Source organism: Oryzias latipes, chromosome 1 (assembly GCF_053564925.1).
Source record: "Oryzias latipes strain Hd-rR chromosome 1, Olatipes_Hd-rR_3.1".
Taxonomy (NCBI): domain Eukaryota; kingdom Metazoa; phylum Chordata; class Actinopteri; order Beloniformes; family Adrianichthyidae; genus Oryzias; species Oryzias latipes.
Genome location: NC_136237.1, coordinates 34185217 through 34291641, shown reverse-complemented (window position 1 = coordinate 34291641; position 106425 = coordinate 34185217). Strand labels below are relative to the sequence as shown.

At 39.2% G+C, this 106425-nt stretch overlaps 6 protein-coding genes across 12 annotated transcripts; 5 read left to right on the top strand and 1 right to left on the bottom strand.

Annotated features, from left to right (window-relative positions):
- Positions 1-9871: 9871 nt before the first annotated feature.
- On the bottom strand, positions 9872-12557 carry mchr1a (melanin-concentrating hormone receptor 1a). Its single transcript, XM_078953970.1, has 2 exons — positions 11769-12557; positions 9872-11120 (listed from the first exon to the last, which is right to left on the bottom strand). Exons 1-2 carry the CDS (start codon positions 11821-11823, stop codon positions 10099-10101), a joined length of 1077 nt encoding a protein of 358 aa, XP_078810096.1. The 5' UTR covers positions 11824-12557; the 3' UTR covers positions 9872-10098.
- Positions 12558-17140: 4583 nt separating this feature from the next.
- On the top strand, positions 17141-38429 carry gga3a (golgi associated, gamma adaptin ear containing, ARF binding protein 3a). 2 transcript variants are annotated; one of them, XM_004065787.5, is made up of 17 exons: positions 17141-17308; positions 19476-19560; positions 21309-21384; positions 21465-21563; positions 21639-21762; positions 21906-22009; positions 27846-27926; positions 28181-28318; positions 30521-30602; positions 30733-30858; positions 33239-33439; positions 33514-33587; positions 33678-34072; positions 34521-34729; positions 36543-36712; positions 36873-36983; positions 37110-38429. In XM_004065787.5, exons 1-17 carry the CDS (start codon positions 17248-17250, stop codon positions 37218-37220), a joined length of 2247 nt encoding a protein of 748 aa, XP_004065835.2. In that variant the 5' UTR covers positions 17141-17247; the 3' UTR covers positions 37221-38429. The 2 variants fall into 2 exon arrangements, with proteins under 2 accessions (XP_004065835.2, XP_011472148.1); XM_011473846.4 differs by having other exon boundaries at positions 17284-17433.
- A 359-nt stretch (positions 38430-38788) lies between these two features.
- On the top strand, positions 38789-42199 carry sumo2a (small ubiquitin like modifier 2a). The gene is given in 4 exon segments (NM_001172046.1): positions 38789-38831; positions 39604-39735; positions 41211-41282; positions 42112-42199. Coding segments are annotated over 4 exon segments (291 nt in total). The 5' UTR covers positions 38789-38810; the 3' UTR covers positions 42178-42199.
- A 4508-nt stretch (positions 42200-46707) lies between these two features.
- jpt1a (Jupiter microtubule associated homolog 1a) lies at positions 46708-61211 on the top strand. The gene is made up of 5 exons (XM_004065680.5): positions 46708-46960; positions 50088-50230; positions 57381-57478; positions 58882-58909; positions 59441-61211. Exons 1-5 carry the CDS (start codon positions 46905-46907, stop codon positions 59584-59586), a joined length of 471 nt encoding a protein of 156 aa, XP_004065728.1. The 5' UTR covers positions 46708-46904; the 3' UTR covers positions 59587-61211.
- A 1622-nt stretch (positions 61212-62833) lies between these two features.
- On the top strand, positions 62834-73823 carry LOC101156630 (uncharacterized). Of its 4 annotated transcripts, none has more exons than XM_078953944.1 (9): positions 62834-62907; positions 66991-67067; positions 67139-67468; positions 68033-68347; positions 68910-69035; positions 70778-70810; positions 72097-72141; positions 72243-72284; positions 72368-73823. In XM_078953944.1, exons 2-8 carry the CDS (start codon positions 67001-67003, stop codon positions 72281-72283), a joined length of 957 nt encoding a protein of 318 aa, XP_078810070.1. In that variant the 5' UTR covers positions 62834-62907; positions 66991-67000; the 3' UTR covers position 72284; positions 72368-73823. The 4 variants fall into 4 exon arrangements, 3 of the variants coding, with proteins under 3 accessions (XP_078810070.1, XP_011472152.1, XP_011472156.1); XR_013658508.1 differs by lacking the exon at positions 62834-62907 and adding an exon at positions 62979-63262 and having other exon boundaries at positions 70778-70929; positions 72368-72491; XM_011473850.4 differs by lacking the exon at positions 62834-62907 and adding an exon at positions 62979-63262.
- A 9963-nt stretch (positions 73824-83786) lies between these two features.
- LOC111946255 (uncharacterized) lies at positions 83787-106084 on the top strand. Of its 3 annotated transcripts, none has more exons than XM_011473869.3 (4): positions 83787-83926; positions 84208-84528; positions 87581-87717; positions 90168-91858. In XM_011473869.3, the coding sequence occupies exons 1-4, from the start codon at positions 83875-83877 to the stop codon at positions 90309-90311; spliced, it is 654 nt and encodes a 217-aa protein (XP_011472171.1). In that variant the 5' UTR covers positions 83787-83874; the 3' UTR covers positions 90312-91858. The 3 variants fall into 3 exon arrangements, with proteins under 3 accessions (XP_011472171.1, XP_078810089.1, XP_011472178.1); XM_078953963.1 differs by lacking the exons at positions 84208-84528; positions 87581-87717; positions 90168-91858 and adding exons at positions 102101-102421; positions 104876-105009; positions 105797-106084 and having other exon boundaries at positions 83790-83926; XM_011473876.4 differs by lacking the exons at positions 83787-83926; positions 84208-84528; positions 87581-87717; positions 90168-91858 and adding exons at positions 101729-101887; positions 102101-102421; positions 104876-105009; positions 105797-106084.
- Positions 106085-106425: the final 341 nt, after the last annotated feature.

The following is a 106425-nucleotide window of genomic DNA, read 5'->3' as shown; positions in this document are numbered from 1 at the left end:
AACAGCTACGCACTGCCAGTTATCAGATACCCTGCAGGAATAATAAGATGGCCAAAAGAAGAGGTACAGACCACGGATGTTAAGACACGAAAGCTCCTCACCATGCATGGAGGGTTCCATCCCAAATCCAGCACCCTGAGACTGTATGCTAGCCGCAAGGAAGGAGGCCGAGGACTAGTGAGCGTAGAAGCCACTATCCAGGATGAAATATCCAAGATGCATAAGTACATCAAGCTCAAGGCCCCAAATGACAGTGTGCTCAGTGAATGTCTCAGGCAATGGAGAGCAGAGGATACAGTGCTGGAGGACAGATCCTCATGGGAGGACAAACCCCTGCATGGGATGTACCACCGGACCATAACGGAAGTGGCTGATATCAAGAAATCCTACCAATGGCTAGAAAGGGCTGGCCTACAGGACAGCACTGAGGCACTCATCCTTGCAGCTCAGGAACAAGCCCTGAGCACCAGAGCGATAGAGGCTCAGATCTACCACACCAGACAAGACCCAAGGTGTAGGCTGTGCAAAGAGGCGCCTGAAACAATCCAGCACATAACTGCAGGGTGTAAGATGCTGGCAGGTAAAGCATACATGGAGCGCCACAATCAAGTGGCTGGAATAATATACAGGAACATGTGTGCAGAGTATGGACTGGAAACCCCAAGGTCAAAATGGGAAACACCCCCGAAGGTGGTAGAGAATGAAAGGGCCAAAATCCTGTGGGACTTCCAGATTCAGACTGATAGGATGGTAATGGCGAACCAACCAGACATTGTAGTGGTGGATAAAGAACAGAGGAAAGCCGTTGTGGTGGATGTGGCAGTGCCAAGCGATGGGAACATCAGGAAGAAAGAACATGAGAAACTGGAGAAATACCAGGGACTCAGAGAAGAACTGGAGAAAGCCTGGAAAGTGAAGGTGACAGTGGTGCCTGTGGTAATTGGAGCACTCGGGGCAGTAACCCCCAAGCTGGAGGAGTGGCTGCAACAGATACCTGGAAAGATCTCAGACATCTCAATCCAGAAAAGCGCAGTGCTAGGAACAGCTAAGATACTGCGCAGAACCCTCAAGCTCCCAGGCCTCTGGTAGAGGACCCGAGCTTGAGTGAGAAACCACCCACGAAAGGGTGATAGGGGCAAGTTTTATTTATATATATATATATATATATATATATATATATATATATATATATATATGTATATTAATATATGTATTTTTTGACATCCACTCACTGGTCACTTTATCAGTTTACAACACAAATTTCTAATTACGTGGCAGCAACTCTATGCATTTAAGTATGTATACACGGTCAAGATGACCTGCTGCAATTCCAACCGAACATCAGAATAAAGAAAAAAGTGATTGAAGTGATTTTGAACATGGTATGGTTGTTGGTGCCAGACCGATTGGTCCGAGGATTTCAGAAACTGCTGATCTACTTGGATTTTCACCCATAAACATCTCTAGGGTTGGTCAGAAAAAAAGTACCAGTGAGCGGCAATTCTGTGGGCGGAAATGCCTTGTTGATGCCAGAGGTCAGAGTAGAATAGAAAGGTAAGAAAAGTAAGATAGAAAGGTAACAGAAACAGGAAATAACTACTGGTTACAACCAAGGTCTGTAGAAGGGCATGGTAAATAGTAAATGGCGTATACTTATATAGCGCCTTTTTCCTACAAGGACAAAGCGCTTTACAGTCACAGACCCATTCACCCAGTCACACACACATTCATACACTGGTCTCTGAACACATCTAACCTTTACGTAGATGGGCTACAGCAGCAGAAGATCAAGATGTCAGCTAAGAACAGGAAACGGAGGCTACAATTCACCAAAAGTGGACAATACAAGATTGGAAAAACGTTGCCTGGTCTGATGAGTCTCTACTTCTGCTGCAGCATTTTGATGGCAGAGGGAGAATTTAGCGTCAAAAACATGAAAGCATGGATCCATTCTCCTTTCTTGTACATGACAATGAGTTTACTGAACTCAAATGACTTCCACAGACAACAGATATTAACCTAATAGAGACCTTTGGCATGTGGTGGAACGGGAGATTGGCATCATGGATGTGCAGCCAACACACAAGACACTTCACCCTCCTTGCCTCCAGTGTGGCTCCACTGGTGTGTGAATGTGCATGAATGCTCCCGGTGATGGTCAGAGGGGCCGTAGGCGCGAAATGGCAGCCACGCCTCTGTCAGTCTGCCCCAGGGCAGCTGTGGCTACAACCGTAGCTTACCATCCCCATGTATGAATGAGGAGTGAATGAATAATGGACACACTGTAAGCGCTTTGAGCGTCTGGAAAAGCGCAGAAAAATCGAATCCATTATTATTATAACAAATCTGCTGCTGTCATGTTAATGTGGACCAAACTCTGAGGAGTGTTACCAGTACCTTAGTGAATCTGTGCCACCAATCAACTTACATTAAACATGTTCCCTTTCTTGCTCTGTCTTGGGTCCTCAACAAACCTCCATCCATAACATGGTTGTTCCTTTTTTAGAAAGTCTAAATTTTGTCAAAGAAATTACAAAAAACATCATTTTAATTACATACATTAGTGTTTATGTGATCTTCTTCTTTTGCTTTCTTTACATTATGTAAACAAGTACAAAGCTTTCTGAGTGAACTCTTAATTCTTTTTTGTTCTTCAAGGAGACAGAAAGGCCCAACTTTAAGCTGCATTGATCATTGTGCTGAATACTAAGTAAATAGTTACCTTATGTAAAGCAATTTCCACCATTACCAACACTATTCTGAATGGATCAGGTGTAGTTTAAAGACATTAGTGCATGCTGGCTCCTTTTTTCCTGCTGCTGCTAATTAATGCATGTACATGAATACGACTTGTTCTATAAAAAAGGAAAAAGTAGAGAAGTTCTGCAGTGGAAAGAAAAAAAGGGGGAAAATTTATGAGCATGGGTTTTTGGGGGATTCATCTTATTTTTTGCTTCTTGTCCAGTCTTCCATTCTCCTCATCTAAAACTTGTTGTCACCTAAAACCATTTTTTATTCACCCATTTCAAGACTTTTAGTTTCTGCTTTACACCCACAGTGTTTCTGGACATGATGGTTGAACTCTACAGTCAGCTCTCAGTCTTGTTTCCTATTATTATTGTTCTTGTTTGTAGATAATGAACATGGTTAAATCACAGAGTAGCAATTTGGGAGACACTGGTGTTCAGAACTGAAGCATTTGCTTGTTCATTGAGGTGAAATCTGAGGTGCTGGTTCTCACGGAGCCTTTCGACACAAAACAGCCCGCAGCATAAAAGCACATCAAACTCCCTATCATTTCAATTTTATTGAGATCACAGTGAAAGATAGTTAAGCAGCTAGAGAGTGGATTTATCCAGAAGACCATTGATAACAAGAAATGACAAACTGCAGTCTACTGCTCTGACCAGTTTTTGGATTTGACTGACTAATATTTTTTCCCTCATAACAGATGTTCCTGGGATTTGGAGCTCATCTGTCCTCTTCCTGTTCTCTCATTATTATAGGTACACACATGTGTATTTTGTCTGATAGCAGATTTTCTGTGTTTCTATGCCTGTTTGATCCCTGGTCTCCCCCGGTTTTAGTTTCTAACTTGTCAGATAACAGTTTTTCCAGTGTTGCATTCCCATTTGCTTACCCTCGTTTATAGGCTTCTTCGCCCAAGCTGGCATCAGGCTCAAAACTGTACAGCTGGATAACTCCAATATTGCTCGTCATTTTTGGGGGGCCACTAATGCGGAAGAGCGTTTAAACAGATGGGTGACGGGAAGTGAGGGTAGGCTTACTCTGCGCCAACAGTCTCACACTCAACTCAGAGGTCATTTCTGATAAAATACTACTGCCGCTCTGCAGAAACTGTCCAAGAAAACGACGTTTTTTTTATTTAAGCTAAAAACAGCGTAAGTACGGGTTAATGGCCCGCGTCGGATGGTTCAGGCTTCCGCGGCGTGCATTAAAAAGTAATAACCGCACACTTCGAAGGCCATTAACCTGGTTATACCATGGTCAGTTACAAAAGCAATACATATTAACCAGGTTTAATCCTTAATTCTTGTTTTTTTTTTTCCGATTTGGATCGCTTTTCTCACAAAAAGCGGACTATATGTTAAGTGATGCGCCACATCTCGTAACATATAGTCCGCGTCGCGCAGCACCACCGCTGAAGTCAAGATTCGGCTATACATATCTGCTGATTGTCCCGATGGGTTGAATAAAGCATCAGTTCAGAGAAAAATGTTCATCTCTTACCGCTTGTTTTGTCCAGATGATGAAGCAAAAGGTTGTTTTAAAGAAGCCGGCGCAGTGATACAAAACATTTAAGCTAGCTGACCGGAACTTCTTTTTTCACCGTGCGGTTATCAGGTTTTAATGCATACCCAGCAGCCAATCAGAATCGGGTATTCAACCGGACCATGGTATAATCATAATTAAAAGACTACTGTGAACACTTTTACAACAGATCAAAAGATGATCGGACTTTGTAAGATGTAAAATCCTATTGTCCCATGTCATTCATAGTCTTTGTAATCTTTGGTCTATTTTGGTTTTTGTTCACATCCCATCTGGGGCTGAAAGCCTTCAATAATGCTGCTTGTTTAGAAAGCTGTTCCATTTAAAAAGTAGCTTTAAGGTTAAACAGACCGAAACAATGAAATTCCAATGAATTTCCAGCTTATAAAAAGTTTATTCCTGAACAGAAAATGGTTTCTTTTAAAACAGCAGGAAAATACACAGATAAGTGCAGACGTTTATTGTTTTGATCGCTTGAAGCAATTATCTTTTAATATTATAGCTGTCACTGCTTAAGTACTAAAGGGTTTCTCGAGCATCAATATTCTATCAATTAACTGCTAACAGTCACTTCAGAGTTTCCTCTGCATGTGACCGTCTGTCATTTTATATCAGTTAAGGCCAGTTTGAATGAAAAACAACAATTACCCTTTCAAGCTCTTAAAGAAAAAAGGCAAAAAAAAAAATGCTTCAGATTACATCTTTTGGTTCGTCGGCTTAAAAAATCCAAGCTGTCTAAAAACCTAAAAGTGTCTGATGCTTCACTTTCATTGATTTTATACACAGAGAACAAACCAGATAACTTGTAATTCATAAATATAAACACTTCAATATAGACAATTGCACAAACAACAAAAACATAAAATCCAACAATCCATGAAAATATCATTGTATAAATCGTGGCTGTGACTTTCACAGCCAAAACTGCTGTGTTTTCCTTGGAACTAGCTCACAAATTCCTTTCTGAAAAGGAGATACAATCCTTTTACAATTGATCGTCAGGTTAAAGTGTTGTTCCTGCAAGAGCAGCAACAGGTTTTATTTAGTGGAGCTTCATTTTTAAGGGACATGACACTATTGTGTCCATCAAACCCTATGTTTCACCTCCTTTCTAAAAAAATTTTTACACTTTCTTGGATATACAGTGTTAACTGACAGACATTCAAACAGAAAATAGAGAACAGTTCAAATCAAGGTTTGAAAACAGAACATGTATGTAACTGGGTTGTGCTACAAAACATCTATTTTTTGTTTGTTTGTTTTATTGTAAAACACTGCACACCACACAGATATTACACCGTTCCCATAAAAAAAGATAACAGCGATATTTATCCTTAATACACAAATAAAGAAAATAGCAGCTGACTAACACAACAGAGGGACGGGGCAAATAAATGTACTTTCATTGAAAATATTGCAATTTTTTACAGTCTTTACTTCATCAGGCAAGACATTATTTAAGCCCAACTGATGCAGTCAGTCACTCCTTTTTTCTCTTTCTAACTTTTCTGTTAAAAAAAACATCTGAGCACATTCAAGGTATTAATGTTTCTTTGATTGAAATTTTTTTTTCAAGTTTTGGTTGGTGTGAGGAAAAAAATCCAAGTCTCCACATAATAAAAACCTTTTTTTTAAAGTTTATGTTTTTCAGTCGCAAACTGAGATGTACGGAGCCCTTAACGTGAGATTAAAAAAAATTGTTTTTCACTTGAATTAACATGTTTATTATTTTCTTTCGCCCATATTAGTAGCAAATTGTTATTTTGCGGCCACAAATTAGCATTTTATTAGCATTTTGTGCACACAAAATAAAAATAACGTGTTCAAAAGTTAGTATTTTTTACTCAAAAATGTTTAATTTGGGGAAAGGTTAGTATTTTCTGCTCAAAAACATAAATTTTTGCACACAAAATCCTACTTTATTCACTCAAATGCTAACTGGTGCACACAAAATGCTGATAAAACACTGATTTGTGGCAACAAAATAGCAATTTCTGCACAAAAAGTATTCATTTGTAACCACAAAATGCTAACTTGTCCACACAAAATGCTAATTTGTTGCCACTAAACAGCAATTTGTGCACAGAATAATACATTTTGCAAGCAAAATGCATATTTTTTTAATCATTTTTAATGTCATGTCCAAGGCTACCATTATGTCTTAGTTGAAGGGGAAAAAAAGAAAATTAGAACATAGGGACATTTAATTTTCCACACATCTATACAAAAGCCGTAAAAAGAAAAAAACCCACTTGACTCTGAATTTGGAAAGAGAGAATGCTTTAGCTGTCAGAGAAAAACTGACTTCTGAAGAAACTGGGGAGAAAATGCGGTTTGATGAGTCCTGCTCTGGAGAGATGGGTGCATTACGGGGAAGAGAGTGACAGATGAAGTGATGCAGCCATCATGCTTGTTATCGACAGAACAGACCAGTGGAGGCCGTGCTGTTTGTGTTTGGGAGCCATCCAGGAGCATGACAATCCCACAAGATAAACATTTAAATGAAACACAACTTGGGAAGATTGCAAATGTTCACAGACCTTATCCAAATCGTCACATGGGAATGCATGAGACCGACTTTAGCATTTGGGAGTTTGATTATTTAGAGCCAGGCAGAATGTTCACATTTCTGTGCACTGATCTTAATTTCTCCATTCAGTCAGTGTATGTTACTTCATCTTTTTAACTGAAGAACTGACATCACATCATGGTTTTGATGTAATTTGACTATTTTCTGTTTGTTGAAACCTACAAAGAACATTTGAATTGATGGTAAATAAATCTAAAATTGGATGTTTTATGCATTAATTACAAAGCAAAAATTAACTCTTTTTTTCTTTTTTTTAATCAGGGAAACTTCTATAAAAGAGAAGTTTTGATCAACTGTACCTTCAGGAGATATTCCGAAACATTTTTCTGCAGGCTGTGTCTCCTTCATAACAATTGTAACCCTTAGATCTCACTGACCGCAGATGCAGATTTAAAGGCTGTGTCTCACTTTTTGCTCCACGCTCAGCTCGACCTCAGACTCTACTGGGACGTTTCTGGAAGTGGAGCACCTCCAACCTCTGCCCAATCATCTGTGCTCTTGAGAGTGAGTTCAGCAAGATGAGATTACATAGTGATTTGCACTTCTAAATATAAGAACAAGCTTGTCCTGACCTTTTTTTTAACTTTGGATGTGTAATCTCTCATTGGGCATCATTTAAAATTTATTTGAGATTTTCTGACCGATTAATGCGACCTGTTATGGGTAATAGAATCAAGAGGTCACAGTTTAGGAGACTATCCTCTGAGATCCAAATAAATGCGGTAACATTTGTGGGTAATAGAAAGAAAACCTTGGTTCTAGGTCAAAGACTTTGATATAAACAGCTCACAGAAAAAAAGTTTCCACATAAAATGTCCAAAAAGAAAGGATTTTTAAAAAATTCTTTTGAATATCAAAATATATTTTGGTGTTTGATAAACACTGAAAAAATGTAAAAGTTGGGCTTGTGACACATCAGAATTTAGAGTGAATGTGTTAGTTAAACTGAGTTTGCATTCAATCAATCTTCACAGTGTTGAATTCACAGTGAACATAATAACAGGGCTCAGTATTCCAGATGTGCTCCACGCACGTCCTGTGACCAGAAACAACAAAGAGTAACCAGAAACAGCAAACATATACAAAATACAAAGAAGACAGCATGAATCCTGCTTTAAGTCCCACTCCAATCATGTTTTGATCCATCATTAGAGCATTCACAGTGATTTTTGATTATGATTATGCCGTTTTTAGGCAAAATAAAAAAAACAAGTGTCGTTTTTTAGGACAAAGTTTCTACAGAATGGCAGGAGTTATTGTGGGACTGTTGACATGGACTGAGCCCGTCCCCATTTCCCGTCATCCATCTGTTCACACGCTTTCCCACCAGCTTAGCCCAACAAAAAAAGGCAACAAATATTGGAGCTATCCAGCCGTGCAGTTTTTGGCCAGATTCCAGCTCAGACAAGAAAAAACCAAGACTTGAATCTATTTATCTACAAGTGGATGCATCAGAAATGAAGCGGAGCGAGGAGCTTGTAGCCCACTACAAACCTTTTCCAATGGCATTTTTTCATCTGCTCCTGATTCACAACAATTTCAGTAAATACATACTTAGAAATGCAATTTTCATCTTAATTTTCTTTATATAAGGTCTTCTATCATGGGAAATATGGTACAAGAACATGGTAGAAAAAACTCAATTTTCATTGGAGTGGGTCTATAAAGAAATATATATTTATATATATATATACGTTTAAATTAAACATTTGTAAATATATTCTACCTCACTTGCTTTAAAAAGCAATATAACAAGTGATAAAACTATTAAGCAGATGAAACATGTTGAAGGCTCACAAGCTTTTTGTGACTAATCCTACAGGTGACAAATTAGCTTCTAAAGAATGGTCAAGGACAGCTGAATTCACTGTAACTGCGTTCTGTGATGCTGAGGCATGCCAACATAATAACAACAACAGATTTCACGAATTCTGAGAATGAACGTTAATGGAGGAAAAAAACAAAAAGAAAAAAAAACCTTGATTTAATTTTATTTTTTATCGTATTTCCGAGAAGTCTCTATGTAAACAATAATCTCAAGGGTCCCTGGCCCCTCTTGCCATTTGAGTTTTTCTCCCTGCAGTGACAGTGAGTGGCTCTGGATGAATCATTAGAGAGACACTTTCAGATTAGCTCCACCTGGCTGTACACCTGCTGATCATGAAGTCATTATTGCCTCCTTCTTCCACACAGACTTCACTTCTGCTGAAGGGTGAGCGTGGAAAAGCCGTTTTCCGCTTCCGCTGGCTTTTCTAGCAAATTTGTTAACTACTTTCCTTGTGAGCTTGTGTCTTCTTGCCAGCCAGTCCTGTCACTAAACAACATTTTGTGGTGTTGGCTGACGGTTTTGCTGTTTATTGGATTACTACGAAAAGTGTGACTATTTGGATCAGCTCAGGCTTACAGCAGAACAGGATGTAATAACCAGTCCTTGTTTTTACAGCTCATTCACTTGCAGTAATGTAATTTTAATTCCCCTGTTTATGAGTCCAGACAACCATAGCATAATCATAAAGGGGGGGAAAGCATATGAAATTAGTAAAGAGGTGCAAATTTGTGAGCGCATGAAGTCGACAGCTCACATCCTGAATCCCCCATCAGAGCATTTTATGAAGAAGGAGCCTCAAAACCAATAAGCTCAGTAGGCACAGACTCTGATTTACTACAGGGATTATATGAATCAGAGGGGTCACTGGGGTCACGAGGTTCGCTTTCGTTGCGTTCCTTCCCCAGCTTTGATATCTGAATGTAAATGCAGCAAAAAGCTCCAACATGCTGGTTTGTGTTAAGTAGACAAAGTCGGCCATGGTGGTTGGTTAGAGCCCCAGCTGTTTTAAAAACCATTGTGACATTTCCTTGGGTAAAATTATAAATCCTTGTTTATGTTTTCAGAAACAATTTACTAAGGACATAAACATGGACAGTGTGGATTTGTGCAGAAATGAGTTGGGAGGAAATAATTCTTAAAAGAAAAGGAGAAAAAAAGGGTCTGGATCAAACAACAGAACTGCTTTTTATGACAAAAGTTAACATTTTTTAAAACCTTTTCAAAAGATATGGATTTACAAATATTCCACTCAGACGAATGGGACTGATGAATGTTTTGGTCCTATTTACAATGTCCTGAGATGCTGTGATTTCTTTACCAGCACTAGAATTGTGTCTTTTCCATCCCTTTCTTGCACTTGTGCTTATTTTTTGCTGTTCGTTTCTCATCAATGTGAGGCCACATTGGAGGGCAGCACCTCCCTGGACCCCGGCTCTTGTTGAGCCCCTTCTGGCACCATTCTTACGCTCACGCTGCCCCCGTCGGTGGTGCTGGGGTGCACTCGAAACTTTCGGTTAATTGGCCGTACCGCTCTGGCGAACTGTCTCTTGAAGGTCTCACTGAGGATTATGTAGAGAAATGGATTGATGCAGCTGTTGGCATAGCCCATGCTTATAGCGATGTTGTAGGCGTACGAGAAAGCCAGGCTTGGGTATTGCACCCCAAGGTGGACGAGCTGGAGGATGTAGTAAGGAGCCCAGCAGATGAAGAAAGCCAGACAGATGGCCACGGCCATGCGGGTCACCTTCTTGGTGCGGACCCTCAAACTCCTGGGAGGCAGCGGGGCCACACTGGTGGACATGTGCTGGAGAATCTTAAAGAAAACCAGGCAGATGATGGCCAGGGGGATGGCGAAGGCTAAGAAGAATTGGTAGAGTGTAAACCAATATGTGTCAGTGACTGGATCAGGTAGAAGGAGGGCACAGGCGACCAGCCCATCCGGGAGGGGCATCAGGCCGGCATACATCCACACAGGGATGATGGTGAGCAGCGACAAACCCCAGACAAGAGCGATGACCAGAGTAGCCACCCGCGGCGTGCGGACGTAGTTGAAGCGGATGGGGTGGACTGTTGCCAGGTAACGATCAAGAGTCATTGCAGTCAGGATATAGGTACTAACAATTTGGCTGTTTGAGTCAAGCGCAGTGATGACCGTGCACATGGCGGCCCCAAAGTGCCAGGTCCCATTGCCCAGCAGCTGGTGGATTAGGAAGGGCATCCCAAGAAGAAACAGGAGGTCAACAATCGACAAATTTAAGATAAAAATGTCCGGTACAGTTTGCTTGGCTCGGCACTTTGTTTTCTTCATGATGGTGTACATGACCATGCAGTTCCCTACGATACCCAAGAAACAGATGACACCAAAGATGACAGGGAGGCTGGCCCCACAGTGTAGGGCCACATCTTTATCTGCAACAGAGAGAAGGACGGTGCGGCAGTTCAGAATCGGATAAATTACAATCACTTTGTGAAATAGATGGGGACATTTATGCTGCACACAAAACAACCCTGGGTGAAAAAGAGAGAAAAATTCAATTTACTTTAATCACATTTCCCAATTACCAAATCCCAGTTCAAGATTGGAATGATAAATGATGATCACTTTTTGTGTCTGGTTTAAACAGATGATTTCAAAAAAGGGGATTAACATTATCCCTCTTGTTAGACTCCAGATCTGACAATGAACTGATTAGTCCCTCAGCAGAGAAGGCTGATTTTATGATTGCAGAAGAAATTCTTGTTGCAGTTCATGCTGTGAGGGTTTTCCTTAAAATGTGCTGCCAACCAGTATTTTTAAAATATCCCCTTAATCCATAGTGACACTTTTTACATGCTTATCTCTTCCTTAACGGATTACCACAGTGTTTTTAAACATAAAAATGAAAGAAAATGTTCCTGTGATGGTGTAAAAAACTTATTTGGACAAAAAAGAAAAGTTGGGAGGATGAAAATGACCTTGCACGGTGTGCTATTTCATGATTTTGATTTTTTTTATGTTGCTATGTTTTGCTCTTTAAGAAATAGCTGAACGATCGGCCAACTGGTGACTCAACTCACCTGTTGTTAAATTTGCGCTTCCAGCTGAGACATTGGAGCGATTTAAGAAATCCATGGGTTCAGATCCAGTCTAGATCCCAAATTCTGTCCGCTCCAAATCTCATAGAAATCCTGTCTTTTATTCCCCCCCTTTCCGGATAGTATTATTTGTCTCAGCGTCCTCTGAGCAGACCGCTGCGCTCGGTGCCATCTGCTGTAATAACGCACCTAGTCCGCGCGCGGCTGAAGATGTGACAGCATCTTCGGCGCGAGCCCCCACAATACGAGAAGTCATTTATGATCAGTCATGTCAATCAGACCAGATGGGAATCCAATCCAGAGAATATTGAAAAGTCTGTGTTGGATCCAGACGCGCGTCCTGTCAGATTTGATCTGCTGTTTGTCTTGACGTAAACCTTTGCAGCATGTTTGGAATGTTAATGTGAAGCGCTGCATCCAAGATCGGAAACAAAGGAGAAGAAGAAAGATCACCAGGCTGAAATGAAAAGAGTGTGTCAGAATAAAATAACTAATTTTCTTTAAAGTTACGCATCCATTTGAGCGTTTTTGCGTTTGCATTCGCTCTGCACCCTTATGGACCTGTTAGTCCTCCTCGGGGAGATCATCAGCGGCACGTCAGTCTGTCTGAGAAGGTCAGAGTCCGCCACAAACGCTTGACTCTTGAAAGCCGGTCCTCCTGGATCTGTATGTCAGTGGGAGTGGGGTAGATCGTGGGTTTTCGCTCCTTAAAAAAGTGGCACGACCCATTTGTGGGTTGCATGCGTGTGACAGGGCGCGTCATTGTGTGTCACCTTCCCCGATGAAATGTGGGGGACTTTGCATCTGCGAACAAAAAGCTCGTTAAATGTAACACCTTTAGCAGAGAGAAACGGCATATGAATATTCTGTTCATTATCACCGCGTCAGCGGGATCTGACAGCACACCGGTGCGCGGCAGATGCGCATTTTCCATTCGTTAAGGAGGGCAATCATATGGTGTGTGGGACTGAGGCAGTTTTAATACATCTGCACTACTGACTCTAAATTTACGTCAGACACACCTTTAGGTCTTTTTTTATGCTGCTTAATATAAGACTGTTTTTATCGTTTCTGTGCTCAATAAATGAAACGATTTAATTTTGGTCTGAATTCAACTTGTTAGCAGTATCAAAGTTAAAAAATGGCAGCAAGGTGTAATACTTTTAGGTCCCACTCCGATTACAGGTTATTATTATTTAATCTATGTTAAAAGCCTTTTAATAACTATGCCGTTTTTTTCCAAATCCAAAAACCTGTGTTGCTTTCTGTGTTATTTTTCTCCAGAACAGCAGTAGTTCATTGGAAAGTTGTGGGCAGGACATTGGCACGAAGCAAGCCCACCTCCACTTCCTGCAATCCATAACTGAGAGCTCTCTGTTAACACACTCTCACAGCCACTCTGAACCCCAAACCTAACATCACTGTTGCAACAAAAATGGCAAACAAATATTAGAGCTTTCCAGCCGTACAGTTTTGAGCCAGAAGTCAGCTCAGATGAGAAAAACAAAGACGTAGATCCACATCCATCCATCTTCCTCCGCTTCTGGGACCGGGTCACGGGGACAGCAGTCTAAGCAGAGATGCCCAGGCTTCCCTCGCCCCAGCCACTTCCTCCAGCTCCTCTGGGGGACCCCGAGGCGTTCCCAGGCCAGCGGAGAGACGTAGTCTACCCCGGGGCCTCCGCCCAGTGGGACATGCCCGTAACACCTCCCCAGGGAGACGTCCAGGAGGCTTCCTGACTAGATGCTCGAGCCACCTCAACTGGCTCCTTTCGTAGTGGAGGAGAAGCGGTTCTACTCCGAGCTCTCCAACAGTGACCGAGCTTCTCCCCCTATGTTAAGGCAGATGCATGTAAAGTCAAATTAAAGGAAAGTGTTGAATGAAAAGAAGAAAAAAGGGTTCACAGTGACTGGACAGCTGCTGATAGTCAAAGCTGCAAGAGCTACAACCACACATCTAGGACTACAACTTCCCTTGAGTGAAGGCAGGTTTGAACCAGAGGCAACATCAAAGAAGTTCTACCTGATGGGGAGAAAAAAGACAGAAATCAAAGTCAGTTTAAAACAATCAGGCCATTAAAAGCAAAGGTGTGGATTTTTGGTCGGTGTGCTTCTTAGAAGTACATTATAGTCATAAAATGTAGGGAAAAAAATGGCCCTTAAAACATAAAATGGTTATAATCATAAATGAAAGAAAATTAGGATGCTAAATTAATAATCAACTTATAAAAAAATCTTGTATTTGATATATTCCATGATTTTCTCTTAACGTACTTTTACATTTAAAAAATTAAACTTTTGTTTAAATGTATTCAAGTAACAATAAACACCCTAAACACCCACTCTAATGAAAATTGTGTTTTGGTATTTTTAACATGTTTTTGTTGCATTTTTCTGAGGATGGAAGAAGAAAATTGAGATTAAAATTGCATTTCTAAGTGTTTCTGAAATAAAATTTTAGTGAATCATCAGATGAAAACAATGCTGTTTGAAAAATGCAGGAAGTACGCTGGGCAGGCCACAAGCTCCCTGCTTTGCTCCATTCTGATGCATCTACTTGCAGACATGTACGTCTTGTTTTTCCTCATCTGGCTTAAAACTGTAGTGAATCTTCAATGAGTTTTTATAGATGCAGCACTGTGATTCTTTTGTTTTTTGAAGTGCAAACATAGCGGACAGGTTGTTTCTATTCTCAGGTACCAAAGTAAAGGATCCTGTGGATCCTGACATTTCTGAGTCAGGTCCCCAAATAGAACAAAACAAATTCAAACTTTAAGCAAGGTCAGATCTTGAAACCGTTATTCCTTAAGCTTCCTAATGAAATCAGGGTTACTGAAAAAGTTACACAAGCTTTTCTTTGATTTTAAGTGCTCCTGAGTATCAGCACCACTGATTCCCAACAACAACACCAACCACTATGTGTTGTGATAGAATCCCAACAGCACTGTGAGGATTGAATGTCGTTTGGCCTTGTCATTACTCTGGTGAAATAGGGGCTGCCCTGACTTAATCATGCCTCAGAGGAAGTGTTGGAATGCATGATGACATAAATTCCATGATTCCAATTTGGCCAACCTTTTAATAACTGAAAAGATTTAATTTGGTCCGAATTGGTGTTGCTTTGCTGTTCATGTAGCATTGCATTCTCAAAGGTTGTTAAAGTTTTTCCTTTTTTTTTGCATCAGCTAACTTCTCTCCTTATTTCTTCATTTTAACTCTTTATATAAAACACTTGATTTTTTTTTTACATTTTCTGTCTTGTATTAATTAGGGCTTTCTAGGCCTTTTTTATTTTTAAATGAACTCTGCTTGGATTTGTTCAATATTCCTGTCTTTGCTGCCAATCATCACCAACCTTTTCCAGACAGCCCTCATACACTAGTAGTTTTTATAAATTTTAATTTGAGGTTTCTTTTTTTACATTAATTTTCCAAATAAATGTTTACCCAGCTTTTCTGTTAATGGGCAAACTTTAACATTTTAGCCAATGCTTAAGGTCTTAGGGGAAAATTTACATCTGCAAGTTTAGATCTGCAGATGGCAGAAATAAATCTAACAAGGTTGCATTGTTTAAACAGGATAAATCTAGTTCCAATGAATATTTAAATATTGGTTTATTTTCTGATTTCCCCACAGGGAATGTTTTTTTTTTAGTTTAGTTAAATTAAACATTATCTTATTACTATATGTATTTAATAGCATTTTTTTCACCTCCACTGTAGGGGGGAGGGAACAAACTGAGTTAATTTCAGTGGTGCAAAGGCAGAGCTCCTGCATACAAAAGACAGTTGACAGCAGGGAATTACTAGGAGGCGTGAATACAAACAGACAGCTGACTTCAGCTTCACTTAATCCATTGTAAACCCATATTGTTTTTTTAATGGGCAACAGACAAGAGGAATGCAAAGTGCAGCCAAGAGTGGAACTGAATCAGAACCACAAGAAAACACAATTTCATGTCTGATTTCAAAATGTTATTGAGCTTTTCTGGACACTCCAATGAACAGTTTTTTTGTGTGTCAAAAACTGAAATCTTTGTGGGAAAAATCAAAATGGGGAAAATAAATATAGCTTTTGGACTTATTTCCATTTTTTTTTTAGCTCAGCAGAAAACATAAATCACAGTGGATGTTGTGCAGAGTTAGGTAATTATAGAGCAACTTTACTAACTTTAACAAAACAAGGGTTCGTTTTGGGTGTTGTATTCAGAAGATGCAAAAACCTGGGAGAACATATGGTTTAGATATTTCAACAAAAACTCTATTTTTTTTGTTTTTGCTTGGCACATTCAGAAAAGCAAGAACAGATAAGAAGGAAAAATTATACTGATGTGATTAGTAGAAATACAGAGCATAACATCAAAGAAATGACCTGTGTTTACCTCAGCCTTGTTTTTTTTTTTCTCATTGTTATTTATGATGTCAATATGCAGTGTAAAAGAAAGACTGTTCATCCATTTAACCGAGAACACCATCTCGTTTTGAACTGTTTGGAGTGGATTACTGTGATCAGAAAGGGGCTTTTAATGGAATTTTGTCCCCAGGCTCATTATCAGCACTGGCCTTTTTGCCATTTATATCAATTTTAACACAGAAGAAGCAGATTCAAGTTGATAATTGGACCACAGCCCGAAAATAAAAATGACAGACTCAGTGGGGGGGAAATAAGAAGCTTTTATCAAGGAATTGTAGAGCCAGTTTTCAGCAAATCTAAAAGTTGGGCTTTAATGGATACCAGAAGAGAAGAAAAAATGTTTTCTCATTGCCCAAAAAGAGTAACTGATAAAATGGGGGGGGGGGGGAATCAAAGCTCAGCTTGGAAGTGTACAGTCTTTGAACAAAGTAGGCCATTTAAAAGAAAAATGTCATTTTGAAAGACTGCAGAAGAGCAGAAGGGACATATTTGGTTGTGTGTGAGTATGAACATATGTGCAGAGGGGGTTCTCTTTCTAGGAATCATCAATCAATAATAGACTGCAGTCTTCTTCTCTGGCTTCTATGAGGACCTCAGAGGAATTTCCAGGAAAGCAGAGCATTGGCTTTATAGTGAGTCACTGATCTGCCCCAAGGCCTTTTTCTTGCTGTATGGTCATAACTGAAAGACGTTTCCTAGCCAAAATCCCCATGGGACCTCAGTTGATTTTTTTTTTAATTATTATTTTTTGTTGTTGTTCTGTAGCACCAAGGTTCATAATAAAAAGTCTGTCTTCAGATCCTTCTATACATTTCTCTACCATATACACCTCTTTTGATACGTATTTTCCAAATACTTTATTTTTAATAATCTTATCTAAAATAACTAGTAAATGGTGTTGACTATTCAAAAACCGATGGCATGTTTTCGTGCTTTCACTGACTGGTCTGACGGTGGTAAAACACGACTAATGACTGGTGGGTCATTGGTCACTACCTCACAGAGAACCGTTTTTTCCGGAGGTCCCTGAAAGCAGCAGCAGTCACGCGATGTTTTCATTAGCGAGAACAAACATGGCGGATGATGGAGAGTCTTTAGAGTCCTGGCTCAGTAAGTTCTGACTTAAAACTTGTCTCGGGTCATCTTTTCATGTTATAGTGGTGTGTAGCGGCGCGGTGGCGACTCAACTGTCCGAAGTATCGGTTGGTTTGGCGTGTCATCGCCGCATTTGAATGGTACGGTTCTGGGTTTGTTGGAGGCTAGCCTAGCTTAGCTATGATGAACACAACGAGCACCTGGCTGGAACCAAGCTTGTCTGTGTTTTAGTACGTTTAATCGACGTGTTTGTAAAACTACCGCCTTAATAACAGGAACATAGTGTCTGTACTCCGTTTAAATACATAAGCTCATCTTAAATTAAATAGTATCGATAAACTAAAGTTGATTTACCAAGTGTTTGTCCGCTTTTTTAAAATTTAACGGAGGTATATCATATCAGTTTTTCTTAGTATAAGTGGGAACATTTGCGGTTGGTGGGCTAAATTTGAGCAAATATGTTGTTGTTCCTTTTACATGATGCTGTATGTTTATGGAACATGAGTATGTCGTGGAATGAGGTCAGACTGAGGTGCAGAGCAAAGTGAATCTCTGTGGTTTGCGGCCATGAAATATTAGCGTTTTCGTTACTGCAATAATCAGTTTAGTCAACTTTTAATGCATTTTTTGAAGGGGAAAAAAAGGGAATTGGGTGGAATAAAAAAATATTTATTTTGAAAACAGAAGCATCTTTATCATGTGGAGGAACCGTTGATTGTATGAAAACTGGACTGAGTGACTCCTCCCCCTTCGTGTTTCAATCAGGAAGTATCTGCTGATTCATGAAGCCAAAATCCCATAGACTTCTATTGAGAAATAAACAGCTATTACTAAGTCATTCTATTAGTCAGAATAACAATTCTTGCTCTGCTACCTTTTTAACACTTTTGCACTAAACTTAAATATTTTAATATTTATTCTTTAGTTGCAAGTTATTCAAGGTATAAACTGACCAATCAGATGCCTTAATAAAAATGTGTGTTCCTTCATTGAACATTCAAAATGTTTGATTCAAACTTTATTAATTTGTATAGCCCCTTTCATTCAGAATGAAAACACAAAGTGCTCCACGTAAAAGCCAATAAAATAGTCATAAAAAGTGAAAATGATTTAAAATGTAAAACACAGGACAACCACACACAGATTCCTCCCTCCAACCACCCAGTTCTCCCAATATATTAACCCTTATATCAAAACTGGACAAAAACATAAGAACTGCATCTCTAAAGAAACAGAGATGCAGAGATTGACAGATTCTCCTGAGCCCTCTTTTAAGTGTTAGGGGTGTGGCCTTCCAACAAACCCACTCCTTGGTAAGAGTTGTTTCCATAGAAACAATGACTCTCATTGACTTGGACCAATCACTACTTAATGATGTGACTTGGCTCCAACACTGCGACGTCACTATTGCAAAAAGTGGCGACTGGATTGGCTTAATTTGGTTGGAGCTGGAAGTAAGTTATTTTCTATGTGGGAAGTCACACTCACTTGGTCCAGTTCTCCCTTTTACAGTCAGTGGGAGGAACCATCCACACTTGGGTCACTCATCTACACCTGATTCCACCCGTGTTCAGTGGGGTGGAAGTCAGGACTGCTAGCAGGCTTTTCCCAGGTTCTGAAAGTGGTTTCTGATGAACCCCTCATTTTCATGAACGCTTGACAAATGGGGTTGCCGCTGGTAGCAGAATCTCATCTCCATATTTCTCTCTGTTAAGATTACCATAGTTTTTGCAATAAAGTCTTTGTTGGTGCAGCTTTCAGCATTTTTTTCCCTCCACCCTTATTATCCAAAACAGTGCAAAGGGCCTGACCGTCAAAGGCAGGTTCCTGATTAAACTAGAGGCAGTTTGAGTGGATCCCATTTAACTAATGCAGCTGCCTAAAACAAGTCAACAACAACAACAAGAGAAAAGTACAATAAAAGAAAATGCTATAAGCACAATCCAGTGCAGCTCATCCTATAAGTGCATGTTTGTAACAAATGTGACCTATGCCCTTTTTTGTACAGTTAACATGAATATTCATAATGTGCACGAGTGCACTCTGACTAACATATTTTAGTGAACGTGGTTTCAGTTCAATCATGAACCTTATTTTTCCTTTTTTTTTTGGAAAATGAACTGTCAAACGTCTCATTTCCATTTTCTCTTCTCCCTCTTCACTTTTTGTTTTTGTGTTTCAGATAAAGCCACCAGCCCTTCCAACAGGCATGAAGACTGGGAGTATATTATGGGATTCTGTGATCAAATCAATAAGGAGCTAGAAGGGTATGCCACTTATTTTTCATTAAACACAGCATTATCCTCAGGGCTCTCCCAGTAGCAATCACCAGGGTAATCCACAAATATTTATGTAGAAAGAATCCGATGAAAATATGTAAGTGGTTTAATTTAAGTGTTTACATTTTCCATGCTTGCTTTTGATTCTATGTTTACAGTGGAAAGTGTTTAGTCATGTATGGAGCCCAACTGGTACTTCTGTGTCCACAGATTATAAAGTTGTTCAATCAGTTTTGTAATGTGTGAACACAAATGTTTAAACTCCTAGTTTAGCAAACTATAAAAACAGAATAATGAACAGTTTTCTTGTAATACAATCTATTATTAAAAAATTATCCAGCTCATACAGCTGAATGTCAGTTAAGTTTGGTACGGATCTAATGTAGAATATTCATGCAGTCACTCTGTATGTTGGTAAGTCTGCAATAGAATTATAGCAGAGCTACTGGGCTCATGTGGGCAGTTAAGGTCCAAAATCTTAACTGTACACACCCACATTACAAAACAAAGAACATGGTTAAGTAATCTGTGCACATGGATTGCTAAAATGAGAAAAAAAAAGGTTTAAATATATGTGCATGAAATTCCTCTGAATTTTTTTAATTTTAAACTCCTGGTACCTGCCAGCCTCCGAAGTGTAAACGTAAAAGAGGTTTAAACCGTTTGTTCAGCTTTAGCATTAACTATAAGCTTCTAAAAGGAATATACAAAGAGCAAGATTGATCTACCATACATCGCTGAGCATTTCATAGTAAACTTTCTAATATTAGCATGTTTGATCTTTCTTTCTGTCAGGAATATAATAAAAAGGATCATTGACTTTATTTGCAAAGCATTACCAACGATTTAGGGATATCTATTTATTTCAAGTGCAGATCAATAACCTTGTTAATTTTGGTGATGTTGAACTTACTTTCTAAGTCTTTATTGACAAGTAATAAACATCTCATTAGTTATTGACGCGTCTATGCTGCAAGATGATATTTTCAAGAAACCTGACCTAAAGTCTTATGTTATTACAAACGAAAAAAGAAAAATTGACCTGTTTTTGTTTTGTTTTTTACATCTAAAAAAACGGCTTAAGTTTAGGTTAAAACAGTTGCCCTCTGGTTTGTTTGTTGTTAGTTTGCAGTAGGTGTCAATAATCATGTCGCTTCATGAGAGCTTTGGATTACAATCGTTTATTTTAACAAATTCTCTTTTCTTTCACGTTTTAAAATTCCCCTCAAAGCATGAATACCGGCAGCTAATTTGCTTGTTAAGGAGTCATTAATGAATTGAGGCTGTCATTAAGGATAACTTTTGGCGTCTTTTAAATTCCTCTCAAATGAAAATCTTCATTTAATTGACTTATTCTGATAGAAATGCAGCCATCTTCAGGTACTCGTGCAAAATTACTGCTTCAGTAATTTTCTTGCATAGAAGGATATAAATAAATATATCAGCTGATCAGATTTCTGGTCAGGTGGCGGTGTTTGGGGTCGTTATCATCTGTTTCACTGTTGCCTCTTGTAAATGGTGCAGTGACATACCGGTATTTGCTTTCTCTTTGTATTTGCGTATTAATCACGTTTCTCCATCCAGCTCCGACACAATCTGGAACATCGTCCTTCTCATTGTTTTTCTTCATCTGTGCTCTTCAGCTATGGAGTCAACAGAAAAAAGAAAGCTAACAAAAAGCTGCTGACGCATGTAATAAGAGCATTTTCAGGATCTTTTTTTCGTATGTTTTTCAGTCCACAAATCTCTGTCAGGCTTCTGGCACACAAGATTCAGTCCCCTCAAGAGTGGGAGGCGATGCAAGCTTTAACGGTCCAGTATTTTGTCTTTTCACATGTATTATTCTCATGTCTTTCAGCAGAAGAACGATCCAGTTTGTTTTATTCTTGTAGGTTCTTGAGGCTTGTTTAAAGAACTGCGGGCAAAGGTTTCACAATGAAGTTGGGAAGTTTAAATTTTTGAATGAGCTGATAAAATTAGTTTCACCTAAGGTAAGCCGCATGAACATCAGGAAGTCTTTACATGGTGTTCCTGATTATTCCAGCTGTTTTTATGATACTGTTCAGTACCTTGGAGATAGAACGTCAGAAAAAGTGAAGACCAGAGTGATAGAGATGCTGTTTTCCTGGACGATATCTCTGCCTGAAGAGACGAAGATCCGGGAGGCATATCAGATGCTGAAGTTACAGGGTGAGTCATCATCTGCAGTGAGACACACACTCACAAAACCCCAACCTGCACCTCACAGACTGCAGTATCTTACTGCTTTTATTTCTGCAAATTTTCTGAAATTCAAACAGTCTTGTTGGCTCCATATGTTTTTTTTGCTGTAGGTATTGTTTTAATCGATCCAGAAATCTCAGCTGATCCCACACTGAAACCACCATCTTCTCCCCGGTGCAAGAATCCCGTGTTTGATGACGAGAAAAAAAGCCTGGTGAGAGGAACTATTTTGGGATCTTCTTTGTCTCTTGGCAGCTCCGTTTTCACAATTTTTTTTCTTTGGTTATAAATGTTTAGATAGAGATATTTGTTGACAAACAACATTCAAGGGCGTAAACGCCTCATAAATATGCTATAATAGGGTGTAAAACGTCATGCGTATATATTTAGTACAACTTTATGAAGTCAACATTGATTTAAAGGAGTATTCACACTCTCTCAGTAAAGGTCACTGATGAGAAGAACATTGGAGGATGTAAAACATCTTATTAAAAGTAAATCTTGTTTTGTAAATGAACATGTCTGACGTTAAAGCCAAAACGCAATGACTTTGTGATTCACGAGCAAACACATAAAACAACATTAAAAAACTATCAGCGCTTCCTCTGTTCTTGTATTGGTGTAATGTTAAAATTATCACTTTGATGCCTAAAAACCTGACATTTGCAGTCATTTGATTGTTTTTGTTCTTTGGCAACATGCTTTTTTTTATTACTACTTGACATTTCTAACATCTAATCAAACTTTATTTGAATAGCACTCTTCCTATAAAAACACAACACAAAGTGCCAGACCTACACCCCCCCCATCGCTTTCCGACCTCCCACCCCCTAACTGATGGGGATAGACAATGGGAAATAGGCTGAGCACGGACACAAATTCTTGGTTTTTGAAAACGCTAACATATGCTCTCTGTGAATACCTACATGACCAGCCAAATACAGCAATCTTGTCTGAATTTAATTCCAACTATATGAAAACATATTCCTTAGTGTTTTTTTCTGTCCACAGTGAGGCTTAAGTCCAAAATTAAAGTCCTACTCCAATAACACAAACGTTTTTGTGTTTTCAGCATGTTCCTGTGGCATTTTACTGAAAAAAATTAAGCTTAAAATTGTTTTTCTACGTATATCTGTAGAATGTTTTGTCAGTCTGGAGCAGACGAAAACATGCTGCTGGAAAAAGCTTGTAGCAGTGATGTAGGTGCTACAGTCGGCGTACCACAAGCTCCCTGCTCCACTCCATTCTGATGCATCAATATAGATTTATGTATGTTTTCTTCGTCTGAGCTGGCTTCTGGATCCAAATTGTTTGGCTGGATAGCTCAGATATTACTCGCCATTTTTGTTGCACTGGTAATGTTGGGCTGAGGATGTGTGCCAGCAGGAGAACTTATATAGAGATCAAATTAAACTTTATTGATTATTTTTTTTAACATTAAAAACAAAAAACACACAATATTATAGTAAAAACCCAACCCAGCCTTTACCGTTCCCACTCCCCTCCGTTAAAACGGAGATGGATGATGGGAAGTGGGAGTGGGCTCACTCCATGTCAATATTCCCGCCCACAACTCTGAGTTGTGGGCGGGACTTTGTCCTGGAAAACAACACAGGTTTTTTGATTTTGGTTAAAAACAGCACAATCATGATTAAAAGAGCTCTGGGAACGCTTTTAGAAAAGATAATAGATGATCGGAGTGGAACTTTATTTAGTATGTTGCAAATTAGTGACAAATACCGTATTTTCCGGACTATAAGTCGCCCTTTTTTTCATAGTTTGGCAAGTGGGGCGACTTATACTCCGCAGCAACTTATATTAGAACTAAATTGAAATAAATACATTGTTAACCCTCCTGTTATGTTCATTTGTGAGGAACAGAGATGATGTTCCTGGCTAAATTTGATGTATGTTAAGTGTTAAGAGTATGTTGACTCAGAGAATCAGCAAACTTTTTTTTACAGTAAGATCTTGAAGGCTAACAACATAATATTCTATTTTCCAATGATTTCATAGATTCAGAAATGCAATAAAAATGACAACTGTTTCTACAAATACAGGATGAAAACAGAGTATTAGTTGGACAATGATGCTTCATGAAAGGAATAAATAAATAAATATGAGAAAGAATTACTGTGAAATTATGAGATAAACAGTCTGCTATGATTGTGTCATATGAGGTTGTGCAAGTTATTAGTTCTTGGTCTCAGATTTTGTCAAATAAATTTCCCGTCAAAATGCGACTTATAGTCCAGTGCGACTTATAGTCCGGAAAATACGGTAACATTGTAGGGATAAATCTATTTTCTCCTCAAAGTTAGTGAACTTTTCAGCTAAAAACACACTTTTTCACTGCTGACTTTAAAATTAAACATGTGCATTATAAGAAAAGGTACTTTGTGATAATTTAATAAGACAGAGATGAAAAGAAATGCTGTAAATTCCAGTTATTTTGAGCTCAGGTGGTGAACAACTAAAAGTTCTCAGACTTGTCTGAATCAAATCCAGACCTGAAAATGGCTCATCATATATTTTTTGGACTTGCAGAGTATTTTTTCCACATACCTTTGTTTCCTATGTTTGGGCATTTTTTTGCAGAAGCATCTTTGTCACCATTAGCTTGAAAGTAAAATATTTTAAGACTTTGAATTACTACAGTATTGCTGGCTGAGTTTCTAAAGTCATGCTTGGCTATTTAAACCATTGAAAGTTCTTATTTTTGTTGTTATAATCTATTACCCCTGATTGCTTTTGATATATAATTCAGTCTGTGCCCTTTGGTTCATTAATCCCCAACCTAATAGTTTTGATTTCCTCCTAATGATCAATGTGTTCTTGTTTTTCCACACAGTCAGCAGTGCAGTTTTTCACATCTCTTACAACTTCTCTTAAAAACTTCATTTCTAACATGAAGCCGGTATCCTCAGTCTTTTTTATGGCTCATTGAACTACAAAGCCAGTTTGTGCCTGTGATCATTGTAATGGTTATAGCAAATTGGGACTTGATGTGACATATTATTGTGGCTCAATAATGTTCATATCACAGAAGCAACAGTCAGACTTCAAAATAAGAGTTTTTAAAATTCTAGGACAGTGTTTTTCAACCTTTTTTGAGCCACGGCACACTTTAACCTTGACAAAATTCCCGCGACACATGAGCATCCAAAAATTTTTAAAAAAGGAGAAACTCATAGTCTGTATTTATCTACAGTCCCTCGACAATCTCACATGGGTTTTTTAGTCATAATTGTGGCAGAAAAAGCTGGAATTGCAGCTGTTTTTTTCTAAGAGTTGTAATAAAAGTTAAGTTGGAAGATTTAAAAATGGTTAGTGTGTTCGTTGTGGTTTCAAGGCGTTTAACAGGGAAGACTCATTGCCCGCTGAGACGCTGTCACTTTTACCCAATGTATCATGGGAGATGTAGTGCAAACAGCTGCCGAACGCAGAAAGACTGAGCTACATTGTTTTGTTCACTTTTTCTACGGTTTGATACCGGACTCCACAGAAAGTTACACCGCTAAAGACGAGCTTTAGCTGGTATTTTTGTTAGAACTGAGCGACTTTATGAGCAGAATCAGAATAAGGAAGTAAAGACTTTAACAACTTCTGATTGGTCAGACTTATGACGTGTGATTAAGCCTCCAAGAATGATTGGAGACAGTTAAAGGGGCGGGACTTTTCAGAAAACAGTTATAGTTGCAGCTGAATCGCGGTACCGTCATTCTTATCAGGGTGTCTTTAATAGAATAAAATAAACACAAAGAAAAGGCATTTTATGATCTTTCACATTCCTAACTACTCAGCGTTTTATCAGGGCCTGTTTGGATGAACAGCTGATATCCTGGAGATGGAAAATGTTTTTAGATCAGTGAATGGGTCATCTCCCACGGCACACCAGTTGAAAACCACTGCTTTAGGAGCATATCGACTGTAGGCAACTCTCCAAAATGATGTTCAGTTCAAAAAGCCTTCCATGAAACCCAAAAGTTCTAGTTTATTGAATATGTGAGACATGGTTTTAAGCATATTTTTAGATATTTGTTGAAGGCAGAATGAATTCCTGTTCGTTGCAACAGGTTTGAAGATGTCAGATTGATGACATGATTGTTTCTTTTGTACATTGTGGAAAGAACATGCAACCTTTTCCTATCACAGTGTGCAACCTTGTGCAGAATTCCTCTTTGGAGTTACACAGTTGCTCCAAGCACAAAAGCATCATGTTGAGCTTTTGTGTGTGTCAGAATCTCTGACACTGTTGCCTCAGCAAATGACAGCATGTGGAACTACATTCTCCACCACTGACTTGCAGTACAGTACAGTTTTCCCTGAAACTTTGTTAAACATTCTCATTTCCAGTCCAGTAAGTTTCACAGCTGAAGAGTTGCACAGGATTTCAGAGTTGTGCTCAGTGGAACAAAAGAAAGCAAACTCTGTCCTAATAAGCTCCTGAGCTGCTGACTTCTCGACTATTAGTCTCCAAACTTTGCTCTGCCTGTGAGGCAGTCAGACATCCAGACAGCAAGTGCTTTTCTTTTTTTGGGAGACTCTTGTGCTGCAATGCCAGCCAGGTTGTGTCGAATAAACTGAAGATTTATGCTTCACAAAATGTAAAAATGTTGACATTTTTAAAAATTCAATATGAATGAAGATTTATTTTTTTCATAGTGAGTTTTTGTCTTACAGATAACATAAATATTGGAGTTTTTATCTTCTAAAACAGGGTTATTAGTATATCTTTAGAGAAAAATAGTTCCTAAAGACCCACTCCAATAAAATTCTTTTTTTTTTTAACTTGTTCTGTCCAACAGCTGAGCAAACAGATTAGAGCTGAATGCCTTTTACTTTCACAAAAAGAGGTTCTAGAACTTCGAGAAACCAGAGTGTAGATTTGTATAACCCCCTTTTTGTTGTATTATTTTTTATTTTTTATTTACATTTAGTGTGTGTGGGGAGGGGGGGTGGAAGAGAGTAAAGGGAAAAGAGGTGAGAAAGTGGGGGATACAAGTACTGATTTGAATAAATTAATATTTTAAGCTGTAATAATTATACCAGATCTGTTGGAAAGACAAATATTACATCAGAGGTGAAATTCTGACACGAAGAGGGAAAAAAAAAATCTGTTTTTAGTGTTTTTAACATGCTCTTGTGTCATTTTCTGATGGAGGACATTTAAAGAAAATTAAGATCAAAATAGAATTTTTGATCATTTCTTTATTGAAATAATTGTAAATCAGGACTGGATGAGAAAAATGCAGTTTGACAAAGATCGTATTTGTTACATAGAAAATACAGGGCGCAGAAGGGGGGCGTGGTCGCTCTGCACCAATGGTCCCACCCACGACTCAGAGGTAGAAACTAAGTCCTACAATATGACATTATTTTTCAATTGTGGCTAAAAGGGGCATTAGATCTTTTTTTTTTCCAGCTATAAAACATTTCACAAATTTTTTTCCTTTCCAGTAAATGCTTAATTTAGGTAATTTTGGAGCCAAAGTGGCTTGATGCATATTTGCATTAATCAAAGTCAAAGTCAGCTTTATTTGTCAAATACGCTGCATACACAAGACATACAGCACAGTTCAAATTACTTTCCTCTCGCCCCACAGTGCAAGCAGCTTATAAAATAATAAAATAAAATAGATAAAAACAGTTATAATAAGAAGAATAACAGCAATCTAAACAGTGCAAAAGAGCAATGAGATGGTTAAAGTGGCAGTTTAAAGTGACAACAGTGCTAAGATCAGTAAGTAGATGAGTCGGTGATGGGAGTCTTTGGTGAAGATGATGTTCTGAAGAGGTGTGAAAGTTTTTCAGTGTGAGTTTGTAGCAGGAAGTGGGGGGGGCAGTAAGGGAGTTGAGTTTCCTTATCGCCTTATCAATAGGTGTTAAGGAGTTAAAGGATCCTTCGAAATGCTTTTGAAATGGCTCAAAAGATGATTCTTAAATGTGTTTTTTTTTCTGTGGATCTGATACCTGAGCTTCCTGCTGGCTTTTTTTTATTTGTGTGTATCATTCTAGACTTCAAGCTTATGCCTCTCTTCTGTTCACAGCAATTAGCAGAACTCCTAAAGAGCAAGAAGCCAGAAGATCTCCAGGAGGCGAACCGTCTCATTAAGAACATGGTCATGGAGGTGCGTAGGATTCTGACATGAGAAGGAAATTACTGTACAAATGTCCTGGCTATTTAGCTGAATGCGTTCTAAACCTCTGCTGACATGTTGAACCACCCCTTCATGTCATGCGTTCAGATGTATGAATAACAACTTGAAAGAAGGCTCAGTCAAAAGAGAGTCTGACTCACTAAATGCATCATTTTCGACCACTGAAAAACAGTTGTACTGTTTGACTGTGAGGTTGATGTAAAGCAGCAAACCTTGTCTCATAGGATGAAGTGAGAACACGGAAAGCAGCGCAGCTGAGGAACACATTGGAAGCTGCGAACAACAGCGTCAAACTCCTTAATGAGATGCTGGCTCACTTCAACCTGGAAGAGTCCACTGATGAAGATAAGGAGCTCATTAAGGTTTGTTTTCTTCAGAAGGTGTCGAATCAGCCCAAAGTCAGGCTGTTCCTTCATTGCTGTTTAATTTACTGCTGTGTGAAGCAACAACAACAAGAACTCCCCCCTGACAAATTAACTCTTCATCTGAAGATCCATAATGCTCCTGAACACCCGCAGAGTGATGCAGCAGGGTTTTTTGTTTTTTTATCTGAGCCTGCTCTTTAGTGTTGCCATTAAGCGGGAAGGTACATGATAGAATAGGAGAATGAGGCCATTATTCAAGTGTGAACCCCCCTCCCCTTGTGAGACTGTTGAAGCCCTTTCCGAGGGCTGCAGCTGCTTTCAGGGATCCTTAGAACAGACCTGCTGTGAAGCAATCAGAGGTGAACATCTTGTCATGCAACACCAGCGTATTCTTGCTCCCAAACCTGACTCTTGTACGCACTTCTTCACCAAGACGCCTCATCTTTTCCAACGACCCCAGTGGCTGCCCTGATCCGACTTTGATTGTTTTGTTGTTGAGCAATAAATCAATCTGTCCATTTGAGTCTATTTTTCTCTGTTGCTTTATACATCCTCCTGGAAGTCTGCCAAGCCTCTCACCAAGGCTTCAAAGTAAGAAGGAAGAGTTTCTGTGATTTAAAGTCCCACTCCAACCATCTTTTGATCTATTGTAAAATTGTTCCCTGTAGTGGCTGGAAAGCTCAGTTGGTTAAGTGCAAAACATGGCGCACGGCAAATCAAAGGTCAATTCCCAGGCGCACTATGAGCTTCATCCAGTGTGGCTCCTCCGCGCGACTAACTATGTAGCCCCAAAGTCTGGGTCTCCCTGTGCCGGTCCCCGTTAAACATCCCAGTTTTAACTATGATTATGCCATTTTTAGCCCCAAAAAAATCAACTGTTCTCGAGAACATCATTTCTGTAGAGCGGCAGTAGTTCAATCACTTCAGAGTTGGGGGCAGGGCCAATGGCGCGGAGAAGCCCAGCCCCCCTTTCTCCTCCCCACATCTGAGAGCTGGGAGCTTGTGGCCCACCCAGTGTATTTTCTATGTCACCAATACATTTTTTTAAACTGCCCCCCCCCCCATCTGCTCCTGAGTCACAACGATTTGAATAAAGAAATACTCAGCAAATTCTTTTTTTAGCTTATTTTTTCAATTTATTCTCCCTCGTCCTCAGAAAAATGCCACAAGAAGATGCTAAAAACACCAAAAACACCTTTGGACAATGTGAGAGCTTGGATCCTAACCATTACGCAACAGCCGTCAACACTGGGATTGGACTGAAACCATCAAGCAATTAATTGGTCTACTAAAACCCCAAAGTAATTAAGTGTTTTCCAACTACTGACCTGCTATTTCAACTTCAAATAACAGAAGATGATTTATGAATGATTTCAAACTGCATTTGTCACTGGTTTCATTGATTTGATTAAAGACTTTGACACCTTTCATCGGGGATCTGGTTAGGTACAGTGTAGTCTCAAATCAGGCTAATGTGCATTTTTTTCTAAAAAAATAAAATAAAAGGACTTTTTCAAGTAAAGTGTGCAAAAATCCGCCATAAAAAGTCTACAAAAAGAAATATGTATCAAACCGACAAACACCCCCCGCCTCCCCCAACCAAATAAGACTGAAGAGCACTTGATGAACAATTGAATAAAATACCGTAACGTTTTTTAATGTCAATAATTAAAATCGTTTTACACTCACACTTGTCACAAAGTTCTTTTTTTCTTCTTTTTTTTAATAGTTCTCTGAATTACTTTTAGTTGTGTTTTTTATTATTTTATTTTTTTTAGTAGTAAGCCCTTAACACACCCTGGGAGCGTTCACTTTGAACTTTTGCCTTCAGGCACGCGCTGCAGATCAGACCTAAAACCTCTTTTAATGTGAGAATTTTGGGTGAATGAAAGCTGAACGTATGTAATACAGTAATACAGTGAAGAGGTTGCAGTAACATACAGCTCACTGCTCTGCAGGCCAACTGTGCAGCCGAGCATCACCTCTTGATTTCCTTCCTGGAACCTTATATCCTCCTTTATGGCTGCACAACTCCTTTTGTGGAACAGTTCCTGTGCAAATATCCGGCGTCTATTCATATTGCCATTCTTTATTCATCTTGATAAAATTAACAAACCTAATGAGAATTGCTGCTTTTAACCTTGTTTTTCTGGTCTTGGTGACATCAAAGATTCATTCAGTCAAATGTTTTGCTTCTAGGAGTTGTACAACGATTGTGACAAACTTCAGAAGAAGGTGTTCCAGCTCGCTACCGAGAGTGAAGATAATGACAGCCACTTAGGTAAGAAAACATGCCTCTTGCTGTTCGACGCACTGGCTGTTGTTGCAGTTAGACTCACCCTTTAATTCACCAGGTTCAGTGTGTCTGATGACAGAAGCTCTAACGATTTTCCCCCCCCCGCCCTTATCAGGAGAAATTCTGCAGGCCAGTGATGACCTCTCCCATGTCATGAATTCATATAAGACGATCGTGGAAGGACACAAGATTAATGGGGAGTCCGAAGGGGTACAGGGCAAGCAAACATCTGTCAAACAAGGTAAGGCTCAGGGTAACAATTAGTTTGCTTCCAGATGAGAGGGATTAATGTGTGCTGCTCTTCAGGATTCCTTCCTGATTTCACCCAAATGCATTTGCAGAGCTGCTTTGCTTTGCTTTGGATGCACCAACTGAAGATAATTGCATATTAACAACAAAGGAAATGATGAGTGGATGCATGTTTCTTGGGAAAGAGTGGATTTGATCATTCACACTTTTATATTTGAAGATAAGACCGACTCTACTGTGATATTATATTGTGCAGGATCTGTGAACGTTCTGTATCCTATTGGCAGAGGTTGCTGCCAATCGGCAATGCTCAAAATTCAGATTTTGCTTGGAAGTCGAATTGTTTTTCCATCTGATCACCCAGATGAATCTTATCTGGTCCAAAGCTGAGAAAAGCTCACATCAAAGCTGGGCTTAGAGCTTGAAAAGATGAAGAAGGCAAACTTTTAGTTTGTGACAACTTTGTTCTGGAGCTCAGAGCAAGTGTTGCAGCGAGCCTTCTTTGTTTAGGAGAAATCAATTACTTGGAGGAAAAAAAGAAAAATAAAAAACGGAAAGTGTGACGTTGCAGCAGCAGTGGGACAAAATGGGCCCATTGTTTGTTCTTTGATCATTGCTTTGATATGAACAACAACTGTGAAAAAATTTCACAGACATCTTTCAATACATTTCTGCACACAGGTAACAGGCCTCCAGAATTCATTAAACAAAGTGAATTCATATTTCTGATTCTTATGCTGTCATGAAACCAACTATTTTCTAAGAAAAATTTAATTGTAGCTGCTAAGAAAGCCCTGCATGGCAGAACGGAGTGAAAGCTGCAAGCACAGCATGCAAACTACCGTAGTAGTCCTCTCTGTCCTGTAGTATTTGTTCAGAATTCATTTTAGAGCTGTTGCTGTTGCAGCCCCAAGGTCAGAGAATGTAAAAATGTGTGTCCATCTGGGTGATATTTATAGCCCAGTGCTTGTGCAGTTAGTACATGTAAATACTGCACAGATAAATAGAAATGTTTATGCTTATCTGAGAAACCCACTCCGGACGGTCTAGAGCTTTTTACAACAGCATGGACACAGTAACTAACATGCATAGAGTTTTAGAAGTGTAATTTAAGGTGATGACAGGAAGGTAAGTTACATTTAAAAGTCCCACTCCTGTCATCTTTAGATCAATTTCGAAGCATTATCAGTGGTCTTTTTAAATATAATTATGATGTTTTTACCCCAAATCTTAAAGACTTTGTCGTTTTCTAGAATATAGTTTCTGCAGATGGGAAGTTTATTAGAAATTTGGCTCTGAGTTGTGGGCGGGAGTGTTGCCGTGGAGCAATCTTGCCCCCCCTCCCTATTGCCGAGAACTCCCTGTTTTCCCACTAACTTACAACCCTTTACACCCCCAATCTAACATTACTGGTTTAACAACAATCGTGAGCAATGTTGGAGGCGGAGCTAAACAGCCGTACAGTTTGGATCCAGATGCCAGCTCAGAAAATGAAGATGTAAATGGATCTAGTCGTTTACAAGTGGATGCATCAGAATGGAGCAGAGCAGGGAGCTTGTGGCTGTATTACAAATACACCTTTTTCCAACTGCATTTTTTTCGTCTGCTCCTGAGTCACAATGATTTGATTAAAGAAATACCAAAAATACAATTTTAAGCTTAAATTTCTTAAAGGGCATGTATCATGTAAAATCGATTTTTTTGAGCTTTAAAGTGTATTATAATGGTGATTTCTCACGAAAAGAAACCCCAAAGCAGTATTTCGATCCATCCATGCATTTCTGAGTATTCCTCTAAAAACCAGCGGTCTGAGCACCAGCCCCTCCCAACCCACGAAAACAAGCGGGTTCTCGCATTGTGACGTAGACCAGTGAGAACAGCCCCTTCTGGGAAGAATCTGCGCTTCCAGCACCACCCCCATGCTAACAGACACACCCACTTTCTGCCGGGAGCTAGCAAAAACACTTACCTCTTATATGCACATCCATCTTTGCAAAAGTTCAGATGTTGTTTGCTTTTGTGGGCGAGTCGCAGACACACTGATGAGGCCGACTTTAGGATGACGTCATGAAATAGATGGCAGCCACACGGAGTGAGAGGCGGAGTCCTCTCACTTCCGGGTTTGAAAAGGGCTCAGGAAAATAACTCATGTGGGAAAAAAATTGCTCTTTGCCTGCAAAAGATAATATAGTATCATATACGTACATGGATATTGTTTACTATAAAAGGCTTAAGAATAGCACGGTATAGGCTCTTTAAAATGTCATCCATCATCAGAAAAATGCCACACGAACATGTTAAAAAAAAGAATTTCCATCAGAGTTGGTCTTTAAATAATTCTGTCTGGTTTTCTCCATCTGATCATCTTTCAGAGAGTGCAAGCACCAATCAGTCCGAGGTTCTGATCGATCTGGAGGACTTTGACACGGAGAGAGCCTCTCCTTCTAAGCAGGAACCTTCATCTTCCACTTCTCTGACCGACATCCTCAGTGGATCAATAACGGCTCATTCCTGTAGCCTCAGTGCACCTTCTGCTGCTCCATCCTGGCTGGATGAAGAGCTGCTTTCTTTAGGTATCATGGTTGTTGTGTGCTGGAATCTTTATTTATTTACTTTTTTGTGATGACACGTTCATGTTTGTTTGCAGAAGTCAGTGAACCGAGCCCTGTACTGAGAGACTCAGCCCACAGAAACCAGGGCAGACATTTGCCGTCTTCACAGGTGGTGACATCAAAACTGCTCCCGGATGCACAGCTTGAGTTCTGTCAAACAGAAATATAACAAAGTCTTTCTTTTGACTGTGTGTTACAGGGTTTTGGTCCAGATTTGGGTCTTTTTGACACCAGTTTGGCTTCAGCTGCAACACTATCTGACTTTCCAGCTGAGCTCTCTTCATCTACTTCTGCTTGTCGTGTGACCAAAACCACAGCTGCCTCCTCTGCAAGCATTCCTGGCCTCCTCTTTCCCACCCTTCCGGCTTTCTCATCATCTGAATTAAGAGCATCCACACTCCAAGAACCTCCGTGTTCGGCTCCGACCGCCTCAGAAGCAGCAGCTGCCCCTCTGTCTCTCAACGTGACCTTCCCTGCTCCTCCGGCTGCCCCATCGCAGCTCTCTGCTTTATCTGGAGGTGTCCACCTGCCATCTCCTCCCCTCAGTCCCACCTTACAAGACCTCCCCATGTTGGATCTGTCTGCCTCTGAAAAGTGAGCAAAGCATCTGCAAAGAGATGAAACTCTCTGCCTTGCATTCAGTGTTCTGTCTGGATTCTGTTGTGAAATCTGGTTAAGATTGGATGTTTTACATTTTTACATTTTTACATTTACAGTTGTTGCTCCTTGAGATGATGATTAAATTTAGGCAGCGTCTAGAGGCAGATTTCCTTTGTTCTATTAACTTCTTATTTACTGAACCTGAACTTTGCGCCTAATCATTTTAAAAGACATGATCTTCCTTTTTACCACTACTTCAAATCGTATTTTTCGGCGCTCAACAGCTGCTCTTAGATATTCTCATTATGTCCGTTGGTTCATACTGTGTTTGAATGAATGCATATGATGAAGGGGTAGAGAAGAAAGCTTCAGTTCCCATGTCAGTTGGAGGAATTAGGCTTGGAAGGTGTTTGTGTGGTTGATGATCTCATTTCTCCCCCAGTCGAGGTGGCACCATTGTTTCATCAGCCTCGTCCATCACAGCAGCGATACAAAGATGCTCGGCTCCTTTGAGCACAAAGACGGCGGCAGATGACAGCCCTCCGTTACGCTCCCTGTCGCCGGTTCTCCCCATGACTGCGATTCCTGCAGCTACGGGAGAAGAGGCGTCCCTGACCAGTTTGTTTATTCCTCTGGAGGCCATCAAGCCAAGTGAGTCTCATAATTAACCTCTCATGCTTTCTGTTTGCTTTGAAGGGCAATTAGTTCCTCCTTTCTGTTTAGAAAGCCCCTAAAAGGAAACATTTAGAACAACCGGATATTTGCATGAAAGCATAAATACACATCGTTAAAATGTAAAAGAAAAAAAGCCAGGAAAGCTTGCAATATTTTTAGAGGCTGGCAATTTTCCTTTATGGCTCCTGTATTTTTAGAGACAAGTGCTAAAAAATGCATTGACTCATAAATCTAAAATTTTTAATCTCCCAAAATCCTTAAATGATTTTTTTTTGCACAAATTATCTACAAATCAGACTAAATGATTTCCATTAGTGATTACTTCCTTTCTCTAAACATGTTTCCAAAAACATCACTGATACTGATGCAACAAAACCAACACAGTTCCAGATAGGCTAATCTAGCACAACACTTGATTAGCGGGCTCCGTGTTAATTGATTTTGGCTGAGTGCAGTTTGATGAGGCTCAATGGACACATTGTAAAATAATCAAAGAAAAGATGTTGATTAATCCTTCCCATTCCAGAAAGAGTTAACCGTTTTTGTACCGGGTGTGATCAAAAATGTGATAAAAGATCCTACAATTGAAAAGAAATCCCAGTAATGGTTTCTATACAGGAAAGGTCAGTAATCAGCAACAGTTTCTCCCCCTTTACTTTTCTCGAATGTCAAGCATGACACTTTACTGCCACTTAGTGGTAACTGTGCTGTTTTTTCATGTTTATATTTAGTCAGAAAAGAAAAGAAAAGATAAGATATGAAAGGGGAAGAGAATAATTTTACAACAGCAGCGTCAGAAGAGATAGAACAAAAGGAAGAAAAAGACCTGCAGCTCACAAGAAATCAGTTAATATAGACTCAAGAAAAAAGATTATATGCAAGTCTAAATTCTAAAAAAATGTATCAAATAAAATACAATGAAACTGTACGTATACCAAATGTGTAGGTAAAAGGGAAAGGATTTTTTATTGTGTGTGTATGTCGTCATTGTACAGTCTGACACACACCTCAGATGGTGGATTCAGACACTGGGGCTGCTCTGCAGTAATGTCAGGGAGCTGCAGGGGGTGAGACTCCGTTTCAAATGGATGTCAGCTTCACCTGCAATCCTCCCGCCTCCCACCTTCCCCACCGAGCCCAGCCGACAGGACTGAGCTGGAGCTGACATGGAATTCAGAGAAAGCTTTTATTACGAGCAGCTCACAAAGTGGGTTCAATTTCCACACTGTGGGGGTGGGGGTCAGAGAGGACACGCTGACTAGCGTGAGTCATGACCACAGATAAGTCAGCGAACTGATGGAAGGACGGTGGGTAATTCTTCACGGCTGGCTTTGAAAAAATCGATTTGTTGAAACGCAATGTATTCTTATGTAAAAATGGAATACAGATTTAACAAATCTGGGTGTTGATGTTTCTTTAAAGCTTTTTCTTGCATTTTTTTATTACTGTGAGCTCCACCTTTTAAAAAGTTTTTAATAAAAACTATTTTTTTACAAAACAAAATTTGGTTTTGGATGTAAATCTGAGGAGAATCCATGTTTAATTGTGTCATGACTGAATCATGAATCATGACTTTGTGACTGTAAATAAATAGATTATACCCTTAACTGACTGTAAAGAAAGCTTTATATAATGTTTACTGTACAAGTGTTTGTGGAAGATGCATGACCAGCAAACCTCTCGTTAAAGTTCTCTTCTTTGCAGCACTTCCTGCCTCAAACGTTTGAATCTTTTTAATGTTTTGTATCAACTCTATCCAAGTTTATTTGGACTTTTTGTTGTGTTGTAGGTCAAGTGTCCCCCGTGACCGTGTTTGACAAAAATGGCCTCCGCGTTCTGCTGCATTTTGCCACCAACTATCCCCCCGGCCGGCCGGATGTGCTGGTCATGGTCGCCTCCATGCTGAACACGTCTCCACAGCCCGTCAGAAACATTCTTCTACAAGCAGCAGTGCCCAAGGTGAAAACAAAAAATTAATAATAATAATAAATAGAGGATTTTTTAAAGTCCTTAGAAAGTATGGCAAATATTTTATTCTTGCAGTCGAGGCTTTTTTTAGAAATGACATTTGAAGCTCTGTTTTTATCTTCATGTTTGTTTGCTGTCCACATCTTTTTAGATGATGAAAGTAAAGCTGCAGTCGCCTTCTGGAACGGAGCTGGCTCCTTTCAGTCCAATTCTCCCTCCCCCTTCCATCACTCAGGTCATTCTGCTCGCCAATCCTCTGAAGGTAGAGCTCAACCCTGAGCTTTTTTTTTCTTTTTCCATTTTTCGTTCGCTTTTTTTCTGTTGCCATGAAGCACATTTTCTGAATGAAAGCTGCCACAGTGGATGAGTTTGAACTTTTCTGTCTCAGGAAAAGACCCGGATGAGGTACAAACTCACTTTCACGCTGGAAGAACAGCCGCTCACTGAAGTGGGGGAGGTGAAGGAGTTTCCCCCCGCTGACAGATGGGGTGCTCTATAGTCCAGCCCGCCGCTTCTTTCAGACTCTTTTTGCAGTGTCGTTTGTCGCTGTTCAGGAAAGGTCAGAACTTATAGAACTTTGGTGAACTTTAGAGTTTGACATGAAGGAATAAAATGTACATTCAGGATGGATGAAGGTAATTTATAAGATCTAGCACTGCTGAACTAATAACAGTTTTCCCCCATTATGTTTTTAACTCCTCTTCCTCAGTTCTTCCTGTCAGTTCTGGCACTACTATCATAAATAAAGCAGAAATTCAAATGTAGGAGCTTTTGTATCAATACCTAATTCCTAACGGATGGTAGCATAATTTTTTGTCACTAAAGAGAAGCAAACTAATGCAGACAAAAGTTGCCTGAGGAAGATGCTCATGCATTCACTCAGAAGTCTGTTTCGCTTAGCTGACTATCTAGGTTTATAATACAATATACATCAGTATCTGTTACGAGATAGTAATGTTTTTATTGTCTCCATGATGGCGTGAATGTATCATTTTTTACTTTTTTTTTTTAGTCTTACATGCTGTTTTAACTTATATACTTGTCTTACAGCAGATTCTTCCTTGTATTGTCTAACAGAGAATATAAAATTAAAATTAAAGTAATTAAATTTTCCGTTTTAAAGATAAAATTAGAAATAGTTTTTAGGATAAAAATTACTTTTTCAAACCGAAAGGCTATCATCAGCAATGTATTTTGGGCCAGGAGAAAATGGAGAAGCTGCCAAAAAAATGTTAATACCAAACCATTTTGACTTTTATTTCAGTTAAGGTTTAGTTTTATTTTTGACAGGTTGCGAAAAGTTATTGTTTACTGCTTTTTAAAAAACATTTTTTTACCAACCACCAAAGCAGGAGAAAGGGGCTGAAAACACTGAGAGTCTACAGTTGATCTAAATGCTACGTAATCATTTCCGTTTTCATATCCTTCATCTTTTAAGTGATTCGTCTACATGTCCAGTGTTTTATTATTGATTATGTGGGATTTCATGAAGACGTTCCTGACATGAATCAAAGTTACATGTGTTACTAAACAACACGTTGCTGGCAAAACTTGACCGTTTTTTGAGTTATTAGAATTCTATCTGTATTTGGGGAGTGTTTTAATATTTTATGTAAAATTATTTATTTGTATGAAATGATTGGTTTGTGAGAATATTTTTGAAAAGCATTTTTCTGCATTTAAAAATAAAGATGAATTTATTTCTAAATCAGATGTCATGTTATTTTAGTTTTTTTATTAAATAAAACATTCTTTGGGTTATTAAATTATGTACTTGATTGGTTATGTAAAGGTGAATGCATCAAGAAAACTAGTTTGATAAATGTTTTATAGTTATATTGAATATGTACATTTCCCAATGGGATTGTTCAATCCTTAATAGATAGATAGAAATCTCTATCTGAGAAATATTTACCTGAGTTGATGTAAGGGGAATCCATGATGCGAGGGAAGTGCAATACGTCCTAAATGAGAGCGCTAGATGCGGCGGCCTGGTTTTATAAACGGCAGCCGTCGCAAAGAGGTTGTCCTCATTGCGCAAGCGCACTTGATCAGGCGCAAACAGTCCACACTAGCCACAGCAGCAGCGATGGCAGACGAGACGCCCATGGTGAGGAACCCGGTTTTTTAGCCATTCTTTTGTTTTTTTGTTTGATTTAAAACATGTATGCGGCCAAATTGTTAAAATAAGCTTTTCAAAACTTGCGATGTTATTGACAAGTTTTCTTTAACTGAGCAAGCTAGCAAACCAGCTAGCGTAATTAGCATAATAAGCTAACCCGGCTAACGTGTCCGAGTCTGCGGCGACACCAACAAACAATGTTTTTTTATTGTTTCAGAAGCTTGTAATCTACACTTTTAACCATTGCGGTTATTGTTAACTTCTCGAGAGAGATACGAACTAGTTCATATTTGTATTACCTGGCCTTGTATGTTCGCAATATCCAAAGATGTGAGTCAGCTGTTAGGACTGGTGCGTGCTAACGAAGAAACGGGCCGGCAGTTTGTTATAACAAATGTCTAAAAATAAAACTATTTACAAGTGCACTGTGTGTATTTTGTACTTAATAGCTAGCGTTGTTATAATTGGATGGTGTAAGTAGTGTGACGTATAATGTCTAAACTAATAAAATCTTTGAATCCCGTTTTTTATTTTATTATTTGTGGTAGGCCCAAATCCTAAAGCTAACGTGTAGGTTCATTTCCCTCCATTCTGTTAGCGGGAATAAAAGCAGCCTCGCGCTACAAGAATCTACCAAAACGAATATATTTTGTCCTATATGTGACCGTTTGTGACCTGTTGTGTAATCCTTTCTTATTCTTGCCTAGTTAATTAACAACTGGTTTATTTGGTTTTGTTTTTATTTTTTTTATATTTTTAGGACGTAGTGAAGACTGAGAAAAACGAGCACATCAACCTGAAGGTGGCGGGGCAGGATGGCTCAGTGGTGCAGTTCAAGATTAAAAGGCACACTCCTCTCAGCAAACTGATGAAAGCCTATTGTGAGCGTCAGGTGAGGTTTACAGGAGTAAACAGTCCAAATAGGCTGATATTATGAGGTTTATGTTTCATAGTTCTGTCACAAATTAACTTTGAAGCTGGAAAGAATGCTCTGAATTGAGGTTTATAATCAAAGATTTGGAAAATTGTCACTATTCTATAGAAGAGTATGGTTTTATTGTATTAAGTTGCATTAGTAGGGGTAACTTTGGTGACGGAAAAGTGAACAAGGCACTAGGGTTGTGCCGATGGACGATATCATCGTCCATCGTGATGGGTGACTGACATCCCGATGGAGAGACCACCATCGTGATGCCCACACCCCCCCCCCCCCCCCCCCCCCCCACGTTGCGCGTCGACACCATAAGCCGCGGTTACATGTGCAAAATATCTTGATGGGATCAATGGTCGGATTAGAATCCAACCGTGTACATGGTTCCAGAAAAATGTTTTCAGAATATAAAAACGTCTTTCCGTCGGAATAAATCATTCGCACATGCGCAGTAGGGTTTGAAAACCGGAAGGATATAGATTCCGCCGAGCGGCTTTTTTTCAAACTTTATTGAATGTAACAATTCAATACAAAACAATGTTAAACAGCGCCGAGCGGCTATATACATTGACATGTCAGCTCGGTAAAATACGAGATGATCTTCTAAACGTGCTTTTAATAATGTTACGGTTATTATGAAACAACTGTTCGCTCATCATTTGAATTTTAATCCGTGTGGTCAGTGCTTTTTCTGAACGAAGCCAGGATTAGCAGTATGCTAACACGGGCTAACAACATTAGCTTTGGGTGGTGCTGCATCCTGGCTGCACATAAACGTAGGAATAACATCAGCCTTTATTAGTCGGGACACGACTGGAAACACAAATCCGCGTGATTGTTTGAATGTTTTCTAAGGACTGAGCGACATTTCTGCTTTGAAGCTCAAACCGTTGTGTGTGCTGACGATCCGAGCTGTGCACAGACACACTTTTAGACCCGGTTCTGAGTTCGGTTGCTTGTACCCCTAGAGCTGCGGGACGGATCGCAGTCTTAAATCTCCCACACATAGCGCTCATGTAACAAAGCACCCCTCCCTTCCCCTCAAACACAAAGCTGTAAGTCCGCGCTCCGCCGGTCCACTTCACTAGTGAAGTGCGGGAGCGGACTACTTCTTTTCTATTTAGTTTGAAAAGCAAAAAAAAAACGAATAGCAGTTATATAAGAACGAAAAATGTAAAAATACCCCCCCCCCCCCCCCCCCCCCCCCCGACGATGTCATCGTCCATCCCGGTGGTTGACAGCAAACATCGTCAACGGCCAATTTAAGGGACATCGCCCAACCCTACAAGGCACCTAATATTATGGTACTGGGTTTGAGCAGTATGCACTGTTCATTGTTTTAATGTCTTGAACTATAGATACCTTCATTGGTGTGTTGTCAAGGTGTGCTCTTGCTAAAGTATTTGTGCATTCAATGCGGCTGCTTTGTCTTTCAGGGACTGTCGATGAGACAAATAAGATTTCGATTTGATGGACAGCCCATCAATGAAACAGACACACCTTCGCAGGTAAAGCTGCACACACTTAATTTGAGTACATAAGGGGGGTAATTGATTAAACCAATTTTCGGAAGACATCTTAAAATATCTACCAGTCAACTTTTGTTTAGTGTTAGTATCCCTAAAAATCTCATTTAGATATTGACCAACAAAGATAAAAATTATTGTGATTTAAACATAAAGGTATAACATAGATTTCTTTTTTTTTTCTTTTCTTTTTTTAAGCATCTACAATACAATTTTGCTGTTTATATATCACCAGTTGGTGCAAAAAAAAGTTAAATTTGAACTTGTTGGAGCGTGAATTTGTGCTTGGAGTAAACAGCATTCACCTCCTGTTTAGAGAGAGAAGACTTTTTGGAGAAAAAAAATTAAATCAAGAGTTCAGTTGTTTTTGTGGAGTAGAATTTCAGACGGGCCTGAAGGGCATTCTTCATAAGAATTAGTCCCAGAAGTGAAGAAGACACCAAAATGTGAACAAACAGGATCCAATCGTTAAATCCAGATTGTATTCATGCTCCCAGGGAGATGATTTGCTATCCTTTAAATGTGAAGTTCTCAATTGTTTTCATTAATAAAAAAAATTCCTTTCTTTCTTTGAAAGTTCCATCTCTAAAAATAAAAGGCTGTGGTTTTTATTTAGAACTCAAAACTAAAATTTAATTATCATTCGGGTTTAGAATGATATCAGATGAATTCTAGAAAAATTCATTCAAATGAGACAAAAACAAATTTAACACTGAGCTTTTTGTATTACATAGTTTAAGCTCAGGGTTTTATGCCTAAATAAAACGTCATGTTCATCCATCAACCTTTTGTTTCTCCTTTTTTCTTACAGCTAGAAATGGAGGATGAAGATACAATTGATGTGTTCCAACAGCAGACTGGAGGTTCTCCTCTTTAGACTGTTTTCTTTCCACATCCCTACCTCCCCCTTTTTGTCCCTGACCATCTTAGTTATACTAAGTCTTCAGATGCTCATCACCAGTGTTGATACCATCCAGTGGAGTGTTTGTACAAAATGCTGACAGGCAGCAAGAAAAATCCATGACTAGACTTTTATCACAATGACTGACGTCTGAATTGTGCATTGTATACAACTGGTAGGCTGCACTAAGTCTAATGTGCAGATGATATTAAAAGCTTGACAGAATTTTTTTTTTTTTTAACCAACTCTCAGGAGCTGGGAAGAATTCCACGGTTTTTGTTTTTATACTTATGTCCCTGGAGATTTGACTCATTTTGTCATTAAGTACACCCTTGTTTTAAATTCACTGTCTTGTTATGAGAATGTATTGTTGGAAATAAATAAGTTTTGTTTTCTTTTTTTTTTTAAACATGCTTTTGAGTTTTCTAATATTTACTCACATTAAATTAGTTGTTTTAGATTTAGATTCATTATTGTAATAAAGCTGTTCAAACTTTAGCAGCAGCTCTCAGTCCAGTAATGAGTAATCTGACAAAAATTTTAATTATTTTCCTTTTATAATGCTTCACTTATTTTTAAAAGGGGCTTTCTGATGGCAGTGACTGTCTTTATTTATTCTAGTCTGAAGTCAAATGTTTATTAAATCTATTTCATGCCATCTGCTTTTCCACTGTTTATTCACAGATTAAAAATCAATTATGAAGTGAAATTGTGGGAAAACATGATTGCCTACATGGGAAATGCAAACAGTAGGGTTTGTAATGTATTGATTTTAATAAGAGAATAAATAGTTTTAATTTTAACAGACGAGTAAAGAGGTGGATGAGACAAAAGGTGCATAAATCTCCCCCCCCCCCCCCTTGTGTTTTCATGATACTCCATTGGAAACAAAGGGGGGGGATTTACAGAGATTTGTAAGACAATGGAACGGATTTGCAGCAGGTCAGTGATCATAGGAGATCTTTGAAGAACTGATGAATTGAGGAGGTAGTCGTAGAGCAGGAAATAGTACTGATGAGTCCTTTTGTTTGTCCTTAAAAAAACCTGTGGACGTGTGACAGAGTTTGAGACTTGACTGTTCCATCTTTATGGAAGCGATTCTGTAGCATCATTAAAAATAAGTCAATACCAGAAATGCTTTTTCATTTTCAAAATGAAGCTGCATTTTTTTGACTCAAAATAAAAATGAAAAAGCAATCCACCAAACTGCTTTTTCATTTCCTTCCTCAACACAGCTTCTTCTGTCACTTAATTAAAATAATGAAAATGGAATTTGACATTTCATTTTCAAAAAGTTCTCTGGTAAATGTGTAGCATAATTCATTTAGAAATGTCTAATTTGACAATTAAAATGGATTAGCAGAAATGCTTTTTAATTTTCAAAAAGTAGCTGCATCAAATGACTCAGAATTCAAATGAAAAAGCAATATTTCAAAATGCTTTTTCATTTTATGCTTAAAACCGCTTATTGTGTCATAATTAAAACGAAAATGCAAAGAGGGGATTGCATTTTCACATCCACCCTGAGAACATTGTCTCAATATTCATTTCGAAAAAGCATTTCCAGCGAGGAAAAAATGTACTGATGGTAATTTTCAAGAACAAGGAAAATGTTCAGTTCTGGAACCTGAGGAGGAATAAAGGTGGTGAGTCACAATGAAGTTATGAGAGAGAAGTAAAGGAAACCAGGCTGCATTTGTGAGCAACAGCACAGTTTTGTGCCAAGGAAGAGAACCACTGATGCAATATTTGTTTTGAGGATGCTTCTGGGGAAGAAGAGACGGCCAAAAGGAGCTTCATTGTTTCCTTCTAAATCTAGAAAAAGTAAGAATACAAAGGATAAAGATACATATTGAAAAAATGATCTAGTAGTAACTGTAGTATCGACTGAAAACCACAAATACAATCAAGATCAAGTTGGTTAAAAAATGTACAAAATCAATCCAGAAGTAAATAATCAGTTTCTGCCAAACTTTCAGTTTCTCTTCCTGTTGTGTATCTACTGTCTGCCTTTTTATGCACATGTGATGCAAACAAAAATACTTTTTTTTAATGATTTAAACTTTATTCATTTCTAAATACAAAATTACAATAGTCCACACAAAGACAGAATACAGAATAGAGATGCAGTTTACTGTGGAAAAAAACAACAACCCCATAACTTTCAAAAAACCAAACAAAAACAAAAGAAAATTTGAAAAGACATACCTAAACCAGCAAAAAAACAAATAGATGCCAAATCTGACAGTGAGCCCTTACACATGCGTAAATAGATATAACATTACATAACTTAGAGTCGAGATCATTTCTGGTTTTTAGAGCTGGAGATGTCGTTAACCTGTGTGTTCAAAATAGTGAGACCGTTTACTGTTGAAGTCATTCATTCTGTTCAGTAATCTATATGATAACCTCTCTAGCACTGCAAGTTGACCCAGAGAGGTCTGCCAGTGGGTAAGTGATGGAGTCGATAGGCCCTTCCATTCTTTCACTAACCCAGCATTACCGTTGTTTGGATCAACTGTGAGAGAGGAGATGGTAGACGACTGAGAACTGAGGGGTCCCCTAGAACATAAAGTCTGCTATTTAAGGGGACGTCTTGACCAACCACCTTCTCCACCTCATTGTGTATGGATGACCAGTAGCTCTGGACTATGGGGCATTCCCAAAGCATGCGTGGAAGAGTGCCTGTAGTATTCTGACACTTCCAACAGGTAGATGTTTTTGATAATCCCACCTTGTGCAGCCTGCTGGGTGTCCAGTAAATTATATGTAGGACCTTAAATTGAACCAGTCTTGTTTGTAATTCCCTTGAAATTGTTTTAATATTTTTGGTTATCCCTTTCCATTCTGCCTCTGTAAAATGAATATTTGAATCAGTTTCCCAGGTTGTCTTGAGGAATAATGTGTTGGTGTCAGAAGTTGTCAAAAGCATCCTATAATCAGCTGCAGCTTTATGTCCACGTCTAAATGCTGCTTTGATGTCCTCTAAAATGCTGCAACTTGATGGGACTGTAGTGATGGAACCGAAAGTTGTTACTAGCATGTGTCGCAACAGCAGATATCTCCAGAAATCTTGCAGAGGTAAGTTGAAATCCTGCCTTAGCTTTTCAAATGATTTGAGTGTATTATTATCATTTAAGTCGCTTAATGTAAGTACTCCTTCCTGGAACCAAGAGTTCCAGAAAAAGGTTGTTTTGCCTAAGCAGAGTTTGTGATTATGCCAGATACCTGCAGCCAGGTGAAGGTGTGGGTCGAATCTAAAGATTTTGGCAACTTTTTCCCATATACCCTTAAGATGTGACAGGACAGGATGTGACTTGGAATGGGGAGCTAGATTAGTTGACAGTGTCAGTGGGGAATTAGCCATATTTTCTAGAGGAAACCAAGGGGGAGCTCTCTCAGGTGGTAGGAACACAATGTGCTAGATGCCTAAGAGAAAAGGCATAGTGATAGTACAGTAAGTTAGGCATTCCAAGTCCGCCCCTTTCAGCACTATTCTGCAGTTTCCTCAGGTGTAGCCTTGGTTTCTTATTGTTCCATATAAATAAATTGCAAAGCTTGTCAAACGGTTTAAAATATGTAACAGGGATATGAACTGGTAACGCTTGCAATAAATAGTTAAACTTGGGAGTGCAGGCCATTTTGATTATATTTACTTTACCCCACATAGAAAGATAAAGCTGAGACCAACGTTCTGTCAATCTTCATTCTGAAATCCTGCCTCATCTGCTGCTGATCACCTGGATCAGGTGTCATAGCCAACAAGGAGCTTCAAAAGCAGAAAAGTTGGAAAACATGAAGGACACTGGGTCACGGAGCCTGGAGTTCAAGACCTGTGACTTAAAAGTCAACAATCCAGAGCAAACAGTGTGAAAGAGGTGTAAAGAATGAATCTGGGGGTTTTAGATGTGATGTGTGACGTAAGAGTGTTAAAGACTGTGATGAGAGCAGCCATGTTAGAAACAATGATTCAGAGAAAGAAACAGGAGTGCTGAGGATGAGTAGGATCAGAGAGGAATACATTAGAGGAAGAGCTCAGCTTTTGGAGATAAATACAGGAAAGCTGGCTGAGTTTGGATCACACCTCCAGGAAGGACACCTAGAGTGACACCAAAGAGCAGGTCCATGGATGCAGGGATGGAGGATATGAGATTTTTTATAATAAGAAGAATAATAAGAAAAAAAATAATTATTATCACACATTCTTCTTATTGTTGTTGTTGTTGTTGTTGACATGAGAGTGGTTTGAGTAAGAAAGATGCAGAAGATAAGGTTAGAAGGAGGCGGATGACTCGCTTTGGCGACCCCTAAAGGGAGCAGCCGACAGGATTTAGCATGAGAGACGTGGAAGAACCGGAAGTTAAAAACAAATATAATGCATTTTACTTGGTTTTATAATTCACTTAAAATGATACCAGTTCTATTTATATTTAAGTAGCTTTTATTTAGTTGTATGCGTTAATTTTCCTGTTAAAAAAAAATCATTTTGACACGTCGGTGCATCTTATTGTGAAAATAAACCGGAAGTCGCCATCTAAACTGTTTCTCCTTGTCCCTTTTTGAGGCAGGTGGATGCAAAGAACTGAAAATTGTTAGCTAGCACATACAACAATGGCATCTTAAATTTCCCCCACCACAAGTGTAGGTTACGTCTGTTGTTATAGTATATAAATAATCCTTAGTATTTAAAAACAAAAAGAGAAATGACGACCACTACGACATATCAAGGGATGGAGCCCGGCGCTAAAAGCAGTTCCAGGTAAAAGATGTCCTTTAGACCGAACCCGTTAGCTGTCATGTAACCAACAAGTTTAGCATCTTATTTAAGCCTTCATTTGTTAATCGAACATATACTTGTAGAGTTATCTTTTTTAAATTGCTAGCTTTATCCCTAAAAGCTTGGAGTGAAGGGCTGTGGTTGAGGATAAACCATACCAAAATATTTCTATTGATGCAGCAATGCATGATGATGATGTTAGCAATCTGCACCATGCGGCTCCCTCCCTGTGTCTCCTTTGTTAATCGGCGGTTTCCCGTTTAATGGGCAGAATGAGGCTGTAAATGGTGTTGTAGGCCTCGCAGAAATGTCTTCTTTTGTCTGTTACCGCCTCAGTTTTCCTTCGATTCCACGTGTAGAACATAAGGTCGGTCTGTTGAACTGGGTGGGGTCTGCGCAGAATCACAAGATGATTGAGTCTCATCCATGCGAGGGCTCTTCTTCAGCTGGCAACACCTCCAAATGTCAGCAGGTTGCATACATACATACATACATATAGATGTAGATCTATAGATAGAGAGATATACATATACTTTCTTTTGATATGGTTGTTATAGTCGATGATTGGTTCATTTTGAACGATCCTTTTCGATTCGATTGACTGATCTATGACCGATCCAGGACGTCTTTGGCCAAAATTAAACCAATGTCACTCAGAGGTATTTATTTTAGTTTCCTAAAATTCAGTCCATTGTTGTTTTCCACATCAAAATTAGGAAAAACAGAACATTATTAGAACATTAAACTACACTGTACGGTCACGCTTCTTTGCAAAATTCAAAGTGTTTCCACAGATTGGACTGAAATGATGGCTTGATCATTTTTTACTGCCGTCTAGCGTGTGTTGTCCGCTGTGATGCTCGTTTTTACGTTATAGTAAAAATCCAAATGGTATTTTCCAATATCGGGAGCCGGTTTAGCTCGTGCTGGTTTGCGGCGCCTTCCGTCCGTGAAACCAGGGTTCGAATCCGGGCTGCTACCTGTTCCCTTCTCTACTTCTGTGCCGGTCCCAAGCCCAGTTGCTTTGAGAAGGTTGCGTCAGGAAGGGCATCCGGCGTAAAACATTGCCAAGTTTACCATGCGACTTTTTCGCTGTGGCGACCCCTGATGGGAAAAAGCCGAAAGAGAAAGAAGATTTTCCAATATCGATATAATTTACTTATTTCATGTTGAAACTATTTTATAGTATATAGTATAGTTCGTTTTGATTCGATTAAAAACTTGCTTCACCAATTCGATCTTGCTGGATCTTAGGATGAATCAACTCATTGATTAATAGATTTATTGTTAGCCAACTTTTGTTTAACTACACTATGTATTGAAAAATCAATCTAGATATGACAGTAGTGGTTCAAAACCACAGATATGAACGAGATTATGTTGGTAAAAATGTATGAAATTGGTCGGGAAGTAAGCAAACAAACTTTGTCAGTTTGTTTTCTTGTCATGGTGTCTACTGTCTTTGACTTTCCATGTACATGTGATGCAAACAAAAAGTCGTCCAATCTGAATAAATTAATGACAATTTTTTTAACCACAACGAACAAGAAAATCTAAAAATGACAGGTTGTTATTTCTGAAACTGTTGGTTCAAAGACATTTTGTTCTTGTTCCTGGGAAGTTTCGCTGTGGCAAAAGTTAAACTTTTCTTGAAGATGGGTCTTCTCCTTTTTTTTTTATACATCTGGTATAAAGTAAAACAGTATTTCAGATATGGAGTATCAAACAAACAGTCAGATAAGGTGGTGGTAGTGTGATGGTCTGGGACTGTTTGCTGTTTCAGGTCTTAGACGATGTCCTGCAGTAAAAGGAACTCAAAATTCTGCTGAAGAAAAATCTGAAGCACTAAAATAAAACGTTCCCTCTTCAAGCTCAAGCCAAAACAAACGTTGTTGAGTTTTGCAACAGAACCAAAACACATCAGCCAGTTCATCCGGCTTGGGCCTGTGACCCTAAAAGGGAGTTCATGCTTGAAAACAGTCTAATGTGGCTGAATTCCAACAGCTCTGCAAAGCTGAGGGGCTCAAGATTCCTCCACAATGCTGAAAGACTAATCACTTATTGGAAACACACCAGCATAAGCACATTGCAGTCCAAACCACTGTAACACTGTTTTACTTTACTGTTTTTTACTTTTGTACTACTAGATCTTGCGTCAGAATGCAAGATTGCCAATTTTTTTTTCTCTGCATGTAGTCCAGCAACTTTAAACGGCTGCATTTTCTTGAGTGCCAACAGAATAGAATGCATTTAAAGATTTTTAACTTTCAAGTTTAAACTTGACTTTCCTGTAATGGATTTTATTTACAGGGACATTGCCTTCATAAATCTGTCACTAAGTAGTTTCATTGGTGACGTAAAAGTCATACCTGCAAAGCCCTTTGCAAAAGTCTCTCACAGCCTAACCCAGACTTGATCAGACGTCTGTCTAGTAAATAAAGGTATATCCATCATTTGCTATTTAATCCCATGGCTTTGTTAGTAAAGTTTCTGTAGAAACTCCTTAGTTTTTCATTTATCGCATGAATGGCCATGTGACCTATTTAGAGCACGACGAGAAAGAAAAGCAGGGAAGAGAAGTTAGTGAGTATCAAAGTTCGATGAGGAAAAACTGCCCATTTCTTGTGTTTACCTGCTGTTTTGTCTGGACCTCGTGAAAGCGCTGGCAGCCAAACTAAGCAGGAAGTATTTAAAAAAATATGTAGTTATCAATATTTGCAAGCCAATCCAACAAAAAAAGGGGAAAAACCAGTCTCGTAAAGAATTAATATAATTTAAAATGTCCTATTTCAAAGCAGGACTGACAATTCTGAAGAACGTATTGCATTTTGTGAAGCGGTTTATGTTGCAACATGTTTATTGTGACTGTAGAGCATTATTTGTCTTTCCAACTATTTGAAACCACCTCTCTTAGGTGTGTTTGATTCTATTCACTGTACCAGAGTGATTCACCTTATTTCCTAATATGCTTGAATGTACTGCTTAAATAAATTGGTTTGGGCGTTTTACCTGCAGCACTGATATATTTTATTTTATTTTGTTTCTGATTATTGGTGGAAAAACACAAAGCTAATACCCAGATTTTATTTTCCCTTTTGTCTTTTTTCAGGGTTCTGCGCCCGCCCGGTGGGGGCTCCAACATTTCATTCGGCGCAGATGAAGAGAAGCCCCCCGTCCGGAAAAACAAGATGGCATCCAGTGTTTTTGCTGAGCCAGAAGACCCTTATGCCAATCGAAGGAACAACCCACCAGGTACAGATCTACCCTTCCTCCTCATGACGTGAAAGCTGCATTCTAGCGGTTTATAGGTCTCCAAACAATATTAACCTAGAGCTTTTTACGCTAGAATTAAAACATATTTTTAGTGCCAATTTCCTCTGTAAGCTGGAAAATGGAATTTAAGTCAAAGTTGTGTTGCAATAAAATACATTTTTCATTACAGATTCTTCCTGTCAGTTAATCTACAACAGTGTCTCTAATTTTTGATGCTGGAAATTGAGCAATTGAATTGGAGTCAAATGAATCTAGATCATAACTTGCTGAAGCTTAAATGGCCTAAAGGTGTCCATCATTGCTGAATAATGCACATACATTGCTATAAATGTCTATGGAAGTGGGTGTTGAAACTTAGCGTGAAAAAAAGTGTTGGGGTGGTGGAAATAGAAACCTTTTTTAAAATAGAATTTGCATTTATATTAGAGAAATGTTTCATAAAGTTGACAAAATTCTAAAGAACCAATCTTTGTAACACATATTTATTAATTATATTGCATCCCATTTTTATGGGATGGTGGTGAAATTTGTGTGGCGATGTTGCAAAATGTTGCTTCAGGGATGGATGTGGGACCTAATTAGTGGATAAATTCATGCAGAATGAAGCTCTAATGAATGAAGCACAATTGAATCCAGAAAAAAACAACAAAAGCTACTTTTACTGGAAATGAAAAGAACAGGAACTATATTTGGACTGGAAAAACAGGCCATGACTGAAGGATAAAGATAAAGGAGTAAAGTAAACAAAGGTTACTGAATGCTGAGAAAGCAGAAACACAGCTGACATTCTGAGTAAAAACTTAAAAAGGACAGAACTCAACAAAATTAAAGAAGTTCAAAAAAACCTGAACTGACAAAAGTCAAGCGCCTTAAAAAAAAAAGTCCAAAAAACAAGAAAAAAATTGAAACACCCAGAAATATGAGGAACAAATATTTTTAAGCCGTGACGAAACTGTTATACAACTGATACTATGTTTGCCTTGGGGTTTTTTGGGGGGAATTTAGAAAACTTCACTGCTATCTCCAAACTTGCTGACATCTGTAGGCTGTGACTTTTATCTTGCAGACTTTAAAAAGTATTTTTTTAAAATCAAGTCTTGAGCATTCATCAAAAATACACATTTATAAAGGAATACTTTACCATTTCTACAACTATTAATATTAATACTACTAGTTATCCCTCTACTGCCGCAACTAGAATAGAATAAAACTTTATTGATTCTACAAAGAGGACATTACCTTGTTAGCATAGTTCTATTAAAAACAGCATATGGATAATAAAAACACAAAAAATGCACTTAATAACAACAATGATTGTTCAGTCAGTGTCTGTGAGGCATTGTAGAGGCTAATAGCTGACAGGAAGAAGGATGTGCGAAAGCGCCCCTTCCTGCGGCGAGATGGTAGGGTCGCTGCATGGTCTCTGCATAGTCTCATGCAGTGGATAATTTTGAGTTATTATTCAATGAATGCCCTCTAAGTTGTATAGTTACACAACCATTTGCATTTAATGACATGTGCATAGTCACCTCTGACTTTACATGAAGGATTTTGTAGCTCAGAACTTGACATCCTTTGTTTGACTTATTGCACATTTGGAAATTTGTCTTTGCGTCACCGCTTGACCAAGATGTGCTTCTTCTCATTTCCTTTTTCTTTACTTCTCTTATTTTATTTTAAGGGGACTAACTCGGCAAACGCAGAAAATCTTTTCATTAATACGAACTTCATGAAAACTTCTCAAAAATTCTTTACATGAGAATTTCTCCAGAAATAATTACTTGGTGTTTTTCTTATTTTATGTTACCTGAATGCCTCTGCCACCACTAAAAGCTTACAGAGATGATCAACAGCTTGTTTTAGTGAAACCACTCCAGAAAAAGTTTTTCTTCAAACACACAAGTAATCTGTTTATATATTTTGTCATTGAAAATCACAAATTTTTTTTTTTTTTAATTTGTACCAGTAAATTTAGGCTGCGTGGAAACCATTAATGAGCTTTCCTGAAAACTAACAAATGTCAACATAAAATAATTAAAGATCAGGACTGCTTCAGTAAGTTGATTTGTAAGCATGACATGGATGTGTGTGGACATTCCTGTTAACCAGTAAGTAGCTTAACTTGGGTTTGTTTTATTCTTACTTCTTCATTGGTCATGATAGTTTGTTGGCAGGCATGACACAGTCATGTTCTTTAGCAAGGTGACATGACATTTCCATTTTGGAATCTAGACCTAGTCTAACTTTGACATTTTTGGTATATCGCCAGATATATCGCCAGAATATCAGCTCTGTGTTCATCCAAACAGGGTAACACTGAGTAGTTAGGAATATGAAAGATCATAAAATACTTTTTTCTTTGTGTTTATTTGATTCTAATAAAGACACTTTGATGATAATGACAGTACCGCTATATCTGCAGTTTTAGCAGATACCGGTAGATCTGTTTTTTTGAAAAGTCCCGCACCTTTCAATTGTCTCCACCAATCATTCTTGGAGCCTTAATCATACGTCATCAGTCTGACCAGTCAGAAGAGGTTAAATTCATCACTTCCTTGTTCTGATTTGGCTCAAGAAATTCTCTCAGTCCCAACAAAAATACCAGCTAAAGCTCGTCCTTAGCAGTGTAGCTCCCCGCAGAATCCAGTGTCAGACCGTGGAAAAATTGAACAAAATAATAAAGCTCAGAGAAGCGAGTCTGTCTGGCATTGGGGTCAGTTCTTGCACTACATCTCCCATGATGCATTGGGTTAAAGTAACAGCAGTAAAGTAACAGTCTCTGCAATGACGCTACTCTATTAACTGTCGTAAAGCACAACAAATACACACATTAGTCTGTTTTAACAGTTTTCTCATCTTGTTGATGAAATCAGCGATAAACAGTTTGGTTTTCCTTCATGATTTGTGTTTATCATTAACAGCCAGACATCCTATTGTTTGGTCCAAGTCATGTTTCTAACTAGTTTTCTAACAATATGTGTAATCAAGTAGAAATTCAACCTCACTTTTGAAAAATTTGAAGAGTTAAGCTTAAATATAAGCAATAACAAAAGAAAAGAATCAGGATTAAGGCTAAGTGGCCAACAGACATATTTAAACTAAATTGAAACCATTTATTCGACCAAAAAGAAATAAAACATTTTTGGTAAAGTTACATTTGTGATTAAGACAAAAGAAAAACTTATTAAACCTCATCGTTTTCACTTTTTATGTGGTTACAATTGAACCCAAACATGCATAAAATGTTGGTCTTTTTTGTGTAAAATTTTTACGCATGTTGTGATCATATAAACTAAAAAATAAATAGACCACTGTTTAGAAAAAAGTGAGGTTAGATAAAATTGCTTGTTAATAAACTGAAAGGAAAAACAACTACCTGGACAAGTTTTCAGTTAATTTAGTTGAAAATTATAATTGAAAACTATCACAACTTTTATTACAACATATAGGAAGAACAGGTGCAACATCCTGTTTTTTTCTGCCTCAATTATTATAAAAAATGCACGTGAGATCTTGGAGGGAATGTACAGACTATGGAGTCTCCATTTTTACATTTTTGGATGCTGGTGTGCTGCAGGATGTTTGTCAAGGAAAAAGTGTACCTTGGCTTAAAAAAGGTTGAAAAACACTGGTTTAGCGCAACGATACAATTTACTGTATTAATGCTCAGCTTTTTGTATCATCACTAATTACTTGTGTGCAAAGAATATCAGTAATAATCACCCAGCGCATGAAACTTGACACACGTTTGTACACATGCAAATAAGAAAAATATAATCAAGTTCAGGAGGAAAACAAGCAGCTACTATTTGTTTTGGACATCACTTCTTCTCCTGCATTGCTGCCGGTAGCAAATACTGATGCACACACCTACAGTGTCGTCTACCGGTTGTAATAGGGAACAACCACCAAATGGCAACCGTTAAGTAGTAGGAAAATAACGACTGTGCCTATTTATGTTTAAAAAAAAATCACAAACAAGTCATTGCTGAGTATAGGCTGCACCCCTGTCCAAACTATGAAAAAAAAACACGACTTTTATGAAAAACATGGTAATATAAACAGTCAAAGGTTTCATTAATTTCCTTTCACATAATTACACATGTTAATCAACACAGCCTTGGTTTATTATATTTATTTTTGTATGGAACGAAATGTCCGATGGAGTGCGCATGTTATTTTATAGGCTTATAGTTAGTAGGAATTTTCGTTGTTAGGTGCCTGCATGTGCTTTTCTTCAGGACAGAAAGGATGTGGCCAGTTAACCCTTTAACACCCGGAGAGACAGAAACAAAAACAATGATGGGGTGTCTAAAAAATACATAAACATCATAAACAACTGCCATACATACAAAATAAAACCACAGTAGTATAAGTTTGTTAAATCAACCTTTAAACATGAATGTTTTGTTAGTTTCACTTGTTAACATTGGATTAAAAGGGGACATGTGATTTCTTGATGAACTGACTCAGTGTTAGGTAATCGCCATTTGAGTTACAGTTTCACAAACTCTAAAATGATTACTGATGCTGAGACTCACATCCCATTTGAAGCCAGTCCTCAGGGTCAAAGTACAACATGTTTGGTTTTGATGTAAACAACAAATCCAAATCCATTAATTCTGCATCTGGCTCAAGTCACAAGAAAGTCACTGGATCCTTGCTTGGAATTTTTGATCTCATACCACCTTAAAGACACACCACAGAGTGCCAGTACACCACGTCTTTAACAGTCTACTGAAAAACCTAATGAAGCAGTACTGGCCATTTTTCTATTTACATGAAACGTGCCGGCTCTGACGTCCCCCGGCAAAACTAGGCTTGTGATGGCACATGGGCTATTGGAACAAGAAATGGACTAGACGTGAGAACAAGGTTCTGTTGGAATGCAACTAGACAAGTAATTCTACTCAGAGAGGTTACATGCAGAGAATGCAACTGATAATAGATGGTTCAAAATCACAATCAATGCTAACTGCCAAGCAACTAGTAGCTCAATGTTCCAACATTCACTAATGGCAACTCCTATCACAACTTGAGATGCAGCGGTACAACACAATTACAACATTAGAAAGCCAAAACACCAGATCAGAGAGGAGGCTGTACCACACTCCCACCCTGTGCAAACTACAGATACGCTGATCGAGGCAGCAACTGACATGAAAGACAAGATCATGTCTAGAATGAACACCAGGAAACCCAGACTGGGTTACCTGGGTTGCCAAATACATGAGCATTGGTAGAGATTCCAGAGGAGCCAAATACCAACTCCTGGTTGACAGAACAGTCGCTCAAGACTGCAGGTCACCCCACACCAACCTGTGCACTGCCTGGATTGATTACAATAAAGCCTATGACTCAAGGCAACACACGTGGATCACTGAATCCTTGGAGCTGTACAACATCAATAGAACTCTACGAGCCTTCATAGGAAACTCAATGAAGCTCCGGAAAACCATCCTTAAGGCCAATGGCAAGCCACTTGCACAAGTGTCCAACAAATGAGGCATATACCAAGGCAACGCTCTGTCCCCACTGCTGTTCTGCATAGGTCTGAATCCTCTCAGCCAAATAACTAACGAGATTGACTATGGATACTGACTCAGATATGTGGCCACCATCAGTCAACTCCTCTACATGGATGAGATTAAGCTATATGGTAAGTGCGAGCGTGACATTGACTTCCTGATCCACACCACCGGATCTACAGTACTGACATTGGGATGTTTTCTGGCTTGAGAAATGCAGTTGAATGGTGACGAAGAGATGCAAGGTAGTCCACACAGGAAAGGTCGCACTCCCAGAAGGAACAATAGCAGATATTGAGGACAGTTACAAGTACCTTGGAATCCCATAAGCAAATGGCAACCTGGAACAGGCAACAAGGAAAGCTGCAACAGCCAAATACCTCCAACGAGTAAGGCAAGTCCCGAGAAGCCAGCTGAATGGCAAGAACAAGACACGGGCAATAACAACTACACACTGCCAGTTATCAGATACCTTTTCAGGAATAATAAGATAGCCAAAAGATCAATACATGAGCAACACACAGAAGGGCATTGGTATATATTTAAGTATTAAATGTATTTTTTATTAGATAAAAGTTTTGAAGCTTTTCAAAAGATAAATTGTAGGCCTTTATGCTTTTATCTAGTAACTTTTTTCCCCCTTTTTACTGAACCGAAGAATATACATATATATATATAAAATATATATACACACACACACACAACATATTGCTAGACACCGCTGGAAAATTATAAAGTTAAAATGTTGTTTCAGTGCTATACAAGATAATAAAGAATCAGAAAAAAACATGACAAATTCAGACAACTAAACTATTTTCAAACTGAGAATTCATAAAATCACAGATATCATCTGTGTATCTCAAAAAGTCTTCGGCTAGAACAGCTTTTGTTTTTGCCTGATGCCCATTTAGATTGGGGGGGTATTACAAAGCTCTGGTCTGTCCTGCTCAGTAAAGAAACCTACTGTAGTGTGACATTTTCTAATCTCAAAACAACCAAATTTTGTTCATTTAAAGAACTGCAAAATGTGACAAAGAGACTTTGTACCAGTAAGGCGTCAGGGGCAACATGTTCTCAGAGTTGTTCTCTTTTGGACCCTTTTTCTCCACATGATGGCTTTTTTTCCAGTGGTAGGAATGAAACACAGGACGCTCAGTCATGGCTAAAGAGACCTTTGGCAGTACTTGAACTATTTGATTTATTACCTTGTTACAATGCTGGGAGTCTGGATACAGTAGTAAATAAAAAATCCACTCTATGTGGGTTACACAGAGTTATAAAGTGAAAGCCAAACAGAAATGCTGTTTCCGATATTAGCAACATCAGTAAAACAGTCTGTGAAGACAAACGGTCAGAGAATCAAACAAAGTCCCACAGATTTCCTGGCGTTAGAACTAACTTCAAGCTTTTTTCCACCCTACTTTATTCAAGGTTCTGAAACCTTTCTTGTCAACAATGTCAGCTATTCTGTTAGTGGAAATTGGTACTATTTAATGGTACACATTTCTCCCTTAGACACATCTCTTACATTTAACTTTCTTTCTTTTTACTGGATGTGAACGTCTCCTTGCTCCGTAACATCTGTTTCTTTTCTTTTACAGGAGGGAAGCCCACAGGCGTGCTATGCGGTGAACCATCAGCTCCCCTGAGAAGAGGTGGCAACCATGGCATCAATCATACTGGAGAGGCTTTTGGCAATGTGAGATCATACCTCCCGTCAGGTTTTATGGGAATTCCTGAAATGAAACCTGAAGTGAGATGGATATTGGAGGAAGCTGAAGTTGTTTTGGAATGAGGATGTTATTTTTTTTTACATTGTCATGTGGGATTGTTGCTTTTTCATAACAACTTTGCAAAAAAGTTGAATGCCAATAAAGTAAAACGTTATTAATTGATCGTTTAGATGTGAGTACTAATAAAGATGGAATATCTATGTTTTATGGTACTTATTTGGTTAAAGGATGTTAGTATTTATTCCAGTTTAGGAACTTGTAGACACATCAGTAGCATGTTAGTTTAAAGCAAAATAAACATTACATCTAAATTTTTTTTCTTGGACAGATATCAGTTTTTTTAAAAGTGTTATTTAGGGACAAAAACTGAGCAAACTGTTTTGTAGCACAAAGTAAAACATAACACAGATGTCATTAGGGTGAAGACCTTAAAGAATTTGTCAAAACCACAGATCTACAATCCTTTAATAATAATATTTATTATAATGGATTGGATTTATCTGCGCTTTTCCAGACGCTCAAAGCGCTAACATGTGTCCATTCACTCCTCATTCCTACTTGCTGTTGGTAAGCGATGGTGAGGCGTGCCCTCTGACCATCACCGGGACATTTATACACACCAATGGAGCCGCACGGCCGTGGTGCAGCGGTAGGGCGGTCGACCCATGATCGTAAGATTGCAGGTTCGATTCCCGCAATGAGGTGATGCGTCCTTGGGCAAGACATTGCCTCTGGTGGTAGGCGGGCGCCTGTGTTTGGCAGCGGAGCCGCCACCAGTGTGTGAATGTGGTGGCGGCTCCGCTGCCAAACACAGGTGCCCGCCTACCACCAGAATAAAGAAATGTGACTGGGTGAATGGGTCTGTGACTGTAAAGCGCTTTGGGCCTTGTAGCTAGAAAAGCTCTATATAAGTTTACGCTATTTACCATTTTACTGTAGGCAGGGAGGGTGAATAGACAACAACTGGGGGTAGCGGGGATTGAACTGCCAACCCTTAGATCACCGGACGACCTGCTCAACCGCCTAAGCCACTGCCTCCTACTCAACTCCAAGGAAAATTGTGTTTTGGTGTTTTTAACATGTTCTTGTAGCATTTTTCTCATGATGGAAAGACAAAAAGTCAGGAAAGGTATGAATTAATTAATTTGAATTAAGTTTAAAACTGCGTTTCTGAGTACCGGTATTTCTTTATTCAAATCGCGTTGATCAGGAGCAGATTAAAAGCGGATGTTTCAAAAACTTTGGAACTATGACTCAGCTACTGCAGTGGGCTTTAAAAGCATTTCCTCGTATCTTTTTTTGTCAGTTTGTAAATTTGTGAAAGAGGTTAACTGCTGATTACTTGATTTTGTTTGTTTATTTTTTTCAGGATGAAGATAACGCTGCTCGTGATGCTGGTAAGCAGTTTTTGTCTTCTAGTATTTGTAAAAGCTTGAACAAACTATCCTTTATTTGTGTGCATTTTAAAAACTCTATGGTTTTTGATGGACTTAGCAGTGAGAATGCAGAAAAGTGTGGCTGCCGGGGACGAATCAAGCTGCACAGAAATGTGTTTTTTTTCTTTTGGAACTGTTGAAAACGTGGCAGAAGAACCTGAAAGCAGAAGGAGTCCCTGACGGTGTTGTGTACTTTGTGGTTTCGATTCCCTTAGGAAGAGCTGTGTGTGAGGATTTTAATTATAAGTTCCTTAGCCCTGGAGAATCTGGGAAGAATTTTCTTCTGGGCTTTTAAAGTTAATTTGAAATTTTTTGTTTATTTATGTTGGATTGTAGCAATTATCAGCAGCCAAAGAAATGCAATTAGAAAAAAAAAGGATTTAAAAAAGAAAACTGCCAAATTTGTCTCTATGGATTCTCCCGGGTTAAAAAAATCTGAATTATAGCAAATATTCCTTTATGTTTGTTCATAAATGTGAAATGTCCATCCAGATCTGTGTTCAGAAAGCAGGAGTGCTGACAGAGACGCTGGACCAGAGCAGCTGGAGGAGCCTCCATCAACTGAAGAACCGGCTGCAGGTGCAGCATCCGGCCGCAGAAATCCCCCCGGAGGCAAGTCGAGCCTCATCCTGGGCTGAAACTCCCCCAAACTCCCTTCCCTTAACCCCTCCCATCTCTGAAATTTTCTTTTTTTTCCCCAAACAAGCATTCCTCTCTGTCTTACCGCAGTAACCCTCTGATGTCTGGCAGAAACCAGTTTCCTCCATAACCCCAAGTGCATTGTTTTGATACCTCTCTTTTGGAAACCGTTTTGTACTGTTTTTAATTCTTTTATTTGACCAAAGCACTTTATGTATTCCTAATAAAATGGTTCAAAGTTTGCCTTTTCTCCTGACGTAAAGCCCAGGCCTCGCCAAACTCAGAAGCAGATGAGAAGCAGGGCTGTTTGAAAATGGATTGAAGTTTGAGCGGTTCTCTGCTTTGATTCTGTTGGAGAACTGCAGCTAATGTACCCCGTTTGAAAACACAAAGGCTAGCTTCATTTTTGCCCCTAAAAACTTATCTTAAACCTTAAAACTCTGATTATTTCTCCTAAATCTATCGTTTTAGTTTAGCTAAGCAGTTCAGATGAACTCGCTCATGGTAGAATTTTCAAAAGCTTGGGTCGTAGAGGACTTTTCTGTTCTGCTTTTTAACCCAAACATGTTCTGATCAGGCTGACTCAAAAGCAGGCGGGGATTTGCTTCACGCATGTTCTGCGTCGTACACGCTCCGCACACGCGTTTGGTGGCAGCCCGACTGTAAACCTGCCAGGAAGGTTGGAAAGGCTCGGATTTCTGTAACAGATTTTCAGAAAAGCCCCCGAAGAGTTCAAACAAGCAAAAGTTCAAGGGTTTTCTCTGAGCAAGTTTTTGTTTCTTTTTGTCTTGACATCGCATGCATGTCTGCTCGGTATGAATGTGCAAAAAAAACTAAAGAAAAAAACCAAATCGGAACTGTGACTTTGCTTTCTTTTGTGGAATAGTTGTACTGTTGCATGAAGCAGAAACCTTTTTTTTCTGATTCTGTATACTTAATCTGAATGAAGGCTCCATTTGTTTCCTTAAATCGTCTCAGAAAGACGTGAACAGTGTTCAGAGCAGTACTGCAAGTGGACGGTTGAGTGTTGGAGGTTTCGGTCACAAATTTGACATTGTAGTGCCATCGCCATCGTTTTTCAATGGCTCCTGTGTTTTCTAGGTAGAGTTCTCTAAAGCACACCTGCTCGGAAAAAGACGAGGAACATTTCAGCGGAATGTTGTTGGTCCCTTGTGTTTCTGGTAAACTCTTATTGGATTTAACAAGTGACCTTAATGGCAGCCCAGCCCACTTTCCTCTTGTCCCCAATCACATTTGATAAACCTGTATCGGAAAATCTCAAAAACATCTTTTTTTGTAATTTCTTTTTTTATATGTGTGTGACTCTTTAAACCAAAACTCTTGCCTCTGCCTCTGTACTGTTAACTCCTACTTCATACAGAAGACGTCACTACAAGATAATCCAGAAAAGATTTCAGGTGCATCATGTTTTTTCCTGTGGTGTTTTATCACATTTTTTTTTTTTTTTTTTTTTTTTTTGCTTATTCGTGTGAGATGTGTCTATCTGCCTCTTATTACAAGTCCTGTTGCTGGATGTACGTCACACACAAACAAACAAACAAAAAAAAACATCTTAAATGAAAAGATGGCACAATTGTGGAAATAAAATCTGTTTTCATCAAGACTTTTTTTGTCTTTTTGTGCAGTTCTGAATGTTTTTGTGAAATCTGTTAGAAGTGCCAAAAAAATCTTAGTGGAGCAGTAAAATGTCTTCTGATTAAAACTTTAAATTTTAGAAGTTGACACTTTTCCTTTAAAATGAAAAGGGTTTCGTGACACTAAAACTGAGATTAAATCCAGGTTTTAGTGAAGCTCATTTTATATTGATAGACTGATCCAATTAAAGTTTTTTAAAAGAACAAGAAAAAAAGACTGAAAATACATAATTTTTTAAATCTATTTAAGATATTAATTCATAAATTGATTAGAAAATACATAAAAGAAAATCTTCCTATTTTCCGAACATTACAACTGCAGCCAATTATAGCATAAGTGCACTTATCCTAACAGTACACACATATCACTTATAATACAATAGATACTGTCAAAAGTGTGATTAATTGCTTTAAAGGCAGTGGGAAGAAGCAAACATATGTAATCCCTTCCCTATATTGTCATGGTTCTCATGTGTGGACAATGCGCTTTTCTTGTAAAAATCCAGACAATCTTGAACTGGGAACTGAACGTGTTGCAGGGTTTTATGCAAACTGACTGAAAAATTCAGCTTTGACAGACAAACATCTGCTGAAAGCAGTGTTAGATTTGCAGGTTGACCTTCTTTACCTCTTGTTTGAGATGTATTTTTTTTTCATAGTCACAGGCAGAATTTACTACTGTGGTAATATAACCCAGAATGTGATGTCCATGTATGTGGAACACATGTCCTTAGAGGTTAAAGACTCACACCAATCATCATTAACCCTTGTGCTATCTTAGATGACCCCACCCTTACATTGATGTGTTCTCCCTACCATGACAAAGGTGGATAAAGGTGGAGAGATTTAATGTAATCCATGCACACCAGTGAAGATCACAAATCATTGAAGAGAAAAGGTTCAGAGTACTATCTAGTGGGTCTAGATGACCCAACTCCCAATGATAAAGTGCCTAGGATAGCACAAGGGTTAAAAGCATTCCCAGTGGTCTTTTCATTCTGGCTATGCCGAAATCTAATATCCTGTATTGTTTTTTTTTATGACAGTTTCTGCAGAGCAGCAGGAGTTCATGAGAAATTCACCTCTGATTGAGCCTTTAACACTCAGTCTACTGGAATTCCACAGCTCCTAGTATAACAATCCCAGTCAAATAGACTGCTCGAACAGTATTTGTATGTGATTTGGATCATATTTAAAAGATTTAAAGAGTATTTGGGAGAACAGGTAAAAACACAGCAGGGCTCAAAATTAAAACATCATAGTCTGATTAGTTTAATTTCGTGGAATATTCATCCTTTCAAGCTTTTTCCAATTTATGGCACCTCTTGAACTAATTACAATTTTGTCTCTCTGATGTTTAGAATGAAGCTGCAATTGGGTTTTGCTACAAGGGCATGCTCTGCTCCTTTTAAATGCGTGCTCTAGTAGACCACTAGGTCCATGAATGTTTTTGTCCTCCTCATCTGAGCTGGCCTCTGGCTCCAACCTGTTTGGCTGGACAGCTCCAATATTGCTTGTCATTTTTGTTGTACCAGTAATGTTATGTTGGCTGGAGAGAGTGTAAAGAGATGGATGTTGGGAAGTGGGGCCGGGCTTACTCTGAACTAGCAGTCCCGCCCATAACTAAGAGGCGAATACTGCCGCTCTGCAGAAAATAGGACACAGGTGAGTTGATTTTGGATAAAAATCGCATAATCATAATATTAAAAAAAGACCACTGGGAACACTTTCAAATTAGATGAAAAGATGGTTGGAGCGGGACTTTAAGAGTAATACGATTTATTTTTAACCATTAATTTTTTTTAAACAGTAATATTTCACATGAGTGCTGAGGGCATTCTGACAAGAGCTCCACGTTTTTTCCGCCATCTTTTTTAAAAACGGTGTGGGAGTGAAGGAACAGGCGGTGCCATGTTAAAATGAAAGTGAAAGTTAAATTAACACAAAGGGTCACTTTGGAGACAGTCAGTCGTCTCTCCAGTTTATAGCGCGGGAGCTGTGCTGTTGAGGAGCTTGTGCGGTGAGTTGAACCTCTCGGTTTCGTTTGCGGGGAGCAGTCGCGTTCGGCTCAACCTCTGATGAGTCACCCTCGGTGTCTGGCGCGAGCGCTGGCAGCAGTTTGTGGCGGTCTTTCGCTCAATCGCTGAGCTGCGCTGCGCGCGCGCGCTCGCTGAGTCGCTCGCTCCAGTTCACCTTCAGGAAAAACAAACCAGCTTTATGTGTGACTAAAACCTCTGTGTTCTTCTGACCTTCACTTTCACTTGGAGCTTAACCATTTGGATCCCACTGGGTGAAAGGTTCTAGCCTGTTTGCGAACAAAATGCGACGACCGTCTCCTTTCAACCGCAGAAAAGGAGACATCTGTTGTGACTTTAATTGAACATGCCAATGACGGAACCAACAGCAACCCACACCGGGTGGTTTCAGTCTTAATTAAACTATCATTGTTTATGGCGGTCATGCAAAACAGATTATCTATTTTAAAAAATACCTTTTATTTTGCATTTTTTTTGTACATTGAGAACACATATTTTTTTTCTTAAATCTTTATGACAGTCTTGCATATATAAGATAAAATCTTCTTGTAAAATATTGAAATGGTAAATTATAAATATTTAATTTTGCTGTTAAAACTTGCATGAGAACATGCAGATTTGCAGAACGGTGTAAAAACGAGTGGAGAGCAAACTTCTACTTTGTGTTATTGTATCCTGTTATTGCTGGACCTCTGCTCTCCAGAGAGCAGGAAATATCTGCTCCACACTGAACACACATTTTGGCATTTAGTCAAAGTATACAGCTAAAGTAACTGGATGTATTTTTTTTCTGGTATTTTTTTTTTTTTTTGTCTTTTTACAGGTTTCCTACTGAGATTAATCATTGCATCTAAATTTGCGACCACCCACATGTATATCTTTATCCTGATGGTGAGAAACAGAAACAGTAGCAAAGCTGAGCTTGATCTAAACTGCTGCAGAAATGCATGCTTTCACTTCTTCAGTGTGGGCTCAGACTCAGACCTCAATCACCTCTTCAGGAGCTGCATTTTAGAAAAATGATCTATAATTTTTTTTTTAATTGCCGCAGAGCAACATGTCTGCCCCCCCCCCCCCCCCCCCCCCCGCCTAAAGAAGAAATGTATAGTAAGAAAAAGTAAAATAAGAGTTTTACACATAATTATTTTAATATGTATTGAAAAATATTTATTTCATGAAGTTCTACTTCTGAAGTCTTGTAATGCATGTTAAAAAACACAATTTTATTTGATAAATGTTAAGAGGTTAGACAAATCCATTGTTTTGTTATTTTAATCAAATGGGTTCAATTTTTTTTTTAGGAGACAATTGTAAGCAATTTCATCAATTTAATAAAAAAGCTGGCAATCATCATAAAGAAGCAAATTTTAGAAAAGGGGAAAACATAGGTTTTTAACTAAAAAGATGAAATAGTAATAAAAAAAAACAAAATTGTTTAACAACATTGAAAGAGGATTGCATCTCAGTAATAACTTATGGAACAATTGAAAAATTAAAGGAGCAACATTTTTTGGGACAAAGTATTTAAAGTATTTTGTTAACATATTCACAAAAAAGAACTAAAAGAAAAATGTTTCAATCTATGCATAATCAAATATTTCTATGAGGCCTTTAAGTAGCAGTAAGTAAAATATTGACCCTGGTGCAGTGTGGTGTGGCGTAGACCAGGCCTTAGACCAGTCTCACACACACCCACACACACCCACACACACACACACACACACACACACACCCACACACACACACACACACACACACACACACACACACACCCACACACGCACACACACACACACACACACTTAAGGAGGAGGGTTTGGGGAAGAGAAGGAGGGAGTTAAAATTGTGTGCCCTGTCTAGGCTACCCCACCTTGGTGGGACATAGCCTTGGTATATAGATAGATAGATAGATAGATAGATAGATAGATAGATAGATAGATAGATAGATAGAAGTAAAATATTATAAAGAATTTTGTGTGGAAAAGGTCCAAATAAGGTCTCTTCTTTGTGCATTTTGCTTTAAATCAATGTATCTTTTTTTATTTTTCCACATTTTTATCTTCAACAAAATGCCCTCATGATTAAAAAAAAACCCCTTCCATTTAAAGCAAAAGAAAACAAGGATTGTTCATGCATGCGGAGAGTGCCCGAACCCCCCCAGATTTTGCACACAGTTAAGTTCGACACTTGTGCATTGCTGTTTTGATAAGTACAACTAACCAGGAAACTGAAGTTTACTGCTAAACAGACAAAACTGTTTTGGATTCAGGTTTGCTTCCTCTTCAGGTCCTGTAAGTGAATAGCATGTGGTTGTTTTAGTTGGCTTCTCAAATCCTTCTTTAAACAAGTCTAAGTGGACTTTCTTCTTCATGCATAAGCTTACAAATGTGCAGCGAAATGTTTTTTTAAAAATTGTTTATTTTCTGGTCATGTGATGCTGTCATTCACATCATGTGAGACAAATGAGGGATATTCCTGAAGAATGCCCGCTGTTTGTGTTCTGTAGTATAATGAGAGCAGAAATGAACACTGGGAAACTTCTCTTTTCACATCCTACATAATGTCAGTTTGGGTGGGAAATGAAAGTCACTATAGGCCAAAAAATCATTTAAACCTGTCAGACAGATGGAAGGTTGCATGGATTTGAGGCTGTGTTATTCTTATAAAGTATGTTTGTGTTTAAAAGTTGCAACCATGAATTAAGAGAAAACTGACGGGGTGTGAGTTTTTGGAAAACTTACTGTTTCGTCTATTGTTTTTCTCCATCAGATCAAACCTTGACCTAAAATATTTGGCCCCAGCAAAACATACAAAGAAAAAAGAGCAAACATAAGATTTAAGGAAGCAAGTTTACAAAATGTCTGAACGACTTGTGTGCGAACACACTAAAGGTTTATTGCACCATAAAGAAGTCAAGCAAGATGTTTTTGTCTTTTTAAATGTTCTGTCTCGTCAGCTTAACTTTTATTCTTCTCTCTGACTCTTTCCATTCATGCTCAGATGTTCTTCTGCCAAAAAAGATTTTAAGAAAGCTAAGAATATTTTTTTTTCAATTAATGAAATGATGGATGAATGATGGGGGGCAAATAAGACAATTCTGACAACATGAACACGGCTACTTATCCTCACAGCTGCACGCTATAACATGTTGGAACATGAGTCGCATGTCTTTCTGTTTGGTGGTTAAGAAGGAAGAAAAGCTTCTTACTGGAAGAGAAATATTTAGGTTGTTTTTCCATTCTAACTCTAGTAAAGTATTTATTTTTAGATTGTTGGTAAAGAAATGCTAAGAAATGTGTTTGTTTTTATTTTTTAATGTTTAGATTTTTAAATTGAAGAGACAGGATGTCATTTCTGATCCAGGATTAGTGTCTGTTGTTTTTATTCGTGTTACCATTGAAGAGAAAATGTTTTTTACCTAAGCTAGTAAAAGGAAAATTAAAGATGTTAGATCAGCTTTGTGTTTGATGTCTTTAAGAAAATCAACAAAAGGGGAATTTGTTTCATTTAAGCCAAAAAATTATATAAAATGTACATTATTTTTAAAAATTCTAGTGCTTGGTATCTGCCACCATGAAACACCAGTATTTAAGGAGAAAACTGGAATTACACAGAACCCATAAGTGTTGCCCCACGCAGAGCACACGGATGCTCTTTGGACTTTGTCTGTTATTGTGTTTGGCTGTAATCTTTCATCACAATGTTGTTTCAGGTCAAGAAACATGGCCTCCAGTGGTACTATCGTCTGCATAATCTATGCTTTTGGGATTACTGTAGGAGTTGCCAACTGTAAGTTCAGTTAGACTCTTAGATTAGGGTAAATTGATCACTGCTAACCTCATTTGAACTGTGTTCCACAGCGTCATTGAAGCTGGAATGTGACGAAACAAATACGGGGCAGTTTGGCCAACAGTCACTGTTGAAGTGTGTCATAAAGCAACCTGCTGTAAAAGTCCGCGTGGTCATTTGGCGCAAGGTGGGCGAGAATGAAGAAGCCCTCCTGGTTTTCGAAGACACGGTGAAGAAGCAGGTGCAGGGCTTCAGGTTTGTTGAACCTTTCTGGATCACGAACAACCCGGACCTGTCCATGCTGATCAACAACACAAAGATGGAGGATGAGGGAGAATACCTCTGCACGGTGGTCACGGATGCGGGTGAAGGCGAGAAGATCACTCAACTCAAAGTGAAAGGTGAAGCTAAAAGATAATGACAAAAACTTCAGGTTAGGGCTGCTGGAGGAACCCGAGGCTCAGATGAGTTTACATTTGCTTTGCTCTGTAAGTGACTGGGGAACATCGCTTAAAGCAAGACAGTACTGGCTCTAGACATTCATCCCCTGTGAGAAAACACATCTGTGTTAGTCTGGCTTCCTCCCTCAATCCGGTACCACTCAAATGAGGTCATCTGGAAATTCCGAACTGAACACTAGCAGGAATGCATGCTTGTGTGTGTTAGATAGCCTGGGTTTTTATCTTGGTGGGACTCTAAACAGGATGGAATGAGTATATTAGAAAAAAAATCTTAATGATTGAAAGGGGCTTTCCTAAACCTCTTAGATAATGTCTGTGGGCTTCTTTTTAAAGGCTTCTTTTTATTTTTCCTTTCAGTTTGATAAAATTACATTAAAGGGCTACAGTTTTATTCCTTGAAGTTGCTGAGTTCTCATCAGATGCTGTGAGACACGTAATGAAAATCAGATGGAATGATTTCATTTAGGTGTTAACTAATTCTGTTTTCCACCTCATTTCTTGCAGCCAGATACAATCAGCCGACCATTAAACAAACCAAAAAAACAAAGACTTCAAATGTAGCAAGCTACCTGATCTGTGAGTCTTTTGGAGGATACCCAGAAGGCGAACTGCGCTGGTTTGACGAACACGACAAGGACTGGACAAAGAGCTCAAACATGACAGTAAAAAAGACGGATAACGGTTTGTTTAAACTCTCAAGCTGGCTGCCATTGATGTCAGGATCCACATATGAAAGCTACACCTGCAAAGTGTATGATGGCAAAGGAGTTGAGGAGGGAAAGGTCTTCTTTGAACCCAACAAACAAACAGACCCTGAAGGTATGTCAAACTGAGTGGCTTTTTTTTTTTTACTTCTGGGCCATCTGTTCACAAACGGGTGCAGAAAATAAGTTTTACCTAATAGGTAGCATGAACCCAGCAGAAGTTTGGGATCGCTGAACTCAAAACCTAAAGGGATCATACCTTTCATTGTCTGTGTGTGGGGGAGCAGCGAACCTCTTCATAGTAAAAAAAATAAAAAAACATGTTTTGACCTTACCAGGCCTGTTTTTAAGAATACAAAACAATTTCCTTAAAAAAAGAGAAAGATGTGTTACAACGTGCAACATGTCACAGATAAAAACACGACAACAATTGCAAATACTTTCAAACGAAAAGCATGCAGGATGGGGTCAAGAATGTTTTGGTTCTGATGTTAGATTTGATCTAAATCTGGAAAACACAATATCTGGAGTAAAATCATCCAATTCAACAAGTCTTTGCTGACCGACTTGAGCTCTTTGAAATCTTTCTGGGTCATTTCAGGTTAACACAAACTGGTTTACAGGACATTCCTATGCTCTGGCTGTTGTTCTAACCTTTTTTTAACTTATTTTTTTAGCGTCAGTAAACAATGAGGAGCTGAAGAAAGAGACCTCCCCCGCAGCATTTGTTGCTCCTGTGGTGGTCATTGGATCTGTGATTGTGGGATTACTTTTACTGCTGCTTTACAGAAGGCAAAGTCAAAGTAAGTAGACATGCAGAATTTGAAACAAAATTGTTACATTTACCCTCTTTGACTGATTTTGGTATTTATGAAGACAATAAGGCGTCTGAGGAAAGTCAGAAGAAGCTAAATTGTGTTCGTTTTTGTTTCTTTTTTAAGAACTGGAGGAATTTGTTTCTCAACATATTGCGTGCTTGAGAGTCATTTTTGGATTGCAGAAATGTTGAAGGTGCAAAGATGGCAATGAATGATCTTTGCTCATAATAGGCAGATATATGAAGTGTGCCAGGATTTTTTTTTTGTGGGCTGTGCCATTTGCAACAATGTAGTGAGAGTAGCGAGCGGGTAGAAGAAACAAGATCAAAGAAAGTCTGACAGACGTTGGTTGGCTCAATCGTTGGGTATCGTTCTGGGCGGATTGGGTGGTGAAAAAGGAACCAAAAAGGTAGGAGACCAGCGAAGCTGAATGATTCAGAAGTATTAAGCTCTGAAGAAAAGACGTGTACAGCTGAGGATCCTGAGGTTTACTGTGAGAGCAGAAAGTTGTTTTTTTTTTGTCACAGTGCCAATTTATACTACTATATCAGTGGGTGAAAAAGCAGGACAGACAAGTTTGACAGGTGCTGGAACAGGGTTGATGTAGAACTGAGGACATGTTGTTTATCTGTAATTCAAATGATTGCGCACTTGTTTGTGCACAATTCAAACCTTAAACAAAACACGTTCTCCAGTGTGCAGTTGAGAAGACGTAGACAACATTTTTCATTTTGTTTAAACAAACTTTGAGCGCGTCTCTTTTTGTGGTAAGGTAAGACTATTGAGCATAGGTGAAAAAAAGACAGATTTATTTATGCTGTGACCTTTAGAGGTTTTGGGTGACCTGTGTCTGGTTCTGTTTTCAAAGACGTTGGCCTGGAGGCTAAATCAATGCTGCTTCAGCTGAACACAAAGCCAGAACAAAAACTGAAACTGTACTGTCAGTTTGGTTTTTAGTGCAAGTAAAGACTGGATCATACATGAAAACACAGGCAACTCTCAATCCTCACATGTAAATAAAAGCTGAAAGGTTCTTTTTCACAATGAAACCTCTCGTGCATCGTCATTATACATAATGTGTCATTTCCAACCAGGAAGAAACGTGCTGGTAGAAAATTGGGTCGATTTAAATTTTCTAGAAGTAGGAACAGTTTAGTGGTTGACTGAACACACAAACTGATACAGCAATACAAAAACGAACTTTTTGTAAGCGGAAGCACATTTAAAAAAAAGGCTTAGATGTTGACCAGTATGTTTTACAAAACACCCAGGAAGCATTAAAACACATTAGAAACAGAGAAATGGCTGGTAACAATGTGTAGGGCACTAATCAAGGATCAAGGAATGATTCGTTTCAGGGTCTTTAAATTAAAATCCTGTTTCAGTTTTATGCTTTTGCAGAACTGAAAAACCATAATGCTTAAGTATTTTTGTCAATCATCTGCAGCAGGTCGACAGATTTCATCATTTTCTCATAGTGAGCAGGAAGTAATGAGGAAAGAACTTTACAGGAAGAAAAGAAAAAACCTGTTGCACACCTGGTTATTTAAGACCGAAAAGTACCTGGCTGGGCACATTGACAGGTGGATGCCTTCAGCGAAAATGCTGTGGAACTATTTGTTGTTATGCAATGCTTTGGAAAATGTCCCACAGCAGTGTCTCAATAAAAGGGAATGTGATAAACAAATGGTGAGTTTGCAGCCACCATAACTCTGCATCTTTTACAGAAATGCGGAGACCCTCCACTGCACCCCTTATGGGTATGTTCATCTCTGGGCCGACGGGTGCTGCCACTGGTTTCTGATCTTTGGGAGCAGATAACTTTCCCTCCAGCCAGCTAACAATCTTATCACAAAACCAAACATATTCTTCCAATCGGGTGAGAATGTTAAGCTGAGCTTTTAGTTAAGTCATAAACACTCATCGCTTCTATCTTTGGGCTAACTGGGAATAAAACGGCTGAGTTGACTCAGAATCCAAATCTTTCCGCCGTACTTGTATGGAGGAGTTGCTCTGGGTGTGTTTTTCTACTTTCTACTTACGAATTGACCACATAACTTTACTCACTAACAGAAATCTGTCTGCTTGCATGTCATGAACTTTCATAATCTCGTGATGGTTCAAACTGATACCAGAACAGAAAATTGTTAAGGCAGAAAAATGTCAAAGTGGTGCAAATCTCGCTCAAAGATTTAGAAAAAAACAACAACTTTATTCCGATTTATGAAAGACTTGGTGTCGTTTAATTCCACAAACCGCAATTATTAGTTTCCCCTTTATGATTAATTTTCAAATGGTTAGCACTTCTGTGAATTAAAAAGAATGGCACCCATACGTCACTATCAAATCCAAGTCCCTGATCGGCCAAAGTTTGAACTGGTTTAACTTTCTAGCGTTTAATGGCCGCGTGTTCTGTACGCAGAGCTCAAAAACAGACTTACAACCTTGCATAGCGAAGTGTGAACGCAAGAGTTTAAACTTGGAAGACTGAAGCAGATTTATGTCCGTTTACATAGACTTTTCATTGAAAGTGGTCACTTGAACTTGTGTTGCTGAGGTCTGTGTGAACGTAGCATAATGGTCCACTTCTGAGTTCTCCACGGCTTTCAATGTACATTTTCCACAAGGAAATCTGAAAGGAAAAGTACCTGATCCTTGTCTTGGGGATCCATTCTGCTTGTTTTTCAGCTCTCCCTCCTTTCTGCCGTTAACTGAGATTAAGTATGTTCAGTCAGGCAGAATCTGAAATCCAGGTAATCAGTAACGAGAAGAACAGGGAGAGCTTTAAAATGAGCCAAGAAAGAACCAGCAGCTCTGGTGTAAAACAAAAGAAAAACTTGAAACCAAACTGCTCTAAATTTCTTGATTTGTGCTGTCCAACTCACTTGTAATTAATGGGTTATGTCTAGGCTTTTGACTTTGGTGGATCTTTCTGAAACCTCTGCCTGTACTTGCAGAGAAGCTTCCCACCTGTCTGTCCAAGTTCAGACAGGCGTTTGCTCTTTTCCAGAATTGACATTTTATACGTTGCTCTCATTTATTGCAGGTCCTCACGAAAGCGTTGAGATACAGGATCCAGACGTTGAAACTGGTAAGTAAGTCAACATTGCAGTGATTTAAGGGATTTGGGATTAACTGTCTTTATTCTCCTTAATGGCTTCAGAAATTAACTCACATTACCTGTTTCTCCAGGTGATCCCGAATATGAGGTCGAATATAAAAATCAGCCCTGAGGTATTTTAAAATGAATCATTTCCATTGTGAAAACCGAGACTAGACCTCATCAAATGTCTTACAGTTCCTCATTTTCTCTGCAGGAGGGATCACATGTGATCACAACCAATGTAAAGTCAGCACTTCCATGTTTGGTATTCTCCAAAATGTTGTACTTTTCTACCCTTGTACAACTTTGTATAAATGCTTGGAACTTGTACCACTTAAGATTGTGTTAATCAAGTGTGAGTTTGTGATTCCTTCAAGTTTGCCAAGTTGGAGTGGTTTTTAGATGAGGATGACGTTTTGAGCAGCTAGAAAGCGATTTCTGAGCAGCTGGAAAGCGAGGTGCAAGCATCAGAATGATGAAAACCAACCACAGCTCGAAATGACTTGTACTGATAGGCTGTAAGCTACCGTATATGTGGCATTTCTAAAAAAAAAACAAAAGCTTGGTGAACAGGTAGCATCTGTTAAGTTACTATACTTGCCAAAGCTTGACAAGACTGTTGTTTTGTCCCCCTCTTTTTGTTGTTGTTGCACAATTGATTTTTTTTGAGGCTTTGGAAAAAAATGATAGATTTTTGGATGAGTGTATTTGAGGGGGAAATGTTTGAAATCACAGATTTTTATATTTTTTTCACTAGGGTCACTAAACTGTGAAGTTGATTAATTTTTCTTGATATCTGTATACCATAATTTTCTTTTTAAGTCCTATGATCAGTTCCTGCTGAGAATACCAAATGTTTATATAAATATATATATATATATATATATATATAATTTTTTTTACTTTTATTTGAGAGAACGACTCGTTTAAACACTTTATTTTTATACTGCCAGGATTTTCTGTTCAACGAAGTCTCACTTTGTTGAAAGAGGACCAAAAATCCTTTAAGAAAAATCCTGTAATAACAGTCTGCTTTTTAATAAAGTGACATTTTGAAGTGTCCCATTTAACCCTTGGTGGATTTTGTTTGATGAATCTTTTTCTCCTAAAGTCAGATTGCAGCTACTTTGATCCCATATTTGATTCTCTCTGGAGTTCCCATTTTTTTGTGAAGTAATCCAGACTGCCCTTATGTAACTTTGACACAGTTGTCCTGTGGGCTCTGATTCTCGGCGAAACAAAGCCTATTTTCCCCCCTCATTCATTCTTGTCATTTGAAGCCAGCTTTCATTTCTAAAGAAAAGTGCCCTCGAGCTCTGAGGATTAATGAAAAACTGTGAGAGCAAAGTTCAGTAAAGCCTTTTCACCAGCATAAGGGTAAATGATTCATAGTCTGTAATAGCAAACTTGCAAAAGAAAAGTTTAGCAAAAGATTTAAACTTCAGTTTTCTACTTTCAGTTTAAAAAAACATTTTTGTAAAAACAAAATGAATCAGTGAGGAACTTTGTAATTTATGTGACTGATATGTAAGCTATCCCCACTGTACAAATATCGGGGCAAAAGCAGGCACTGAACTTTAAAACACCCTGATTTGTTTGAATTATTGTTGTAAAAAGTGTAATATGTTTTTGTGTGTGTTCATTAAAATCCTTACTTTTTGTGGCATTTATTTTAGTTGTCAGCAGTCTTTATTGGTTTTTATTGAGCACATGCTCAGATTCTCTTTGATTCTTTTTCTCTTTTAGTTTTAAGATAATTTGTGGAAACAGACTTAGTGAGGCGTGATGTCCAGGAAGGAAATTATGTTTACGCTTTGGGAGGTTAGCACTAACTCCTTCATTGTTTAGTAAAAGTTCTTGGCTGGACTGTAGTAATTTGTATGAACCGATGAAGTCAGTTTGCCTTACTTTTACTTTCATTTTAGCTTGGTCATCTGTAAAATTCCCAGGTTCTCATGCACAGACATGCTATGCACCAGGGAGCAGAGTCTTTTAGGATCTAAAGTGAAAGAAAAACTAGTCAAATCCTATTCATTCCGCAGTAATAACATTTTCCATATGTTTTTAATCCAGCATATTAGTGACAGGACATCTTGAAGCATTGGGCATCTGCTCTGCCCTCTGTTGGTAGTAGGAAGGCACAACATTCACGCCCTTATTTGGGGATTTTCCTGTATCTGATTTCTCAATGGTTACAGGATGGCTCTTCCATGAAATCCTTTTGACCCTTGTGGTATTTTTGGCACTTTATCATTGGGAGTTGGGTCATCCAGACCCACTAGACAGTGCGCTGAACCTTTTTTCTTCAATGATTTGTGATCTTCACTGGTGTCCATGGATTACATGAAATCTTTCCACCTTTATCCACCTTTGTCATGGTAGGGAGAACACGTCAATGTCAGGGTGGGGTCATAGGATAGCACAAGGGTTAATATGCTCAAGATGGATCTAAACACTTGGTTTCAGTCTCTTAGGTATTTTTGTTTTTGTCTAAGACCTTTTCCTGACAGAATTCCAAACAGGGCATGAACTCTATTAGGCCAGAACAGTCTCATAATTCAGAAATGCACACAGTCTTTGTCACAAATGCCCACACTCTGGTTCACAACTGTAATTTTATGCAAACGTATGTGCTTTCTGAATTATGAGACTGTTCTAGCCTCCAACTTCTCCAACACATTCCAGACTGGCCATATGTTATGTGTTGGTGCACATATTTCTGCTTTAGTGTGTGAACCTTCATTATTTTTTACTGCTGCTGCTGTTTCTCGAGTTTTATTTCTTTGAGTGGATACAAACATGCTCATTTTTATTTTGTGTTTGTTCTTTTGAGCGAATCAGTGTTAAGTGGGAGGCAAAGCCATGGCTGAGATAAACTCAACACAGTTTACCTCTAATAGAAATTGTACAATTTTTACTTTTAGATGACATCTCAGGTTTTAACTAAAATGAACTTTAACCTTTACAGCTGATCATAAATTGACTTTATCGGAAATGCACATGTCCAACCGTGGCAATGTTTCAGGATTTATTGCACAAACAAACTTCAAACTGATAACAAAAATCACAACGTGTCTGAACCATGACCTGATGTAAATAGAAGAAAAAAAAAAGGTTCTGGTGGAATGCCACATTGCAGCAGGGGAAACCAGAAAGATGCTGCAGTTGATGCTCAAACTAACATGTGACAAGTTGCAGCGATGGCAGCAATCTGAGATGCAGAACCAAAAACCGCAAAACTAAATCTTAAAGTAATTTAATTTTATTATTTTTATTTTCTGTCTTACAAGAAAAGTAATTTTATCAAGAAAGTTTGATAATAGCAAAATAATCTCAGTTTGAAAAAACATATCTTAATGGCTAGAATTTATTTGTTATAGTAAGAATTTAGGACAATGTTTCTTATACCATTTGCAGATTTTGTTTATTTGTTGCTTATTTAAAGAAAAATCTGCCAATGGGTTTCAGAGTTTTTTACAATGTACCCTGTTTTTGCAGTGCTTGGTTTCTTGCTGTGGTACTGAGGTTGAGCGGTCCACCACTGATCGGAAGTTGCGGGTTGGGTTCCTGCCCCGCCCACCCACGTTTGAGTGTGTCCTTTGGTATTGCTCCTGCTGGTTATAGGTTGTGTTTGACATCAGTGTGTGCATGGGGAATGGGACTGTGACCGCACTTTAGACCTTCAAAGAAGGTAGTGAAAACGCTATATAAGTAAATACCAATTGTAATTTAAATGCAATGGCTGGATTTCCTGATATATTTCAATGGATAAAGTTTTTAAAATGATTTACTTGAAGGCCAAATCTCAATTTACTGACAGAAAAGTACATTGGTGAACAGAAATCGAATCTAAGTGGATGTTATGTTACATTAAATACAGTTATATTAGCCTTTGTTACCTTGAGTCACTCTTAGTTTTTTTTCCACTGCTGTTGGCTTAAATGAATCATTACTGGGAAGGTTCCCATCTTTACTGTACATTGCTATAAACATTTTGTTTCAATTAAGATTTGTTGACAGGTGCACACATCACATCACAGATCAAGATAAAAATGTTCCAAAACAAGGAAAAAATATGTTTATATGCCACCATCTACATCACACATCCTGGTTCTGAAAAGTCATGGGTGAATGAATATTTCTGTCTCTTCTCTTTGTTGGAGCCTAAGCACAAGGGGACTTTGAAAATCTGATAAGCATTGATCTTTCTTTTACAGATTAACCTGAAGGAATGATGTTTTGACTGACTTTTAAGATAAACAAACCAAAGAAAACCTCCACACTCTGATCTTATCATTAGATCCCTGAAGATGCAATCAGATTATCAGATTAACTTTTTCTTGATTTTCGAAATAGCATGCCAAAACTTTTCGTACTTCCACACACTCACTATTTCCCAGTGAAGCCACACTTAATCAGAGCAACTGCAAAAAAGAACGTTTTTCTGCAAAATTTAAAAAAATCAGCCAACGACATGGGAGCCAAGATAGATTGATTGTTAATACTTTATTCATTCCCATCAGGACAAACCCGATTGTCCATTACCCATCACACAAAAATAAACACAACAAATAAATAATTAAAAAGGAAAAAAAATAGAATAAGTTCTTCCCAAGAACTATTAAGAAAACTCAAAAATCATATCATATCATAGCACCTGGGATTAAAGATCTATGGAACCTCTCAGTCCTGCAGCACAGCAGCTGCTTCTCTGAGAAGCCAAAGTCTTGTGACTTGTATTGTTGAGAATAGCCTGCATCCCTACAGAGTCAACCCTTCACCCGTAACCGAAACACACTTCCTGATTAATTTGTCCAGCGGTTACTGTCCCTTATCGTAATGTTGATGACCCAACCCAACCCCAACAGACCACACCATAAAAAAACAGCACTGGCTACAACTGACTGATAAAAATGTGTAGCATTTCATTGCAGATGTTGAAGTACCATAGCCCTCTCAAAAACAGAAGTATGCTCTGACCCATCTTAGGAAAGGCCTTCTGCACAGACCAGTCCAGTGCTCTATGCCTTTGACGGTGTGCCCTCTTCCAGCTCCACCAATGTCATACAGTTCGCAGATGACAGTGTGGTGGTGGGCCTGATCTCCAACAATGACAAGATCAATCTCCTCCTCAACATCAGCAAAACTAAGGAGTTGTTGGTGGACTTCAGCTCAGAACAGATGAGGAACTACCAGCCCCGGACGGTCAACGGGACCCCAGTGGAGAGGGTGGACAGTTTCAAGTACCTAGGTCTTCATATGAAACAGGAACTGACACGTTCTTGTCATGCTAACACCCTGTTGAAGAAGGCCCAGCAGCATCTTCATCACCTCAGACACCTGAAGGACCTTAAATTGTTCGTAGAGGTGCTAAAGACACTCTACTACTCTACACCTGCACCCCAAAATCATCCTGCCGGGAAGTACCACAGCCTGGTTTGGGAACGGCACCAAACAGGACAAGAAAGCTCCCCAAAGGGTGGTGCAATCGGCCGAGTGCATCATCCGTGTCAAGCTCCCTGACGTGAAAACTATTTACAACAAGTGGGGCTGCACCAGAGCTATTACTGAAATACCTCAGTTATCCTAACAATGGACTCCTCTCTCTGCTATGGTTAGTGAATTATTACCATTCCCTGCCCTTAACAGGAACGTCTAATGCCTGTCTTCCTGGACACCCCCCTACACAACACATCGTTCCACCCCAGCTGTTTCAAAACAGAAAACTGCACATTCTACGTAATCTCAGCACAGCAACGTCACTTTATATGATTTAACACTTTGCAGCACATGACCAGTTTATACTTTTGTCTCCCTAACACTGTCCCTGCTGTTTATATCGTATAGTAGGCTATAGAGTCATATTCTTTTTTATAGTTACTGCTTTCAGGCCGGTACTCTGTTGGACAGTCATGCAGTACATTTCACTACATACTGTACTATGTATGAATAAGTATGCATCAAATAGAATTTAAGTTTGTGGTCAAGGTGGACTCTGAGATACATGAAGTATAGGACAATTTCAGTGCTGTTTCCATCAGTGGTACAGATGGCCGCTTTTTTTCTTCCTGCAAAAATCCGCGGAGCCATTCATCATTTTCAACATTATTTGGTTAGGTCTGGTTGCCATGATTACAAATGGCATTAAAGTCATGTGAGGATAATCACAGATGCTCGTTTCTAGGGTTTCAAAAAGCCATCTGCCCACCGGCAGAGAAGAGCTTCTATCTGTATTTTTGACCAACCATTTTTTTTTACTGCTTGATTCTACTAAAAGCTGTTACCTGCTGTTAAACACTATTGCTTTGTTACGCTAGTTACACTTGCTAAAGCACATTGAGTGCACATGTTCTTCCGTCTGAGTTGCAAGATAAGAAAAACCTCCCTGGAATACACCTGTATCAGTTGAACCAGAAGTGACATGTGACAAGAGACATGAGAAGTGTGCAGATTAGTTTTCCTTCCCCCGTCTTAAGCAGAAAGGGGGCAGCAGCAGGAGCACAGACACAAGTTACAACTAAAGGATCTTGGAAATAAATCCTAGACACTGGTTGAGCATTTGGACAACTTAGCCCAGAACATCGGACTTGGGGGGGGTTACAACAAATACAACAACAACAGCAACAAAGATTGGCACTGTCAATATAAATGATCTATGCAGGTTAGAAGAAAGCCAACTCTGTTTGGATCTGACAACAACAAACCGGGAAAACTCCGTTTACCATTAAAGGTCAAACAGCTGATTTAACTAGATGACTTTTTTTTTGCATGTTTTTGCTGTAAATATATTTCTGTGAGAAATGCAAAAGGACAGCAAATCAGATGCATGAAATCAGTGGGGTTGTCATCATTTGTACATGCAGTGCAGGAGCTTCTGCAGCAGTATAGCTATGGCAGCTGCTGTGCAGTTTTATCTGCTGACGTTTGCTTTGAGACAGCTGCAGCTGTGCTTCACGCTGAGACGCAGAGGCCAAAGACCTGTCAGCGGCTCAGAGGCATTCAAGATCGTTCAGTGTTCAGGCCAGGACACCTGTCTGTCTTTCAGCTTCAAAATGTGGTGGAGGAGAATCTGAAAACCGATTCTGAGTGTTTGTTTTGCAGAACACATTTCATGGCAGTTGTTTCTGTAATCAACACAGTAAATAAAAACCTCTCAGAACCCAGTAAGGTGATACTAAAAGGCAGTCTGGTGTTGGGGATAAATGTATTTAGAAGGTTGTTGAACTAGATTTGTGGAGGAACTGGCATTGGATTGCAATGAAAATGCAATTCTTAAGTCTATGAGGAAGTGAAAACCTAATAATAAATACTTTTCCTATTAAATGTATTTACTTATTTTATGCTTATCAATGTTTAAAATTTAAAGACAAAAAAGTTTTGTCTTTTACTTTTGTTGTTACAAAAGCACCTAAACATTGGATGTTTGGAGGTCATGTGGACTTACAAAAAAAAAAAAGCGCTGTTGTTATTGTCATTATTGTAAAAAATTACTATTTCCCAAAAAAAGGAAAAAACACAAAAAGGAAACAAAACTTTGTGATCACAAGCATGAGATTAAGTTAGGATTTGGAAACAACCAGTGGAGGGCAGCAAAACAGCATTTTCTGCTGTAACCATATAGACAAAAACGAAACATGACATATCTTTTTGTTGCCATAATTACTTGCATTTACTTCTGTTTCTTAACTTCACTTTTCAAAACACAGTTCATTAAACTCAGACTTTTTGTACAATTTAACTGCTTCCTTAAAGAAAAAGCAACTTTGCGCCTCTATCAATAAATCAACAACATTTAAAAAGGCTTGAAATGTAATTTGAATGATAATTAACGGGTTAAAGTTAGTTTGTTGCATGTGTCCCTTTAGATTCTAAAGTTTAGAAGAACTGACTTATGTTAGGGGTCAGAAACACAACTACAAGCTTCTGCTTTCAGTTTTATTTATTTACACTAAATTCTTCATTCATCTTTTAATTCTTTGATAAACGATTGATTGATTGATTGATTGATTGATTGACTGATTGATTGATCGATTGATGTGCGATGTAGATTGATGAAATAAACTAATACTTTCTTAATTCAAGTAATAAATGTAAAATTTGATTCAACTAAAGCTAAATTGAAGAAATATGTGAAAGTGACAATGAGAAGAAGTGGAGCTGCCGTTGCTTTCTTTATTCTGGTCAGAAATGTGTGTGGATGAAAGATTAAGGATATTAATGAAAAATTAAAAGGCTTGCTCTGGCTTCTTCAGAACTGCAGCTGTTAGCCCTGATACAGTTTTCTAGTTAAGTTTTGGTTTGTGCCCTCCTCCTCTGTTTTCGGTGCAGGCTGGTGTGGGTTCTCCTGGATGGCTCCACCCACTCACCTGTGGTTTTCGGTGAAGTAGCACACAGCTGCCTGCTTTGATCTATGCAAGCTGTGGTTTGATGTTTCTGTTTAAGTCTTCAGCTGTTCAGAGAGTACCCTGCCGTGGCTAGGATAGGCTCCAGCAACCATGTGACCCAGAAAGGATCAATTTGGTTTAGAGCAGGGGTCGGGAACCTATGGCTCGCGAGCCATATATGGCTCTTTTGATGGTCACATGTGGCTCGCAGACAAATCTTTAATTATACTTTTTTTTCTTTCTTTAGACCAGTCCTTCTCGGGCGCGATGCGATGCCAGAGGCGCGCAGTAGTAGCGGTGCTTAGACAGAAAAATCTGCGCCAGCATGATCAGTTTACTATTATCTATAATTTCACAGAGTTTGTACCACCTGGAAACCTGTGAATTGACGTGCCTAAAACTGCGCGCTCCCGTCTCTGAGAAAGAGCGCGCAGATGCGGGGACGGGATGTGTGAGGAAGAAAGCAGAGGGTGGGAGTGAGGGGTTGTGGAGACAGTCAGCAGGTGAATCGCGCAGGGATTGTAAAAACGTAAAACCCGCTGCCCGTCACTCACTGCAGCGTGTGAGTGTGTGTTTGTCTCCGTATCTGCATGTGAGCAGTCTTTGTCACATCTACAGAACATTCAGACCTACGATCACGTTTAAAGTCTCAACACCTGCATGAAGCAGAAACTCACCACGTATAATCAACCAGACTAGACCATCAGCAAAACCACCATGAGAAATACTCATCATTTATTAGCAACAGCATAACGATGTTATTAAAAAGAATCCACAGACTTATTGTACTTTAAAAATGTTGAAATTATATCAAATGCACACATTCATTTGAATATTTAGTTTTAAACATATTGTCGCGGACTGAGTTGGACTGGCTGGCTGTTGGGTCGCGTTAAAAGTTCTGGAGTTCATTAAACGCATCAAGCAGAGATCTGATTGGCTCTCAGTTCTGTTGCTCAGCCTGTTGTTAGGGGGTTTGGACCAATGGGGTTCAGCAAAGGCCGAATAAGGGAAATGGGAGGGCTGGAGCGCGAGCAGGTGAATATAAAGTTGGGAGAAGCGCTCTCGTCTCGGCGGGAGAGATTTAGGAGTTGCTGAATTAATTGTTCGGCGTTTGTTGTGGTCTACAGTAACCAGAATAAAGAACCTTAAAAGAGGTTAAGTCTCCGTGCCTCAGTGTGGGAAAGGGACACTACATTATTGTACGGCTCTTTCGAAATTACAATTAGAAATATGTGGCGTTTATGGCTCTCTCGGCCAAAAAGGATTCCGACCCCTGGTTTAGAGCAGTGTTTTTCAACCAGTGCGCCGCGGCACACTAGTGTGCCGTAGGAGATGGTCAAGTGTGCCGTGGAAAATTGCCCTCATTAATTGATCTAAAAACATTTCCCATCTCCAGGAAATCAGCTCTTTGTTCATCCAAACAGGTCCTGATAAAACACTGAGTAGTTAGGAATATGAAAGATCATGAAATACTTTTTTTCTTTGTGTTTATTTGATTCTATTAAAGACATTTTTATAAAAATGACGGTAACGCGATTTAGCTGCAGCTATAACTGTTATCTGAAAAGTCCCGCAGCTTCTTGAAGGCTTAATCACATATCATCTGTCTGACCAATCAGAAGTGTTTAAAGTATTCACTTCCTTGTTCCAATTTAGCTCATAACTCACTCAGTTCCAACAAAAATACCAGCTAAAGCTCGTCTTTAGCGGTGTAGCTTTCCACAGAATTCGGTATCAGACCGTGGAACAAGTGAACAAAACCATGAAGCTCAGAGACGCGAGTCTTTCTGCCGTTTTCTGGCAGTTTTAACACTACATCTCCCATGATGCGTTGGCTTAAAGGGACGGGACAGCGCCTCAGCGTACAATGAGTCGTCCTTGTAACACGTCTTGAAACCACAACAAACATACAGTTTGTATGTAACTTAAGTTTTATTACATCTTTTAGAAAAAACGTCTGCAACTTTCTGCTTTTTCTGCCACAATTATCACAAAAATGCACGTCAGATTGCCGGGGGGGGGGGGGGGGGGGGGGGGGGGGGGGGGGGCTGTAGATCAAAACAGACTATGAGTTTCTGCTTTTTTTTTTTGGGGGGGGGATGCTGGTGTGCCGCGGGATTTTTGTCAAGGTTAAAGTGTGCCGTGGCTCAAAAAAGGTTGAAAAACACTGGTTTAGAGGATGGATGGATGGATGTTGAATTCTCAGTGTCAGAGAGATCTGGTCTATTCAAGCAACAATTTTTTTCCCTTGTTGAGTGGTGCATTTCTTTATCAATGTATTGATTGTTTGTTTGTTAATTATTTAAACTCAATCATCCTGCTATACTGTAGCAAGTTCAAGATGCATTTTGTAAAGGACACTCTCTGGAAACATATGTAACAGTTATGATGCGTTTATTGCAAGTACTGGTAAAAATGAATATCATGTAAAAGACCAAAACAAACTTGACAAGATTCCATTCAATAAAATGAGATTTTGTTGACTATGGAGAGCAAAACATTTCACCGAAGCCCCCCGCTTGAACAAGACTAAAAGTGTTTAGCACCATCACTGTTTATAAAATATGGTAACATTTGGTATTCACTTATTAGAATGTAGCTACAGTGGTCTAGTCTGGTTTGCTTTGCTTGATAACCTGTTGCAAACGGTAATTAGAAAAAAATATTAAATAGTGAGCCAAGTTCATCAGAGATCCAATTCATTCCCCCACTTTTCCAACATTTCTTCTGCAACCTTACTGAGTTCTTCACTGGATGCAATTTAAAAAAAAAAGTTTGTAGAATCTGATTGTTACCTTCTTCTGATTCTTTCAGTGTTTGGTGCATGAAGGATTTAAGTATTGCACAATGAGGAGGTCCGGTCTTGTTCCCTTTTTAATATTAAGAAGGATCACGACAGGAGATTTCTTGACCTGTATTGTTGATTTTTTTTTATCACCTTTTGAGCTTATCTGCTACAATGTTTTTCTTTATTTCTTTTTTTTAATTGTGTGTTTTTTTAACATTTCTTGCAGATGCTGTTTATACAGAATTTGTTGAAATTAACTAATTTTTATTATACCAGCAGTCTTTATTTTTGCTGTTAAGGGGACTTCTGAGTATCATCAGGCTCACTCAACAAAAGAAAAGAAAAAAGCAAGTTTACAATTTTTTTCAAGCTTTTTGAGATTTTTCTTTGCGATATATTATGAACAAATGTCTTCATGCTAATTTTCACTCTCTCCTGTAGAAGACACATCGTCTGTTCATAAACAGGAAGTGTGCAGTGTCTTGATTCAGCTTATTTGTATTTGCTACAGGAAACAACTGCAGCATTCACATCTGATTGTTCAAGATGGCAGCGCTGTTCTTTTCGTTGTTGCTGTTCGTTGTTATTGCCTGGTCAGGTAAGACCTCTTCTTTATATGTTTATTACCTCAAAGGATAGCTAAAAAATGCAAATGACTTATTTTTTTTATTTTGATTTGAGTTTTTTTTCCTTAAATTTTATTTCTGTAGCTGTTTTGTCTTTCAGGAATCTAAAATAATGATTCTTATTCTGACACTTAACATCTTTGTTCTTCCAATTATGTGTAAAAAATTTGAGGAGCTGAATAGAACAGTTATTTTTTCTTTCTTTCTTCATATTTTCACATTTCTGATGACAATTTTCCTCTTTTTATTGCAGAGGGCAAAAACATTTATTCTCGATACGAAGGTGAAAATGTCACTCTGACATGTTCATCAAGTACAAATACTGGCTACATTGGATTATATCTGTATCATTCTTTAAATGAGACAAAAGAGGTTTTGTTCTTTAACAGTCAGTCTCCAGAACCTTCTGTTCGAGCTAACTACAAAGGCAAAATTGTCTGGAATGGATCTTTCACAACCCTCAACATCACATTGACAAACCTGACTGCCAACAGTGAGGGTATCTACACCTGCGAGTACAAATCACATTCACACGAACCTCGGACGTCCCAAATCTACGGACTTCATATCAAAGGTTTGTTTCCCTTTCTTTTTCAACAGTTCAAGAATAGTTGCATCCAAACCCTTGTTAGGATAAGTGCCTATTAATTACATGTGTATGAATGTGTTTATTTAAGCACAGTTGCAGCTAACGCAATCTAGCTCTGCAATTGCCAGTTGTAGGAGAACATTTATTTTGGAAAACTGGGAACTTTGTTCTGCTTTTTAATATTGTCTTATGGTTGAATGAACCCAAAGCACAATTTTTTTAAACGTTTTAGTCAAACTGTTCAAACACACCTGATCCAGCTCATTGAAAAGGTCCGTAGATACTGATGCTCTATCAGAAATGTTGAAGCAAAGAAAAAGCACAACATACATGCAGGATCATTGTGATCCTTGAGAAATTCTGTCTTTTGCACCACGGAAGACGGAAGATGCACCACGGCCGCCCTACCGCCGTGGTGCAGCGGTAGGGCGGCCGACCCATGATCGTAAGATTGCAGGTTCGATTCCCGCCTTGCAAGCCCATGTGTCGAAGTGTCCTTGGGCAAGACACTGAACCCCACCTTGCCTCTGGTGGGAGGTTGGCGCCAGTGTTCAGCAGCGGAGCCGCCATCAGTGTGTGAATGTGTGTGTGTGACTGGGTGAATGGGACTGTGACTGTAAGCGCTTTGGGCCTTCGTAAGAAAGTAGAAAGCGCTATATAAGTATACGCCATTTACCATTTACCATTTTACTCTTTAGTTTTATTCTAGGATGTTGAGATGTGAGCACTGAATACATGGCATCTTCAGGTCTGAGCACCCAAAAGTGCAAGCAAAATGACATTCCTGTCTCGTGCTACCAATTTTAATTTGTTTGCTTTCGAAAATAATATTGTTACAATGCTAACGTGACAAGTAAAAGGAGAAAACGCCGAGAGAACAATTTTTTAAAATTGCAGATAAAAGAAAATCACAAAGCAGCTTTTTACGGAGCCCCGAAAGCAACATAAAGGTTAATTGAAAAAAATCATTTGTAGTGGTTTCTTATGCGCACGAGAAAAAAATCTATGTAAAAAAAAGGCTTATGTCCATCATTTACCCTTTCAAATTAACATAAAACAAAATAATGTCATGTGTAAAAGTTTGGGCACCCTGCAGAATTTAAAACAAGCATCGCCCCTTTTGGAAAAACCTCAGCATGGCAGTGTTTGATTGTTCACAATTAACAATTGCAAAGACGAGGTGATTTCAATCTGTAAGATTTAACCCTTTTGCTATCCTTGGCACTTCAACATTGGGAGTTGGGTCATCTAGACCCACTAGAAATCTTTCCACCTTTATCCACCTTTGTCATGGTAGGGAGAACAGGTCAATGTGAGGCTGGGGTCGTTTTAAATAGCACAAGGATTGTAATAATCTGATCTCATGTAATCCATGGAAACCAGTGAAGATCACAAATCTTTGAAGAAAAAAGGTTCAGCGCACTGTCTAGTGGGTCTAGATGACCCAACTCCCAATGTTAAAGTGCCTAGGATAACACAAGGGATAAACAAGCCTGGTGCATTTTGGAAACAAGTTCTGTTAACTGACAAGTTTTCTTCAACTTTTTGGGCGGAATGAGCGAAGGCACGTTTGGAAAATAAAAGGCAGAGAGTTTAATGATAAGAATCACTGTCTGACTTTTAGGCAATCGATCATGCTTTGGGGTTGGGTTTCAGCCAGCAGAGGATGACTTCTACAAATGGATGGTGATCCTAAACACACCTCAAAATCCACACTGGTGCACACTAAGAGGCAGAAAATGAAGGTTTTGCTGTGGCCTTCCCAGTCATTTGACCTCAACATCATTGACCATAGACCTGAAGAAAGCAGTGTGTGACAGACATCCCAGAAGAGTGGTAAGACTTTTGTAAAGAAGACGATGAAGATCCCTCAAACATTAATTCAGAGACTTTTGGGTTGCTTCAAAAAGTGTTTACAAGCTGTGATACTTGCCAAGGGGGCAATACAAAGTAACTCTGCAGGGTGTCCAAACTTTAAGACACGGAAATATAATGTTTTGGGTTTTTTGAAAGGGTAAATTATGGAAATAAAGCCTTTTTTTTAACATGTTACAAGAATGTCTCATATGTAATCAGATGTTGTTTGAAGATTTTCCATCTTCCATTGGCTTCTTTAAACACAATAACTTTTTACCTGAGGTGCCCAAACTTTCAATCCCTGCTCTAGCTCTTCGTGCACTTGATAAACCAGTACTAATTTTCTTTTTAAATTTTGTTTTGTGTTGTTTTGAAAATGTAAATGAAGGAAATGAAGCCTAATGTTTTTTGACAAATAAAAATAATTTTTCGTCTATAATCTGATGCCGTTGAGAGATTTTTCAATGTTTTTTTGTGTATTTAGACTCAGGCAACCCTGAGTTTTTTTTTGCCAATGTGATGATAAAATACTACGGAGCCCGTGACCTGACATGTATAAAATAATAAATAGCAAGCAAAAGAGCTCCCTTGGCGGCCCGGAGCTCGTAGGAGCTATGTCCGGTATAGCGAAGCAGCAAACTTGGGCATTTTCATCTAGACAAAAGTAAATCGATCCTTCTTGTTTTTATTTTTCCCCTCTTGAACGAATGTGGGTCACAGAGACACGGAGTTAGTGGCAGAAAGCGGCTTTTGCAGCTGGCATGGAGTGCGTATGTGAATGAATCCAGACAAGGAGACCTAAATACCGATGCTTTTGTGCTTTTTAAAATAAATACATTTGATCTCTAAACATCATCCGTGTCTTCCATGCACACGCAGACAGAAATGTGAAGGTATCTGCTATAAATCCAAATATTGCTCACATCCGTGTTTGTGAATGACTTATGACGTGAATAATTATTTCGTTCGCACAAATTAATTAACGTGTCGGAACGATATTTTAATTTGTGGGAACGAGATAATAATTATTTTACCCATGTCAGGTCACGGGCTCAGTAAAATACAGACTAAAGACCAAAACGGAAGTAGAAGCCTCTCTACAATAAATGATTTGCTTTAAGTATTTTGATAAAGTCAGAAGATTTTATTTGCTGGACTAATGCTTGTCTTAATTCTACAGGCCTTACAGAGCAGAAATGCAACACGATAGAGTCGTCTAAAGATTGCCCCCCAGATTCACCCATCCTGATGACAGCTATTGTTCTCATTTGTATCTTCTTCATGGTGGTGATAGCGTTTATCCTGGCATTACCAAAGGTAAGTTTACATCTATTTCCACCATTTCAAACTGTTTGTATTGATGAAATTACTACTTTACTACATGCAGTCTTGTTTATGCAGTCATGCATAAGGCACTTGCTGCTAAATGTAACATTGGAGGATCTAAGTCCTTATTTAATAATATTAAATGTTAGTAACCAATCAAGTATACAATCATAAAAATTAAAAAAAAAAAGTGAGATTACTTGTTTTTCCCCAAATTGTTTATATTTTTATAGAGTTATTCATCGTTATCATTTGTAGATCTGATCACATGATAACCACAATAAAAGACAGAGAATATGTCTTCCATATGATGAGGAACTTGGCGCACCATCAGTATACCACTACTGTGCAGGCTAAACAACCACATAAAAATATAACATCCAATAAAAACAAAAAATCTAGTTCAAAAAATAAAAGTAAGAAAAAATGGATTCCCCTGTTTAATGGGTCATAAAACATTGTTTACCTGTCATGAATATCAGCAGCTAGAGTATCACAAAACAGATGCTAAAATGCAAACACAGCATCTCTAAAATAATAACAATAACAGAAAAACTGTCTTGATTGACAACATAACGGTAAAATGGCAACAGCAACAATCATTTAGTTGTTGGATTTTATTTATGATTTCCTGCAGGACAAATTTGTGCTTCAGGACCAAAAGGCAACTCAATATTATTGATGCAACGTGGGATGTTTTAGGCTTTTCCCTTAGTTATTATACAATATTAGTAGTTTAAAAGCCAGAATTTAGGGAATTGTGTTTATCTTATCGGCGTGAAAGCACTGTGTTTTTTTTCTTAAGGTAGCAAAAACTGACATTGTGACAACAAATAACGTTGTTAATGGAGTTTCTTTTTTTTAATAACTACAGTAGAGACACAAAATTATGAGACAACACACAACTGTGCGTTGGATGACAAACTCATTTTTGAGAACTTATTTGTAAAACATTTTCTATTCTTCTTGACTCAGGAGTGCTCACTTGAGACCAGAGCAAACATTTCAAGACATTTGTTGGGAGAAGTTTTAAACACTTTAAAATTCATACGATTTGCAGTTTGTTTCAAGCTTCTGCAATTTATTGCGATACAACCCCAAACTGAGAAAGGATGTAGGGAGCTTTAGATGATTAAAAGTTTTCCATTAGTTCAAATATTTCCATCTGAAGTCTTTCAGTTTTTCACAAATCAAGAGAAAATAATTGATCAATTTTGAAAAACATAAAAACTAATTAGCAGGTGGATAGATGAGACTGGGGATCTGCTTTTTTTGACGTTGGTAAGGAACAACAAGACTAAGGTTTTTCCAAACTCTGTTAAGATACACAACCTTTAAAACAGTTATTTACAGTACTTGTATCTACATATGTAGGATGGTTCCATCGCATAACGTTTTGTTAAAATGTTCATCCATACTTAATTCTTTGAATTGCAGACGACTTCCCAAGAGGTTTTTTCAATTCTGAAAAGCTTCAATTCTTTAACTTCAGTTAAAATGTTTGAGCATGCAAATGATTTCAGGTGTATTCCTACAGATACGCCACTAAAAATAGTATATTTGTGAAATTTGAGAGCAAGAACAAAGTTTTTTTGCATGGAAAACAAGTTAAACAACAGGAAGCTTTACCGACTCATAGAAGCTAGAGAACTTTGGTTGGCAGAGGAAGGAAACATGAGACCGCAAAGCAGACAGAACCAAACAAGAGTATGAAAACAGCGCAAGCTTGCATGGCAAAGTGAGAAATCGTTGTGAAGAATGTAACCACAAATTCCTGTACATATAGTGCATTGACAGGCAGTGTTGTGCTTTTTTCATTTAAACCAAACCTTCTTCAATATCAGAGATGTGTCAGTCTACAAATTTCCTCTGAACAAACATAACTTTCTAAAACTAAAGCTAAAATTACCAACATTCTGAGAATTTTTGTGTCCTGTAAACTCAATTAAAGTTTGTCACAATCTTAGCATTTATCAGAAACTTTTTTAGACGTTGGAATGTGTTGAGCACCCAAATTGTTTAAAAAAAAATCATCTCTCATAAATGTATAAAAAGATCATACAATTTTGAAAAACTTGCACACAGATTTTAAATGAGCCATTATGTTATTAAATATTTTTCTTTTTGCTTTAAGAAAAGCTGTTCATTACCTGCTAAAAACAGCTTTTTAAAATAATCATGTTACTCACGTTTAATATTATTATAATTCTATGGCTTTTTGCAGAAACTCTGATTTCAAAATCGATATTCTCCTGAGTAGCTTTGTTTTTATTTCATGTTGCTGTTTTTCAGAATGACTTATTTATTTCGTAATGAGCTTTTTCAGCAGAATGGGTCTTTCTAACAAACAAATTGGCTGATCCATGGAAATCGACTCTTATACTTTGATACCCGCTCTGTGGTATGAAAGCAATATTTACATCTTTTTTTCTTATCAACAGATAAAACAAAGAATGTACAGGGGAAAGACCACAGAACAGAATGCCACAAAAAGTCCTGGAACCTCCACTGAATATGTGTATGAAGACATGAGAAAGAACCCTATGTACTCCCGTGTTGGTCATCAGCCGTGCCCACAAGCCTGACAAACTAGAGCAGCATTACTGTAAAAACTTTTTCCAAACAGAATTTGACATAAGGTTCATGTTTTTTTATTGTCTATTCTTGTCAATTCACTCTCTTGGCATTCTCTTGATGAGCTTCAAGAGGTAGTCACCTAAAATGGTCTTCCAACAGTCTTGAAGTAGTTCCCAGAGATGCTTACCACTTGTTGGCCCTTTTGCCTTCAATCTGCGGTCCAGCTCACCCCAAACCAGCTTGATTGGGTTCAGGTCCAGTGACTGCTGAGGCCAGGTCCTCTGGCTCAGTGCCCCATCACTCTCCTTGGTAAAATAGCCCTTACACAGCCTGGAGGTGTGTTTGGGGTCATTGTCCTGTTGAAAAATAAATGATGGTCCAACTAAACGCAAACCGAATGGAATAGCATGCCGCTGCAAGATGCTGTGGTAGCCGTGCTGGCTCTGTATGCCTTCAATTTTGAATAAATCCTCAAAAGTGTCACCAGCAAAGCACCCCCACACCATCACAACTTCTCCTCCATGCTTCACGGTGGGAACCAGGCATGTAGAGTCCATCCGTTCACCTTTTCTGCATCGCACAAACACACGGTGGTTGGAACCAAAAATCTCAAATGTGGCCTCATCAGACCAAAGTACAGATTTCCACTGATCTAATGTCCATTCCTTGTGTTCTTTAGCCCAAACAAGTCTCCTCTGCTTGTTGCCTTTCTTTAGCAGTGGTTTCCCATTAGATATTCTACCATGAAGGCCTGACTCCCAGTCTCCTTTGAACAGTTGTTGTAGAGATGAGTCTGATGCTAGAACTCTGTGTGCCATTGACCTGCTCTCTAATCTGAGCTGCTGTTAACCTGTGATTTCTGAGGCTGGTGACTCGGATGAACTTATCCTCTGCAGCAGAGGTGACTCTTGGTCTTACTTTCCTGGGGCGGTCCGCATGTGATGCAGTTTCTTTGTAGCGGTTGATGGTTTTTGTGACTGCACTTGGGGACACTTTCAAAATTTTCCCAATTTTTAGGACTGACTGACCTTCATTTCTTAAAGTAATGATGGCTACTCGTTTTTCTGTACTTAGCTGCTTTTTTCTTGCCATAATACAAATTCTAACAGTCTATTCAGTAGGACTATCAGCTGTGTATCCACCTGACTTCTGCACAACACAACTGATGGTCCCAACCCCATTTATAAGGCAAGAAATCACACTTATTAAACCTGACAGGGCACACCTGTGAAGTGAAAAACATTTCATGTGATTGCCTCTTGAAGCTCATCAAGAGAATGCCAACAGTGTGCAAAGCAGGAATCAAATCAAAAGGTGGCTACAATGAAGAACCTACAATATGACATATTTTCAGTTGTTTCACACTTTTTTGTTATGTACATAATTCCACATGTGTTAATCCATAGTTTTGACACCTTCAGTGTGAACCTACAATCTTCATAGTCATAAAAATAAAGAAAACTCTTTAAATGAGAAGGTGTGTCCAAACATTTGGTCTGTACTGTATATTGTTAAATGTTACATGGATTAAAGGTCTGTGTTATCATTTTTGAAATGTCAAGTCCATTAGTACTATTTTTTTCATATTATGGTTGAAAACAAGAGGTGCTGTGAAAAAGAAAGAGCTTTATTTGGTGTTTGCAATTTTGTCTCTGCATGCAATGAGAAGCTGACCACCTCAACACCAAAGAGTAGACTGCTTTATTCTATTTTCAAATAAAAACCCAACATGGAGTCAGAGCAACTTCTCAACCAACTAAAGGAAAAAAAAGAGGAGATGATGGATGCATATGGTGAACCAGTACCACCGAGGAGTCATTTCAAGCAACAAGTGGAACTCGTGTTCTCAGGACCAGAAAAGAAAAACTGTTTTCTCTTAGATTTGAAGGCAGGACTTAGACAACGGTTAGGATTTAACATGATGATGCCAAGCTGTTGCAAATGAATTTTTAAGAGATTTCCTGCATGTTTGACACCAAAATCTAATCTCAGATTTGCATATCGAAGTTCAAGACTCAGGGAAGCTGTGTGAACATTTTATCACAGAACTCAGTCTGCATAAAAGGACTGTGGTTATGCAAACAGGAATAAAATGGTTAGAGTTCTTGCGATAAACTAACCTAAACTAAGCGATAAGATACAAAAAGCCCAAAGCAAACCTTAAATAAAGCCACTGATAAAACCTAAAAGATGTAGAAGGTTCACCATCTTCCATAAGTGTAAATTGTCATGGCCAGCGATACATAGAATAGCTTCTCAATTGAAGGCCCACAACATGCTACAAAAAGCCTTCAGAGTACACGGAGAGAACTGTTGTAAGAACATGGATAGTGCAGCACAAACAAGCTAGATTTAAAATTAGAGGTGTTAAATTATTAATCGCGATTAATTAATTACAGATTATTATGCACATTGTTTTTTTATTATGATGTCTCATTTTTAATCTATAGTCATTATTTATTATGTAGTTTAAGTGATAATGCCTGACGAGGTGTCCATTTTGTAAGGGTTAATGGCCTACGAAGTGTGCATTATGAACTTTTAACGTACGCCGTGGAAGCCTCAACCGTCTGACGCGACAAGTGATAATGCACACTTCGAAGGCCATTCACCCGCTTATAACATGGCCATTTACAAAAGAAATAAATATTTCTGTCATGATTTCAAGGCAGGGCGAACCCAGATGCTGGAACCCAGAAAGAGGTCCGGAACGTGGCAGGTAAGAAGGATTTATTATTTTCTTTGAGGCTGGCAAAGAGGGTTGGCGAGAGGTGATCCAGATGGATAGTCTGTGGCACGGCTGGAGGTGCGGACGCGGCGGTTCACTGATCCTTCCCGACAGCAGGCTGGAGAATGTGCTGACGTCACTCTTGGACAGGATTCCTGGGACAAGGAAACACGATTTAGCGCTAGAACTAGAAATTCAACAAGATGGGCTAGAGCTAGACGAGACCAGGCTAGTCACCAAAGAAGGGCAACGATCTGGCGCTGATTATTGGCGTTGGGTCTCCTTTTAAGCAGCAGAGGTTGATGAGTTGAGTGACGGCAGCTGGAGAATAATCAGGAGCAGAGTGGAGCCAAGCTGGAGGGGGAGGAGTCTGACAGAGGCACCATGACAGTACCCCCCCCTCAACGACCGCCTCCAGGCGGTCCCGGACGCAGATCCGGGTGGGCACGATAGAAGTCAGCGATCAGGGAAGGGTCCAGGATGAGGGAACGGGAGACCCAGGAGCGTTCCTCTGGACCGTAACCCTCCCAATCCACCAGGAACTGGTGGCCACGACCCCGGCGCCGGACGTCCAGAATGCGGCTGACCGTATAGGCAGGCGCACCATCAATGAGCCGGGCGGGTGGTGGGGATGCGGAAGGCGGGCAAAGCATGCTGTCCTGAACAGGCTTGAGCTGAGACACATGGAACGAAGGGTGAATCTTGAGAGCCGCAGGTAATCGTAGCCGGACACAGGAGGGACTGATAACCCTTTCGATGGTGTAGGGACCAATATAACGAGGAGCAAGCTTCCGAGAGGTGGCATGAATGGGTATGTTCCGCGAGGACAACCAAACCCTCTGACCTGGCTGGTAGGTAGGGCCCACCACCCTGCGACGATTGGCTGTACGGCAGTTGCTCTCCTTGGTGCGGAGGAGAGCAGCCCTGGTCAGATGCCAGATGTCTTGGCATCTCTTGAGGTGGTCCTGAACCGAGGGCACTGCCAAGTCCAGTTCATGAGAGGGAAACAGCGGTGGTGGGTACCCGAGGGCCGCCTCAAACGGAGACAAACCTGTGGCGGTGGAAGGGTGAGTATTATGCGCATATTCAGCCCAAACCAAGTACCTTGACCAGTCCGTAGAATTGCGGTCAACGAGGCAGCGAAGGGAGGCCTCGAGCTCCTGATTGACACGCTCAGCCTGCCCGTTAGATTGGGGATGGTATCCGGAAGTAAGGCTGATGGTGGCGCCCAAGGCTGTGCAGAAGGCCTTCCAGACTTGAGACACGAACTGGGGTCCGCGGTCTGAGACGATGTCCGATGGCAGCCCGTGATGGCGAAACACGTTGTGAACCAGAGCGTCAGCAGTTTCAGTGGCTGTAGGCAACTGAGGGAGGGGAATGAAATGCACGAACTTGGAGAAACGATCAATGACAGTCAAGATTACAGTGTTACCCTGAGAGACGGGAAGGCCAGTGACAAAGTCGACAGCTATGTGAGACCAAGGACGGCTGGGAGTGGACAGTGGATGGAGCAAACCGGATGGAGGACGGTTGGAAGTTTTGGAGCGGGCGCAGGTCGAACAGGCAGCCACGTACTCTTTGACGTCTTTGGCCATCGAAGGCCAGTAGAAGCGTCGACGGAGAAGATGTAGAGTTCTGGCTACACCACCATGACAGGCGATGCGAGACGCATGAGCCCAGGTAATAGCGTCGGACCTTAAAGATCGAGGCACATACAAGGTACCAGGAGGAGGATCAGGATGGTCAGTGTCCTCACCTTGAGCCTGAATGACTTTAGTCTCGATGTCCCAGGTGAGTGCCCCAATTATGCATGTGGAGGGGATGATGTTGGTAGCGGAGTCAGGATCGTCGGAGGAGCTGTATTGGCGGGAAAGGGCGTCTGGTTTTATGTTGCGACTGCCTGGTCTGTAGGTAATGGAAAAATTAAAACGGTCAAAAAACAAACACCAGCGGGCTTGACGAGAGTTCAATCTTTTAGCAGTACGGAGGTATGCAAGGTTCTTGTGATCCGTCCAGACTATAAATGGTTGTGCCGCTCCCTCCAGCCAGTGCCGCCACTCCTCCAGAGCAAGTTTGATGGCGAGTAATTCACGGTTTCCCACGTCGTAATTTCTTTCTGAGGGGGTGAGTTTCTTAGAATAAAAAGCACAGGGTTTGAGCTTCCCGGTTTTCTCCTCCCGCTGGGAAAGGACCGCCCCAACCCCAGTGTCCGAAGCGTCGACCTCTACAACAAACTGCCTGGTAGGATCAGGTTGTATTAGGATGGGAGCAGACACAAAAAGTTTCTTGAGGGTGTCAAAAGCATGCTGGGCCATGGTGTTCCATTGAAAAGATCTGGTGGTAGATGTGAGCTAGGTGAGTGGAGCGGCGATACTACTATAATTCCTAATGAAACGACGGTAAAAGTTTGCAAATCCGAGAAATTGCTGTAGTTTTCTGCGTGTGGTGGGGGGTTCCCACTGGGAAACTGCTTTGATCTTAGCTGGATCTGGACGGATACCGCCTGCCTCGAAAATATACCCTAAAAAAGGGATGACAGATGAGTGGAACTGGCATTTCTCGGCCTTGACGAATAGCTGATTCTCTAAGAGCCTTTGCAAAACCTGACGAACATGAGCTGGGTGTTGACTGGGGTCTTTGGAGTAGATGAGAATGTCATCGAGATAGACAAACACGAAACGGTTGATAAAGTCGCGGAGAACGTCATTGACAAGACGCTGAAAAACTGCGGGGGCGTTAGTAAGGCCGAAGGGCATGACAAGATATTCAAAATGACCCAGGGGAGTACTAAACGCGGTTTTCCATTCGTCCCCCTCCTTAATCCGGACCAGATGATAAGCGTTACGTAAATCGAGTTTGGAAAAGATGCGGGCCTCCTGGATGGAGTCGAAAACGGAACTAATGAGAGGGAGAGAGTACTTGTCTTTGATGGTTATTTGATTAAGTTCGCGATAGTCGATACAGGGCCTGAGAGATTTGTCTTTTTTCTGTACGAAAAAAAACCCGGCACCGACGGGGGAAGATGAGGGGCGAATGTGACCGGAGGTGAGGGCCTCCTGTATGTAACTCTCCATGGCGGCCTTTTCGGGCCCGGAAAGATTAAATAGTCGACCCTTAGGAAGGGGGGCGCCTTCCAGTAAGTTGATGGTACAGTCATACGGCCTGTGGGGGGGGAGCGAACTGGCTTTGGATTTGCTAAAGACAGTGCGTAAATCGTGGTAACATTCAGGGACGTTAGAAAGATCAATCTGCTCAGGAGTAATCACCGGGGTGACATCCACTGAAGGAATGGCAGAGAGCATACAGTTAGCGAGGCAGAATTTGCTCCAATCAGTAAGCCGGTGATTACTCCAATCAAACTGAGGATTATGATGTTGTAACCACGAAAACCCCAATACGACTGGGTTCTGAGGGGAGTGGGTAACAAAAAACCGGGTGGACTCACGATGGTTGCCGGAGGTGACGAGAAGAACGGGTTTGGTGCGGTGAGTGATGATAGACAGATGCTGACCACCCAAACCAGCGGTTTTGACCGGGACTTGAAGTTCTTCTGTGGGCAGAGACAGCCGAGAAACAAGGCTTTGGTCTATGAGACTCTGTTCAGCTCCAGAGTCAATGAGGGCCTGGGACTCAACAATCTTGGATGCATGACATAACTTGACAGGAACATAGAGGAAGTGCTTGGAAACAGGGGATCTATCACCCGCCCGCGGCCTGTCGTCTAGCGGGGGGCTGCAAAGTTTAAACGTACTGCACACTGATTGACAAGATGTCCAGTTTTACCGCAATAGAAGCACGCACCTTCAGCTCGACGTCTCTGCCGCTCCTCGGAAGAGAGCTTGGAGTGCCCGATCTGCATGGGTTCCTCAGGAGAACTGCTGGAATGTTCAGACGTGTGAGCAGGTGAAGAGTGCGGCGCATTACCTTGGGCTGAACGCACGGGACTTTTGCGGGGATGTGTAGTCCGTTCATGACGTCTCTCTTTTAGGCGGGTGTCTGAGCGCAGGGCAGCGGTGACGAGATCCTCAAACGAGTGGGTCTCCGGTTGCGTACATAGATGGTCCTTAATGTCATCATTCAGGGATTGATAGAACACTCCTCGTAACGCGGGATCGGTCCATCCTGCCTCCACTGCCAGGATTCTGAAATCTATGACATGGTCGCTGACTGACCGGTTACGTTGTTTCATGGTTAGCAGCTTACGTGTGGCCTCTTCCTGCTTTTTAGGATGATCAAACACCAGCTGAAACTCCCGTATGAAATGTTCAAAAGAGAGATGAGAAGTTGGGTTGACTGCTAAGAACGCCTGAGCCCACTGTAAGGCCTTGTTGCGAAGAGAATTAACAACCAAGGTTATTTTGCTAAGGTCGGACTGATAATAACTAGGAGCTTGTTGGAATAACAAACGACACTGGAGTAGGAAGCCACCATATGCCTCAACGTCGCCGAAGAATGGCTCAGGTTGCAACCGGAAGTTTTCCGGGCTTGGAGAGGAAACGGAAGTGACGGCGTTACTAGGAGCCGGAAGCGTAGCCGTAGCAGCGGGGCTAGCTACCCGACCAGATAAATCCATTAAAGTCTGTGTTAAACTATCCAGGCGCTGAAATAGTTCCTGCTGGGCGGACGCAACTTGTGAGAGTGCGTCGGCTTGACGCCCTAACGCGATACCTTGTTGACTGACCGCGTAGCGGAGTCCCTCCGGGTCAGCTGGGTCCGGGGTATGGCCAGATCGTTCTGTCATGATTTCAAGGCAGGGCGAACCCAGATGCTGGAACCCAGAAAGAGGTCCGGAACGTGGCAGGTAAGAAGGATTTATTATTTTCTTTGAGGCTGGCAAAGAGGGTTGGCGAGAGGTGATCCAGATGGATAGTCTGTGGCACGGCTGGAGGTGCGGACGCGGCGGTTCACTGATCCTTCCCGACAGCAGGCTGGAGAATGTGCTGACGTCACTCTTGGACAGGATTCCTGGGACAAGGAAACACGATTTAGCGCTAGAACTAGAAATTCAACAAGATGGGCTAGAGCTAGACGAGACCAGGCTAGTCACCAAAGAAGGGCAACGATCTGGCGCTGATTATTGGCGTTGGGTCTCCTTTTAAGCAGCAGAGGTTGATGAGTTGAGTGACGGCAGCTGGAGAATAATCAGGAGCAGAGTGGAGCCAAGCTGGAGGGGGAGGAGTCTGACAGAGGCACCATGACAATTAATCAGTTTTTAGTCCTTAATTCTTGTTTTTTTTTTCAATTTGGATCGCTTTTCTCACAAAAAGCAGACTATGTGTTACGTGGCGCGGCGCCTTGTAAGGTTACCGTGACAAGGCACCGCACAACCGCTGCAGTAAAGATTCGGCGATATAAAGCGATATATATGGTGATGGTCTCGATTGGTTAAACAAAGCATCAGTTCAGAGAGAAAGTGCACCTCTTACTGGTTGTTTTTGTCCAGATGATGAAGCTAATGTTTGTTTTAGAGAAGCCAGCACAGTGATATAGAACATTTATGCTATCTGACCGGAACTACTTTTATATCACTGTGGTATATCACTTTTAATCCACACCCAGCAACCAATCATAATAGAGTATGCACTCGGACCATGGTATAATAAAGGATAATAAGCTATGGTATGCATTATCAAAAAATGACGCACGCCGTGGAAGGCTGAACCATCCGACACGAAGCAGAGAATTGTTGCTTCCGCGAAGTGCGTTTGACGCGTTATCATAACAGCTACTCTACCTGCACCAACTTTGCCCTGACGCTCTTTTAAACATCCCAAGCTAAACAAAGCATCAGTTCACCTCTTAACACTTGTTTTTGTCCAGATGATGAAGCAAATGTTTTTCAAAGAAATAAAGTCTAGATAATTCAGTTCCTCCGGTGTCACCTCCTCATGACTCATCTTCTCCTTCTCCTCTTCTCTTCTTCTCCTCTGCTGTATCCCAGTCTTCAAAGTGATTAAAATTCACCAAACTATAAAATCACTCGTCTTTTAGAGTGTCTTGTTGTTGTAAGAAACTAAGTAAATCATGTCAACATATGTTTTATGAATTAATGTAGAAGTTTCTGGTTAATATTGTAACGCCCAGCTGGTACGTCACTTGCAGCAGAAAATACAGGAGCCAAGCTGTCAATCAGTTGAACTGTCAATCAACTGGCTGTGCTGGAGAACTGTCTGTGTCCCATATACTGCACGGCCCCGAACAGTCTCAGAGAAGAGGAGGTAGAAAGAGAACCTGAGAGCCAAGTCTCCATTCCGGCATAGCAAGCCCACTTATTTTGAACACACACCATACTGAACATTTCACAGGGGTCATCAACCTCTCCCCCTCCCACACTCATGCTGCAACAACAAGAAACAAACATAACAGGAAGAATAAACTAAGGTGGAACAAAAAGACTACAATATAAAAAGAAATGTTGGCAAAAAGAAACGCTCATGCTGAGCCCTATTTGGATCAGGGGTCCGCATCCCACAATCCCCTGCTGGTAGCAGACCCAAAATGCACGTGACCGCCACTACAATATTTTTTGGATTGCTCAGAAACTGTTCCGACTGCTTTTTGATGTGTTCAATTAGAGAACTCTGGATCTGATGTTTTCTTTTCTTTTTTTCTTGATTGTTCGAGACTGACAATAATGCCCCTGGTGGTGTAAAAGTAAGAGCTGGAAGTCTTACAATAAAAAAATTAATAAACCATTTTTTAACTGTATTTTAATCATTTTTTGATCCACAATGCCAACAATTTAACCCTTTTGCTATCCTAGGCACTTTAACATTAGGAGTTGGGTCATCTAGACCCACTAGACAGTGCGCTGAACCTTTTTTCTTCAATGGTTCAATGGAACCTCACTGTTGTCCATCGATTACATGAAATCTTTCCACCTTTATCCACCTTTGTCATGGTAGGGAGAACACGTCAAAGTAAGGGTGGGGTCATTTAAGATAGCACAAAGGTAAAATAAGAAAGAAAATCCTCAAAATGCAACTTTTCACAGCAATTAGGTGACATTAAAAATAGGTCTTTGTGGTTTAAGTAATTACAGGTCATAAATAATGAAATGCACAAAAAATGTTTCACATGACAGCACTGCTTAATATTCAAAAAACCTTAACTCTTTTGCTTTTTTAAAGCTTCATATTCCAACCAGAGTAGGGTAAAAAGAAACAAACACTGGACATTCACCTGATGAAACATTTAAATCGGAGCTTTTTGTGAGCTAAGCATAGTTTCCAACGATCCAAGAATTTGATTTAGACACGACACCATGCAGCACACAAGCAATGTATGTGCAACATAACACTGGAAACATTACACATACAGACAGTTTAGCAATGGAGACCACCAGCTTTGAACATCTTCCTCCTCCTCTTGACATCAGGTGAAAATCCTTATTTAGACTAAGATGTGCCTCTTGCCACTTCACTTGTCTGAACACACCCCTGCGATATAGTAGTATGCCACTCATTGTAGCCCAATAGGGTTTGAGTCGTTTTAACAACAATTCATGTCATAATTTGTGTTTTACAATACGATCATAGTCGGTATTGATTCATTATAAATTATACGATTCATTGACCTAAAATCAATCCAAGACATATTTGGCAAAAATTCAACTTCAGCTTCAGACAAATTGATCTGGTAGAATCGTGAGAAGACAAATCGATTTATAGAGTACCGGTTAGTTGATTAATCGCTATGCCCCTATCATGTGGAGCCACAAATCAACTTGCAGACTTTCGCTTGTCTTGTGACCATGAGCTGCTTCGATCAGGTTGCTGATTATGTTTTGGGTTATACACCAACAGATGCAAGTTACCAACTTATCCGTTTACCCACCAGATGATTGTTTTTGGATTTCTTTGTTCAGTCAGGAGGTTTTTCCATTCCTCTCATCACTCCCACCTTCCTTTCTGCTTTAGAAATTTCTCCAACAAAGACCTTCAACTCACCAGTGCCTCGCACTGGACAACTAGAGCTAGACCAGGGATGGGCTAACGTTTTTACCCATGGGTCACAAAGGGTTCAACAATTTGACAAAAGGCTGGACCAGGGGAGTGTGGAGTGTTTTTTTACAGTCCACTTTATAAGAGAAAGAAATAACACGGAATCTGGATGAAAACATTGAATGCATTGATTGCTCTTCGTGCACAAACGTGTTGTTGTGCTGTTCACACTGCAACTTTGTATCTTCTCGTGCAAAGATCTGCAGCCAAAACGTGTACACTCACAATGACTGTGTTTGTCTCAAAGCCAAAAGTGAAAGTAAAGTAAAGCTTCCTCCAATGGATAGAACATTTACAGTTGGATCTAAAAATAAATTGGCTCATTATTTTGAGAGAATTTTGAAATATTAGAAAGGATCACGAAAGGAGATTTTTTGACCTGTATTGTTGATTTCTTTTTATCACTTGTTAAGCTTATTTACCGCAATGTTTTTCTTTATTTCGTTTTTTTGGGGGGGGGTTTCTTAACATTTCTTGCTGTTGCTGTTGATTCAGAATTTGTTGAACTAAAGTAATTTTTAGTATACCAGCAGTTTTTATATTTGCTGTTATGGTGACTTCTGAGTATCATCAGGCTTACCTACCCAAACAAAATAATGGTGAGTTTATTATTTTCTTTCAAGCTTTTAGAGATTTTTCTTTGCACTATATTATGAACAAATGTCTTCATGCTAATTTTCTATCTCATGTAGAAGACAGATCATCCTTTCACATCAAAACAGGAAGTGTGCAGTGTCTTGATTTAGCCTATTTGAATGTTCTAGAGGAAACAACTGCAGCATTCACATCTGACTGTTCAAGATGGCAGCGCTGTTCTTTTCATTATTGCTGTTCTGTCTTGTTGCTTGGTCAGGTAAGACCTTTTTTTATATACTTTTTTCCTCAAGGGACAGCTTAATAACGCAAGTTACTCTTTTTTCCATTTTGATTTGAGTTTTTTTCTTTAGTTTTACTTCTGCAGCTGTTGTAGCTTTCTAGAACAGCGGCAAAATTGAATGGAAGAGTTGTTTTTTTCTTTCTTCATGTTTTCACATTTCTGATGACAATTTTCCTCTCTTTATTGCAGAGGGCAAAAACATTTATTCTCGAAACGAAGGTGAAAATGTCACTCTGACGTGTTCATCAAGTACAAATACTGGCTACATTGGATTATATCTGTATCATTCTTTAAATGAGACAAAAGAGGTTTTGTTCCTTAACAGTCAGTCTCCAGAACCTTCTGTTCGAGCTAACTACAAAGGCAAAGTTGTCTGGAATGGATCTTTCACAACCCTCAACATCACATTGACAAACCTGACTGCCAACAGTGAGGGTATCTACACCTGCGAGTACAAATCACATTCACACGAACCTCGGATGTCCCAAATCTACGGACTTCATATCAAAGGTTTGTTTCCCTTTCTTTTTCAACAGTTCAAGAATAGTTGCATCCAAACCCTTGTTAGGATAAGTGCCTATTAATTACATGTGTATGAATGTGTTTATTTAAGCACAGTTGCAGCTAACGCAATCTAGCTCTGCAATTGCCAGTTGTAGGAGAACATTTATTTTGGAAAACTGGGAACTTTGTTCTGCTTTTTAATATTGTCTTATGGTTGAATGAACCCAAACCACAGTTTTTTTAATTTTTTCTTTCCATGGCTTTTGCACGTCAAACTGTTCAAACACACCTGATCCAGCTCATCATGAAGGTCCGTAGAGACTGATGCAGTAAATCAGGAATCTTGAAGCAAGAAAAAAACACAGAAAATGCAGCATTGTGATCCATGAGATATTCTGTCTTTTTTAACTCCTTAGTTTTATTCTAGGATGTTGCATTTCTAACAAAGATCTTACAAGACCCTCTGACTCAAGATGTGAGCACTGAATACATGGCAGCTTCAGGCCTAAGCATCCAAGAAGTACAAGCAAAATAAAAATCCTGTCTCATGCTAACATTTTAGATTTGATTGTTTGATTTTTGAAACTACACTCGTTAAAGTAAAAGGAGAAAATGCTGAGAGAAACATTTTTACAATTGTAGAAAAAGGAAAATCACGAAGCAGCTTTTTACAGAGCCCTGAAAGCGACATAAAGGTTTAAAAAAAATTAGTACTGGTTCGTAGAGACGGATTTTTTATTTGATTGTTTGCTTTATGAAAATTAAATCATTAGGACCCTAACGCGACAAGTAAAAGCAGAAAATGCTGAGGGAAAAATTTTGACAATTGTAGAAAAAGGAAAATCACAAAACAGATTTTTAAGGAGCCTGAAAGCAAAAAAAGGTTAAAAAAAACAACAAAAAAACACACACATTAATACTGGTTTCTCATGCGCATGAGAAACAATCTGTTGTGCACGTGAAACTACAGTGAGAATCGAAAGTTTGGGCTCCCCAGGTGAAATGTTATATTATTGTGCATAAAGAAACCAAGGAAAAATGTAAAAAATCTTCAAAAGGCCACAGATTACAGAGGAGACATTCTTGTAATATGTAAAAAGAAAAAGGCTTTCTTTCCATCATTTGCCCTTTCAAAATAACAGAAAACAAAATAGTGTTGTGTGCAAAGGTTTGGGCACCCTGCAGTATTTAAAACAGACATCGCCCCATTTGGAAAAGCTGAAACATAACAAATCATCAAAATAATCTGAGTCATCTGAGCTTTAAATCAGCCAACAATCTGCATCAAGGGTTTTTCCAAGCAATTGTTTAGAACACTGAAACAGAGCAGTGTGTGACAAAATGGTAATATGGTGTATACTTCTTTAGTGCTTTTTTACCTTGTTTCGAAGGCTCAAAGCGCTTTACAGTCACCGTCCCATTCACACACACACACACGCACACACACACACGCACACACACACGCTGGTAGCAGCTCTGCTGTCGGACACTGGCGCCAACTTTCTACCAGTGGCAAGGTGGGATTCAGTGTCTTGCCCAAGGACACTTCGACACATGGGCGAGCAAGGTGGGAATCGAACCTGTAGTCTTACGATCATGGGTCGACCGCCCTACCCTGCACCACAGCCGCCCCTGGCCGCTGCACCAAGTCTTCCAGAGGAACTGGAAGACTTTTGTAAAGAAGACTGGATGAAGATCCCTCAAACATGAATTTAGAAACTCTTGGGTTGCTTCAAAAAGCGTTTACAAACTGTGATACTTGCCAAGGGGGCAATACAAGGTACTATCTCCGCAGAGGTTCCCCAAACTTTAACACACGAAAATATTTTGCTTCTGTTTATTATGAAAGGGTAAATGATGGAAATAAAGCCAAATGTTGTTGTTTTTTTTACATTTTACAAGAATGAATCTCATCTCATTTGTAATCTGATGCCGTCTGCAGATTTTCCATCTTTCCTTGGCTTCTTTATACACAACAACATTTTACCTGGGGGGCCCAAACTTACAATGAACAACACATTTTTTTTCTTCAAGGTCCCATGTTGCATTCCGAAGATTTCTCTCTGCCAAGTTCCAATGTTTGTTTAGATGACTTCCTGTTAGCCTCTTTGTAACGGGAATCCAAAAAACTTTCTTAGAGCCAATAGAAGAATGGTTTTGATTTGAAAACAGACGAACAAGGGGGACATTTTACTAAGTGTAATTTTACATTAAAATAATATTTGTTTGTCTATTCAGACTCAGGTAACCCCAAGCTTTTGTTGTTTGCCAATTGGATTATAAAATACAGGAAAAAGACAAAATCCGAAGAAGTTTAATGCACAAAATGAACTACATTAGCATTCTAGCATGAAGTACTGGAACTGCAGAAGCATCCCTACATTTGATGATGTTCTTGAAGACATTTGATAAAGTCAGAAGATTGTATTTGCTGGTCTAACGCTTGTCTTAATTCTACAGGCCTAACAGAACAGAGATGCAACATGATAGAGTCGACTAAAGCTTGCCCCTCAGATTCACGCATCCTGATGAAAGCTATCATTCTCATTTGCATTTTCTTCATGGTGATAGTGTTCATCCTCGTGTTTCCAAAGGTAAGTTTACATTTTTTTCCCATCAACAAATCTCAGTTTGGAGTAGAGTTTACAGTTAAAATCTGTAGAAATGATCTGCTGCGTATTTTCTCAGGCTTATCTGCACCCACACACATCCTAGAATCGTCACTGCAACCGTTCTGTTGTCAAACTGCTGCTATCTATTTAAACCATCTGTTTACTTGTTACCTGAAACTCTAATGTTACATTTTGAAACTTTTTTCTACTTTAGTTTTTGCATGTCTTCTTGCAGTCATGCACAAGGGAGTTGCTGCTAAATGTTGTGGTACCAGTACAATGACAATAAAGCCTTGGTTAAAAATATGCAAGAAAATTATGATTGTGGAAACATGAAAAAAATGTTAATCTTCCACAAAAATTTTGAAATTGGCAGATATAATACCTTTAAAAAAAATAATTTCTTTCTCATTTTTTTTAATATTAGTTTTTAATTCTTTTAAATATTGGCATCCCTTCGTATATATAAACTATAAAATATACACATTTAAATAAAATTGAATGATTACTTATTTTTTCCCGAAATTGTTTATATTTTTTATAGAGTTGTTCATCCATTCATTTTTTATAAATCTGTCTACTTTTTTCTCCTGCAAATTTTTAAAGACAACAAACAAAACTTTCTAAACTAAAGCAAAAACGACCAACCTTCTGAACATTTTTGTCTCCTGTAAACTCAGTTGAAGTATGTCACAATCTTAGCATGTATCAAAAATTTGTTTAGACCTCAGATTGCAATATTAACATTTTTTTCCTTTCTTATCAACAGATAAAACAAAGAATGAACAGGGAAAACACCACAGAACAGAATGCAACAAAAGGTCCCAGACCCTTCACTGAATTTGTGTATGAAGACATGAGAAAGAACTCTGTTTACTCCCGTGTAGGTCATCCGCAGTACCCACAAGCCTGACAAACTAGAGCAGCATTACTGTAAAAACTTTAAAAAATATCCAAAAGGAATTTGACATAAGGTTCATGTTTTTTTATTATCTATTCTTGTCAGTTATTTTACATTTTATTACTCTTTATGATCCACTTTGTGAGTTAGTTGGAAGCCTAACTTGTTAGGAAATTTGATTGAGGAAATGAAAAAAAACAAAGGGGAGGATGTAAATGAATAAACTTTCATGCAGCAACATTTTCTTACAATACTGACCACTAATTAATGAAATGTTTGCTATTGGTTTCTTGAAGCACTTGGAAAAAAACAGATTACGGGATCCTATTTTTAAAAAATCAATCTTCAAAAAGTGAGCAGTATGACTGATTAAAAGTTCTTTATGTGCAAAAGTTAACATTTTCTGTTAATAATAAATGTGTTTTGTAAAAAATATTTTAAAATGTTTCATGGATTAAAGGTGTGTTATAATTTTAAAACAGTAATTCCATTATAAC

Excerpts from the sequence above, each read along its gene's own strand:
- jpt1a (XM_004065680.5), top strand. The coding sequence starts at position 46,905 with ATGACGACCACTACGACATATCAAGGGATGGAGCCCGGCGCTAAAAGC. Across the intron at positions 46,961-50,087 it reads GGCGCTAAAAGCAGTTCCAG|GGTTCTGCGCCCGCCCGGTG; the intron begins GTAAAAGATGTC and ends GTCTTTTTTCAG. Across the intron at positions 57,479-58,881 it reads CTGGAGAGGCTTTTGGCAAT|GATGAAGATAACGCTGCTCG; the intron begins GTGAGATCATAC and ends TATTTTTTTCAG.
- LOC111946255 (XM_011473869.3), top strand. The coding sequence starts at position 83,875 with ATGGCAGCGCTGTTCTTTTCGTTGTTGCTGTTCGTTGTTATTGCCTGG. Across the intron at positions 84,529-87,580 it reads CTACGGACTTCATATCAAAG|GCCTTACAGAGCAGAAATGC; the intron begins GTTTGTTTCCCT and ends TTAATTCTACAG. Across the intron at positions 87,718-90,167 it reads TTATCCTGGCATTACCAAAG|ATAAAACAAAGAATGTACAG; the intron begins GTAAGTTTACAT and ends TCTTATCAACAG.
- LOC101156630 (XM_078953944.1), top strand. The coding sequence starts at position 67,001 with ATGGCCTCCAGTGGTACTATCGTCTGCATAATCTATGCTTTTGGGATT. Across the intron at positions 69,036-70,777 it reads TTACAGAAGGCAAAGTCAAA|AAATGCGGAGACCCTCCACT; the intron begins GTAAGTAGACAT and ends CATCTTTTACAG. Across the intron at positions 72,142-72,242 it reads GGATCCAGACGTTGAAACTG|GTGATCCCGAATATGAGGTC; the intron begins GTAAGTAAGTCA and ends CTGTTTCTCCAG.
- gga3a (XM_004065787.5), top strand. The coding sequence starts at position 17,248 with ATGTTTTCATTAGCGAGAACAAACATGGCGGATGATGGAGAGTCTTTA. Across the intron at positions 21,385-21,464 it reads AGGCGATGCAAGCTTTAACG|GTTCTTGAGGCTTGTTTAAA; the intron begins GTCCAGTATTTT and ends TTATTCTTGTAG. Across the intron at positions 21,564-21,638 it reads TAAAATTAGTTTCACCTAAG|TACCTTGGAGATAGAACGTC; the intron begins GTAAGCCGCATG and ends GATACTGTTCAG.
- mchr1a (XM_078953970.1), bottom strand. The coding sequence starts at position 11,823 with ATGGATTTCTTAAATCGCTCCAATGTCTCAGCTGGAAGCGCAAATTTA. Across the intron at positions 11,121-11,768 it reads AAGCGCAAATTTAACAACAG|ATAAAGATGTGGCCCTACAC; the intron begins GTGAGTTGAGTC and ends TCTCTGTTGCAG.